Source organism: Notamacropus eugenii, chromosome 1 (assembly GCF_028372415.1).
Source record: "Notamacropus eugenii isolate mMacEug1 chromosome 1, mMacEug1.pri_v2, whole genome shotgun sequence".
NCBI lineage: Eukaryota > Metazoa > Chordata > Mammalia > Diprotodontia > Macropodidae > Notamacropus > Notamacropus eugenii.
This window is the reverse complement of record NC_092872.1, coordinates 611,119,004-611,263,182: the sequence shown is the minus strand read 5'-3', so window position 1 is coordinate 611,263,182 and position 144,179 is coordinate 611,119,004. Positions and strand designations below refer to the sequence as shown.

Here is a 144,179-nt window from a genome sequence, read left to right as displayed (position 1 = left end):
AAAAACACAACTGGTTGCCTTTGATAAGCTCCTGACTGGATTAAAACCCCCAGAGCAGTTCCTTTATCCACAGTAAAGAATAAGTGGAAAGGTTTATCTAGAGTGGGCAGAGCAAAATACTGGAGTAGTGACTAGAGCTCCCTTAATTTGTTGGAACCTTTTCTTTTTCTCTTCTAACCATTCCAGCTGCTCAGGTTCCTCTTCTAGCAGCTTTTTACACACAACTTTTATTAATTGTGCACATGAATCAATCCATAGCTATAATACCCTATCAAACCCAAGAATTTTCTCAATTTCCTTTTCATCCTGCGGAGGGGTATCTCGGGTATGGCCTTAATCCTGTCAGGGTTGATCTTTCTAATTTCCTTACTTATCAAGTGACCTAAATACTTCACTTCTCTTTCCCCATGAATACAACACTAAGGATTGACATTAATTCACCCCATGTGTAAATATTTGGTCCTAAGAATTGATATAGCTGTTCAGAGAGACCCGCAGGATCCTCTATCAGTGACTTCATCTCTGTTTTAAAAGCCCTTACTTCAGCGGTGCTTAAGAGGGCATTCACAAATTTGATTCCTCCTGCCCGCCCTCCCACTGGAACTTTCCTCAGAGGAAACAGAAGCCAGAGAGGGGGCAATGCTATCTAGACTTCTTTCTGTCCTGCCATTATCTATAGATTTAAAGGGCAGGTTCTGGATATCTTGCTTACCTGCCTCCAATTCTTTTCTTAATCTAGAATATAGCTTTTCTTCTACTTCTCTAGTAGGTAGGTTAATGGCAGCTTCAGCAGGAGCGGAAGGAGAGGGAGTAAGAAGTGGGGAAGGTAGTGTGTTAGGTAGGGGTATATTGTATGGAGGGGGTGGGGGAAGTAAGGCAAGGAGGGGATCCCATTTAGAAGAGGAAGTTTTCTGACTTTCTTTATCCCCTCCCTTCACTTTTGTTTGATTTAGGAAAATTATGGCTGCATGATCCCAGCAACCAGCATAGTCCTTTTCTTCTTTTGATACCTCCTTTTTACTATTTACATGTGAATTCAATAGCTGGCAGATTCAATCCTCATCTGATCCAAATTTTGACCAGAATACTGAAGGTGTCAGGAGAGGTCCTTTGGTTCACTCCTGATAACAATATTTTATCATCTTTTTCTTATCCTTTCCCTTAGTTCTGGGAGCATCCTCTCAATATAATAGTATGTTCCCCAGGGGGCTCTCTGGAGGTATGTTTTCTTGGAGATTAAGCTTAGAATTCCTCCCCCCCCCCCAATTGCTCTAATTCCTGGAACTCTGTCCAAGTTCACTTGTCAGCTTAAGACCAACCAGGAGACTTCTGGACCAACCAACAAAGAGATTGCAGCATCAAACTTTACTCCATCAGTAAAAGACCAACCCTGAAGTATAAGTTCTGGGGCTGTTCTTACCTCTGACAGTGGTCAGCCGGCAGGTGTCCTCCTCTCTCAGTTCCTCTGAACTTCCTACATGTGGTTCAAAGTTGAGTGCTGGAACAGAGCAGATTTAACCTACAGGGACTGTAAAAGAAAATTACTTTTTTTTACAGGAGCACTCTTCCCCATAAATTTTATCTCACTTCGTCCAAGTCAGAGAGTTGAGGCCCCACGTTGGATGCCAAATTGTTAGAGACGCACTTCACACACAAAAAGGTATCAAGGAAAATTTATTAAAATGGAGTTCAGATGAATTGAACGCCTTGGCCAAGGTGAACTCTACCCTTCTTCAGAAAGGGGGAGAGAGAGAGTGAGATACAGAAGTAAGGGCATTTTATAAAGTTCATGCAGGATAGATCCTCCCATCAGAGGACAGATTGGTCCATTCTCTTTTGGGTCACAATCTTTTGACATGTCCACTGTACGTCATTAACAAGTGCAGTTGGATTTTCTCCTTTCTGATAGGCTTTCCCTCAAACAGCTTGTCAGGTCTGTGCCTTAGTTTCTGACCCTCCCCTGACTCTGCTAGGTCACAAATCAACCTTCCCTTCTGGAATTTTTGACCTTGTGGAAATGAAACCTTCCTTTGTTTCCCACACAGTTGAGTTCTGTTCAAATTTCTATTAAGAGAAAGGATTCAATGGGGACAAATATATTACAAGAGGTGAAACTATGTGGGACAGAGTTGTGTGTGTGTGTGTGTGTGTGTGTGTGTGTGTGTGTGTGTGTGTGTGTGCAAAAAGAGCCATCATCTGTAAATTGCTGATGAAAATCTAGTTTATGTAAGTTTTTTATTCTTTTGACTACTAGAATTTATTTGTGAATCCATCTTGGTCTGGTTTTGTTTTTGAGAGTAGGTATAATTCATGACCTGCAGAATTACTTTTGAGATTGAGCCATTTACATTTTTCATATCTAATTTTATGAATTTAATCATCCATTGCTTTAGAGTATCAAATTTATTAGCATAAAGCTATGTAATCACCTGTGATAATTTTCTTGATTTCTTTTATCTTCTTGATATTTCACTTCTAATTTTGGTGATTTAGGTTTGCTTCATTAGTTTTTCAAAACAGATGTGCTGAGAGGATTCTGGGACGATGATAGAAAATGGTCAGAAAACACCAGATTCTTCAAATTTCTCCCCAAAGCAAGAGAGAATATTGTCTCAAGGTGAATATGGAAGGCAGAGATAAATAAAAGTTGAGGTAAAGCAGTTGTCCTTCTAAGAAAAATTGAGAGGACCTTGGAAAAGACTGGCTGGAGTAAAGTGAAAACACCTTCTGGAAGACTCTGCTGAATCTACATACAACAAGTGCTGGGGGTAGCTAGATGGGCATCTGTCTTAGCAACAGAAACTTTCACCTTAAGTACAGTGTGGGGGTTGGACAGCTGAGTAGGAGAGGATTGAAGGACATGTTGCTCTCTCTTTGGATGCCAAGCACAGTTGTGCTGATAAGATGCAGTCCAAGCTGTGACTTTGGATGAGGAGGACTTGAGTACATGCCTGGTGAGTGTGGTAGCAGAGAGGGACCCTGCTGCCTGTTGGTACTTGCAGGAGAGCACAGTCCCTGGTTTTGGTTCCAGAGCAGAAAGGCAAACTGAGGTTTGTATCTCCAGAGGGATCACAGGGAGCAAGAGCATATGTGGGACAGTGTGACTGGGGGCATCATTCATGCCTTCAAGGTGAAGAAGAGTGCTTGAGATCAAGCCCTCAGAGAGAGCTCAGAAAATAACAGTAAGAAGGACTTGAGGCCTGCAGCACCACTCCCCACACCAGGAATGAGAACCTGACTGTAATAGTGAGCTGCTAAAAATAAAACAATATCAAAACTAAAATGAATAAACAAAGAAGAAAGAACCCAACCAAAGACAACTACTATGAAGATGGAGAAGATCTGGGTTCATATTCTGAGGAAGAAAATGAAAGTCAAAAAAGCTAATTGTATTTTAAAGAGTAATGTTAAATGGTCACAAGCCCAAAAAGACTTCTTTGAAGAACTTCAAAAATCAAATAAGAGAGATGGAGGAAAAATTAGGACAAAAAAGAGCAATCCAAGAAAATCAAGAAAATCATAAAAATAAAGTCAACCAATTGGAAAGAGTGATCCAAAAATTTAAGGAAGAAAATAACTCCTTGAAAACCATAATTGGGCAAGGAGAAGCTAATGACATTATGCACCAAGAAATAATAAAATAAAATCAAAACAATGAAAAAACAGAAGTGAATGTGAAATGTCTCATTAAAAAAACCTGATCTGGTGAACAGATTAAGGAGAAATAATATAAACATTTTTCATCTGCCTGAAAGGTATGACCAAAAAAATTATGCACCAAGAAACAATAAGACAAAATCAAAAGAATGAAAAAACAGAAGTGAATGTGGAACATCTCATTAAAAAAACTGATTTGGAGAACAGATTAAGGATTAATAAAAATTATTGGACTTCCTGAAAGATAAGACCAAAAAAAAAGTCTTGATACAACACTACAGGAAATTAAGGAAAACTGACCTGAAGTTCTAGAATGAGAGGGTAAAGTGGAAACAGAAAAAATCCACCAATCACCACTGGAAAGAGTTCCCAGGATGAAAACTTAGAACAATATCATAGCCAATTTTCAAAGCTACCAGGTTAAGGAGAAAATATTACAAACAATGAGGAAAAAACAATTTAATCACTGTGGAGCTACAAACACAGAACTTAGCAGCTTCTATATTAACAAACCATAGAGTTTGGAACATTATATTTCAAAAGGGTAGTAAGTATCAAAATTATCTGCTACTGGCTAAGAAACAGAAAGGTAGATTAATGGAACAGAATAGACATACAATATACTGTAGTATATGATTATAGTAACCTTGTGCTCAACAAATGAGAAGATTTAATTTTTTGGGATAAGAATTCATAATTTATTTTAAAAAAAGTAGAGAAAAGAAAAAACACTTGTTGGGAAAGCTAGAAAGCAATCTATTGGGCATAGCCCAATGTATTAAACCATTTATTAAGATATGGTCAAAATGGATACATGACCTTGATATAAAGGGAGATACCACAAGAAAATTATAAGAACATGGAATATATTACTTATTAGACTCATAAACAGGAGAACAATTTATCCAAAAGCAAGAAATAGAGAATAATGTGAGGTGTAAAATGGACAGTTTTATTACATTAAATAAGAAGGTTTTGTACAAATGAAACCAATGTTCCAAAGATTAGAAGGAAAAAAACACTCAGGGGAAAAAAATTACAGACAATCTCTCAGATAAAGGTCTCATTTCTCAAATGTATAAAGAACTTTATCTAATCTATAAGAATACAAGTCATTCCCCAATTGATAAATGGTCAAAAATATGAACAGGTAGTCTATGAAGAAATCAAAGCTATAAATTACCAATGATTAGAAAAATGCAAATTAAAACAACTTTAAGATAACATCTTATACCTATTAGATTGGCTAAAATTCCCTTCAATAGGGTAATGGCTAAACAAGTTGTGATATATGATTGTGATGGAATACTACTGTGTTGTAAAAAATGATGAGCTGGTTGAGTTTAGAAAAACATGAAAAGACTTCCATGAAATAATGAAAAGTGAAATGAGCAGTACCAAGTAAATGTTGTACATAATGACAGAAAATTTGTCCTAAGAACAACATTGAATGACTAATTCATCTTAAGTATCATAAATACTCAAACTAACTATCAAGGATCTATGAAGGATTATTCTATCCACCTCCAGAGAAAGAACCCATAAATAGAAGTATGTATAGTATGGTTTTACATACACATGTGTGCATATACATATATATATGTGTGTGTGTGTGTGTGTGTGTGTGTGTGTGTGTGTGTGTATACACACAAACAGTTTGTGTTTAACTGTGGCCTTCTCTCAGGTGTGGTAAAGAGGAAGGGAGAAAAAATAAAAAGTGCATGGTAGAGAACAAAAGAAAACTTGGAAGCACAGAAAAGGAAGGTGGGGGGGTGGAGACAAGGTGGTGGAGTAGAAAGATGCACATACTCTAGCTCTTCCCCCACAGCCCATAAAATATCTGTAAGAAATTACTTTCAACAAATTCTAGAGCAACAGAAGCCACAGAACAACAGAGTGAAAGAGATTTCCAGCCCAAGGTAGCCAGGAAGGATGACAGGAAAAGTCTATCACATAGGGGGTGAAGTGAGCACAGGCCAGCCTTGGCTGCGTGGCACTGGGAGGAACAGGACCAGAACAGACCTCAGGGGCAGAATTCCCAACAGCAGTGGTGGTTCTCAGATCCCTCAACCCACAAATGCCAAAGATAACTTCAAAGGTCAGTGAGAAAGCTTTTGCAACTGGCTGAGAAGGGAGCAGGGTCCTCCCATTGCCCCAGCCCCAGCCCCAGGTAGTGGTGGAGGCAGCAGCAGCAGTAGCAGTGGCAGTAGCTGCAGTTGCAGAGTTAGCAGCAGCATCCATTTGTGAAGCCCTCAGCCTAAGGCCCCTGGGGGAATTGAGCTGCTGATCTGAACCTCAGCCCTGAGTGGTAGCCCTGTCCTCTGCCTAAAGCCCCTGGGGGAATTGAGCAGCTGATCTGAATCGCAGCGGTGAGCCTGGTCTGGGAGTGAGGGGCAGAGCTGGTGTGGTGGAGCTGGAGGTGGTTGTAGAGAGGGAATTCTACTACTTGCAGATTCTGGGCAGAAGAGTTTTTGGTTGCTCCCAGACCAGTGTGGAGGCCAGGCCAGGAGTAAATTCCTCTCCCTTGATTGTGCCACCTTGGAGGAACTGAGAACTTACAGGTCTCCAGAGTATACCCTCCTCTTGACAAAGGACTCAAAAGTCAAATAACTGGCTGGGAAAATGCTCAAAAGGGAAAAAAAAATAAGGCTATACAAGGTTACTTTCTTGGTGAACAGGTATTTTCTTCCATCCTTTCAGATGAGGCAGAACAATGTATACCATCAGAACAAGTCAAGGTTTCCAAAACCTCCAAAATAAGTATTCGATGGTCTCAGGCCATGGAAGAGATCAAAAAGGATTTTGAAAATCAAGTAAGAAAAGTGGAGAAAAAATTGGGAAGAGAAATGAGAGCAATGCAAGAAAATCATGAAAAGTTAGTCAATAGCTAGCTAAAGGAGACTCAAAAAAATGGTGAAGAAAATAACACCTTTAAAAATAGGCTAATTCAATTGTCAAAAAAAGTCCAAAAAGTCAGTGAGGAGAAGAATGCTTTAAAGAGCCAAATGGAAAATGGAGGTTCAAAACCTCACTGAAGAAAATAGTTCTTTAAAAATTAGAATGGAGCAGATGGAAGTTAATGACTTTATGAGAACCCAAGAAATTACAAAACAAAACCAAAAGAATGAAAAAATGGAAGATAATGTGAAATATCTCATTGGAAAAACAGCTGACCTGGAAAATAGATCCAGGAGAGACAATTTAAAAATTATGGGGCTACCTGAAAACCATGATCAAAAAAAGAGCCTAGACATCATCTTTCATGAAATTATCAAGGAAACCTGCCCTGATATTCTAGAACCAGAGGGCAAAATAAATATTGAAAGAATCCTCCCATCACCTCCTGAAAGAGATCCAAAAAGAGAAACTCCTAGGAACATTGTGGCCAAATTCCAGAGTTCCCAGGTCAAGAAGAAAATATTGTAAGCAGCTAGGAAGAAACAACTTGAGTATTGTGGAAATACAATCAGGATAACACAAAATCTAGCATCTTCTACCTTAAGGGATTGAAGGGCATGGAATATAATATTCTAGAACTCAAAGGAACTAGGATTAAAACCAAGAATCATCTACCCAGCAAAACTGAGTATAATACTTCAGGGGAAAAAAATGGTCTTTCAATGAAATAAAGGACTTTCAAGCATTCTTGATGAAAAGACCACAGCTGAATAGAAAATTTGACTTTCAAACACAAGAATCAAGAGAAACATGAAATGGTAAACAGGAAAGAGAAATCATAAGGGACTTACCAAAGTTGAACTGTTTACATTCCTACTTGGAAAGATAAATATTTATAACTCTTGAAAATTTTCTCAGTATTTGGGTAGTTAGAAGGATTATACACACACACAGAGCACAGGGTGAATTGAATAGGAAGGGATCATATCTAAAAATATTAATGGGTGAGAGAGGAATATATTGGGAGGAGAAAGGGAGAAATGGAATGGGGCAAATTATCTCTCATAAAAGAGGTAAGAAAAAGCTTTTTCAATGGAGGGGAAAGAGGAGAGGTGAGAGGGAAAAAGTGAAGCTTGCTTTTTTCATGTTTGGCTTAAGGAAAGAATAACATGCACACTCAATTTGGTATCAAAACTACACTACAGGAAAGTAGGGAAGAAGGGGATAAGCAGGGTGGGGGAGATGGGGGAAGGGAGGGCCAATGAGAGGAGGGAGCAATTAGAAGTAAACACTCTTGGGGAGGTACAAGGTCAAAAGAGAGAACAGAAGAAATGGGGGGCAGGATAGGATAGAGGGAAATATAGTTAGTCTTGGACAACGTGACTATTATGGAAATCATTTGCAAAACTACACATATATAGCCTATATTGAATTACTTGCCTTCTCAGTGGGGAAGGGTGAAGAGGGAGGAAGGAAGAGAAGTTGGAACTCAAAGTTTTAGGAACAAATATTGAGAATTGTTTTTACATACATCTGGGAAATAAGAAATACAGGTAATGGGGTATAGAAATTTATCTTGTCCTACAAGACAAGAGAGAAGATGGGGATAAGGGAAGGGAGGGGTGTTAGAAGGGAGGGCAGATTGGTGGAAGGAGTAATCAGAATGCTTGACGTTTTGAGGTGGGGGAGGGGAAAGATAGGGAGAAAATTTGGAACTCAAAATTTTGTTGAAATGAATGTTGAAAACTAAAAATAAATAAAATCAAGGCAGCTTTGAAAACAATGTGAAGTATTTACTTCGTTCATTTAAAAAATCAAAGACTATGTACTATCTGAAATGAAAATTCATGGTTTTATAATGAATATTCTATGTTGTGCTGTGTACATGGGAATTTTTTTATACTTTTGTATTTAAGTTCAAAATGAATTGTAAAATTACAAAAAAATAAATGTCCTATTATTTTTCAGTTTTCTAAGTCTTAAAAAATTAGCTCTTGAATTATTTTCAGTTATGTTCATTTTCCCCTGATCTTTGTTATTTGTTCTTTGCTATTTTCTATTGCCACACTGTTTTTTTAGTTCTTCTAGGTTTTCAAAAGTACAAAATCAATTCCCTTTCTAAACGATATAGGCATTCAAGACTACCATATTTCCTATAAGTGTAGCTTTAATTAAATCTCATAGAAAATGAAATGTAATATCCAGAAGCAAGAGTGGTAGATTCAGAGTCATTACTCAAATTCACATTCTGCCTCTGACACTCAGTATTTGTGTGAGCATCAGCAAGTCCCTTAACCTCTTTGAACCCCAGTTTCCTTCTCTAGAACCCTTATTTTATAAATGACTATTTAAGAATCATCAAAATTGTTATCATACAGCTATTAGATCTGATTCATTTACTACTTCATTTAATGCTGTAAAATTGTTTTTTCTTATGTTAATCACATTGTGATAGTGAGATATTAACATCTGTTAAGCAATTTTATTAGGTAAGATTTTGTTATTGTTTTGTTATTTAATAATATACTAATCTATTCAGAAATAGAACATTTCCTTTATGAATTTTATTTCACAATTCTTTGTATGTATTTTAAACTTATACAATGTTAACCATAGTTATAGATTTTGAGTTAGAAGGGACCTTTAAGATCTAATGTCCTTTTTAAATTTCTTCTCTTTCTGTTTTGAATTTGACTTTGTCTAATAAGTCACTTTATTTTTTAAAAATATTTTATTTTTCCCCAGTTTCATGTAAAAATAATTTTAACATTGTTTTTTCTTAAGTTTCGAGCTCCAAATTCCACGTCTCCCTTCCTCTCTTCCTCATTCCCTGAAATAGTAAGCAATCTGATATACATTGTACATGTGCAATCATGTAAAACATTTCCATATTAGTCATTTTGTGGAAGAAAACTCAAACCAATATTTAAAAAGAAAGGGAAAAATAGTATGCTTTGGTCTGTATTCAGATTCCATCATATCTTTTCTCTGAAGGCAGTTAGCATTTTCCATTACAAGTCTTTTGGGGTTGTCTTGTATCATTGTATTGCAGAGAATAGCTAAATCATTCACAATTCTTCATTGTACAATACTGCTGTTATGGTGTACAATGTTCTCCTGGTTCTGCTCACTTCATTTTATCAGTTTGTATAAGTCTTTCATGGTGTTGGTTTTTTTCTGAAATAATCCTGTTCATTTCTTATAACACAATAATATTCCATTACAATCAAATCAATTCCATTACAATCAAATACCACAACGTGCTCGGCCTTTCCCCAATTGATTCTTCACTACAAAAATAGCTGCTATACATTTGAACAAGTAGGTCATTTTTTCTTTTAAAAAAATCTCTTTGGGATATAGACCTACTAGTGATATTGCTGGATCAAGGGGTATGCACAGTTTTATAACCTGTTGGGCATAGTTCCAGATTGCTCTCCAGAATGGTTGGATCAGTTCACAGTTCCACCAACAGTGTATTAGTGTCTGAGTTTTCCTAGATCCCTTCCAATATCCATCACTTTCTTTTTCTGTCATATTGGCCAATATGATTTGTGTGAGGTGGTACCTCCGGGTTGTTTCAATTTGCATTTCTCTAGTAGTGATTTAAGAGTATTTTTTCACATGATGACAGCTTTGATTTCTTTGTCTGAAAACTGCCTGATCATATCTTTTGATCATTGAACAATTAGGGAATGACTTGTATTCTCACCTCAGTTGTCTGTAGATTTGAGAAATGAGGCCCTTTATCAGAGACATTTGCTACATAATCTCCCCCCACCCTCGTTTTCTACCTTCCTTCTAATTTTGGTTACATTGGTTTTGTTTGTGAAAAAACTTAATGAAAATGATCTATTTTACTTTTCATAATATTTTCTCTCTCTTGTTTGGTCCTAAATCTTCCCTTATTCTTAGATCTGACAGGTAAATTATTCTATACTCTTCTAATTTGCTTGTTGTATCAACCTTTATGTCAAAATTATGTACCCACTTTGACCTTAGCTTGGTATATGGTGTGAGATATTGGTCTATACCTAGTTTCTGCCATATAGTTTTTGTCAAATAGTGAGTTTTTTCCCCCCAAAAGTATGAATCTTTAGGTTTGCCAAATGTTAATATGGGAATTTACTACAATGTATTGTGTACCTAGTTTATATTACTGATCCACCACTCTATTTCAGTACTAGATTATTTTGATTATCACTTTATAATAGTTTGAGAACTGATATGGTTAAGCTACCTTCCTCCATATTTTTTTCACTGATTCCCTTGATATTCTTGACCTTTAGTTCTTCCAGATGAATTTTTAAAAAATCTTTCATCTTCTATAAAATATTCTTGGTAGTTTGATTAGTATGGCACTGAATAAAGAGATTTAAGTAAAATTGTCATTATTATATTGTCTTACCTACTGAGTAATTAATATTTTTCGAATTGTTTAAATTTGACTTTGTGTGAAGTGTTTTTGTAGTTGTGTTCATACACTTTCTGAATTTGTCTTGGCAGGTAGACTCCCAAATATTTTATATTGTAGGCAGTTATTTTAAATGGAGTTTCTATCTCTTGCTGCTGGACTTTGTTGCTAATACATAGAAATCTGAATTATGTGCATTAATTTTGCATCCTGAAACTTTGTTAAATTTATTTCAAGTGTTTTTTTTTAATTCTCTAGGATTCTATAAGTTCCAATCATCTGCAAAGAGTGATAGTTTTGTTTTCTCATTGCCTATTCTAATTCCTTCGATTTATTTTTCTTCTCATTGCTATAGCTAGCATTTCTAGTACAATATTGAATAACTGTGAAAATGGGCATCTTTGCTTCACTCCTGATTTTATAGGAAAGGCTTCTAGCTTATCCCCACTAAGGATAATGCTTGCTGATGGTTTTAAATACTTATCATTTCAAGGTAAACTCCCATTTATTGCTATGCTCTGTAAGTTTTAAAATAGAAATGGGTGTTGTATTTTGTCAAGGGCTTTTTCTTCATCTATTGAGCTAATCATACTATTTTTATTGGTTTTGTGATTGATATGGTCAATTATGTTAATAGTTTTTTAAATATTGAACCAGCCCTACATTCCTAATATAAATCCCACTTGGTCATAGTGTATGATTCTTGTGATATATTGCTGCAATCTCTTTGATAGTTTGTTATTTAAAATTTTTGTATTAATATTCATTAGGGAAAATTGGCCTGTAATTTTCTTTTTCTCTTTTTGCTCTTCCTAGTTTAAATTATCAGCACCATATTTGTGTCATAAAATTGAAAGGACTCCTTCTTAGGCTATTTTTCCAAATAGTGCATATAGAATTGGGATTGTTCTTCAAATGTTTGGTAGAATTAGCTTGTGGATTCATCTGGCCATGGGGACTTTTCTTTAGGAAGCTCATTGATGGTTTGTTCAATTTCCTTTCCCAAAATTGGGTAAGTCTTCTGTTATTTGGGTAATTTATATTTTTGTAGATATTCATCCATTTCATTTAGATTGTCAAATATATTGGCATATATTTAGACAAAATAGCTCCTAATTGTTTTAATTTCCTCTTCATTGGTGATTTCATTTCTGAAGCTAGTAATTTAGTTTTTTTAATCAAGCTTCCCAATGGCTTATCTATTTCATTGTTTTTTTTTTTTAAATAAAAACAGCTTCTAGTTTTATTTATTAATCCAATGATATTTTTTATTTTCAATTTTATTAATCTCTCCTTTGATTTTCAGGATTTCCAATTTGGTGTTTGAGGATTTAAAATTTGTTCTTTTTCTGGTTTGTTTAGCTGTATGCCCAATTCATTGATCTGCTCTTTTTAAAAATTTAAGTAACATTTTGCTTTTTCTCCAATTACATATTAAGAAAAAAAATTAGCATTCATTTTTACAAGATTTTGAGTTTCAAATTGTTCTCCTTCTCTCCCTCTCTCCCCTTTCCTTTTCTGAAAATGGTAGGCTGTTTGATATAGTTTATACATGTGCTACCATGTAAAACATTATTTCCATATTTGTCACAATTGTGGAAGAAGAAACAGATCAAAAGGAAATAAAACTATGAGAAAGAATAAAGAACATCAAAAAAACATGCTTTGATCTGCATTCTGAATCTATCATTTCTTTATCTGGATATAGATAGCATTTTCCTTCTTGAGTCCTTTGTACTTGTCTTAGATCATTGCGTTACTGAGAAGAGTTGAGTCATTCATACTTGATCACCACACAATAGGGCTCATATGCTGTACAATGTTTTCTTGGTTTTGTTCATTTCACTTTGTATCAATTTGTACAAATCTTTCTTGGTTTTTCTGAAATCTACCTGTTCATCATTTCTTATTAGTAGTATTACAATATTATTACATTCATATTCCACAATTGTTCAGCCATTCCCCAATTGATAGGTACCCCCTCAGTTTTCAATACTTTGCCCCCATGAAAAGGGCTGCTATAAATATTTTTTGTACATGTAGATCCTTTCCTCTTTTTTTAAGATCTCTTTGAGATACAGACTTAGAAGTGGTATTGATGGATCAAAGGGTATGCACAGTTTGGTTGCCCTTTGGACCTAGTTCCAAACTGTTCTCCAGAATGGTTGGATTAGTTCACAACTCCACCAACAGTGCATTAGTGTCTCAATTTTCCCACATCCTCTCCAACATTTATCATTTTCCTTTTTTTGTCATATTAGCCAATCTGATTGATGTGAGATAGTATTTCATAGTTGTTTTCATTTGCATTTCTCTAATCAAAAGTGATTTAGAGTATTTCTTCATATGCCTAAAGATACCTTTGATTCTTCATCTGAAAACTGCTTGTTCATATCCTTTGACCATTTATCAGTTGGGGAATAACTTGTATTCTCATAATATTACTCAGTTCTTTGTGTTTGAGAAATGATGTCTTTGTAAGAGACTTGCTGTGAAGATTGTTTCTCAGTTTTCTGCTTTCCTTCTAATTTTGGCTTAATTTGGTTTTGTTTGTACAAAAGCCTTTCCATTTAATACGATCAAAATCATGCATTCTACATTGCATAATGCTCTCTGTCTCTTGTTTAGTCATGGATTCTTCCCCTCCCCATAGATCTGACAGGTAGGCTATTCCTTGCTCTTCTAATTTGATTTCTTCATTGCCTGTGGTGCCTTTTTAGCAAGATGTAGTTTCCTTCCTTATCTCTTTTAATTAGGTATATTTTTGCTTTTACTTTGTCTAATATCAGAATTACTACCCCTGCTTTTCTTTTTTAGCTTTACCTGAATAATAGATTCTTTACTCTTTGTGTGTCTGTTTCAAGTGTGTTTCTTATAAGTAACATATTGTAGAATTTTGGTTTTTTATCTACTCTTCTATCTACTTCCATTTTATGGGAGAGTTCATCTCATTCAGTTATGATTACTACCTGTGTATTTCCCTTCATCCTATTCTTCTTCCTGTTTGTTCTCTTTCTCCTTTCACCCTTTCCCTCCTCACCAGTGTTTTCCTTCTGTCTGGCACTTCCCCTTATCTGATCTCCCTTCTGTCCCTTCCACCCCTTACTTAATCTCCTCCTCTCCTACTTCTCTGTCAAGTAAGATAAATTTCTATATTCAACTGATTGTGTATATTATACCTCTTTGAGCCAATACTGATAAGAGTAAGGTTCAAGTGATGCCCATTACCCACTCTCCCATCTTCCCCTCTAGTGTAATAGGTCTTTCTCACCTCTTTATGTGAGATAATTTACCCCATTCTACCTCACAATTCCTTCTGCACCCTTTGTACTTCTCTTTCTCATTTGTTCATTTTTTTATGTCATTCCCTCTAATTTACCTTATACCTGTACCTTCTATGTATATTTCTTTTATCTGTACTGTTAATGACAAAATTTTTAAGAGTTACAAGTATCATCTTCCCATGTAGGGCTGTAAACAGTTTAGCTCTATTGAATCCCTTATGTTTTCTTTTCCCTTTTTACCTGTTTATGCTTCACTTGAGTCTTGATATGAGATGTCAAATTTTTGTTTTAGTTTTGGTCTCCTGCTAATGAAGGCTTGAAATATTTTTATTTTGTTGAATGATCATTTTTTCCCTTGATGTACTATGCTTAATTTTGCTGAGCAAATGATTCATGATTGTAGTCTTTGCCCTCCAGAATATGTTCCATGACCTCCTATCCCTTAATGTTGCAGCTGCCAGTATCCTGTGACTCCACATATTTGAATTTTTTTTTTCTGGCCACTTGTATTATCTTTTCCTTGATCTGATAGTTTTGAAATTTAGCTATAATGTTCCTTGGGGATTTTATTTTGGGATCTGTTTCCTGAGGTGATTGATGGATTCTTTCAATGCCTATTTTGCCCTCTAGGACATAAGGACAGTTGTCCTTGATAATTTCTTGAAAGATGCTGTCCAGATCCTCCTTTTCATGAATGGTTTTCAGGTAGTCCCGTGATTCTGATATTGTCTCTCCTGGATATTTTTCTAAGTCAGTTGTTTTTTTCCCATGAGGTGTTTTCCATTTTTTCATTTTTCTGAATTTTTGTGATTGAGTCATGATGTCTCATAGAATCATTAGTGTCCACTTGCTCAATTCTAACTTTTACAGTATTGTTTTCCTCAATGAGCTATTGTACTTTCTTTTTCATTTGGCCAAGTGTATTCTTTAAGGAGTTATCTTCAGTGGATTTTTTTTTATCTCCTTTTCCATCTGGTTAATTCTACTTTTTAAGCAGTTTTCCAGGGTATTGATTCTTTTTTCATAATTCTCTTGCATTGCTCTCATTTTTCCAGTTTTCCTTCTATCTGTCCTATATGATTTTAAGTTCTTTTTCTAGCTCTTCTATGAGTTCTTTCTGGGCTCAAGACCACTTCCTATTTTTCTTTAGGATTTTGCTCATAGGCAAAATTTGTTGTCTTGTTCTGAGTTTGTATCTTGGTCTTCCCTGTCATCATAATACCTTTCTGTGGTCAGATTCTTTTTTGTTGTTGTTTTCTGTTCATCCCCCCCGCCCTTTCCCTTTGGCCTTTTTCTTTTCTTTTAAATTTGAGTTCTGCTCCCAGGGTTAAAGGTGCACTGTGTCGGGCTTCTTGTGTTACAGGCTGCAGGCCCTGGCTGTTTACCCGGTGCTGCAATGAATCCCATGGGGAAATCTCTGGTGTTGCACTGTGGGGATGGGGGTGGGGGTTGGCTGGTGCTGCTCAAGGATGCACAAGTCTGGCAGCTGACCTGGTCCTGAGTTGGAGTCTTAGTGGTGGTGTCCAGTGTGTGCTGAGGCTTGATGGGGTGTTTGTGCATTTCCCAGTGGAAAATAATTAGGCCTCTGGAGGCTGTCTATTTGCTTGGGGCTATGCTGAAGTGTAGTGGGCTAGTGCTAGCTGGCAGCTGCCTGTTTGTTTAGGCACCTGTAGAGTAGGAGTCTACCTTTTTGCTCAGGGCTATGCTGAAGCACGTGCAGGAGGTGGTTCTTGGCTAGAGTCTGCCAGTTCCCCTGGCTATGCTAAGGCATGTGGTGGACCCCAGGTGGTGGCATCTGCCTGCTCTACCACACGGGGTTCAGACTCTCCTGCAGGTTTGCTGAAGAGGGACTTGCTGCTGGCTTGCTGGGATGCTTCCAGTCCTGGACTGTGCTCTCCTTTCACCCAAGTGAGACAGACCTTTCTTGCCAATCTTCCAAGTTTCTTAGGGTAAAAGATTGTTTTGCCCTCTGTTTTTGCTGGTTCTGTTGTTCCAGGATTTGTTTTGGAGCTCTATTTTGTGATTGTTTGGAGATGAGTATGGGAGAGTTCCAGAAGTTTACTGCTTACTCCACCATCTTGGCTCCCCTGCTCCTTATTTTATTGATATAATTGTCCAACAATTCTCATATTATCCCACCTGGTTCTATTTTGTAGCTCAGTTGTTTTTCCAGTGAGAAATTTCACATTATCTTCTATTTTTTTACTTTTTTGATTTTGTTTTATAGCATATTAATGTTTCATGAAGTAATTAGCTTCCATTTGCTCAATTATAATTTTTAAGGAATTATTATTTTTTAGTGAGCTTTTGTATTTTTTTTCCCATTTGGCCAATTTAATTTTTTTAGGGAGTTATTTCCTTCAGCGAATTTTTATACATCTTTTTCCATGCTGTTGACTCTTTTTCCATTCTTTTATATTACCCTCATTTCCCATTTTTTCTTCAACTTCTGTAATTTGCTTTTCTGAAATCCTTATAAAACTTTCCCAGGAGTTCTTTTTAGGCCTGAAATCCAAGGACATTTTTCTCTGAGGCTTCACAAGTAGCCATTTTGACACTGTTGTCCTCTTCTAAATTTGTGCCTTGATCCTCTCTGCCACCATAGTAACTTTCTATAGTCAAGTACTTTTTGATTTTTGCTAATTTTTTTCTGCCTATTTTGTGACTTTGTGTTTTATGTGAGATTTGGGCTCTGGTCCTGCCCTGTCCCAAACTTTTTGTGCAGCTGGGCTTCAGGGTCTAGTTGATTGCTTGTACTACAGGGCAGACCTCCATTCTGGCTTTTACTGGGGAGAGGGGCCTCGTTTTTGACCTCCCCTGGGTATTGGCTTTAGATGTTGACCTGCCCCAGGGGCAAGGCTTTGCTCCTGGGCTTATATGGAAACAAGACCTCTCTACTGGAGGATTCTGGTAGTATGGTTTAGCTGCTGGCAGGCCCCAGGGATGAGGCTAACTGTTGGCTAGCCCTGGGGCAGGACTACTGTTCAGCAATGCCATGGAGGGCTTGATGGTAGCCTGTGCTAGACCTTGCTGGTGCATTGCCCTAGGCTTGAAGCCTTGCTGCAGGCCACCAGCTGTGGAGGCTGGGTGCTACTGCTCTTGGACTTTACTTCCCTCCCACTTTAGTGAGACAGACCTTTTCTGCTATACTAGTAAGCTGTTTCTCTGCTACTAGACCAGTTCTAAGGTGGTTTTCAAGTTGTTTGGATGGGAATTCAGGAGGACTCCAAGTAATTTCTTCTTTACTCTGCCATCTTGGAATTGGAATGGCCAACTCTTATTTTTTTTTAATATTTTCTTCAGTGAATTTTTGTATATCTTTTCCCATTTTTATGTTTCCTTTAACAAACTATTGACTCTCTTTTCATGATTCGCTTTCATGATTCTCATTCTACCAATTTTTTTCTACCTTTCTGATTTTTAAACTCCTTTTTAGCTCTTCCAGGAGTTCTTTTTAGGTCTAAGATCAATTCATATTTTTCTTTGAGTTTCACATGTTACCATTTTGACATTGTGGTCCTCTTCTAAATTTGGGCTTCATTCCTCCCTTTCACCAGAGTAACTTTTTCTTTTTTTTTTTTTTTTAACAAATTTATTTTAAGTTTGCAACATTCACTTTCATAAGTTTTAACTTTTCTCTACCTCCCTTCCCTCCTCTCTTCCCAAGACAGCAAACAATCCAAAAGAGGTACTACACATATATTCTTATTCAACATATTTTCAAATTAGTCATATTGTATATAAGAATTATAATGTATGAGAAGAACCATGAGAAAGAAAACAAAACAAAACAAAACAAAAGAGAGCAAATAGTATGCTTTGATCTGCATTCAAACTCCATATTTCTTTGTCTGGATGTGGATGGCATTTTAGTCTTTTGGAGTTTTTTAGGTCCTTGAATTGCTGAGAACTGAGTCTATCAAAGTCAGTCATTGTACAATGTGGCTGTTACTGTGTACAGTGTTCTCCTGGTTCTGCTAACTTCACTCAACATTAGTTCACAAAATTCTTTCCAGGTTTTTCTGAAGTCTGCTTGCTCATCATTTCTTATAGCACAATAGTATTCCATTACATTCATATACTATAACTTGTTCAGCCATTTTCCAATTGATAGATATCCCCTCAATTTCCAATTCTTGGCCACCACAAAAAGAGCTGCTATAAATATTTTTGTACATGTGGGTCCTTTCCCCATTTGTATGGTCTCTTTGGGATACAGCCCTAGAAGTGGTGTTCACTGGATCAAAGGGTATGCACATTTTTATAGCCCATTGGGCATAGTTTCAAATTGCTCTCCAGAATGGTTGGATCATTTCACAACTCCACTAACAATGTGTTAGTGTTCCAATTTTCCCATATCTTCTCCAGCATTTATAATTTTCCCATCTTGTCATGTTAGCCAGTCTTATAGGTATGATGTGGTACCTAAGAGTTGTTTGATTTGTATTTCTGTAATCAAGAGTGATTTAGAGCATTTTTTCATATGACTATAGATAACTTTAATTTCTTCCTCTGAAAATTGCCTGTTCATATCCTTTGAACATTTATCAGTTGCAGAATGACTTGTATTCTTACAAATTTGACTCATTCTCTATATATTTTAGAAATGAGTCCTTTATAAGAGATACTGGTTGTAAAAATTCTTTTTTTTCCTAACTTCTTTATTTTTAGTTTTCAACATTCATTTCCACAAGATTTTGAGTTTCAAATTTTCTCCCCATCTCTTCCATCTGCCTACCCCAAGACAGCATGCATTCTGATTATGCCTTCTCCCCAATCTGCCCTTCCTTCTATCACACCCCTTCTCTTCTCCCCATCCCCTCTATTTTCTTGGAGGGCAAAATAGATGTCTATACCTCACTGGTTGTACATCTTATTTCCCAGTTGCATGTAAAACAATTTTTAACATTCATTTTTAAAACTTTGAGTTCCAACTTCTCTCCCTTCCTCCCTCCCCAATCATCCCCACTGAGAAGGCAAGCAATTTGATATATGTTGTACATGTGTAGTTATGCAAAAGACTTCCATACAAGTCATGTTGTGAAAGACTAACTATATTTCCCTCCCTCCTATCCTGCCCCCCATTTATTCTATTCTCTCTTTTGATCCTATCCCTTCTCAAAAGTATTTACTTCTAATTACACCCTCCCGCTTATCACTTTCTCCCCTACTTCCCTGTAATGTAAGATAGATTTTCATGGTAAATTGAATATGCATGTTATTCCCTCCTTAAGCCAAATGTGATTACAGAGAGGTTCACTTTTTCCTTCTCACCTCCCCTCTCTTCCCTACCATTGAAAAAACTTTTTCTTGTGACTTTTATGTGAGAGATAATTTGCCCCATTCTATTTTTCCCTTTCTCTTCCCAATATATTCTTCTCTCACTTGTTAATTTTATTTTTTAGATATCATTCCTTCCTGCTCAACTCATCCTGTGCCCTCTGTCTATATGTTCATAATCCTTCCAACTACCTTAGTACTGAGAAAAGTCTCAAGAGTTATAAATATTATCTTGCCATGCGGGAATGTAAACAGTTCAACTTTAATAAGTCTCCTATGATTTTTCTTTCCTGTTTATCTTTTCATGCTTCTCTTGATTCTTGTGTTTGAAAGTCAAATTTTCTTTTCAGCTCTGGTCTTTTCATCAAGAATGCTTAAAAGTCCTCTATTTCACTGAATGACCATTTTTCCCCTGAAGTATTATACTCAGTTTTGTTGGGTAGGTGATTCTTGGTTTTAATCATAGTTCCTTTGACTTCTGGAATATCATATTCCAAGCCATTCGATCCTTTAATGTAGAAGCTGCTAGATCTTGTGTTATCCTGATTGTATTTCCAAAATACTAGAATTGTTTCTTTCTGGCTACTTCCAATATTTTCTCCTTGACCTGGGAGCTCTGGAATTTGGCTACAATATTCCTAGGAGTTTTCCTTTATGGATGTCTTTCAGGAGATGACTGGTAGATTTGTTCAATATTTACTTTACCCTCTGGTTCTAGAATCTCAGGGCAGTTTTTCTTGATAAATTCTTGAAAGATGATGTCTGTGTGTTTTTTTTTTTATCATGGCTTTCAGGTAGTCCCATAATTTTTAAATTGTCTTTCCTAGATCTCTTTTCCAGGTCAGTTGTTTTTCCAATGAGATAGTTCACATTTTCTGCTATTTTTTCATTCCTTTGGTTTTGTTTTATCATTTCTTGATTTTTCATAAAGTCATTAGCTTCTATCTGCTCCATTCTAATCTTTAAGGAATTATTTTCTTCAGGGAGCTTTTGGACCTCCTTTTCCATCTGGCCAATTCTGCTTTTTAGGCTATTCTTCTCTTCATTGGCTTTTTGAATCTCTTTTGTCATTTGAGTCAGTCTGTTTTTTACAGTGTTATTTTCTTCAGCATTTTTGGGGGGCTTTAGCAAGAGTTGACTCATTTTTCATGATTTTCTTGCATCATTCTCATTTCTCTTCCCAATTCTTGCTCTACTTCTCTTACTTAATTTTCAAAATCCTTTTTGGGCTCTTCCATGGCCTGAGGCCAATTCATATTTTTCTTGGGAGCTTTGGATGGAGGAGCTTTGGCTTTGTTTTCTTCTGTTTGCATATTTTGGTCTTCCTTGTCACCAAAGTAAGATTCTATAGTCTGATTCTTTTTTCAGTTTTTGCTCATTTCTCCAGCCATTTACTTGACTTTTGAGCTCTTTGTCAAGGTAGAGCTCTACTTCCATGGGGGTTGGGGGAGGATGTATCATTGGTCACTCAATTCCCCCACAATCTGTGGGCCTAGAGCTCCAGAAACAGTCTCTGTCTCTGCCCCTGCTGCTGCTGTGGATTCCTCTGCCCCCTTCCACCTCTGCCATCCTGGGGCTGGGGCCGGACCACCCCACTCTCCCACACTGGTCTCACAGGATTTTTCCACTGACCTTTCAATTTATCCTCAGTGTTTTGGGGTCCTGACATCTGGAAACTGCCACAGGTGCAAGAGATTCAGTCTCCCCAAGGCCTGTTCAGGTCCTGTCTGCTGGCGTGGCCCAAGCTGGACTGTGCTCTGCTCTCAACCCAATGTGATAAGACACTTCCCATTGACTTTCTAGGCTATCTTAGGCTGGAAATTTGCTTCACTCTGTCATTCTGTGGGTTCTGCTGCTCCAGAATGTGTTTAGAGTCATTTTTTACAGGTATTTGGCTGGACTTGGGGGCAGCACTCTGGAAAGTATGTGCTATTACTCCCAGTTATAAAAATTCTTTCCCAATTTTCTGCTTCCCTCCTAACATTTACTGAATTGGCTTTGTCTGTGCAAACACTTTTCAATTTAATGTAATCAAAATTATCCATTTTGCATTTCATAATGTCCTCTATCTTTTGTTTGGTCATAAATTCTTCTCTTCTTCATAAATCTTCATAAATAGGCAAACCATTCTCCTAATTTGCTTATAGTATCAGTCTTTATATCTTAAATCATGTACCCATTTTGACTTTATTTTGGTATATTGTGTAAGACCTTGGTTTATGACCAGTTTCTGCCATAGTATTTTCCACTTTTTCCAGCACTTTTTGTCAAATAGTGAGTTCTTATCCCAGAAGCTGGGGTCCTTGAGTTTATCAAATAGTAGATTACTATAATCATTGACTACTGTGTCTTATGTACCTTACCTGTTCCATAGATCCACCACTCTATTTCTTAGCTAGTGTCAAGTTTTGATGATTGCTGCTTTAGAATAATACAATTTAAGATCTAGTATGACTTAGGTCACCTTTCTTAACCTTTCTTTTCATTAAATTTCTTTGATATTCTGGACTTTTATTCTTCTGGATGAATTTTGTTATTATGTTTTCTAAGTTTATAAAATAATTTTTTGGTAGTTTGATTAGTATGGTACTGAAAAAATAAATTAATTTAAGTAGAATTGTCATTTTTATTATATTAACTTGATCCACCCACAAGCAACTGATATTTTTACAATTATTTAGATCTGACTTTATGTGCAAAGTGTTTTGTAACTGTGTTCATATAGTTTCTGGGTTTCTGGTGGCAGGTAGACTCCCTAATATTTTATAATGTCTGCAGTAACTTTAAATGGAATTTCTCTCTCTATCTCTTGTTATTGGGCTTTGTTAGTAATATAAAGAAATGTAGATGATTTATGTGGGTTTATTTTATATTCTTCAACTTTGCTAAAGTTGTTTATTATTTCAAGTAATTTTTTTACTTGATTCTCTAGGATTCTCTAAGTATACCCTTATATCATCTGTAAAGAGTGACAGCTTAGTTTCTTCTTTGCATATTTTAATTCTTTCCATTTCTTTTTCTTATTGCTAAAGCTAATGTTTCTAGTACCATATTGAATAACAGTGGTGATGATGGACATCCTTGTTTCACCTCAATCTTACTGGAAATGTTTCTAACTTATCCCAATTACATATAATGCTTGCTCAGACTAACTTTCTATGTACTTCAAGTTTCTGCTTCTTCAAGTTCTTTTTTTTTGCTTATTTTCTTCGAATTTTGTGATTTTTTTTTACTTTATGTTGAAATTGAGCTTTGCTCCTGTCATAGACAAGACACTATACCAACTTCTTGTATTGGGGCTTGTGGCCTTGCTGCTGTCTTTTACCAAGCGGGGCCTAGCTACTAGCTTGCACTGGAGTGATGCTGTCCTGTTCTGGCTGCTGGAATGCCTGAGAGTTTGGAATCTTCTTGCTGGATTCCACTGGGGGCAAAGCCTTGCAGGTAGTTTGCCCTAGATCTGGCTGCCTAGGGTGCTACCTGTGTAACTATGCTCTCCTCCCACCACAGTGAGACAAGACCTTTCTTCCTGACCAAGATGTCTTGGACTGGAAAACTGCTCCATCACTCCAAAACTGAATCTGAACAATTATTACAAGGTTGTTTAGAGAGAAATTTTGGAGGGCTCAGGTGAGTTCCTGCCTCACTCTGACATCCTGGCACTGGAATTCTCCTGCTACTCACTTTCTTTTAAGAGTTTTGGGGACGGGGGTTTGGACATTACCATCATAGTTTTTATATCATCTTTCAAACTGAATGTATATTTAGAGCTTTCTGCATTGAGTGTTTTGTAATAACAACATTGTTGGATTCTGCTTTTCCCTCTATTCTATGACTTTTTTTCATAAAGAATTTAGAACATTTATACACAGCATTATGACAGCTATGTTTTTCTTTACTTCAAGCATTCCTTCATTTCAGTTATCTGATTTTTTGGAAAATATACACACTTTCAAATTTTTATTATGTCTGTTTTTAACCCAAACTTGACAAAACCACTCCAAACAAAATTCCTCTATCATATTCATAACTGTGTTGATTTCTTTGATTTGAATGTTCTCTTTATCAATAGACAGTTTCATTTGGGGATTATTTTTGCCATATTGTTTCCCTGTCTTTTTTCTTCATCTATGATAGCCTTATAAATTATGCCATCACATAGATAATAAAATATTCTTTAAAAGTCTCACATTTTGCTAGCAAGTAGCTCATCTTGATTTTAGTGGTGTGAATTATTTTAAATGATTATCTCTGGACCTTGGGTGCTTGTCAGCTATTCAAAGACTTCCTTGGAATACATTCATTTCTCTGCAAATTTTTCAAATCCAAATGGTTTTTGAATGGTGCTGTCTGGCCTTCATGCAAACACCCTAAGTTTTGTTAGGTAGATAATTCTGATTACAGAGCCCATGCTTAAATTTGTATGCATTGTAGTCCAATTTCAATTGTGCCTTGTCTTCTGGAGAAGTCCACTGTGAAACTGACTGATATTCTTTGATATACCATTTCTGTCATTCTTCTTACAGCTTTCAGTTTCCTTTTCATCATAATAGTAATGTTGAACTTCTTGTTTGTCTGTTTTCAAGGAGGGCCAATGACATCATGAGGTGATGTCTTGACTTGAGCATCAATTGGATTTAAGTGAGGCAGAGTTGTGCAAAGTCATTAACTTCATTGTCTTCCAAAATCATCGAAGTCCAGTGGCAGGACAAAAGTCAAGATGAGTGGTGAGGATGACTTAGGCATCTTTGATGTCTGATCAAGCTCTGAGTGCTCCACAACACTTGCCTTCAGCCACCTTCATGGCCACTGGAATTGTTCTTATCTGTCCATTCCACTAGGAAAAGTCTTCACATGCTTGGGGTGGAGATCCCCCTAACTTACAGACAGGTTTGAGACCTGTCAGTTACCCTCAACCTTGTATGGCCCATCTGTCAAGATGGTTAACCAGGGTGTAACTGTTGTGCATGCTACAGCTTCTTGGAGCATGTGACAGGTGAGAGTTGGGTAAATCAGGTGGGCACCAAGGATGGATGCACAGCCATTGAAAGGACTCAGAAAGCCCTCACACCAGACATACTAGTCCTTATGAACTATAATGTGTCTGAGACAGTTGACTATTGGATTCTTTCTATCTGTATATTATCATTTGTTTTTATTAATTCTGTGAAGCTTTCCTTAATGATTTCCTGAAATGCACTGTTTTCTCTAAATTGAAGTGATATATAATATTTTTATATCAGTGAGATTCTCCTGAAATTTTATTTTTCAGCATTCTCATTGTCAGGTTTGGAAATGAAAACTACATTTACATTATAAAAATAATTGGTGAGCATATTCTCTATTTTTAGAAAAAGTCTGTAAAGGGATTTTATTCTTGAAGGTTTGGAAAAATTGATTTGTAGATCTATTTGGTCTGGTTGTCTTTTTACAGGGAAGTATTTTGATGACTTGCCTAATTTTTTCCCTCAAAGATGTGCCTTCTTAGGTTATCTACTTAGTGCTTTGTCTGTTGTGAATATTTCATATTTTTAAATATTATTGATTTCTTTTAAGCTCCCAATTTATTTAGACCATATATTTGCATAGTAATCTGATATTTTCATGTTTTTTGGCATTCATTGTTATCTCCTGTTTCCGATTTCTAATTTAACTTTTTTTACTCCTTTTAAAAATTACATTTCCTTATTGTCTTTCACTTATATTGGTATTTCAAAACATCAGCTCTTCTTTTTATTTGTCATTTCTATTATCTTCCCATTTTTCTTTTCAGTTTGTTTCCTAATTTTAACGAGCTTCCATTTTCAATTTTCTTTATGTGTATTGTGTTCTTCCTTTTAGTGTTTGTTTGTTGTTTAAAAGCAGAATTAAATTATTGCTATCACTCCTGATAATACAGGAATTCAGTGCTGACTCCTTCTTTGGCTTCATCTCATGGTATTCATGTTATCACTATCCTTTAAATAATCTATTAATGTTAATGCTTACATAACTTCTATTTAACCCTGATATTACATAGTAAGGAATTTTTAATCTCCATGTACATCTGAACTTTTTGTTTTTATTATCATCATTTATTTCTAATTTTAGTGAGCTATGGTCAAAAAATGCAGCATATAAACAAACCATGCTTTCCAACAGATTTCATGCCATCCTGCTATATCCACCTTCATATGCTAGGATCACCAAGTATTTATTGAATTCCTTCCTAGGATATGATTGTATTTTTCATAAAATTGTTCTCCTTCATCCTCAGCAACAGATGTTGGTTTGTAAGCTGGTTCCTAATCTTCATGGTATTTTGTTTTGTCATGTTCGATATGTGCACTGAAAAGTTAAGTGACCAAGAATTCTGATAAATTGTGTTCCTTGTCACCTTTGGGTACACAATGACATCTCCCTTATCTACTTTTTCAAAAGAAGATATCTGACCAATCCTTTTATTTGGCTGAAATTTCCTCATGTTTTCTGGTTTCATTTTTTAAAAAGATATCTAAATGGATGGGATTTGTTTTCTTAAGTAGTTTATCATACTTATTGCTTAAACAAAAATCTTGCATTAAGTTCCAAAACATTACTATTTGTAACAAAAAAAAGTCTAAAAACTATGTTGTCAGAACAATATACTCAAATTCAGCTAAAACTGACAAAACTAAAATGGATACTAAACACAGTTCCCACATTTTATGCTATTGAATCTAAAATTTGTCAAAGATAGCAGATTTTAATTGAGATTGCTAACTCTTATTCCTCTTTCCACTCTCTTTATTTCCCTACCTTGATTTTTACACTGAGTTTTGAAGAGGCTTAAATTCCAAGCACAAGACATTAGGCTTGATGTGATACAAAAGAGAAAATTGCCCTAAGTTCTTGAACATTGAATATGACAAAAGAGTCTGGGGCACTAAAAGTCATAGGAAGCCATTGAAGTGACATGGACATGCACGCTTTATTTATTATTTTGACAGTTATATAGAGGATGGATTAGAGAAAGAAAGTTGGATGTCTTATTAGGAGGCTGTAGCAATAGTCAAAGATGGAATAATGAGAATCCAAATGACCACCACAGGAGTAAAGTGGATTGATGAAAGAGATGATGTGGAAGTAGAAACTACAAGATCTGGCAACTGATTGGCAATAGCACGTGAAGGTGAGGAAAAAGTTGAAGATAATGACAAACCTAGGTGACTGGAATATAGTGGTCCTTACAATAGAAAGAGAAGGCCCGGGAAGGAGCCAAGATGGCGGAGTAGAAAGACACACATATGCTAGCTCTGAACCCACAGCCCATAAAATACCTGTAAAGAAGAATTCCCAACAAATTCTGAGGTAGCAGAAGCCACAGAACAATGGAGTGGAGGAGATTTCTGTTCCAGAGAGCCCTGAAAACCTGACTCTAAAGGTCCATCGCACACTGGACCTGGAACAGAGCCCAGCCCTGCCTTGGCCTCGTGGCACCAAGACGAGCAGATCCGAGTGGGCTTCAGGGACAGAATCTCTGGTGGTTGTGCAGGTCCCTCCACCCACAGGTGACAAGGGTCAGTGAGAGGGTCTCTTTGGCTGGTCGAGAGGGGAGTGGTGTGTCCCCATAACTCAGGCCCCCTCAGGAGGCAGCAGCAGAGGCAGCAGTGGACCAGGGCTCCTCAAGCAGGCAGGAGCCAGGATCCATTGTTGAAGGTCTGCACATAAACCCCCTGAGGGAACTGAGCCCCGTGAGGCAGCCCTGCCCCCACCTGAGCAGCTGAACTTAATCTCACACTGAACAGCAGCCCCACCCCACCCAAAGCCCTGAGGCTGGGAAGCAGCATTTGAATCTCAGGCCCCAAGCGCTGGCTGGGAGGATCTGGAGGCGAGGTGGGGGTGGAAAGAAAACTCAGAAGTCAAGTCACTGGCTGGGAAAATGCCCAGAAAAGGGAAAAAAAATAAGACTATAGAAGGTTACTTTCTTGGTGAACAGATAATTCCTCCCTTCCTTTCAGATGAGGAAGAACAATGCTCACCATCAGGGAAAGACACAGAAGTCAAGGCTTCTGTATCCCACACATCCAAAATAAATATGCCATGGGCTCAGACCATGGAAGAGCTCAAAAAGGATTTTGAAAATCAAGTAAGAGAGGTGGAGGAAAAACTGAGAAGAGAAATGAGAGAGATGTAAGAAAAGCATCAAAAGCAGGTCAACACCTTGATAAAGGACACCCCAAAAAATGCTGAAGAAAATAACACCTTGAAAATAGGCTAACTCAATTGGCAAAAGAGGTTCAAAAAGCCAATGAGGAGAAGAATGCTTTCAAAAGCAGAATTAGTCAAATGGAAAAGGAGGTTCAAAAGCTCACTGAAGAAAATAGTTCTTTCAAAATTAGAATGGAACAGATGGAGGCTAATGACTTTGTGAGAAACCAAGAAATCACAAAACAAAACCAAAAGAATGGAAAAATGGAAGATAATGTGAAATATCTCACTGGAAAAACAACTGACCTGGAAAATAGATCCAGGAGAGACAATTTAAAAATTATGGGACTACCTGAAAGCCATGATCAGAAAAAGAGCCTAGACATCATCTTTCATGAAATTATCAAGGAAAACTGCCCTGATATTCTAGAACCAGAGGGCAAAATAAGTATTCAGGGAATCCACCGATCACCACCTGAAAGAGATCCAAAAAGAGAAACTCCTAGGAACATTGTGGCCAAATTCCAGAGTTCTCTGGTCAAGGAGAAAATATTGCAAGCAGCTAGAAAGAAACAATTCAAGTATTGTGGAAATACAATCAGGATACCACAAGATCTAGCTGCTTCTACATTAAGGGATTGAAGGGCATAGAATATCATATTCCAGAAGTCAAAGGAACGAGGACTAAAACCAAGAATCACCTACCCAGCAAAACTGAGTATAATACTTCAGAGGAAAAAATGGTCTTTCAATGAAACAGAGGACTTTCAAGCATTCTTGATGAAAAGACCAGAGCTGAAAAGAAAATTTGACTTTCAAACACAAGAATGAAGAGAAGCATGAAAAGGTAAACAGCAAAGAGCAGTCACAAGGGACTTACTAAAGTTGAACTGTTTACATTCCTACATGGAAAGACAATATTTGTAACTCTTGAAACTTTTCAGTATCTGGGTAGTGGGTGGGATTACACACACACACACACACACACACAGAGCACAGAGTGAATTGAATAGGATGGGATCATATCTTTAAAAAAATGAAATTAAAGGGTGAGAAAGAAATATATTGGGAGGAGAAAGGAAGAAATGGAATGGGGCAAATTATCTCTCATAAAAGAGGCAAGCAAAAGACTTTTTAGTGGAGGGAAAAAGAAGGGAGGTAAGAGAAAAACATGAAATTTACTCTCATCACATTCCACCAAAGGAAGGAATAAAATGCACACTCATTTTGGTATGAAAACCTATCTTACAATACAGGAAAGTGGGGGATAAGGGGATAAGCAGGGTGGGGGGGATGATGGAAGGGAGGGCAATGGGAGGAGAGAGCAATTTGAAGTCAACACTCTTGGGGAGGGACAGGATCAAAAGAGAATAGAAGCAATGGGGGGCAGGATAGGATGGAGAGAAATATAGTTAGTCTTACACAACACGACTATTATGGAAGTCATTTGCAAAACTACACAGATATGGCCTATATTGAATTCCTTGCCTTCCAAAGGGAATGGGTGGGGAGGGAGGGATGAAGAGAAGTTGGAACTCAAAGTTTTAGGATCAACTGTAGAGTACTGTTCTCGCTACTAGGAAATAAGACATACAGTTAAAGGGTATAGAAAGTTATCTGGCCCTACAGGACAAAAGAGAAGATGGGGACAAGGGAAGGGAGGGATGATAGAAGAGAGGGCAGATTGGTGATAGGGGCAATTAGAATGGTTGGTGTTTTGGGGTGGGAGAGGGGACAAATGGGGAGAAAATTTGGCACCCAAAATTTTGTGAAAATGAATGTTAAAAGTTAAATAAATTAATAAAAAAAATTCTCTTTAAAAAAAGAAAAGAAAGAAAGAGAAGGCCCAAGAAATAGAATAGTGCTACCTTTGACTGGGAGGGTAGGATACCCAGCAAGGGTGATAAGAGAGGTAGCATAGTACCATGGCAACTGGGTTTGCCTTCATAGGATTTTGAGTTTGAATCCATGCTCTACCACTAACTACCTGTGTGACTGTGAGCAAACCACTTAACTTAGGGCTTCAATGTCCTCATATATAAAATGAGAGGGTTGACTAGATGACTTTTGGAGTCCCTTGTAGCTCTTGACCTACAATCGTAGGTCAACACCAAGAGAAAGGGAACCAAAAGGGAAGTGTCACAGAGCTGAGGGAAGAGAAATTATCCTGGAAGATAGTGGGGTCAACACTGTCCAAAACTGCAGAGAGGCCAAGCAACTGAAAACCGAGAAAAGTCTATCAGACTTGGCAATTAAGAGATCATTGCTAACCTTGGAAAGAGCAGTTTCAGTAGAATGATGGGGTTAGAAACCAGATAGCAAGGGATTGAGAGGACAAGGGATGGTATGAAGTACTGATGTCCCATCCCCTTGAAAGAATGAGAAATACCGTATTCTCATCCCTACAACCTAATCTGTTCTCAGCTGACTTGAAAAGAAGTCCCAAGGTGCTGAATTCACAGAGCCCATTGGGAAGAGAAAACACCTGACACAAACTTCCTTAAACCCTGGAGAGAGGAGATTGTAGATGCACATTGTTCACTAGACGAATGGGGAATAAGCATGTCAAGATAGATTCTCCTGCTTCCTAGTGTCACTCTACCTGGTAAAGACCAGGGGAGCCATATTGGTGTTCTCTAAAAATGACCATCCCAGGGCAGTCTCACTCTCCTCAATAGAGTTTGTGGTTTTGATGTATACTCTGCTATGGCTGAAAGCTAACTGGCAACTTGCAAGTATTGCTGCAGAGGAGGAAAGAGTTAACCAGATGCATTATGAGTTAGGTAGATGCCTTGCTTTATCTTGCAATGCTCATAAATGGTGGTGTTTGCTATGTAAGGTGGAGCCTTTGGGAATAGGGCTGCATTTTTCCATTTGCATGTTATTCTATTTTGATCATAGTTTCATGTGTTGGACTGAACTCTTCTATTTTAGGAGAGTCACCAAATTAGAGGATCCATTTGGTGCTAGAAAATGAGTGATGTGGTGGGCCATGCTAATGATGACTCAGTGATCTACCAACAAAGGAAAATTATCAACAGATGGCTTATTGGCTTGCTCACAAAAATGACACTTAAGCCAGAATAATGGTTTTCTATATCACGTTGAAATGCTGTCTTGGTCCCAAAGCAGGGATAAAGAAGGATTTGGAGAAGAAAATTCACAACAGTGGTGGCAGGATTGGTTTTTTTTCTCTTGAAAGGGACATCTTCTAACTACCAGCCTGGTTATCATACCCCTTGGATAGAATGAAGACATATATGAGCAAACAGCTCTGGAACCAAACTTTCCCAGAATCAAAAGCAGGATTGAAAGAAAAGAGGCCCAACAAAACTATTTAAGTAGTTGGTGATTCTCAAAACCTGACACCATACAACCAATGTTGCCACAAGGGTATCCCTCTCTCCCCCTTTCAGGAAGAAGATCCTTCTGGTTCATAAAGGAAATACCCAAACTTCTCTAAATTGATTTCTTGAGCCTCTGTATTATCTGTACATAGAAGATATAAATGTTACTAAGGCTACCATGAAATAGAAATATAGGTTGGAACAGAACTTCTAAGGTATTCTTACCATGTGAATCCATGGAAGTCAAAACACAGTTATAAAAAATAGGAGGAGATTCCTTAAGGTAGATGCAAATTCTCTGGTGACAGAATGTCACAAGACAGCATCAGGATCCTTGTATTCTTCCCGTTTTCCTACTGTTTCCTTGACCTACATACTTTTGTGCATGCACCTTGTAAGCCATACTTCATTTTAAAATGCCTGCATCAGCAATTATTGTTAGCCTATTAGAAACTATTTTGTACTTATAAAATCAGAAATGGGGTCAGAATACTTATTGGATCCTGGTTTATTCTCCCCACCCATGGCCTCTATGGCAAGAACTAAAATTTGTTTCCCCATCTCCATTAAAAACCATAAACACTATGTTGTAATGACTTGTTCTGTTGAGGAAGGGACAGAAATCCCATCAACTAGGAGATTGCAGAGAACTCTGCATAACTGAGTTTACCTATGAAAAAGGGTAGCCTCTCCCAAGAGCCTCTTCCTCAAACAGCTGGGAAATAATGGCTACTGCACCAAAGGTTTCTGTGACTTAGCCCCCTCCCATGTAATATAAGACCCAGTCATATCCACAATGACAAGCAACTGGTATCCCTTGCCTTAAATCCTACTTTTCTTGTTGTGATTGTCCCTTTGTGATCCTGTATGTTTCATTAGAGACCTTAAATAGCCTATCATGGTAGTAAACTGTATAGTATACCCAAATGTCTGTTGTCTTACTCATTATTGACCTGATTAGCTTTTCATGAAAACTTCTTGGTCCTTCAAAAAGCTAGGACAGCCCCTTTAACAAGTATGCCCAAATTTTCAATATTTTATTTTTCCTCTGTCCCCATCTATTTTATTTTCATAGTCCATTGGGTAAATCCAATTCCTTTGAACCTGAAGAATCTCCCCCTGCCCAAGGAGTACAATTCTTGACACTGCCAGGATTAGCTGTCAGGGACATCATTGCAGTGAGGGGTCATTTTACCCCATATAACTGGGAAGATACCATGTTGGTCCTGCACAAGAAGGTAAGTAGAAGTAACAAACAGCTCTCCTGCAAATGTATGAGCAAGAGAGACCATAGCAGAAGGGCAGGAAAATTTAGAATGGGTAGTGGGACAAGAAACCTATAAATACTCATCATGCCCTTATAATCAGTCCTGGAGAAACAAGGATGGCAAGTCTGGTAGCCTCATTAATATTGTGTATACTGGTAGGGGTTGCCTTCCTAGGCCCCCTGCCCATTTTGTTACTTATGGAAATGGCAGTTCCATCACTATCAGCAGAAAACACAATTTTATTTATCCTTATTTAATTCTAGTGCCACTTAGGAGCTGTCAAGGGACAGACATGAAGGATAGCAGTAGATTGGTATGCTGTTCAGGAGGGCCCAAGGCCTTTACTGACTCCATGAGCACCAGTGCAGCAGGAACAGATGACCCCCTGAGCTCTTCCTGCCTCCCCCCAAAGGTAACCTGCACAAGACCATCCCAGGTAGGATATCACCATATATGATAATGATAAAATTCCCTTCCAGTGCAATAGAGCCACTGTTAGTACTTTTCTATTGACCTTCCTTTTAGGCATAAAGCAGTTGAGCAGCCAAGAAGCTCATACCACTAAGTTCTAGGTTATTGTCCTGAAAGACAATTCTTCTCACTTGATATAGACTACTGCACATCCAGATTCAGGAATTCAAGTGTTCAGGGTGATTCTGTAGGGATCTTGTTTATCCTTGCAATGCACCTTGGCCAAAGCTAAACTGTGAGGGCCTCAAGTGCTCTCTTCCCCTCCCTCTAGACCAGGCAGACTAGACTTGACTTTCTGGACCAGCACAGCCTCAGAGGGAAGAACTAGGAGCAACATACAGAAGGCACAGAGTGGATTGACTTTGGCACTATGTCAGCATAAACTTCTTAATACTAGAGTGGTCCAAAAGTAGAATGGAACGTCTCAGGAAGTAATGGTTTTTCAGTCACCAGAAACCTTCAGGCTCAGCCTGGATCACTAGGGGAATCTAGTTCAAGCATGTGTTGGACTAGATGACCCCTGTGGTCCCTTCCATCTCAGAGATTCTGTGACTCTGATTCTCCAGCTCTAGGAAGAAGAACATGCTCAGAATGTGTGGGGGGGTTTGCTGTGGGGGAAGTAGAAAAGCATTGGAGAGGTCTGACCAGGGGATCATCTTCCTAAACTCCTTGGAGATCAACACTTTCTCACACACACAATGGGAAGCTAGGGCTGAGGATGAAATGTGAGAGGGTAGATGCTCCCCAAATAGTTCCTGACTTTCCAAATCAGCAAGTAGGCTACCATGTCTGAAGACTGCTCACTAGAGTGAAGGCAAAATGGCATTCCTTCAATTTCTCAGAGAGCATGAGGAAAGATAAATCTCTAGGTAAGCCTGGGTACAGAGGAGGAGGGTTGGGGGAAGGTTGGGCAGGATTGAAGACCAGGAGGAAAGGATTCCTCTCCCTCAGTTTACTCTTCCTTCTCTTCTTAGTATCCCACTATAACTCCATTTTGTAAAATTGACGATCATTGGATCAGCTATAAACTTAAGTATACACCTTGTAAAGTCAGGAGCCATTTCACAAACTATAGAGGCTAGGATGCAACCAATCCAGAAGAAGTCTCAGATTTATGACATTAAAACAGTTGAGTAAAGTACAATGTGTTGTCCTTCCCAAAGTGTATCTACTCTTGGCCTACTTCCTAACTATCTTAAAAGATTACAATAAGAAAGTCAAAGCAGTTAAAAATCCAGGAACCTCAAGCAACTCTAAAGAGAGACCGAGAGCTAAAATCCCCTTATTGGGAGATGCCAACACATAGTGATTAGTATTGTTTAGTCTGCTCTAAGACATTCTCCCCACTCCCTCCACCTAGGGTGGGCTGAACAGAAAAATTTAGCTGACTCATTTTTTATTAATAAATGCATGAAAGAACTCCTCCCTGTCCCCCAAAAGAAAATGAGAGTCAAAATTAGTGTTAGAATCAACTAAAAAAAAAGTGAGAGTGAAGAAGAGTTGGAGTCTAGGTTATTAGAAAAATGCACACCTCTTCAAGGAGAGATCCAAAGTAAATGCATCTCCAAAGATACTCTATTAAGAGTCATTTCATGGTTCTTCTGTGAACTATTGTTGAGTCAGTTAAGGGAGCATCTGTTATGCTAGTCTACTCATTTCATTTTAGCTTCTGTGACAACTCATGCTTCCAAACCCCTGATGCCAGAATACCTCTAATTCATACTATGTGCTCTCTACTCTCACCAGATGGTGGTGATGTGGTCTTCAGTTAAAAGCCATTTGTAGAGTAGTAGCTACAGGACAAAACCATTAGGCAAGAGCAACACAATTATAATTTCTATTGCTAGGGCTGAGAAAAGGATTGAACAGAGTTGCGCACTTCAGGAACATGATGGATTCTTTCAAGCTTCCATCCTTGGTGTTTACCTCAATAGTTTGTACAAGTGAGTAGCAGGAATGCAACTAAATTTTATGTCTTGCAGTAAGTAATCTCATCTTTTCTATGAATTATGAGATTGAATTCAACTCCTTTGTTTATCTAAGTTCTTGGAGGACAGCTTTTTCGGTGTCAGAAGAATCATGTGAGTTTAATGGAAGAATGGCAAACAATGGCTTTCTCATAAGGAAGAGGTCAGAACACATCTGGGAAATGAGGTATGATACATGGATGTCTTATTCCTCCCTCCCTACCTCCACAGTCAATCTGCCAGTCAACAAGCATTTAGTAAGCACTTACTATGTGCCAGGCACTATGCTAAGTGTGGGGATACAAAATTAAAAATAGTCCCTTTCCTCCAGAAATAGTCCCTTTCTTCCTCTTTCTAATGAGGAAGACAGGATGCAAACCATTATATCTATACAATGTATATGCAGGGAACATAAGGATGATTTCATTTTTATCTTTGTATTTCTAGCACCTTGCATAGTATCTGACACACAACAAGTGTTTCATAAATGCTTCTTGATTCATTTATGACCTTCATTGAAAAATGTGGAGCCTCAGAAGCATGTGCCATGTGTAACTAGATTTCTTATCCCTTATAGGGTGATAACTCTTAAATGACGGGGACTAAAGGTTGGGTGAGAAGGAGTCATAGAAAGTAGTCCTAGAAATGACAGGGAAATGATTCCTGTATATTCAAGCAGAGATTAAAAAAAGAATTGTACAACTGGTCATCAGGTTTCAATTGCTTAGCCAGGCCTTTCCAAAGAACAGATATGGAGAGGAAAGGAAGCCTAGGTTCAATCCCTCTTTGCTTTTCCTCACAACTCAATGTTTTTATCTCGAAGAATGTGTGGCAGGATAGAAAAGAAAAACTACATACTGTAAAGAAGAACTATTAAATAGCTAAATATGAATGACATATAGGAACTCTTCCCCCTCCCCCTTACATGTATATCTTTTAAAAATAGGAGCACTGATACCACTCATTTTCCTGGAGATGTCTCCTTGAATTATTTTTTAGCTGGAAAAACAGACAAATGCAAGAACTTTAGATGACCACTAGACTCACTTAGAGGTTTTGGCACTTCTCCCTATATTACAATAGATGGTGAGTTCCTCAAGGGCAAAGACTATTTCTCCAGAGCCTAGGATACATTAGGTGTTTAATGAGGGCTTAAAGAATTGTTGAATTGGATGGGGAAAAATATTTTGCTGACTAATATAATACTTTTTTGAATTTTGAAAATTAGCATTTATTTTTTCTCCCTCTCATCTCTCCCTCCTAAAAAAAAAGGAAAAAAAGAAAGGAAAATATTTGTAACAAATACATGTCATCAAGTCAAACAAACTCCCACATTACCCACAAGCCTGAATTATAATCATGAACTCCAAGTCTCAAGAGATGCATACTATCTCTCTACATGCAGAGGATCAGGAGAAGAGGACAGACAATCAAGAACAGAGGAACTGAGAGGGTGAGCAGAAGAGGAAAGTAGAAAAATAAAGGCTCATGCTTCAAGGAAAGAATAGCAGACTAACAAGAATTGTACAACACTGGTCAGAGAAGATTTAGATCGGATCACAGCACTAACTGAAAAGAAAGTTTGAGGACAGTAGAAAGCAAAGGCCTGAGAAGACCCAATAGTACAGCAAGCATGAATCCAGGGAATTCAAACCCTGTAGATTCATAATATTATAGCCATTATTAAACAATTTCCATTGCTTCTTTAGCTTAATAAGAAGGCAAGCCTCCCTGTCCAGCAAAAAAAGAAAAAATGCCTGATCAGTCACACAAGTCAGAATTTTTACAAGGTCCTGCTTAAGAATTAGGAAAACTTTCACAATCCATTAATAAATCTTAAAAAAAAAGTTGGTTTTTTTTGTATTATCTGACTTTCCCCTTTGTAGCCTCCCTTCCCCTCCCAGAAAGTCTTTATATATAACAAATAATGTTTAAAAGAAAAAGAGAAAGAGAAACAAATCAACAGAACCAATGAATACATTGAAAAAAACTGATGATATATACAATGTTCTATATCCATGGATTTCCTACCCCTACATTCTTATTTGTGGTCAAACCTTATTTATCACTTTCTCAATACTGCCTTTTGTTTGGAAGTTGTTTCCACTTACGTTGCTATAGTCTTTGTGGGTGGTTTTTTTTTAACCTGATTGCTTCCATTTGAATCAGTTCATGTAAGTCTTTTCATGCTTTTCTGCATTCATCATATTCATCATTTCTTACAGCACAGTAATATCCTTTTATATATATGTATGATAGCTTGTGTAAGCATTCCCCCAATCAATGGACATCTATTTTGTTTCCAATTCTTTGCTACCACCAAAAGTACTGCTATAAATATTTTGGTGCACTTTCTTTTTAACTAATTTTTAAGCTAGCTTTTTAACTAATTGCCCCTTTCCTTGGGTTATTAACATCTAGCTTTAACATCTAACAAAGGTTGTGATTCCAGTTGCCCATATACATTGCAGCTGAGTTCTTTAGCAAGGACAGAATTTCCATTCAGGACTGCCTGTCCTCCGGACAACATAAAGAGCAGTCTATTAATTCTTTGAGAACAAAGTTGCTAAGATGAAATAGTTATGAAATAGAACAAAGAAAAGTCAAGCAATTCACTTTCCCCTGTTAACATTTACAACACTATAAGGCTTAGTGATAAGATTACATGCCTTTAGTTCAAGAACAAGGCTAATTACGTACATCACCAAGTTGACTACAAAGTGATGGTGTTATCATCTACACTAAGGCTCAATGGACTACATGCCAAGTTGTAGAAGGGTCATGATCCCCACTAGTGGAAGGTCAGCAGGTCATTAGGGCAGGGTATAGTGACTCCTCGTGGCCCTTACCACTTTGATCTATTTGGGGGTCCTAATCCCCATCAATGGAAGGAGTGCTCACTTTGATGAAATTAAAGACCATTGATATATTGAAGCGACTTAAGTGTCATCAGCAAGTTAACAAAATGAAGAATCCTCCAATGACCAGAGAGGTCAATAAAAGAGAGGAAACAGGTCAGGAGAGGTGAGGGGGTGCCTTCTATTCTCAGAGAAATCATAGGTCTGAGCACTCTCCTGAATCAATGGTTCCCTACTGCTAATATTTTGTAAAAGTTCAAGTTCCTAAGCTTCAAGTTTTATATCCTCTGCATCACAACTTGCCTTTTCCCCTTAAAACTACTTGGTTTTTTTAAATGTCTCTTTGCTTTGGTTCAATTTAATCTTACCACCAGAAATACCTTCCCCTCCTCTCTAGCAATCAGAAATTCCATACATCCTTTATTCCTTGACTCATTCAGTAAATTTTGTTAATTACCAATATATTTAAAGAGCCATGCTACAAAATACAGATAAGTATGACATGGTTTCCACCCTTAAGATACGTAGCATCTAGGAGCTTAGATCTTCCTCTTCCTTGATCACCACCACTTGTCATATTTTCTTCTTCCTTTTAACTCTGATAATATTTTTTGTCTAAATGTACATATTTGTTAATTTACATTTATTTGTTGCAGATGTTAATCTTTTTGCCATCTGGAAAAAGCCCTAAGTCCCACATACAAATTAAGGTGAATTATAGAGAGCTTGGTGGAACTTGGGTGTGCTCCGAGACCCTGTTGTTTACATGCTCTCTGATGACTGAGATCTAATGGTAATCTTTGTCCCCAATTGCTCTTTTCTCATTTATCCCTGTTTGTCAGGTCTTTGACCCTGGGTGTTTTATTTTAGGCCTCAAACCTCCCCTCTGGAGAGCTAAATTATGCTATAATAACTGCCTATTGCCTTGAGATATTCCCCTTAATAATAATTAAATACAGTCCCATCATTTTATTTTTCTACATGTCCCCATGTCATCTCTGTTATTATACCACCCTTAATGAGAGTTAGCAATCCAGTTTCCATGGAACCAAAAGTTGTTCTGAACTGTAAGCACTAAGCCCTCTTCTGGACATAGTAATGAATAGCTGTCAAAAGCACCTGAGTCACTTCAGGCCACCTAAACTCAGACAAATTAGAAGATATTTTGATTGCATTCAAGACTAATAGGAAACAGACCCTCACATCAGTTCTCAAGCAGTAGAGGGCATTGGAGAAGGGCAGGTGAAACTTAGAATGGGTACTGTGTGAAAGAAAACATTAGTACTCAGTATATCCTCAAGATCAGCTCCACAAACAGGGGTGTCAAGTTTGTGAGAACCTGGTTAATTCAAGGGACCTTTGTAGGGACTTCTATTCCAGACTCCTGCCTCTTTATATTTTGTTGCTTACAGAAATGGTGGCCCCAGCACTGCCAACAGAAAGAGCTGTCTTATTGTTTCTTGCCCACCTACAGTGCTATTTATAGAACCAGATATAAAGATGAGATGCCAAGGGGTGGAATGTGAAGAACGGCAGTAGCTTTGGTGGCCCATTGGCTGATCCAGGAAGGCCTGAGTCCTGTACTAACACCATGTATATATCAAACATGGATCAGTCTTCTTGAGTTCCTCCTACCTTCCCCTGAGGGGAACACCATCCCAGACAGGATATCACCATATGCAACACAGATAAAATGTCCTACCAAGGCCACAAAGTTGCTAATAGTACTTTTCCGGCAAGCTGCCCTGTGAAAGTATAAGGCATCTCCAAAGAAGGACAAGGCCTCTCAGCTCTGTGTTATTATCCTGGATGACACTGAGCCCTTCCCATTCTGTTCAGGTCACTACATGTGCCAGTCAGGAATTATGGGATCAGGGGTGATTATGCACCTGAGGTAGATATTTTCTGATCTTCTAAAGTTAGAACTGTGAGGGCCTCAAGTGCTCTCTTCCCCTCCCTCTAGACCAGGCAGACTAAACTTGACTTTCTGGACCAGCACAGCCTCAGAGGGAAGAACTAGGAGCAACATACAGAAGGCACAGAGTGGATTGACTTTGGCACTATGTCAGCATAAACTTCTTAATACTAGAGTGGTCCAAAAGTAGAATGGAACGTCTCAGGAAGTAATGGTTTTTCAGTCACCAGAAACCTTCAGGCTCAGCCTGGATCACTAGGGGAATCTAGTTCAAGCTTGTGTTGGACTAGATGACCCCTGTGGTCCCTTCTATCTCAGAGATTCTGTAACTCTGATCCAGCTCCAGGAAAAAGAACATGCTCAGAATGTGTGGGTGGGTTTGCTGTGGGGGAAGTAGAAAAGCATTTGGAGGGGTCTGACCAGGGGATCTTTCTAGACTCCTTGGAGAGCAACATTTTCTCTCTCTCTCTCTCTCTCACACACACACACACACACACACACACACACACAATGGGAAGTTGGGGCTGGGAATGAAATGTGAGAGGGTGGATGCCCCTGCTCCCCAAATAATTCCTGACTTCCCACATCAGCAGGTAGGCTGCCATGTCTGAAGACTGCTTACTAGAGGAAAGTGACAAAATGGCATTCCTTCAATTTCTTAGAGTGTGAGGGAAGATGTCTCTAGGTAAGCCTAGGTCCAAAGGGGAAGCACTGGGGGAAGTTTGGGCAGGATTGAAGAGCAGGAGGAAAGGATTCCTGTTCCTCCGCTTTCTCTTCTTCTCTTAGAATCCTGCTGTAACTCCATTTTGTAAAATTGGCAATCATTGGATCAGGTATATATCTAAGTATACACCTTGTAAAATCAGGAGCCATTTCATGAACAATAGAGGCTAGGATACAATCAATCCAGAAGAAGCCTCAGATTTATGAAATTAAGATATTTGAATAGGATACATTGTGTTATACACCTTACATCATATCCTCTATCAGCCTGCTGCCTCATTAAGAAACAACCTAGGAAGGTCACAAAGAGAGAGCAGTTGAAAAACTTGGAGCCCAAGAGACTGAAGAAAGTCCATGAACTAGTAGGTGATGCCCACACAAAAGTTATTCCAGTATTCCAGCATATATGTATTCTAGAATATATATTCCACTACATATCCAGAATGCTATGTAGGGCATTCCCCACCCTGATAGCCCTTCGAGAACCAACCCTGATCTTCTAGAACCAACTCAGCAGAAGATTCTGGGTAACTTTTTTTTTTTATCAACAAATATATGAATGGTCACAGATCCTGGAAAAATGAAGGTTTAAATACAGATAAGAATCAATACCAAGAAAGTCAGAATTAGCAAGGAAATTGGTAGCTCAAGGAGGATGGCTGCATTCACCCCAGCAAGGAGAGATCTAAAGCAGTGTCATATCCCAGAAGAGGTAATGTATTGGGAATCAGTCCATGGTTCTTCCCCATCAGAGAGATAAGAAATGAACTGGGCATAATTCTATTTTTGCTACTCCAGTCATGTATTTTTATCTTCTACAAAAGAGTTTTCTGATACCTCCCAATCACTTAGCACCATTATCTCTCTTATTCATATCATTTATTACTTGTAAGCAAAGGCTTTAACTCCAACACAAAATAGAAAGGCAAAAGTCCCATGATAAGAATTTCTACCACAGATGCCAAAAAAGAGAACCCGAGAGAACCCTCATTCAAGAGAAAGAAGTGAATGCACTTCTCTGGCAGAAGTGAAGTCTTCAGTAGAGATGGATATTGGTTATCTATATCCCACAGGAATTCAATAGTGTATTCCAGTAAGTCTGAGATAGGATGTAGTTACTTGCTTCATAGACAGGTTCTTGAGGCCAACTTCTTTCTTAGTACAGTGTCAGGAGAGCAAATCAAGTAAATTTTACTGTAGAATGGGAAAAAATGGCCTACTAACATGGAATGAGTCATATATCTTGGCAAAATAGGCATGGCTTTCCTTGGAAAATGTGGAGGAGACAGAGAGAGAGAGAGAGAGAGAGAAAGAGAGAGAGAGAGAGAGAGAGAGAGAGAGAGAGAGAGAGAGAGAGAGAGAGAGAGAGAGGACATTTGTCTTCTATACATATATGTAGATATATCAATATTTATATACATACGTATAAATATGGTTTCTTTGTCCTTTATAAGGTAATCACTAACGGATGATTAAAAAATGTAGCTAAAAATCTAAGTAAGAAAAATCTAAATAAGAAATTAAGTATTGCTAAAAAGTGATAGTGAATAAGCCCTTTAGATTAAATCAGGGATAAAATGGTGAGCATTATAATTTTGGAGGTTTCATCTGGGTCCTTCCTGAAGAACTACCTTGAAGTTGTGATATGATAATGATAAGCCTAGGTCTGATCATTCTATGTACTTTTCTTTCCCAACTCTTAACATTTTCATCCAGATAAAATCATATTAGTAAGAAAAAAGTAAGTTACAAAAAGCTGCAGGTACACATTTAGAAGAGCGGGCTTGCTCTCATTCACAATGTTGGTAGTAGGCTGAGTGCTTTTAACCGATTGTATGTTTAAGAACCTCAGGTCTTTTAAAAAAAATAATTTTTACTGATGCCTTTTGTCTTTAAATTAAAAACATTTCCTTCTCCCTCCCCCCACACTCTACAATGACAAAGAAAGTTAAGCAAAGTTATCCAATATATTGAACATTTGACAATGTACTCAATGTCTAGTCCTAGTAGTCTCCTCCTCCCTTCCGCCATGAGTCATTTTGTCATGTTAAGTCTTCTCCAGGACCTTTGCTGGGGAGTTTTTTTTCTCCCATACTCAAGAGTCCAATTTTCTTTTGGTGATCTTTTCATTTACATTGTAGTCATTGTGCACATTGTTCTCTTGGTTCTGTTTATTTCGTTCTTCATCAGTTTACAGAAATCTCACCTTTTCTGAATATTTGGGGGATACACTAGACCCTGGTTTCTATCTTTGACTTCCTTGGGCTACATGCCCAGTAGTGGGATTGCTGCGCCAAAGGTATGGATGATTTCATTACTTTACTTCATTAATTCCACGTTAAAACCCAGAATAGTTGGGCCACTTTATAACTCTCCCAACAGAATGTTAGCATGCCCATCTTCCCATCTCACATCCAGCACTGACTATTGCTATCTTTTTTCATCCTTACTAATTTGCTGAGTGTGAAGTGAAGCCTCAGATTGTGATTTGCTTGTTTCTTGCTATTGATGATTTAGACTGTTTTCATGTGATAATTTTTGGTTTGTGATTCTTTTTTTGAATACTGTTCATGTCCTTTACCTAGCTATATATCGGAAAATAGTTGTTGGTATTATATATTTATGTCACTTCTTTAAAAGTGAATTTCAGGTCTTTTTTTTTTTAAAAAAAAAGTACCTATTGACAGTACTAGCTTTTCATCTTCCCATGGATATTTCTCTAAATCTCTGCTTAGCAGAGAGGACCACAATAGACTAAAGGAAGAATCTTACATGAAATTGTCAAACTCTTAGAATAATTTGACATTACATTGCAAGTGAATGTGGCAGCATTTTGAAGACTTGCATGATTGCAATGGGATTTTGAGCATGAATTTCAGTCTTAAGAGAGGCATCATATTGTTTTATATTCAGAGGATAAGCAATCTGAAGAGAAGGTCCTTATAAGAAGAGACCTAAAAAAGGAGAAATAAAAGATGAACAGAAGTGAATGGAGAGAAGTGGTAGGAAGGAAGGAAGGAAGGAAAGCAGGAAGGAAGGAAGGAAGGAAGGAAGGAAGGAAGGAAGGAAGGAAGGAAGGAAGGAAGGAAGGAGAGTCTACGTTTCTAGGAAAGAATGGGAATCTACCAATAATGGGAGAACAATCCAAACCAGAGGAAAATTGGATCAGACTATTTTAGTCCCTTTAAAGGTAGGCTTGAAGACCCTAAAAGACAGAGGGCTGAGAAGATTCAACAGTAGTGCTTCCCTTACTTAGCCTGTGGAGTAAGCATGAGCCAAGAGTATTCACAATGTATTATAGCCATTTTAGGCATTTTCATTGCTTCTCTACATCAACAAAAGTAGCCTCCCTGTTCAGAAAGACAAAACAGAAAAGCTTTGATAAGGAGCACAGGAGGATATTTTTGCAGGGCCACAATAAAATTGGGTCTATAGAGAATATGGAGAAGTAGGATGTGTCCCATCCCATTCATGGCCTTATTATCTAACAAAGGTTGATGAACCAGTCATTTCAGTTTTCCTTGTACTCTGAAGGTGAGTCCTTTAGTAGGAGGGGAATGCCAAAGATTGTTTAGGTTGATGCAAGATGAGACTTGATAAAAGAGGACAGACCCTCCATTCAGAAATGACATCATTCCCAAACAATGTGAGAGATAATCAATCTTCTTTATAATGATAATCTATTATTCTTTAGAGAATTACTGAGATAGACTTTATAAACATTTATTAAACACCTGCTGTCTGTAGGCACTGTGCTGGGAGCAAAGACTATAAAGACTTAAGGGAAAAAGTTCTCACCCTCAAGGAGTTTAAAATTTGTAAGGCAAATCAACATGTATACAAAATCTATACAAGGACATTGTGGGAGGGTGGGGGAGAAGAACTATCAACTAATCAGGAAAAGCCTTACATAAGAGGTGGCACTTGAGTTTAACTTTGAAGGAAACGTGGGAATTCTAAGAAATCAAAGTGAGGAGGGAGCGAAACAAGCATGAGATAGCACTCAGAAATATTATTACAAAGAACAATTTATTTTCCCTTATTGATGGTATCAGCAGTACTATGGGCTCAGTGATGTAAACGTATGCCTTTAGTCCAAGAACCATGCCAGCAAAGTGTTCAGAGAGGTTCATTACCAAATTGTCCACAGAGCAATGAATTTTTTGTCCATAGCAACTCTCAATAGACTACCAAGCTGTAGAGCATCATGATCCCCCATCAAAGGAAGGTCAGCGGGTCATTAGAGCAGGGTATGGAGATGCCTAGTAACCCTTTATGATCCAAAGTGGGTCCTAATCTCCATCAGTGGAAGGAGTGTCCATATTGACAAAATTATTTAAAATACTCTGTAGTCAGCAAATGAGCAAAATGAAAAACCCTCCAGTGACTAGAGTATCAATCAATAGAAGAAAGTCAGGAAAGTATAGGAAAGGAATGTGGAGAGCTTCTATTCTTAAGAGAAACCACAGATCTGGACATTTTTCTGAATTAATGGCTCCCTACTATCTTTAGCAAAAGTTGATATTCCTAAGCTTGAGTTTTAATACCCTCTGCAATTTCCCTCTCAACCTGCCTTTTCCCTAATTATTACTATGCTGCATGAAGCTTCTCTGTTTCATAAAAAGCATTTCACTTACAAATGCTTGAAAACTAGTTGGGTTTTCAGGTCTCTCTGCCTTGCCTCAATCTAATTCTACTACCAAGGATGCTTTCCTCTTCTTAACAAATCAAAATCCTATCCTTCCTTCATTCCTAATTAAGCACCAATGTATTCAAAGCACAGTGCAATATTTTTCAAGGCAAGATAAAGGTGAATAAGTCATAATCTCCACTCTCAGGACAAAGCTTAAATCCTACCTCTTCCTCAACCACCATAGTGTGTCTTACAATCTCTCCTCCTTCTTACTGCGGATCTGTCAATAGCACTCACTTGGCAATTAACATTTACTTGCTATTGTTGGTAGTGTTAATTACCTTTACACCACATGGGGAGGCCAGACGTTTCAAATAATGATGGCTGAAAGTATCAGAGAGCTTTGTACACTTAGATATTGCAACCATAAAGATAGCCTCTTGTGAGCATCATCACTGACCCAATTCCATCCCTCTTCGATGGCCTCAAGACCTTCACTTTTGAGGCTCTGGCAACAGATGCCTCCAGTGACTGAGAGCTGATTGTTTGTATCCATCACACCCTCTAGATGCAAAGACCTGGTCATTTCTTGCCACCTCCCCCAGCACCTGAGAACCAGTCAGATCCTTTGTCCTAAATCCCTCTTCCCTCATTGCTTTTGCCCTAATACATTTCATTTTATGCCTTAAAACTCCCCTTTTGGGAGTTAAAAGATGCTAAATACCTATTGCTTTATGCATTATTGGCATATCGGTTTCTTCTAGTCCCTGAAGCAAGTGACCAGTGCCTTTGACAATAACTTCCCAATTTCCCAAAGTTTCTTCCTTTCTTCCTGTCCCAGTAGGTGAAGAGCCCTTCCCTGGAGGATATCATCCCAGTTCCCTTGACGGTAAAGATTACCTTCCCTTCCACTCAAGAGTCTGACTTGAGACTGTTGGCATTAGGTATCAAAGATTATAGAATATGATGAGACATCATGATGCTAGGCTTTCTTATCTCAGATAAATGAGAAGGGGCTATTTTGGTCTGATTGAATGTGGTGGTTATAGGTAACAGTCTCTCAAATCAATCCACAAGCAGTAGAGAACATTGGAGAAGGGCAGGTGGAACTTAGAATGGGTAGTACATGAAATAAAGCATCAATATTCAGTATGCCTTCATGATCAGTTACAAAAACGGGGCAAAGTTTGTGATAAACTGCGAGATAATGCAATGAATCTTTATAGAGGCATCCCAGCCTCCTGCCTCTTTACATTTTGTTGCTTACAGAAATGGTAGCCCTAATACTGCTAACAGAAACAGCAGTTTTATTTTTTCTTGCCCATATTTAGTGCTATTTATAGAACCAAGATATAAATATGAGGTGCTAAGGGAAGGACAGCTGTAGTTTGGCAGTCCATAAACTAATCCAGGAAGGTCTGAGTCCTGTACTAACACCAAGAGCACCAGCATAGGAGACTTGAACCAGTCTTCCTGAGCTCCTTCTACATTCCCCATAGCTAACATGACTAAGACCATCCCAGACAGGATATCAACATGCTAGTCAGTATTAATACCCCCAGGGTTACTGCTGTTACATTTTCATTTGAGCCTTCTTATTATGTACTAAGTTCCTAAGAACTAGAAAATGTCAGGTCACTCATTCTCAGTCTCTGTCATCTTGAATACTCTGAACCCTTCCCATTCTGTTCAGGTCACTACATGTGCCAGTCAGGAATTATGGGATCAGGGGTGATTATGCACCTGAGGTAGATATTTTCTGATCTTCTAAAGTTAGAACTGTGAGGGCCTCAAGTGCTCTCTTCCCCTCCCTCTAGACCAGGTAGACTAAACTTGACTTTCTGGACCAGCACAGCCTCAGAGGGAAGAACTAGGAGCAACATACAGAAGGCACAGAGTGGATTGACTTTGGCACTATGTCAGCATAAACTTCTTAATACTAGAGTGGTCCAAAAGTAGAATGGAACGTCTCAGGAAGTAATGGTTTTTCAGTCACCAGAAACCTTCAGGCTCAGCCTGGATCACTAGGGGAATCTAGTTCAAGCTTGTGTTGGACTAGATGACCCCTGTGGTCCCTTCTATCTCAGAGATTCTGTAACTCTGATCCAGCTCCAGGAAAAAGAACATGCTCAGAATGTGTGGGTGGGTTTGCTGTGGGGGAAGTAGAAAAGCATTTGGAGGGGTCTGACCAGGGGATCTTTCTAGACTCCTTGGAGAGCAACACTTTCACACACACACACACACACACACACACACAATGGGAAGTTGGGGCTGGGGATGAAATGTGAGAGGGTGGATGCCCCTGCTCCCCAAATAATTCCTGACTTCCCACATCAGCAGGTAGGCTGCCATGTCTGAAAACTGCTCACTAGAGTGAAGGTAAAATGGCATTCCTTCAATTTCTCAGAGTGTGAGGGAAGATGTCTCTAGGTAAGCCTGGGTTCAAAGAGGGAGACTTGGAGGAAGGCTGGGCAGGGTTGAGTGCCAGAAGGAAAGTAAGGATTCTCCTCCCTCCATTTACTCTTTTCTTCTCAGTATCCCAGTGTAATTCCACTCTTTAACACTAACGATCACTGAGTCAAGGTGGTACCTATATATTTGGGTGCAAATTGTAGAAACAGGAGCCATTTAATGAATTATTGAGGCTAGCAAATCAATCCAGAAGAAGCCTCAGATTTAAGAAATGCAGTTGAATAAGGCACAATGTGTTGCCTTCTCCAAACTGTATTCACTCTGGGTTTGGTAACAGACTCAGAATCTATCCTGGAAGTTCACAAGTAAAGAAAGAAAAAGCAGAGGAAAAAGTGGGGCTTTAAGAAATTCTGAATAAAAACCAAGCACTAAGACCCCCTTGCTTAGGTGATGCCAACACATAATGGCTACTATTGTTTAGCCTGCTGTAGAACATTTCCTACATTTAGCTGATCCCTTTTTTCTGAGTAAAGTCCCCAAATTAGGGGCATGAAAGTCAAGTTATGAAAGACTAACCAATAGGAGATCTAGGTTTTTCAGGTGGCCATGAGACAGCAAGTAGAGATCCAAAGCAACTGTTCACCCAACATAGTGAGGTTCAGAAAGGAATTAGGGTTATTCAAAAGGCCTCTAGTTTTTCTAGCAGTCACCCCATTTTATTTTCCAATGCCAATAACTCTGTGGTAACCCCAAACAATTACAGCTAAAAAGAAGTATTTGTAGTGTTTACCATTCTTATTGGAAAGAGACAAAATGTTCTGCAGTGCAATAAAGAGATATGAACTACTAGGCAAAATGCAACAGTATGAGCAGATAAAGTTTGGATCGAAGAAAAAGGAACCTTCAGTTCATGAGGAGAGGACTGAGTACTTTGGTTGCATGAGGGTATCTTCCAAACTTCCTCTACTGCTCTTACACAACATGAAGGTGAGCAGTAGAAGTCTCCCTTGAGGAAGAAACCAAATTCCACATCCCAATAGTCAGTGTGTTCTAGGAAGCCTGAAGCAGCATTTAGCTATCTTCTTAGCCAGATCTGGGGTCTTCTTTGTTCTTTATTTGTATTGGGAGAAACAGTTCATTTTTAATTAAAGAATGAAAAACAATAGGCTAACCATAGGGAATGGATTGCAATTACTAGGAAGTGAAGCATGACTTTCAAAGGAAAATATAGAGCCTAGGAAACATAAGCCAAGTATGACTATGATTTTCTTATCACTTGTAAGATGATCATAGTTAGATCATTAAATATGGGACCCAGAATGGGGAGCAAAGAACTATAGGAAAAATTGAGGGATTGTTGAGAATAAGCATGAACAGATTTTTTTATGTTCAATTGGGAACAGAAGAGTTCAGATTCAATCAAGGATAAAACAGTTCATTTGTAATTTAGGACATTCTGATTATGTGATCAGTCTTTCCCAAAAGATTTTGCCTCTCAAGATCATGGCCAAGGTGAAGGGAAGGTAACACAGGGCTGATGACCCTGTAACACTTCCCTCAGAACCCTTACCACTTTTATCCATATGAAATCAGGTTCAATGAACTGTCATGGCCAGGCTAGAAGGAAAAATAAGTCACAAGAAGAATCAGGTAGCATAGGTAGGTGTATGAATAGCTGAGGAGAGGCCTCCCCACTGTTTAGACTAAAGCATCTAACAAACTAAAGCAAGGCTCTTGAGTAATCATAATTGATAACCTAGAATTTTGGAACAATTCTCCATATCACAGTAAAAATGAATTTAGAACAATTTTGCTGCAAAAAATATTGCAATTAGATTCTTAGCATGAGTTTGGAGCCACAAGAAATTCATCATATTTCTTTACTGTCATCCAATCAGAATCCTGAAGAGAGAGGACCTTTAGAAGACACAAAAAAGAGCAGAGGAGCCCAGATATCATCAGACAGAATGAAGGGGAAAAAGTGGAAGGAAGGGAATGAAATAAAAGGCCACACTCCTAATGAAATGGGAATCTAACTATAACAGGAATGCAATCTAGGTTGGAGGGGCTTCAGACTAGACCATAATAGTCTTGGAAAGGACATGTTGATGGCAGTAGAAGGTGGAGAGCAGCTGTGCTCCTCTGCATGGCAATGGCATGAACACCAAGCAAACATATTCACAAATTACAAATGTCATATCTGAGCCATTTAAATGGGTGTTTTTGTTGTTTCTCTAGGGCACCAAGAACAAAACAGCCTCCCTTTTCCTACAAGGAAAGATAGAGAGACCCAGTCAGGAGCACCAAAGGGCAATTTTTGTAAGCACAGAAGTTTCCTTCAATATTGGGTCTAGGTGAACATAGTGAGTCAGAAACAAAGGCCCAACCCATACGCTACCTTGATTTCACACAAAGGCTGGAGGATTGATCAGTTTTCCATATACACTGAGCTTAGGTCCTTAAACTAGGACATATCTGGCCAAATGAAGGTTTTGGCTAATGTAATCTTGCAACGGTCACTCAGATAGAGAGGATGGAACCTTAATTCAGAGTTGGTCTGTCTCCAAGGCAATGAGAGGAGCAATCTGCATTAACTCCTTAAAGAGCAGAAATTCTATGACGAGTTTGCATAATCAATAAATAGGAGTCAAAAATGTCAAATATCATAAACAATGATTCATTTGTCTCCCCTTTTAACATCTACAGGAGTATAGGCCAGGTGATGGTCAGTAAATCTTTTGTCCAAGCGCCAGTCTAGCTAAGTTTTAGAGAGGCTCATCATCACGAGGTTGGCCACAGAGGATGGATTTTCCAGGGGCAGCAGCTCTTGAAGACCATCTACTAAGTTGTGGACACATCATGATCTCTCTGTCAGTGGAGGTAGTACCCACAAAGATAAAATCATAAATCCTTTAAAGTGTTGAAATCACATATGTAATATCAACAGGTAAGGAAAGTGATGACTTCTACAAGCAACAGGAAAGGTCACTAAAGAAAACATAATGGGTTAGTTGAGGAGAGATGGTACTTTTAATTCAAATGAAAATGAGACTTCATGGTTCCCTATTGCCAAGAGTAAAAGTGTCCAAATTGATAAACTTAGAGCTAAACACTCTATAATCTGCCTTTTACCCTTGCCCTTCTCCTTTTACTCCTTTCTCTTTTCTACATGAATGTTCTGCTCTGTGGAAACTGTTCTCTGTTAACTACCAGGCCTGTCCCCTACTCTTCCTACCTTGGCTCATGATAACCCCCTTTCAGAAATGCCTTCCTCCTCCTCTTCATAAATCAAAATGCTATCTATCATTAATAACCAAAAAACCCCACCCTTATGCTAAAATCAGAGTAGCTGGTTTTTAAGAGATACAAAGACAAATAAGACATGGTCCCCCACCATCAAGACATGTAGCATGAAGCAGCTCAAATCTTCCCTCTTCTCTTACCAACATATTCTATTGTGTAATCTCTCCTGCCTGTTAATTCAGACAGCATGTTTTGTTCATAGCATTCATGACAACTATCACGGTCTTCCTGGTTTTGTTAGTTATCTTTCCAGGTAATTGATTTACAGAATCACAGAATCTTAAGAGTATGAAGAACCCTGAGAGGTCATTCACCTCCACTTGTTACCTGAACAGAGCTTCCCTCTAAAGCATCCCTGAAAACTGCTCGTCCAAACTCCATTTGAACGCCTCCAGGGATAAGGAATCCACTACCTCCCAAGGCAGCTCATTCCACTTTTGAATAGCTCTAATGGTTAAGAAGTTTTTCCTTACAATGAACCAAAACCTATCTCTGTTTTACACTGTTTTTCCATCAGAACAAATGTAATTCTTCCACATCACAGTCTTTTAAATAATGAGTAACTGTGACCTCCCTCATATCATATCTCCAGGATGCAGATGAATTCAATCAGTCATCATATGGCATGACCTCTATTCTCCACACCATCCTAGTCACTCTAGTGTGTCTCCCCAACTATGCTAGAACTTCTTGGAAGACAAAGAACCAAGCTTTATGCTTTCATGTTCCCTTTAGTTGCAGGTTCTCAAAGAAAGCTTAATGATGAATTGATTGAGATGACTGATTGAGCCCAAGTCGGGACAGTTCAAAATTATGTAGAAAAATATTTGTTTTTCAGGGCACCTCCTTCTACTTTCCTCCCTCCCCCTCCCTTCTAATTCTTGTTCCCCAGGTTTCTTAGTTTCATTTTTATGCTGTTCTCTTTCTTCTCGCCTTCTCCTAGGTTTTCTTCAAGTTCTTAAGGATCTCATAGTAGACCCTACTTCTACAGATAATTCCAACTATATTACAAGATCTAGGTTTTCCCTTTCTAGATATCCCTACCATGCCACCACATCTATGTTTTCTCCCTCTAGACAAGGGCCCATGCTCTGCTAGCAAATCTAATCTGCTAATCCATGATCATGTACTTCAAAATTGTCACCACTCCTCCCTCCAGGAAACGGATTTGAATAGTAACAGGACATAATAAAGAAGTGAATGACAATAGGGAGAATTTCAGGCCAGTAGGCAAAAGATATGGGAGAAAAGAGATGAGACACAAAAGCCTTCAAAGTTTATGTCAAATGCTGATCTAGAATCTGGATGGAGTCATTAAAGACAATTCAAGTCGAGTAAGGGTCTAGAAAGAGGTCACTGTTGTCTATGAGGTGTCATCAAGGTTGATTCAATTTTCTAGCAAGAGAGGCCTCACCTCTATGAGGCAAAACAGGATGCAAGGGAAAGGCATGGGATTCAAGCAACTTGAGTCTGAATCTCAGCTCCATCATTTCTTTGTTATAGGATCATGATCAAATCAGCTTAGATTCTAGAGGCCTCACGTCCCTTATCTATAAAGTGGAGATAATAATACTTGCCCTATCTACTTTGCAAAGTGGTTTGTCTTGTGGGGAAAGTGCTCTGTAAACCTCAAAGACCTATAGAAATATGAGTTATCATTTTGCAAGAGGGACAGACCCAGCTCAGTTAGTAGAGAGTGAATTTTCAGTCAGAAAGACTTCAGTCCAAATTCCAAGCTTGATCATTTCCTTTCCAGGAGCCTGTGAGCAAGTCACCGTTATCTTTCTGAGTCTCAGTTTTTCTTGTGTAAAATAGGGATAATAATGTCTGTGGTACTTACCCACAGGATTGTTGTGAGAATCATATGAGACAATTGATCATAAATGGCTTCACCAGACTTTAAAGCAGCTATATAAATATTAGCTATAATTACTTATTCATTGTAATTAAGTTATTATGAAGAAAGCCCATCTTAAAAAAAAAAAGTTTTAAAGATACATCTCTTGTTTCTACAGCCCCTGGCTCCTCTCTTAGATCCTTCCTTCCCCAGCTCGGACCTTGCTTCTAGAAAGCCATCCATTATAATAAAGTTATTTTAAAAGAAAAAGAGGAAGACAAAAGAAAAAAATAGAAAAACCAAAGGATACATCAAAAAAAAATCTGACATTAGAAGCAATGTTCCATACCCACAGATTGAGGTGGTGGTATTTCTATTCACGTTGTTGTTTTCATTGTATTTCCCTGCTGACCTTATTTCCTTCTGGGAGAGTCCACTTTTAAATGAAAACGATTGAGTTATTAAAGCAAAGGCTACTATTAAAATAGTGTGAGTTTTTAAAGATTTGCATTTGTCTACTGATAAATTCTCACTAAGAAGAAGACATGGAGGGAAAGATTACATCGGGTCCAAAGATGCAACAAGAAAACCTGAAAACCTCAGGAGGAGACATCATAAGGAGGTAGCAAGGTATTTGGGAACCAGAACAGATGTTAACACTGCTCCCCCTTCCTTTCATTGACTGGGCTCTTTGCACACCCAGGCTAAATATTTTAAGCCAATGGAAGAAGAGATAGCCTATGGGTCATGGAAGGTGGTAGGAAAGATGTCAACCAAGAGTTCTACACTGAAGCAGAGGAGAAAAGAGGAAAGAACAGGAAAAAAGAGGGGAAGAGAGTGGAGGAGAGCAGAAGTGAAGAGAGAGAACCCCATGGCTGCACAGGAAGGTAAATCAACATCTGAAATTTGTGTGTGGTATGGAGTGATCCTTAAAAGGGGACTACTCAGAGAATTTGGTTGGATAATAGATAAGAAAAGCAGGCCTTTTTCTCTTTGCTCCCCCATCAGGTGTTAAATGCAATTTGAGAAGTAGGAAATGGGTCGATATGAGGGAAATTACTCTAGGGATGTTTTAACAAGATAATTTGCTTGTTAGTGACGTGATTAAAACCACTAATATTGAAGCCCATGTTACCCCATTTTGAAAGGTCCCTAAGTTTCTCTCTCAGAGGTATGAGATGTCAATCTCATAATTTAGGTTATTGTAAAGATGGGCAAATACTCAAAACTGGTACCTTGATTGTACACAATGCAATAAAGCAGAATTTATACGCATTTTTTTTAGCATAGGCTATTCCTCCAGGTCTGTAATGGATTCCCTCCTCATCTCTACCTCTTAAAATTTCTAGTTACCTCTGCCCAATTATCACCTTCCACTTAAAGTTTTTTTTTCAGATCTACCCATCACCCACCACCCCAGCTGCTAGTGTCCCCCCCCCCCCCCGCAACTAAACTGTTTTCTATTTATTTTGTTTTACATATTTATATGTGAATATGGTGTTTCTCCCAATAGAATATAAGTTCCCTAAGGGCAGGCACAGTTTTATTTTTGTCTTTATATCTCCACTGCCAAGGGTAGTGTCTGGTGCCTAAATGTTTGTGGATTAATTGCGATTGACTTTTAAGTATTTTGAAATGACCCCTAGTTCATTTACAGCACCAGTGGGGAGACACTCTTACCTGTGAGAAAAAGAAGGGAGAGGGATAGCCTGCCATTCTAGACTATCAAAATAAACCCTAATATAGATCGCTTTTAAGATCTATTTAAGACTAGCAAATCACAGACAAGAATGTATCCAAGATTCCTACCCCTACTCAGGCCAAACCCTGAGGATGTCTGGGTCCATCCCGAGCAGAATAGTGCTGGAGCCATGTCAACCCCTACCCTCATCCTACACCATCTGGGAACATTATTACCCAAGTACCATCTTGAGCCAAAGAGAACAATGTAAAGAATGAAGCGAGAAGAGTCTCTAATCCCAACTTGAGACAAGCTGTGTAGACAGAATTCCAGGAGCCTTCTCCTTGGCCCTGCTCTAAGCTAGCTGCAGACCCCCACCATCTAAAAAGTACTTGAGCTATTACTGATCCTCATTTAAGGGGCTTCCTCATCTCCTAGCGCTGGGATCTATGCCCCTCTCACAGCATAAAGATATCAGCTTAGAACCTCAAAGCCAGAGTCCAGATGTTGGCAAGAGGGTGATGGATCTCTGTCTAGCACAAACTCAGTAGAGGGTTATGGGACACATAATCCCAGAGTGTGGGAGTGGGGGGTTCAGGGATGGGGATCTCTAATTTCCCCAAATTTTCTTTTACCCATCTATACATCTTACAGTTAGTTGGAACTGCAAGCATATTTCACATGGAGCATTATATTATCCCCATGAAATGTCCAGGTGTGGTAAATAACTGAGAAACATGATTTGTAACTGATACAATGATCGGGATAGATTCCCTTCCCTAATAATGACATTAGTGAGAAGCAAAGGGAGGTGAAGAGAGAAAAGGAGAACAGAGGGCAGCCCATCATTTCTGAAGAAGGGCATTAAATCCACTAAAAGCAGGAGCTCTCCACTGGCACGAGATGAGTAAGCGTCACTTCCAGGCTGCATTAGGCAAGGAGAGGTTAGGGCAGAGACCTGCCCAAGGGCTTGGGGTGGAGCATCAATTCCCGGACTGTTTGGCAGTGGGATCATAGGATCATAGGATCATAGATTTAGAGCTGGAGGAGACCCTAGAGGTCATTCAGGTTCAACCCCTCCTCTCAGGGTTCTGAAGTGACTTGCCTGAGGTTAACACCATTAGAGTCAGAACTAGGATTCAGGTCTCTAGGGCTCTAACCAACTCCTTTCAGCTCTTCTGCCAAACTTGACACGTATTAATTCCCTAATTTATGAGTAGATTACATTCCCAAAGACGTAATCTATCATGACACATTTATTCCCAGCTGGAAGAGACTTTACAGATCATCTAGCCCAATCCTTTCATTTTAGAGATGAAAAAAATGAAGGGCAGAGATAATAGGTGACTTGCCCAGGGTCACACAGGTAGTAAGTAACAGAGCCAGGCTTCAATTCGAACCCACGCCCTCCGATTCCAAACCCAGTGCTCCTGCCACTGTACCTAAGTAGATAAGAGTTCTAACTAACACCTGAGAACCCCAGGAGCTGATCCTTAGGAGGTGGCACTAGAACTGATCCTTGAAAGTAGACAGGGATGCAAAGAGGCAGAGGTGAGGAGGGTGAGCATTCCAGGGATGAGAGACTATCTGTGAAAAGGCACTGATGTCAAAGGGAGGGGGCAGGGGAGAGGTGTTCATTTTATCCCAGAGGCAATAAACAAGCACTTGGATTTCTTTTTTTATATAATTTTATTTCCCAATTCCATGTAAATATAATTTTTAACATTTTCTTAAAAAAAGTTTTTTGCTTCAACTTTACTGAGGGGTGGGGGTGGGGAAAAGTGTGTATTGTCAGGACCCCTACTCCAAGACCACTTCTCTCTTCTCTCTCTTCTCTTTTCTTACTATTAGGAAATAACTTGTTTTCCAGGCCTAAGGCCTGTTGTGCTCTGAGCTTAGCATAACAACAATCCTTTGTGCTCACCTTCTGGATGAACTCTGCTGTACCTAAATCACAGAATTGGTTCAAACCAGCTCCAGGTGGTCCTTGAACTCAGAGAAGTCCCTGCAGGAACCATATTCTGGTTATAAAGCCTTGCTATGAATGGACTTTTTGCCTAAGCAAAATTGTCTCATTAACCTTCATTGCTAAGGTTACACCTCACTGTTTGGTTCTTTATCTAACCACTACCATATTAAGGCTGTCTTCAGCCTTGTCTCCTCCTAGAGGAGACCCCTGGTAGGTGTCTATGTTTCCTGCAACAGAATAAAGAAAGCTTTTTGCTTATAACTTCGTTAAGCTCTTTGTTTTTATTTTATTTTTCAGAGTTAACAGTTGGTGTACAACCTCTGTAAGCTTTGTGGTATTTTCAGAGTTTAACAGTTGGTACAAAACCTCTGTGGCTCTTTGGTTGTTTATTTTCACAGTTTGATAGTAGCCATTCAGGAAGAGTGCAGAGAAATAAGGACCTTTAGAAAGAATATTAGCCACAAACCAGAAACAGGAATAAAGACTGAACCTGTGATTTCACTGGTATAGGGAACTTCCAGGTGAGGAAACTCCCTCTACCAGTGCAGGTTGTCACTTTTCTGCAGTTTGTAGGTTTAGAGCATTAAGAGATTAAGGGACTTGTGCAGAGTCTCAGAAATGAGACATGAACCCAGCATTTCTGCTTTCTATACCCTACCCACGCCACCTACCTCTCATTCTAGAAATACAAGGCCAAAATAAAGCACCTTCTGTTTTATTAAAAATAATTTTGATGTACACTTACTTGGCATATTTAATAAATATGCATATTTGCATTGAATAACATTGCTTTCAAACTTATATATAATGAAAAACATATTTAACCTACAACAATAATACTGTAGTCCTAGGAGATTTAGCTTTCCTCCTTCCTCTCCTATTTAAGCAACTGGGAAAAATAAAAAATATATTTGCCTCCAGGGATATACATGGTGATAAGCAAGTCTGTTAAATGGAAGACCATTGAAGAAGGCACAAAGGTAAAAGAGACAAAAATGGCAAATGGGAGAAGGACTTTCGAAGGGAATTTTCTTTCACTTCATCTTGTATCAAGGCAATGGCATTTGAAAATCTCAAGGACTCCATACAATCATGTTGACTTGACCTGAGAAAAGGGAGGACTCAGCATTCATGCTACAGGGCCAGAAAACAGTAAGAGAACAAGAGTGAGAATGAGAGAGAGGGCAAGACAGAGAATGAGACAAAGAAATGCTCTCTTCTTCCCCTGCCCTCAACTTGCGAGCATCAGGGAATTGCCAAGACAGTGCTTCTAAGAAAGGACCATCACCAGAGTGACCCTCACACCTGCAACCAACAGTGACGATTGACATTTACATAAAGCTTTGGAATCAAGGGTTCTTCTTTAAAGCATTTTTGTTTACCTTCTTGTTCCAAAAGAAATTTTCCCTTATATGGTGTGAACTGAAAATTTACAAGTGGTAAGCTGATCTCATTTACATAGGGAAATTCCACATCTATAGGACTGGGGGCGGTGGAGATCCCCTGATCCATATGCCTTTGTGTTGAGTGGATCATAGATTTACAACTGAATTCAACCTCATCTAGTCCCTTGCTCCCTCCTTTTACAGAGGAAGACAGCAAGGACCAGGGAGGCTGGGTGACTTGTCCAAGACTATTTTCCAGGGAATACATCATACAGTGAGGATTCGAACCTAAGTCTTCTGACTGCTAATCCGTTATTCTTTTCATGTGCTTTCTCTGCTTCCCATTTGCTGGCCAGTGTTCAGTTTGTGGTGACACAGATATACTGGCTTACAATAACTCATTTATATGTTTACGAAATTATTTTTAAATGTTTTTACCAAACAATTTAATATTTACCAAACAATAGTTGTTTAGCAGGTGCTCTCACTTCATTCTTTTTCCGAACTCTGAGTACACATTTGTGAACCTGTAATGGTCTACTTGAAAAATTAAGCCTATGGAGTTGGTCCCTATGTCTACAATCTTTCTGGTTCTGTTTTTCTTTTAAATCTTTGTACGGTTTCATGCATGGCTGGTCATGTTTGCTTATATTCTTCACTTTTAGAAGAGAGATGATACTTAATCAACTTGCCCCCTGAGGCTGTTGGGAAGATAGAGTCTTTCATTATAGATTTCAAAGGGGGAACTTGTAAAGTGCCAAGAGTTATATGGATGTAAGGTAAGATTCTAATCAACTCTTACTGTACTGAGGGGAAAAAATATTTGCTTGACCAAATCCAATTATTTGAGTCATTAAATGCATTAAAGCATTTTTGTTTTCCTTCTTGTTCTAAATGAAATTATCCTCTATATGGTGTGAACTGAAAATTTATAAGTGGTAAGCTGATCTTCAATTGCTCCTGATGAATATTTCCTTTTCCTTTCCTGTGTCCTCAGAGAGGTCAGCACACTGGACATGGGTGTCCATGATTTGGTATCAGTGCCCTGTCCCAGCACAACAATTTAGTATGTCTTAGTATCTTGCTAGGACTCCTCGCTAAACTGTGAAAGGGCATTTGGGCATGCGGAGAAGCTTGATGTAAAGATGTAGGCCATTCCTTCCTTCTATCAATAAATATTTTGGAAGCTTCACTCTGTGCTAGGTTATAAAGGTTTAGATTAGACACTCTCCCCATCTTCATGAAGCTAGCAGAGAGATATAACACAAATGCAAATAATCAAAATACATGTTACATGATAAGAAAAGCAGCATAGACTAGTGGTTAAAGGACCCTGACTACAAGTACTGATACTGACACATGCTAATTTTGTGACTAATAGCAAGTGATATACCCTCTCTCACTACTTCCCACAACTCTCTAAGACTATTAAGTTACAGAGTAGGGAGTTTCTACATTAGGGAATCCTTATGTCATGGAAGTCTAAAATACTGATGGGAAGGTGCATGAGAGAAGTGTAATGCGAGACCCAAATAGGGAATTTATGATTTGGGGGGATCAGGGAAGGCTTCCAGAGAAGAGAGCATTTGATTGAACTTTACAGAATGGATAGAAATTCAACAGAGAGAGATGGGGAGAGATGGTAGTTTACATATGGGGAACAGAATGGGCAAATGCATAGGGGTGAGGAAAACACAGGTCATACTCTGGAGGCATTTAACTGGAGCACAGTACGTGTTCGTGTGTGTGTGTGTGTGTGTGTGTTTGTGTGTGTTAACAGAGAAAGACAGAGAGAGAGACAGAGACTGTGGAATTGATATGGGATGGTACTGAAAGAACAAGGTGATATTAGAGTGCAAGAAGTTTTAAATGCTGGACAAAACAGTTGAAAAAAAAGAGTGAACTTGGTAAGCTTAGGTGCTAGGGATTCAGAGACAAAAGCTAACATGAACAGACCTATGCATAAAGAAGACTGCTTTGGTAAATACAGGATGGTTATACTTAGAGCAGGGAGAGAGAAAGGATAAGGGAAGGGTCTTGACAAGAGGAAAAAGTTGCTGTAATGATTAAGGTGAGTGGTGATGGGACCTGCTGTTGGAATGGGTGTAGCGGGAATGGAGAAGAGAGCACAGAAATGAGAGAGGTTGTATAGATAGAACTGACAGGATTGTCCTGCCATGGGTATTATGATAAAGGTATGCACATCTTTTGGACTCTCCTCATCTATACTGTTACTACTTTTTTTCCTTGTCAGTCCCTTGACTAGGAGAAATCATTTTATAGGATCCAAAACAGCAATAGATTTTCTTGGTCAGCTTGTCAAATCAAATTAAAAAAAAAAAAAATCATTCATTAAGCTCAGCCAAACTAGGAAGCAGTGTGGTGAAATAGAGTACTGGATTGGTAGCCAGAGGAGCTGGGTTCAATTCCTGACTCTGATGTTTACTGTACGAATTTGGGAGAGTTTTTTTTAATCTGGGCATCAGTTTTCTCTTATAAAAAAAGAAGATAAGGAGTTGTAGTATATCACTTTTAATGTCCTTTAAGGCTTAGGTGCAAATCTTGCTTCTGACACTCTCTTTGTGATTGTGAGAAAGGCATTTCACATCTTTGAGCTTCAGTTTCCTCATCTGTAGAATGGGAATGACAACATCTCTAATATTTATATAGTTGTTCTGATCATCAAATGAAATATAATGTATGTAAAACACTCTGCAAACTTGAAGTTATATAAATGTCAATCATTAATAATGTTACAAGTGTCATGCTCCATTATATATTAATATATATTTGAATATATTAAGTTAGTTTCCTCTGTTGTTATAATTAATGCTGGAGAAATTTGTTTTGCTTAATTATACATATTTGTAATGCTGGTTTTTTTTCCTTCGGTTTTTCAATGGAGGGAGAGAGAAGTGAGAGAGAAAGAACATTTGGAGCTGAAAATAAAATTGAATTAAAAACATATTTTTTTGTAGAACTAGTCCTTTATTCTTTATTGGAACATATTCTCAAAATGGGATTAATGAGTAAAAGAGTATGATTTTTTAAAATATTATGAATTCTTATTGGATAACAACAGCAGTATAGGAATGTAACTGTTTCTCCATTGTCTTGCCAACATTGTGTTTCTTATAGTTATGAATTTTGCTTTTGGATGGGTTGGAGATGTTACCTATTTTAATTCACATTTATTTTGAAAACCATGAAAAGTACACATTTTTTGAGCTACTTGTTTATATGTTCACTGAGATAGGGATCTCACCTTTGTTATTATCAGTTTCCTATAAAGTTTTGATCTTAGGCTCTTCTGGAGTGTGGTGAAGTTGGCTTGAAAGACCTGATTGCTAAATATTCCATGTGAGCATGTGCATCTTGGCAAAGGCTATGGATTGGGGCTTGGTTATTTTGCTAATTGTCTAGACTTAAAAGTGATGGAGAAAATGTTATAAATGTAGATTAAATTTAAAAGTATGTCCTGTGGATATCTTTTCTTTCTGAAGAGCCAGTAGGAAAACATTTATCAGAATACTGTTACTTTTATGAGACATCATCACCAGAAGATGGCTTTCCTGAAGTTTTTTTCTTATTTTTAATTATGTTCTCATATAATCAAATCCATTTACCTTGTTTGAAACAAAGTTTTTGCATTTGTTTAATAAATCAGTTTTATCACTTTTCAACCGTGTGTGTGTGTGTGTGTGTGTGTGTGTGTGTGTGTATACTTTTTTTTTGTTTGTTTTTTGGTTTTTTTTTTTTTTGGAGGGAGTCTGGATCTGTGATTTCCTTGGTGCAGAAAACTCCCAGTAAGGAAATTCCTGCCTATATGAAGACATGCAACATGGCAACTGTTTTGCATGTTATACGTTAAGTGACTTCAATGCCACACAGTCATTAAGTATTAAGAGATGGGATTTAAGTCAGGTGTATCTGACTCAGAGCCATTATGACAGGATACTCTCTATAAATAAATCTACTTTCTCATTTTTGAATAATTTGTAAATGTTTCTTAAGTTTAACACATTGCCTACTGAACAGAGGAGGCATGTATATGTTTATTGACTTGGGTTAAATTGAAATGTTTTGAAACCTAGAAAGAAAATTCTTATTTTTCCCCAAATACTCCTTGATATTCTCAGCTGGTTATTTTCCATACAAATTTCACTGTTACTATATGTCAGTCTATAGAGCTGTCCATTGAGATCTTAAAGAATGTTAAGAGTAAATCAATAAATATTGGGAATATTGACTTATATTTTCTATTTTTCCTTTTTACCTATGAATATGAGATATTCTTCCATTAATTCAGGCATGACTTTCTGTTAATATCTTTTAAATTTTCTTTATAAAGTCCTCCTATGTTGTCTGGTAGGTGAATAGGGCATTGAATATTTTCCATTGTTTTGTTCATCCTTTGTTTTTGAAGGGACTAATGACATCATCAGTGACGTCTTGACCTGAGCATGAACTGGATTAAAGTGAGAAAGGTCTGCACAAAGTCGTCATCCTGTCTCTTTCTCTCTGAGTCACTGAAGACCAGTGGCAGGACAAAAGTCAGGATAGCTGGTCAGAATGCAGTGGATGCCTGGCATCCTGACCAAACTTCAAGTGTTCCACAGTTCTCATTTCCAGCTATGTTCATGGCCATTGGAACAAACTATTTTCATCTGCCCATTCCACTGGGGGAAATCTTCACATACTTGGGGTAGACATCCCCCTAACTCAATGATGGGTTTGAGGGCTGTTAATTACTCTTAACCTGGTTAAGATGGTTTACCAAGGTATGGCTACTGGGCATGTTACAGCTTCTTGGAGCCACAGGTGAGAGTTGGATGGATCAAGGTACATGAGTAGCCCTGAAAAGGGCTCAGCAAGCCCGCACACCTGGTGAATGAGCTATGGTAGAGGTGAAGGAGAGACAGAGGCAAAGACAAAGGAAAAGAGAGAAGGAAGGAAGGTAATGGAGGGACTGCAATAGGACAGGAACACTAATGTGCTGTTGGTAGAGTTTTGAGTTGGACCAACCACTTAGGAAAACAATTTACTATTATTTTTAAAGGTGTCTTTAAAGAAGAAAATATTTATACTGCATATTTTCATTGGGCTAGAGACAATTTCCACATTTTATATAATTATAATTTCAAATAGTACCAATTCAAATACATGTGGATCACTTCAAGAGATTAGTCATTCATACTGATTGGGACCTAGCTTACAGAGGTAAAGGTGAAGTCAGAAGAAATTAAAGAGAGGCCAGATAGGATACTTCATAAGGTCTTTTATTGGTCTAAGATATGATGCCTATAAGATGGACATGACCCTACTGGTTTCCAAATGCAAGATAAATTTGTATTTCAGGCAACCAATAAGAAATTACTAAATACCTACTACAAGGCACAATGCAGGGCCTGCAGTCAGGAAGGCTTATGTTCCTGAATTTGAATCTGGCTCAGACATTTACTAGCTATGTGACCTTGGGCAAGTCACAACCCCAACTGCCTCAGTTTCCTTATCTGTAAAATGAGCTGGAAAAGAAAATGGCAAACTACTCCAGTATCTTTGCCAAGAAAATCTCAAATATGATCACAAAGAATTGGATACAACCAAAATGACTGAACAACAACTTCAGAAATGGTCTGAAATTATTAAAGCAGATGGCAGAGAAAAAAGTTATTAAGCAGATTGAAATTTATCTTTAGTTGTCTCCCAGATTCCCACATGTCTCTTGGACTAGATGAAATTGTCTGTACTATATCTGCCTTCTAAGGGGCCTCCAAGGAAATCTTCTAGTCCATAGTTCATGCCCTGTGCTTCAGCTTGTCTATGGTCTATGTCCTATGATCTAGTTATTTTTCTGCCTCCTTTCCCTCTATTTACATTCACCTCTATCTCTACACATCTATCTAATTACTATGAACAAGTCTGACAAGCTAATCTTTACTAGTGTGTTAATGACTGATAAAAAGCTCAAAGTTTTGGTTAACCCTCCCAAGTATTTACATTTTTATTTGGGAATTTTTCTTAACCTAAATGCTAGAATTCCAGAAATGATGGCAGGTTGGGAGAAAGGAAGGGAATGGCTCTGAAACCATTCCAATCACCACACTTAGATGATAAAAATTCCAGGCAAACTTGGGGCTCTTCAAATTGCTTTATTTTTTTCATGCCAATATGTAAAACCTTTTCTAACGTACATTAGGCTATCCTAACTTAAGAAATCATTCATTGGGATCATAAAAAAGAATTTACTCTCCTTTGGTGAATTGCCATGAAGAGAGGGAATTAAAAACAAAAACTTTCTTCAAATGATTTAGGCCAATACAGAAATTAAGCCTTCAGAGAAAGAAGCAGCTCAAGTTTGTGGACTATTATTAACAAAGTTGAGCATATAACAGGTCTGAAACAACTCCTGGGTGAACTGAACTGTGCATGATATGGTTTTGTAGTTCTCTGGTACTTCACCACAACATAGCCTTGACAATCCTTTGAGCAATGTAAGCAGAAATCCTAGTGAGGTTTTAACATCTCAGTTAATGGTTATGCCTTTTTCCTTAGGTTGTCACCAGCTATGTGAGAATTCCACTTATTTGATAAGGAACTTATTGTCTTGTACATTCTGCCGTGTACAGACTTACTCAACATGAATGTAATACAAATCCTAAACTACAAGTTCTTTCTGGTTTATAAATAATAGATAAGTTATTTCTTTAGGAGCAAAATTTTATTTTGATATTGAATCAAGGGAAATTTTCCATGTAGAACAGAGTTAGGAAACAGAAAAATTTTTAAAAATGAGTTCCTTTCATTTATGAATTCTGACAGGGCCAAAAGATTTCTCTAGATCCAGATTTGCTCTTTCAAACACATGCTGAACTCAATGAATGTTCAGCTTCGCTTCACCTATTGGTGTTTTGTTCATTATTCAAGGAAATCCAATTATTTACTTTACATTAAAGTAATTAGTCAGGATGTGCTAACTGTCTCCAACTGTCACTCTTCCCTGTAAGATGGCCCCTGATTTCTAAAAAGGCTGGAAGCCTCAGCTTCCAGACCAGATCCTTAAAAAGTATGTGTCTCCAACCCACACACTAATGCTAACTGTAACCATTTACAGTTAAGCAACAATATAAATGTGTGATTGTCAAAATTATTATAGAGCAAGATTTCAAGTTTCGATTTCTCTTCACTGGGCTGGATGATTTTGGGGGTCTTTTCCAAATCTTGAGTTTTTGAGTTTTTGAAAGTAAAAGCCTAGTTCAGTTTAAATTTTTCTAGCTAATCACTATCTCATCCCTGAAACTGCTGACATTATAATAAGATGGTTTCAGTTACTGGATAAGGGAAGCCCTATAGGTGAATGAGCTCAAGTTTTGTAATAAACTCAATATGAAGATAGCCCAAATTTTGATTCAGATTCCTTCTAATTTAGAAACAAAAAGTAAAACATCAATTTAAACAAAATTAAACTATGAAACTGAATCAAGGAAAATTTACATTTTGAGTATGGTGAAAATTAATAGGAACATAACAGTAATTGTATAATAAGTCATCCATCTCCTCTTTTTTTGTCACTGATTTCTGACAGGACTAACATACTCCTCAGGATCTAATTTGGTCCCAGCTAGGCTTCACATGTTGGTTTGTTATTCAGAGGAATTCAGTTAGTCATTTGATTTAAAAACATTGCTGCTAGCAATTGATGAGATTGTCTTTGCTCTAACTAAAATGGTCCCTGGCATCCGGGGATGTACTACCCCACACCAATTTTCCTTCCAAATGTCTCTTCCCCTTTTCCTTATAGGATGGAGTTAGGCAGACCTGAACAGATCATATCCTTCAAAGTGTTGTACCCTCACCCAAACATGAATTCTAACCTTAACCCTTCACAGCATCATCTACAGATAGAAATAAAAACATTAATGTGTATCTCTTTGTCCATGATTTCTGACAAGTCTAAAGGACTTCTCTGATTCTAGCTCTGCCCTGCTGGTCAGGTCCCCCAGCATGTGACTGGCTGTCAGTTCACCTATTGGTGTTTGTTCCTCCCAGGAAACCAATGATTTACTTCAACTATTCATTCCCTTTCCCAAGGAATCTCCCTCCAACTGCCATTCATCCCCAGACCTCTCTCCCAACCCCCTCCCCCTCACAGGATGGAAGCTCAAGATGAACAGTCAGATACTTTTAAAGGGCCACTCACTCTGTCTGAACTGAGCCTTATCTGGTCATAGAATCAAGTGACTAATTCTATAGGCCGGGGGTTTATTTTGCTTTATTTTATAAACAACATGCCCAGATTTTCTGAACTCTCCTACACTAGGCATGACTTTAACGTGCAAGACAGATTTCTATAAATTAGTTGAAGGCTAAGTCACCTGTGAAAGCACAGATGTATTTAAGATCATGGCCTGGCCAACTTCCACAATGAACGAACAAATTAAGTAAGTATAAGAAATAATGTTAGATTAACCTTTCCTTCATTCTCAGGAATTGTTCTGGTGCTTCTAAACTCAACTGAGATCACACATAGGCATACATTGAGTCCCTTCTTTCTCTCTTCCCTGAGTCTTAAGAACCAAAATTGTTACACCTCCTTTTGAGAGACTATGTTTTAAGTGCTTTAATCCTTCTAAGAGTCAGCTGGCCTAGGTGCAGTTCTGGACCCATGGAGGGTTGGCTCTCTCTATGCCTCCTCCTGTTACTCCTTCCCTAACTTACAGCCTTTACTTTCTGTCATCAATTGCCTAGGTGAGATGCGATGAGGGCCTGGACTAAGGTGTTAGCTGTATGAGTAGAGACAAAGAATCATATGCAAGAGATGTGAACTTATAAATGACAAGATCTGGCAACTAACTGAGGATTTAATGTCAAGATTATAAACTGAGACTTTGGTTCTTTCAATAGAAATAAAGTAGCTGGAAAGAGGGAAGGGTTTGCGGAGGGAAAGATAATGAGTTCATTTTTAGACATTTTAAGTTTAAAATGTCTCCAGGACATCAAGTTTGGATTACATGAATTTTTAATGTCCCCAAGGGTGGCTAGGTGGCACAGTGGATAGAGGGGCTGTTAAGGTTCCTTCCAACTCTCAAAATCTGACCTTCTGTGAAATTCCCATAAGATATTGTAACAGGCATAGAGGATACCCTCAAAAGTGAGGAGAAAAGGGAAGTCAAGTCACACAGTCATTCCTGGTCATAAAGCCAACCAAAGAGTCCCAGAAGGAGAAGCTACTGGGGGGCTTGAGGGGAAGGTAGCCAAGAGAACTGTGAAAATTGCTCAAATCTACCAGTTCATGGGCGAGCTGGAGTGGGAGCACAGTGATGAGAGAGCCAAAAGTGATGTGTCCAATAATTGTTAATTACACAATCTCTTTCTTTACATGTCACCTTTTCTTCTCCATCCCTAATTCCCAACCCCGTCCCCCCTTCCCCTCTAGTATCTTGAAGGGAACCTGAGCATCTACAAAGTTGGAAGGGGATGTTCTGGGTTACCTTGCTTGTTGCCTAAACTCTGCCTCTTTTCATATGGACAAGTAAAGCAATAACTACTTTCTTGGATTTTTGTCTCCTATGAACTTCTGAGGGTCTCAACTGCTACTCTTTCTTTAATACAGTGGTATCTAGCTTACTGGAAATAAGGAGGCAATTTTCTCTCTCTCCCATCCTATTTTTTTTCAGGCACTAGGCAAACACATCTTTATCAACCTTTGTTAGGTACATGCCATCCTTCATAAATGACTCATTATCAGTGATCCAGAATCCAAATCCTGTCACCAGCTTCTTAGTCAATCAACTGCAATTAATTAAGCACTTACTGTGCTGAGTTTTAGGGATATAAAGGAAGGCAAAAACACAGTCCCTGTTCTCAAGGAATTCCTATTTTAATGGAAGAGATAACCTGAAAATAACTATGTACATACAGTATAAATAGAAAGTAATCTTAGAGGGAAGGAACTAGCAGTACAGAGTGTTGGGGAAGGCTTCCTGAAGAAGGTAGAATTCAAGCTGAGTCTTGAAGGAGGTCAGAGATGAGGTGAGAAGGGAGAGCATGCCATGAATGGAGAACAGTCAGTGTAAAGCTGAGAGATGGAGCATCATGAATGAGGAGCAGCAAATAGGTCAGGGCAGCAGAATTATAGTGGTCATGGAAAGAAGGGAAATGTAAGAAGACTGGAAGACAAGAAGGGGCCAGGTTTTAAATGACTTAGCCTGCTTTTCATTTCCTCCTCACTTTTGTCTTTCACAATCCTTGTCTTTCTTTAAGATCCAATTCCCTTCCATGAAAGCTTCCTGGATTCTCTGTTCATTCTGACTATATTCCTGAATATAGTGCTTATTTGTGCTTACTTACCTGTGTGCAACAGAATCTCCCATAGGATTTAAGCTCCTTGAGGTCAAGGAATTGTTTAATTTTGACCTTATTTGTCCTACACAAAGATATATTGAATTGAGCTGAAAGTACTACACATTCAGAATGACAGAATCCAAAGTCAAAATGATGCTTTTGTCTAGGGGCGCTGGGTGAAATCAATATTAGTCACCAGCAGAGATCTAGCAATACTCAATGTTTCCATATGAAAATTACTTTAAGAGAAATGTAAGTATGGTTAAAATTCTGGAAAAGGGCTTTAATTCAATTTCAAATAAACTATGATAAAGAACTTCATTTCCCTGGGAGGAAAGTGTTAATTTAAGATAAATCTAAGGCTTTGATTCAACACCTTTAATCTTCCCAGAGGAAGGGTAAGGAAAGTCTGAAATTCATTTGGGGTAGGGTAGTGAGGAGCACTGGATGACAAAGAATCATATATTTAGAGCTAGAAGGAATTTTGGAAGTTCTTGAGTACAACCCCCTTATTTTATAAATGAACAAGAGAGGTGTGACAACACTGTCACACAGCTTGTACCAGAGGCAGGATGTGAACCCAGAATTCTTATGCTCTAGCCTCTAAATTACTGCTGCCTCAAGCCCTTGCTGGGAATAGGAAAACTAAGAGTGAATCGAAAGTCAGCCCTGTTTAGAGAGTGAAGTAGTAGGAGGTTGAAAGCTGAAATGGAAGAGATCCCACAGTACCTAATGAATTTTCTAACTCAAAAGTCAAAAGAAAATATTTGTTTATTAATAGATATGAGGAGCTTGCTGTGAGAGAGACTGGGGTATTGGTGGAGTGGTCTATACAGGAGAACTTTCTATTCTCCACAGGAAAAGTCTCAGAATAAAAAAAAAAATCAAGCAAGGACAAAGGTGAGAACATAAATGTTCTCCTCCCCAGCACTTTGAATCCTTCCTGACATTTTGAGGTAGGAAATAGTTCACCGAGGGTAAGGTAGGCTGAGAAAAGTAAAGCCAAGATGTTATTCCATTTTCCAGGGGCCATGAGAGAAGAATCTTTAGTTCATATTGGATCCAAATGGGAGACCAGAGTTAAGGACCAGAGGAAAGTGAGGCTTCCTTTCCTTCACTATACTACTTCTGTTTTTATTATTCTTTTATCAACAGACTTTCTACAACCAAGGGAAATCTCTAAAGGCAATGGTCACTTGGTGTGATGATGAGAACATATTGGTGCCAATCTGGCCAGCTTGTGTCCAAGGAGTCCAATCTCCATCCCAAAATGTATTCACCAATGATCTGCTGACTGACTCAGAAAGTAATCTGAAAGAACACCAGGAGGAAAGGGAAGTAGAAAACCTCTCTCAAAGAGACTTTCAAAAGAAACTTGGGGAAAACCAGGGCTTATGACTGCTTCATGGTATAGTCACAACAATGTCTCCTATTACTTGATCTGCTGAAAGATATTGCAGAGGCCTTCAAAAAACATGCTCAATGTGGGGTCAAATAAGGCCTTCGATACCACATTTTTAAGTAAGAAAGGAATCAAACATGAAATACTTAGCAAAATTGGGGTCAAAATGAAGAAAGTGAGAAACTACACAAGGAAAAACAGTCTGGGCATTTGGAAGACCAGGGACTAGGGTAGGAAGCTAAGCATCATGGGGAACAAAGATGCATTCTAGAGGCAAAAACACACTAAGAATAATTTCATAGGACTTTGAAGTCAAAAGAGTAATTAGTGAGCTAGGGCAGGTACGTGTGTTTGGGGTGGGAGTGTGGAGTAGGAAATGGAGTATAATCCATCCTTCACAGAAACCCCAGCCCAATCATCTCGTTGACGTACTGGGAATTCTGTGGTATAACAGCAGGACCCAAAATCCTCCATCCATAGTATCTGTGCCCTCAATGAACAAGAGCTTTAAGAAGAAGAATAATCCCAGGGCAAGACCAACAGACAAGAGAAGAGAGGAGAGGGAATCTGAAGCTAGAATGGAACCAATCCAGAAGAGATCTCTCATTTATGAAATGGCAATATCTAAAGACTTTATTGTAGACTCTCCTTCCCAAAGTGTATTCACCATGGGTCTTCTGATTGACTTAGAAATGATCCTGGAAGAACACAATGAGGGAAAGGAAGCAGTGAAAACACCAGGACACTTGAGAGATATTGCTGAAAACCAAAAAATTGGTGAGTGCCATCAGTCCATCTCCATCAGGGCAGTGCTAGAGATAAGTCACTTCCTTGTCTCTTTTGCACTGTAACCCAAGTGAGGGGAAAATGGGTGGGAAGTTTGGAATGAAAGAAGAGGACTGGCCCAAAGTAGTTTGGCCTCTGATCTGGCCAAAGTCTATGAATAAGGTACCATCAAGATGTTTAGAAGAAAAAGCAAGAATATTAGGCCACAAATATCCTAGAAATAGTGCCTTTTCCTTTGACTTCTTGATCCCATCATTCCAAACATTCTACTTGCCTGTAAACAGTTAATCAAAAAGCTATTTTTTAAGCACCTTCTGTGTGCTAGGCACCCTGCCAGGCAAAGAATGAAATTAAACCATCCTTGTTTTTAAGGTGCTCACATTTCATCAAGGGAGACAACATGTACCTAAATGAATATATATGAAGTAAATATAAGGCAACTTCAGGAGAGAGACCTCTAAGAGCTGCAAAGATCAACCAGCAAACTACATAAGCAGAAATAAAATGCATCATTAGTTAAAATATACAAAAAAAGATGATTGTTTAAAAAAAATTAATGTTCTATGAAAAAAAAACATACCACAGAGCTGTAATTTTGTGTGTACACTCCCTCTACCAACACAGATTCCAATCCAAGAGTATATGACCTATGAATATTTCTGTGGCCAAAAATATCATCACCCCTACACGAGTCCCTCTGAACTTACCTAGGCTGTAACACAGAAAACAGACCCAATCCATTACTGTGCCAGTACCTGGGGGCTCTCCAACTTGGCAGGGCTTGTCAAAACCAGAGTTCCATTGACTTCATTTCTGAAGACCAATAAGTTAACCAACTTATCAAAACAAGACTTCAGGGGAGAAAAAATAAAAGAGAAGATTTTTTTAAAGGCCAACAACTTTGAGGAAAGATGGAAAGAGAACGTTTATTAAGGTAAAACCATTCTGAGTATTCTTTTTTAATGTTTTGAATCATGGAATACCTCCTATATGACTATAAATTCCATCTTTCTACTTCTGTCTTAGAGGAAAGGACAAAGAAGACAAAGGTGCTAACTGTGAAAAGGTAAGAAAGCCCAGGGAGGCTTTGATGCCAAAGGAAGCCATAGGGCAGGGAAGCTGTGTACAAGTCAGGGGCCTTCAACATGAAAAAGCTAAGAGTTTCTTAAGAAAACAAAAAAATCACCCAATCCATAAATTCTTATGTGCTAGTTGCTGGGGATATAAACATAAAAGTGAGATAGTCCCTGTCCTCAAAGCACTTACATTCTCTTAGGGGAGACAATGGATTCACAGATGAATAAAGGATACGTACAAAATAAATAAAGGATTGGGGAAGGAGACACTGTTATGCTAACATTCAAAGAGTTAAGTAGCAAAATATATTTTAGTTTTGTCCATGGCCTCTTCCAGTTACTACATGTAGTCTCTTGATTTCAAATCTTCTAAGAACTGATTAATTGGTGGGAAGGTCATGAAATGGCCAGTCCCCTGAATAAAATGGAAGTGTTCAGAGAGCTTCCTGGAAAGGCAATAGATAAAAATTTGATCTAACATCATTTACAGACTTAAGAATGTACTTGGGGTCATGGATATAGTGCTGCAAAGAAGGCCATCTAATCTAACCCTTTCATTCTGAGATGAGAAAACAGGTCCACAAAGATGAAATGACTTGTTCAATGGGTGTAATAAGTGGAAGAACTAGGATCTGACTCCTGGACTTCTATTCTTTAAACTGTATCACACTCCTCCCCCTTCTCTCCCCTCAACTTAAAAAATGGAATTCAAACTTAGCCCTCTCCATGTTTCCCCAATTTTTGTTCAGGGTGCCATTATTCTATCATATGGGTTTTGTTACCCAAGAACCCTCCCTGACTTTTTGTATTCTCTTATGACTTGTGTCCAATCAGCTGCCAAGTATTGCTAGTTCTACCTTCCCAATGTACTTAAAGACCTTGTAATCTTTCTATATAAATTCCAGTTTTTGCCTTGACAGGAAGAAGAAACCCATTTCTCTCTTAGACCCATATCCTCCCACATCATTATCAAGACATACTTAAAGACCAAAGGTTACTCTTCATGGTAATTTTACATTCAACATTAAGGGAACCCATACTGGAAAGGAGAAGTAGATGTTGCCATCTGTCTTTTGAAGAAGGTCTTCCAAGCTCCTAAACACTCTTTGGATGGAGTAACGAAGCCATAACAGCAAAATATCTATAGGAATTCTTGAGAATGTCTCTGACCTTTAAGTCTTATACTTTGCTAAATAAACAGATAGGTCATCAGTTTCACAATATAGTAAATACTGCAAAAAAAAAAAAAAGTTCACCAAGACAATAAATGAGACTAGCAAGAAGGGCTGTTTTTTGGTAAAGTAGTCATGATAAGGCTACCATACACTCCATTTCCTGATAAGTACCATGGGGAATAGAATAATTTCATCCAGCCCTCATTGTCATTAATCAATTCTGCAAATAAGTGATATGAGGAGAAATTATTCACTACGGTGGATAAGCAGCTTGATGTTACAGTGGGAATTTGCGATTTTTCACATGTATTTGGTTTGAACTTGAAACTTGATTCTTGAAACAAGGGTGGTCAGAACAATCTTTGGGCTATAATTTCTTAAGGAAAATTGGAGATACTTTGTTAACTAAAGATAGCTATCATTTTCCACCTTAAAAGTCTTCTCTCCTAAATATCCTAAATTTTCAGCTGAATGTGGCATGGTCTACAATCTGCTCCCTATCCTAGACACTGTCTTCTAAATGCATTCCAGCTTGTCAATATCTTTGCCTACATTTTTAGTTCCCAAAATGTAACATACTGTATTTTACCACATAATCATCACAGATTTTATGCCAGATTATTTTGCAAAAAAGTGGAGTGCAACCATTATGTGAAGCTTTTTAAAAATTGTGCTGGTATTACTTAAAAATCATTTATTACTCAACTGTCTTTGGTGCAAGATTAGTGTGCACAGAATACTTGTGAATATACATTAATTTTGGGAAGATGCAAGTCTTATCATATCACATGACTTACCCATGGCAGCTTCACCTGCCCAACCATTCCCCTTGTGCCTATGGCTCTTCATTGGGTTAATGACAATGCCATTAGTTCTGCAGGGCTCTAAACCACGCAAGTTAGCTTTTGGAAATATACTGACAATGTGCTTGGGCTGAGACGCAGCTACGGTTGCAGCTAGCAATGCAGGAGAGATAAATGTGTATCCATATGCCACTAGTGAATACATTGCTGCTCTGTTTCACTTTTAAGTAGCATGACAAAATTATACCATGTGATGATTACACGATGAAAGGTTTTAAACCAATTTCTGGACTAAAAAAACAGAGAGCAACGATTATGCAGAGGCAATGATTGTGCAGTGAACTCCATAATACTTCAAATATGATGTGCCTAAGGCAGAGTTCAAGAGGATAACCACCTCTCTTGTTCTGGACACTACAGATTTCCTAATGCAGCTGAGTTTATCATTAAGATTTTGGGATCTCTTTCCACTACTGACTCATTTTGAGCTTAGGAATTTCACTAGAGAGCTAGTCCCAAGCTGATGTGATTATTTTCACAGGAATTGTCTTTTTAAATTTTCAAAAAAATTTTTTAGTTTTATTTTTTCCCCAATTAAATGTTGAAACATATTTGTTAACATGTGGGGTTTTTTAAGTTCTGAATTCCAAATTCTATCCTTATCTTCTTCCCTCCCTTTTCCCCTCTCTGAGACAGTAAGCAATCTGATATAGATTATACATATTTCACAAGAATTGTTGTCTTGCCATGAATCCCTCATGAGATGGGATTTTTTTAATTGCAAGGATATGATTTTACGTTTATCCCATTAAATTTTATCTTCTAAGAGTCATCCCATCATATACTCTGACAAACTCTGTTTGGAACCTGATTGCCATCCAGTGTGGTAGCAATCCCTCCTGGCTTCACATCATCTACAAATTTGGCAAGTATACCACTCATGTCTTCCCTTAAAATATAATGATGTTAGTATAGGGACAAAGATGGATCTCCTAGAGCACTCTAAATAGGAATTTCCCTCCAAGTTGCTATTGACCTAGTAACTATTTGCATCCTAGCATTCAAATAGGAGAACCAAGAAAGAAGGGAAGCCAGAAATAATAAGTCAATTATCCTATATTGCCTGGGTTCTATCTAGGTTGGCATCACCAAAAACAAAACAAAACAAAACAAAAACTGGAAGAAAAATGGAGACAGAGACATACCAGCATCCAGAACGCCTACGCCCAACCCAGAGCACAGGCAGCCAATGCCCAAACCACACAATGAGCAGAGTCAGAGCAATGCATATGTAGCCCAATGCCAAAGCCAGAACAGAAGGGGCTGGGGCAGCATAGGGGAAGCAACGCACCTGGATTCTTGTCGCAGGCCTACTACTAGCATAAGCAACAATATCATCTTCTTGCCTGTTGAGAGTAACAGCAAGGAACGGTGCCAACTTAGGATTTGGGACTTTTTAAGGAAAACTAGACGGAGAAAGGGCCAAGGTTAAAACCTAAATTGAACTACCCGGCAACTGAGCCAAGATCCAGACATTCCTCCAGAGGTAGGGACCTTGTCTTAGCCACCACATTCAGGATCGAGCAGCAGTCAACATTTTCCAACAGCATGGAAGAGATTAAAGTCTGACCCATGGACAAAGCCCCAATCCACAAAATAAGGATGGAAATAAGAAGAAATAGAAGAAATACCTCATAGGAAAAATTACTGTAGACTGAGAGAGCCCAAGAGGTAAAAGAGAGGATTAGAGTATCACCCCAACAAGTCAAAGTTGAGCCTCAGAGGAAAGAATGATCTGACTCCTAAGAACTATAAAAGTACATGAAAGAACCAAAGTAAAAGGAACAAAATGTAATATTGTGAAATTAGTCCTGAGAAGGAATGAGTATGCATAGAAGTCCTTTTTCTCTTTCTTTGATCTGTTTAGGCATAGTAGTAGTTTCACTGAGTCAAAGGATGGTAATGGTTTAGTAACTTTTGGGTCATAGTTTCAAATTGTTATCTAGAATGGCCAAGTCAATTCATAGTCCCACAATCTTTTGGGTATGAGATGGAAGCTCACAGTTGCTTTAATTTACATACTTACTTCAGTGAGAGAATAGGTCCCCCATAGTTATATGTATATTTGGTCATCAGTGTGAATGCTGGGAATATGAACAATGGAGAGGTTTAACTTGTAGCAGCTATAATTAAATCAATCAGTTCCTGACCTTTCAACAGAATATACTAAAACTCTTTCCTAAGTCTGGTGGCATGCTGATATTTCATCAACTATTTCCTTGTTTCAAAGCAGAAATCATCAAACAGATTAGCAAAGATGAAATTAAAAAGGAAAATAACTAATGCTGGATGGTCTTCAGGGAAGCAGATAAATGAGGGCATTGTTTGTGGGGCTATGAATTGGCCCACTACTTTGTATGAATACCCAGAAAAGGGGAGAAAATGGCTTCCAAAAACCAGAAGGTTGGTCTTTGCCACATAAGCTCTCTAAGACTTAAGCTACTTTCCCCTAGACTCTGAATGTATCATTGGGAGAATATATCACAGTATATCTTGGAGGAATCTGTTTGGTACCATCTGTTCTTACTATACCACCTTAGAAAGTGCCCCTTTCTAAAAGCTAAATTAGTCTATTTGAATAATTGAAATTAACTGATAATCATGGGTTGAAGTATATTAGTTGCAACTAATGAGGTATCGTATTATAAATATATTTCCTAGCCCCTCAAGGTTGACTCTAGAGTCCTGAGGAGATATACTAGTGTCAACCTGAATGTTTGGTTAAAAAAGGCAAAAGAGGGGTGGAGCCAAGATGACTGAGTAACAATACAGACTTTCTACAGCAATACTGTCAAGCCCAACCAAATACCTGTAAAAAATGGCTCTAAACAAATTCTGGAGCTACAGAATCCACAGAATGACAGGATGAAGCAAATCTCCAGCTGAAGACAGCCTGGAAGGTCACTGGGAAGTGTCTATTGTGCCAAGCTGGGAGCAGAGCACAGTACAGTGTGGGTTGTGAGTGCACACAGGGCACCTGAACAGGCCTTGGGGAGACTGAATCTCTCACACGTATGGTGGTTTCCAGACTTCACAACCCCAAAACGCTGAGGATAAATTGGAAGGTCAGTGGGAAAAGCCTGTGGGACCAGTGCAGGAGAGTGGAGTGGTCTGGGCCCCAGCCCCAGGGCAGCTGAGGGGGGAAGGGGTGGAGGAACCCGCAACAGCCACAGCAGCAGCAGGGGAAGCTGCAGCCACTGTTTCTGGAGCTCTAGGCCCACAGAATATGGGGGGATCGAGTGGCTGACAGTACACACCCCCACCCTCCCACCCCCACTGGAAGCAGAGAACTACCTTGGCAAAGAGCCCAAAAGTCAAGTAAATGGCTGGGGAAATGAGTGAAAAACAAAAAATAGCATCAGATTATAAAATCTTACTTTGGTGGTAAGAAAGATCAAAGCATGCAAACAGAAGAAAACAAAGTCAAAGCTCCTCCATCCAAAGCCTCCAAGAAAAATATGAACTGGTTTCAGGCCATGGAAGAGCTCAAAAAGGATTTTGAAAATCAAGGAAGAGAAATAGAGCAAAAATTGGGAAGAGAAACGAGAGTGATGCAAGAAAATCATGACAAAGTAGTCAACTGCTTGCTAAAGGAGACCCAAAAAAAAAAATGCTGAAGAAAATAACACTGTAAAAATAGACTAACCCAAATGGCAAAAGAGATCCAAAAGACCAATGAGGAGAAGAATGCCCTAAAAAGCAGAACTGGCCAGATGGAAAAGGAGATCCAAAACTTTGGATCTTCACTGAAGAAAATAATTCCTTAAAGATTAGAATGGAACAGATGGAAGCTAATGACTTTTTTAAAAATCAAGAAATTATAAAACAAAACCAAAAGAATGAAAAAATAGTAGAGGATGTGAAGTATCTCACTGGAGAAACAATTGACCTGGAAAATAGATCCAGGAGAGAAAATTTAAAAATTATGGGACTATCTGAAAGTCATGATCAAAAAAAGAGCCTAGATATCATCTTTCATGAAATTATCAAGGTAAACTGCCCTGAGATTCTAGAACCAGAGGGTAAAATAGATATTGAAATAATTCACCAATTGCCTCCTAGGCAATAAAAAGAAAGAATCCTAGGAATATTGTAGTCAAATTCCAGAGCTCCTAGGCCAAGGAGAAAATACTGCAAGCAGCTAGAAAGCAATACTTTAAGTATTGTGGAAATACAATCAGAATAACACAAGATCTAACAGCTTCTACATTAAGGGATCATAGGATTTGGAATATGATATTCCAGAGGTCAAAGAAGCTAGGATTAAAACCAAGAATCACTACCCACAAAATTCAGTATAATACTTCAGGGGAATAAATGGTCATTCAATGATATAGAGGACTTTCAAGCATTCTTGATGAAAACAACAGAGCTGAATTGAAAATCTGACTTTCAAACACAAGAATCAAGAGAAGCACGAAAAGGTAATCAGTAAACAGAAATCATAAGGGACTTACTAAAGTTGAACTGTTTACATTCCTACATGGAAAGATAATATTTGTAGCTCTTCAGACTTTTCTCAGTATTAGGGTAGTTGGAGGGATTATATACACATAGACAGAGGGCACAGGATGAGTTGAATAGGAAGGTCTGATATCTAAAAAAATAAAATTAAGGGGTAAGAGAGGAATATATTGGGAGGAGAAAGGGAGAAATGGAATGAAGCAGATTCTCTCTCATAAAAGAGGTAAGAAAAAGCTTTTTCAAAGGAGGGGTAAAATGAGGAGGTGACAGGTTAAAAATGAAGCTTATTCTCATCACATTTGACTCAAGGAGGAAATAACATGCACACTCAATTTGGTATGAAACTCTATCTTACACTACAGGAAAGTAGGAGAGAAGAGGATAAGTGGATTATGGGGGAGATGGTAGAAGGGAGGGCAAATGGGAGGAGTGGGCAGAATTAGAAGTAAACATTTCTGGGGAGGGACACGGTCAAAAGAGAGTATAGAATAAATGGGGGACAGGATAGGATGGAGGGAAATATAGTTAGTCTTTCACAACATGACTTTTATGGAAGTCTTTTGCATAACTACAAACGTATAACCTATAGTGAATTGCTTGCCTTCTCAGGGAGGATGGGAGGGGAGGGAGGAAAGGAGAGAAGTTAGAACTTAAAAGTTTTAAAAACAAAGGTTAAAAACTGTTTTTACATGCAACAGGGAAATAAGAAATATAGGTAATGGTGTAAAGAAATCTATCTTGACCTATAAGAAAATACACGAGATGAGCATAAGGGAAGGGAATGGTGTGACAGAAGGAAGGGCAGATTGGGGGAAGAGGTAATCAGGATGTACGGTCTTGGGGTGGGGAGAAGGGAGAGATGAGGAGAAAATTTGGAACTCAAAATCTTGTGGAAATGAATGTTGAAAACTAAAATAAATTTTAAAAAACAAATAAAAAAATAAAAAAGACAAACAGGCTAAATGTATATTATTTATTCCCTTAAAGGTAGAAGTTACATAATTATGGAGCAAGAAGGAAACCTCTGACTGACTGATACAAGAATGACCAGGCTTAAATCTGTTTTAGGATTAGACAATCTAAGGATGTCTGTGTCCCTCAGATTTATGATCTCTATATGTGTTAAACTATATCATGAGAAAGGAATTTTCTTAATTGAATTGGCTGTAAATACAATAAGATAAGAGAGTTGACAAAGTGTCAATTGAAATTACAACCCAGGATATCTGTATTTTCTTTACTATTAACATGCCATAACGTAGTATATGTCCACAAAACATTAAGATACGGGAAAAGTCCCATTATTCAAGATAGTGTCTCGGGTTAAGGGTCTCATAAAATATGCTAAGTCAGCCCCATCTGACCTTGTTGACATAAGAAGAGATAGTCTCTGAGTTTACTTCAGAGAACAAAGAGACTGTTACGTCCAGGTTCTTCTTCAGATTAATTCAAGCCCTGGCCCTTATTAAAGTCCAAAAAATGATATGAAATAATTATCACTAACCACCCTCTGGGAATGCAGCCTACCACTATGAGCAGAGACTGAGGGAGTAGTTCTATTGCATGTGCTAAACAAAGAAAAATTAATTATAATAGTACATGAACTGTTTACAAAAATAAGACAGTCTAGTATCTTTTCCAAGAACATCCCATGGACAATATCCATGGGGTCACATGGAACCAGACACAACTGAACAACAATGGGATGGAAAAACTGGAGCCACTCAAGTCATAATACTTAAAAAACTAAAATTCTATAGAGCTGACCTTCAGTAACTGACTGCTTAGTTCTTACAATCAAGGCCTGCCTGTGAAAGGTAGAAAACTATCTCTGGGTTCATGGAAAGAATTTACTTTCCTCTCTTATTCAAAGACATGAAAACAGGCCTTCAAAGGGAAAAATAGTGACATGAAAAATACCAGAAATCTGCAAGGTGTGGCAGAGGCAAAATGCTGGCCACATAAAAAGGTAAGAATTAAGTAGGAGCATACATTTCAAACCAGAGGGAACTTTGGAAGACTTCTAGTTCAACTCCATCATTTTACAGATGAGGGAACTGAGATCCAAAAAGACTAAATGACTTGCCAAGAGTCACAGGATTAGACTGCTTGGTGGTAGTAATTGGTGAAATGAATTAAAATTCCCAAAACTGTATCTGTGATCCTGCAGGGCTTGTCTAAGACACAGGTTTTTCACTTTCTTTCCTATTAAATTATAAATTCTTCCATTACAGGGTAAACTCCTTGGAGGCAGGGACTATCTTTTGGCTCTTTTTTGTATCTCCAATACCTAGCACAGTGTCTGTAGTAAGTGCTTTAACTACTGAGTGATTAAGGGACTGATTAAGGGCAGCCTTTATGCTATGGGCTGACAACCTCCAGTATGAATATATTATATACTGGAAGAACTACAAATCCTGATTCAAATTTCTTCTGGTCTATTGACAAAAACCAAACTATTTTGTAGAAACACATTTAAACCTAAACACCACAATCCTCCAGATGAATTTGTCTACCAAGCCTTAGAAACCTCTTCACCCCGTAATTTCACTCTAGCCCTGGTCCATATTTTACACTGGAAATACCCTCTTCCTCTGAGGCTTCACCTTTTAATTATATGGCTCCTTCCAGTACCTCTAATTGAAGAAGGGGACCCAAATCAGTGGTGTTTCCATTCTTTTTCTAGGGTTCATAGCTGACTCATCTTCACAGGATTTTCTCTACCATGCCCCCTTACCCATGCCAGCTGGGTACCTTCCTCTTTGCCAACTCCCCCCTTTTCAGTTCTCTTTTATGTATTGTCTTCCCCAGTACAATGAGACCTCCTTGAGGGCAGGGGCTGTCTTTCTTCTTGCTTGTATTGTATTCCCAATGACACAGTGCTAGTCAAATATTAAGTGCTTAACAAATATTTGACTGATTGTTTAATTAATGGGAATTTCTTTTTAGAATCACTTAAGAGGAATACACAAGCATCAAATTATATATTCATTTTGTGAGACTCTTAGACCCAGATTTTGTATAGGATTAACACATTTCTTGGGTCCAACTCTATTTTTTCATGAATGTTCCCAGTGTATTATATATAATAGCTATATATATATATATATATATATATATATATATATATATATATATATATATATATACACACATATATATAATAGCTTTAACTATTGATATATGGTTTGTTATTCACACAAATTATTTACTTCAAAATTATTTGCTTTCATAATTAATTTTTTCCAAATTAGTTATCTCTTCCACACTGTAACTTTCCCCATCACAGTTTCAATATGCCACGTGTTAGCATAAGAAATTAAATGGGAACTTTTAGGGAGTTTTGCATAAGCTGCCGATAACATGCAAAGGCCAGTAGTCAACATAGAAAAAGTTTAGAAACTCAGAAATTCATAAAATATATGTATAGTATTGTATAATATCAACCCAAATTTTACAATAAGGTACTGTAAACAACCTATAAAAGAAAAAGAAAAAATTCCGACTTCTCTGGTACAAAGGGAAGGTCAAAAATTTTTATGCACATTTTCCAGATCACTGGGGGTGAGAAGGGGAAGGTGGGATACATACCCCTAACCTCTCAGAAGTGGAAGGGATAACTGTATTTATTTTACTCATTAATCAGGATTTAATCCTAATTCTGACTGAACCCGGTCCACGCAACTAGGGATGCGTTTACTTTGTCATGACCTCAAATGATCTCTCTACATACCCTATTCACATGCTCCTGTCTTCTTACAGAAATTCTTACAGAATTTAGGCCTAAATTGAATAGTCTAGGTCCTTTAAAAGTCTTCTGTTCAAATTCTAACTCTGATCTGAATTCTCTACAATGTCATATAATTATGTAATTGACAGAACTATGGTGCTGTATTAACGTTTTCAAAGTAGGTTCAATTACAAGATTATCTAAATATTCCTTCCTACGTAGAACTTGGACTACATGTTTTCTTAAGTTTGTTTCACTTCTGAGACTGCATGATGGTGAACTTTGGAGAGGTTTAATGGGCTTTAACATTACAGCTAAGAATTGTGCTGCATCCCTTAGACATCAGGTATGGCACAGTGTTACTTGGTAAAGGCAGACCTAGGTTTGGCAACCACAAGCACAGACAGACTGAACACTGAGATTATCATAAATCCTGATTCTATTCCTTCTAGTTTGTAGATTTAAAAACAAAGACAGCAACAAATAAACTCTATGAACAAAATTAAACTATGCCGTGAAATTATGGAAGAACCATTCCCAGGATGCTGATATTAGGCATGTATCTCAGCTCCTCAGTTTCTCTCTTGGGCCTTTTTTTCTAAGAGGACTAACAACTTTCTCTGGATGGAATGTTGTTGCTTGGGTCAGGATATGACCATTGAGGCGTCACTTGCTGGTATTTGACTTGTTATTCACAAGAAACTGCTTTCTGTTCTGATGACAACAGGCTCAGAGAGACTGACCTTCACAGGTTGGATGCTCAAGCTGCAGAATCACTTCCTTTAAAGGGCCAGTCCCTGGACTGAGCACTATCTGATCCCAAAATGGGGTGTGGAGTGGGGAAAGTTGGGGCTCCAGTGATCACATGGATTTTTACAGTTTCCCTGATTTTCTAATCTCTGTACTACAGGTGACTGGTCTCCATTTAAGTATTTAAGTACATCAGAGTAATTAAATTTTATAATGTAATTAAGAAAGATAAATATGGGGTATGCAAAGAAACCTGAAAAGACCTTTATGAAATAGTGCCATGTGAAGAAAGCAGACCAGAAGAAGGGACTATATAACACCTGTGACCACAGAGGCAGTTGAGTGGAACAGTAGATAAGAGTCCTAGGCCTGAAGACAGGAAGATCTGGGTTCAAATGTGGCCTCAGATATTTACGAACTGTGTGGCTCTGAGCAAGTCACAAACTCTGCCTTAGTTTCTTCAACTGTAAAATGAGGGTTGTTGTGAGGATCAAATAAGATAACAAATGCAAAGTTCTTAGCACAGTCCCTGACACATAACAGGGGTTTAATAAATGTTAATTCCCCTACCATAGAAGAAAAATTATTATTAATAACAGGTAGCATTTATATAGCATTTTAAGGTTTGCAAAGTGCTTTACAAATACTATCTCACTTGTCATATACTTAAATAGATCTTCAACCTGATCAGTATTCCCTTCCTTGACAATGACTGTAACCTGTCTACTCTTTCTAATCCTAGGTAATTAAGGGACTAAGCATTTAGTTCCCAGGCACTGTTCTAAGCTCTTTACACCAGTCCTGGGAGGTATGTGTTATTATCTGCATTTTACAGATAAGGAAACAAGGCAGACAATTTAAGTGACTTGCCCAGGTTCACATAGCTAGTAAGTGTCTGAGACAGAATCTGAATGAACTCAGGTCTTCATGATTTCTGATCTAAACCTCTATCCACTGAATAAATGGATTCCCCAAAAGCTGGCATGACTTTTACAGGAACAATTGTGCTAGTCTAACATGATTTCCTTTTTTTATGGCATTATTAAACTGGTAGATCAGGGAAATACTATAAATATACTTTACCTAGATTTTAACAAAGCATGTGTACAGACAGCAATATTGCTTTGATTCAGGCGGTCAAAGCCCTGTCTATTGGTCTTTATGTTAATTTCTCTGCTTGTATCTCTGAAGTGCAGGGTGCTGACTTTTCCCCTGATCTAGTGAATGTAATTAAAGAAGACTGTTGACCTTAAAAGTTGCTTTCCTTTAAGAAAAGCAGATTTAAGAACCTCTGCTAGCCGGTCATCCTGGGTATGCCAGGGTGCTTGACGTTACAGTCACTTACAAATCTGATAAGCATGAAATTTATGTCTTTATATAAGTCATTAATAAAAAGGAAAAAATGTAAAAAAGTACATTAAAAAACAACAAAAAACATTAAAAATATTTTTTAAAATGTAGCACAGGGACAGCCACAGATCCTTGGGACACTCTGCTCCTTCCAGGTTAACACTAGTCCATTAGTGACTATTCTCTAAGTCTGATCATCCAACAAGTTCCAAATCCACCTAATTATATGCCATAGCCCATATCTCCCTATTTTTCTGCAAGAACAGCACAAATATATTATCAAATGCTCTGTTAAAATCTAGATAAAGCATATCTATAATATGGCCTTTTCTGTTGTTCTTTTCCATTCTAAATGGAGTCTCTGATGGGGAGTCCAGGAATCTAAGATGGATGTTGCCTCCAGACCACCAGTGAAGCCCCAAGGAGCAAGGGTCTGAGGACACAGGGTGTTGAACTTGAACTTGATGAGGCTAATGCTAAATAGGAACTTAATTAACTAAGCTGGGAATTCCCCCAGTATAATATAGTAGTAGTACAGGATGGGAAATGTAAAAGAAAATGTTTGTATGTTCTTGCTGCACCTTTGAAGTCAATATCACTTTGAAAAATTAATCAGATGTAAGTGGTTAAAAAGTATTGGATGGGAAATGTAAAAGATGTAAGTGGTTAAAAAGAACTGGGGTGTTGGTCACAGAACCCCTAAAAACGGGGGTAACAATTAGTAGGGGCTCAAGTGAATGGAAGAGAAAAGAGAATCCCCAATCCCTTTAGGGTACTAGAGACCTATGAGAAAGGGGCCAGAGAATCCCTGTTACAGATAAGCAGAAAGGGGGAGGGGAGAGCAGACCGACAGAGAGACAGACAGAAACAGAGATGGAGATACATACACTGTCTGCTATGTGCAGCATAGTGGTGCCAAAAGAGGGAGAAGTTTGAGTTCATAATATGGGGGTAGGTACAAAGTAGTGTGGAGGACTGGCTCTGGGAAGGATAAAGAGAAAAGCTCCCTTGTCTGAGCCCAGCATCCCAGGATCAGTCTAAGGATTTAGTGCAAATGGGATAAGGATGGTGGCTAGCATCTGTGTGGCATGGCTTGGAGGCCTGGCTCCTGGAAAGAAGGAATGGAAGGCTCACCTCTCACAGCCCAGGGTCACTTGAGGTTCCTATGGAAGTTAGATGAGGAGGGTGACTTTTGATCCTAGATTTAGAGCTGGAAGGGAACTTGGAAGAGAGAGAAGCAGGGAGACAGAGAGAGAGAGAGGGAGAGAAAGATAAGAGAGAGGGAGGAGGAAAGAGACAGAGAGATGAGAGAGAGAGAGAGAGGAAGGAGAGAGAGGGAGAGAAAGATAAGAGAGAGGGAGGCGGAAAGAGAGAGAGATGAGAGAGAGAGAGGAGGGAGAGAGAGAGAGAGGGAGAGAAAGATAAGAGAGAGGGAGGCGGAAAGAGAGAGAGATGAGAGACAGAGAGAGAGATGAGAGACAGAGAGAGAGAGGAGGGAGAGAGAGAGGAGGGAGAGAGAGAGAGGAGGGAGAGAGAGAAGAGGGAGAGAGAGAGAGAGAAAGAGAGAGAGAAGGAGAGAAAGATAAGAGAGAGGGAGGCAGAAAGAGACAGAGAGATGAGAAAGAGAGAGAGAGAAAGAGAGAGGGAGAGAAAGATAAGAGAGAGGGAGGCAGAAAGAGACAGAGAGAGAGGAGGGAGAGAGACAAAGAGAGACTGAGAGAGAGAGACAGAGAGAGAGAGAGGAAAGAGAGACAGAGAAAGAGAGAGATAAGAGAGGGAGACAGAAAGAGAAAAAGAGACAGAGTGGAAGAGAGAGACAGAGAGAAGGACAGAGGCGCAGGCAGAGAGGGAGGGAGCAGAGCGAGCAGCCCGGTGGGAGGAGCTTTAAAGAATCACGAGGCCCGCGGCGCCCTCCCCCACTTTCGCGTCACTTCCGGCTCCGCCCAGGCAGCCGCTCTTTTAAAGGGTGTGAGCGTCCTGTAAGGGCCAGGCGAAGTCCTTTGACGCGCAGCTTCGGCAGGCTAGGGACGGGCGGGGCAGCTGCGGGCACACGCAGTGCGCGGGTGCGGAGCTGGTGTTGCGGGTGCCTGGCAGCCGCTGTAATCTAAAGAAAACAGCTTGGTGTGTGGAGCAGGCCGCAGGCCGGCCTTCCGGCCGTTCGTCACTGTTAGAGCCAAGGGCCGGACGGCCCAGCGTTCCCCGCCCCCACCTCCTTTACCGGAGTGGGGCTCACGGGCTGTTGTGGAGGCCTTACGACTAGTTGATTTTCTTCCTTTTTTGCCTCTGATGTCCTTTTTGACGTAGGGTGGAGGGAAGAAAGATACTGGGTTTAGTCTGGCAGATGGAAAAACTTAGAAAAGTAATTTTTTTTAAAGGGACCAAAGAAATAAAGGCAATCAGTGCATTTCTTTAGAGGTAGCTCTCCATGGGAAACTTTCTTCATCCCACCCCAAAGTGTGGTTTTCTTTGTAAGAGGAAGTAGGTGTCGTAGTTTAAATTTACAAACCAGAAGGACATACTTAAACCAGAAAGCTTTCCTTAGCAGGTGGCCTCTCGTACCTGGTGGCCCCAGGTGAGGCCAGGTAGTGTAACTCTTCTAGGGTTGCCATAGCCTACTTGGTTTTAACCATAAATCTCTGAATAGTGGGGGAAAAGCGTGATTGTGTCCCAGAGGTGCCTTGTGGGATTGGAAAACCAGGCAGGGTTGAGCTGCATTCCACCAAAACTTTATGACCTATTTGACAGTCAGCATTTTTGTTCTCTACTCCTCTATTGGGTTTTTGTTGTTTTAATATTTCAGTGCTTTTCTTTTAAGGGTCATGTGTTCTAAGGTGTCTGTTCTTAACCTGAGTTCTGTAAATTAAAAAAAAAAAAGATTTTGATACGATTGGATTTCCTTTGCAATTGTTATTTTATGCTGCAAAAAAAATATTATTAGGCTGCCAAAGGAGTGTGTATTTTGGGAGAGTGGGAGTCTGGCAATAAGAGGTTTAAAAGCCCTAGCCTAAATCTGTTGGAGGAAATTATTATTTTATTACCCATGCTCATGTAATTGAACACAGAGCAAATCCTTAGGATTTCAGCCAAATGATTTCTTACGTTAAAACTAGTTTCGTAACTTGTTGGGCGGGCCATAAGCACAGGCACAGGGTGTAATATCATAAAGGCCCTGCTCTATGTAGATTTTTTTTCTCCAGTGTTGGGATTTTGAGGGCCTCAGAGTTATCTCCTTAAGGCAAAACCTACCATCTTTTCAGCCTACCAGTTAATGGATTTGGTGATTTATTCTAAGGAGTTAAAGAAAAAAAGATTCCCTTTTGAAATTTAAATGAGAAAGGTAACAAGTTGAACTTTTATCACTCATTAGCACATTAATAAAAAAAAAATCTGATCATTTCCAGTATTAGAAAAGGGCAGCCTCTGACACATTGACTGTGATTCTGGGCAAGTCAATCAATCTTTCCATGTTCTAAAGATAGCTAAGTTAAAAGCAATGTGCTAACTTAGGTTGGTTGCAGGAGTTTATCATCTGAGAGTTGTTAAAAAAGAAAAAACAACCCACTAATGAATCACAGTTCTAGCTCCTATCCAAAGGAGCCTGTTTAGACTTTAATTAGCAAAATATATACGTCAACAAATTTATTTGGGAAGTATTGATAATTTTCCCTTTTGTCTTTCAAAGGCTTGAATTGTTTCTTCAGACCTAACTTTATTGCTGCTTGTAACGTTTTATAATTTTCTATCTAAAACTCTCCCATGTTTTTGATTTGGTTACCTTGATCCTTTTTTTTTTTATGTTGCATATTTGTTTGATGATGTTTTCTGGAAGGAAAAAATAGATAGCTCAGAAAAACCTGAAGAGTTTTCTTTAAAATATATAAAATTGTGTGGCAGATTTCACCCCAAGAAAATCCCAGGTCCAAAGTAAGATCTGTCACTTAAATAGACCCCTGTACAAGGGAAAGAAAGACCCAATTCTCCCTCTTTTCCTAAAATGGATCCAAACTCTCCCTTGTTTCAGGCAAAAGCCTATCTTTTGGCTCAAGTCATTAGTCACTGGAACCATGACTTGGGTGTACTGGTGCTGGAATATTTTGAAATAGTAAAGTTTAAGAGTAACATAGATTAACCAGAAGTCTGTAATGATTCTCTCTATAATTGGCTGAGTGATGGAAAAATTACCAAATGTTCTTAAGTTTGGATGCACATCTTTTAGATTGTTCTGGGAAATAAATCTATTTACAGAAATAATATCTTCTAAATGTGGAAATATTTAGAGGTCAGCAGCGAGCACACTCAAGAAATTGTAAGATGATCATTGAAATTCCATAGAGTACACAGTGCTAGGAAAAGGTTAGGACAAGACTACTCTACCCTCAACGCTTTCATTAGATCTGGGAGGAACACACTAATTGAATGACCATAGCTCTCCCTCCCTAAACTATCTCCTATTTAACTACTATGCATTTGTTAATTTTACATTAATGCTGGATACATATTATCTACACCTGTTATTTCCCCCATTAGAAAAAGATCTGTGTGAGTAGGAATTGTTTGATTCTTTACTAGTATCCCCAGTACCTAGCACAGTGCCTATAACATATAATACCTACTTGTAGATTTGATTGAAGTGTGTGACAGGCCTGTAGTGGCCTGTCTTGTTAGACTGCTATATTTCTAACCTTAATAGGCTAGCTACATTTTCTATTGGTCATTTCTTCCCAGTTAGTAGTCTACTGTTTTCTATTCCTCAATTAAATTTATTCAGTTTTCTCATTAGCTCTCTCCATTCAGGACTTTAGCTTCCTGATAACTCTGGCCTTCTTACTGCTAAATCTTGATATTGATTCATGCATTAATACAAATTTAATTTCTGTGTCCTTTTGTTGAGCCTGTCCCTAGTAAGGCTTCATAAGTGAGAATGCCTTAATGCAGGGTAAGCAGCAGGATCCACTTGTACTTGGTGAAGAATCCTTTGAGGAACTTGATCCTATCATCACTTCCTGCATTTTACAGGGTACTTTCTCAGTTAATCACCAGATCCACTCAAGGAAGGTCTTATTCTTTCTCCTCAGATTCTTTAACTTCATGAATATGAGTATATTCTCCATTGGCTTGGGAGGAGGAATCTAGAAAAGGTTTTTGGTTCACCAAAAGATTGTTCTTTTGTAAGGGAAATCGCTTTTGCACATCTAATGGGGATTTGGCTATGAAAATATTTTGGCAGCCTACTAAGGCTCAGCTGGCAAGACAGTGAGACTTCTATTGTGATTAGAAGTTACTATTCTTCATCTTGATGCCCTGTCAGAGCTTTGTGTGGGGCCAGATTCTGGTGTGGTATTATTTGGGGAATATCCCCATGGTAGGTCCTGCTAATATTCTCTGCATGGTTGAACATAATGATTTCCTTTGCAGAGTGAGGGTTCTATAGGGAATTTGTTTAAAAGGACTTTTTTCAGTGTTTGTGCCACTTGAGATGCCTGAATTGGGATGTACAGGAGAATTTGGAGGCGAGAGAGTCTAGTTCTTACTTTACTCTTCCTTCACAAATACCACTTCTGAACACCAAAAATAATGTTAACTTGAAAACAAACCAAACTCTAGTGTAGAAAGAAAGAGACTTTGAGGTTAACAGGTTGACAGCCAGGACATTGTATTGCACCAGAGTACAGGAAAAGCAAGATTTAGGAGTAATCAAGTGGAGAATTTCCTTTTTCAAAAAGGAAATAGCACATTTGGGAAATAGTTAGGAAGATCCTACCTAGGCTGTCTTCAAAACCTTTCCAGGCATCCACCTTTAGCACTTCTGGGCCTGCAGCACATGCAAATGGACTTTGATAAAACTTAGACCAAGTGTTCCTTTAATCAAAGTTTAAAACAATAGTTGATTGCAGTCCCAATCTTAAAAAGCAAATAAATATTGGTTGGTGTCCTTCAGATAGGGTCATCTCAAAGTAGATTGAGTTATTAATTATCAAATCAAGTTACATAATTTTTCCTATCTTCTTAAAATATTTCTTCACATTCTCTAAACATACTTAAGCCATCTGAAACTGATCCAGAGCAACTATCTAGGGACAAGAGGGCTTTGGATAACCCCCATTTGTTCCCAAACCTTACCTGCCTTCCATATTTTCAATCAGATCTTTCTTTATCTTTCCAAATCTCTTGATCCTATTTTTCAGATTATCCAGCTTTCCTTTTAGCCATAAGACAAGATACTTCATAAGTATTACTTTTTACTAACATAACTACTGGAATCTCATTCCAGCTTAAACAAAGCAAAGAGGTTAATGGCTAACCTTACGAGTTGATGGGTGTTTATGTCTTTGTTTCACATTTGTTATTCTTCCCTAATTATACTCACTCTGGAAGAATGACATACTTCAGGATTTAAGTCTTTTACATATGATAAGTTCAAACACAAATTTTAACTCTTGCTTAGGACATAGAATGACAACAAATTCAGATCAAAATAGCAAGATCTCTTCTGCTTTATAGCTCATCACATTAATTTAGCAATGAATTATCTTGAAAATTTATCAGGTCTTCAAAAAAATCACACAAGATTTTTCAAGCAATTCTTCTAAAAGTATTTCCCCTTCTTTAAAAACAGTTTAAAACTTATTCTGATGTTCACCAAACTTTTATGAAGAAAATTAGTTGGAAATTTTTAAAATGATAGATAGCTTTCTTCCTCCTTAAAGCAAAAATAAAACTTTTTCATTAAACTATGTTGGTGTAAAGTAATATTTTATAATAAAACTAAATTTTTAATTGTTGTTGTGTTTGTCCTTCATTTTCGAAGAAGACCATGACGTCCCTGCCTCCTGAGCTAGCTTTAAAGGGAAATTTCGGACTTCAGCCAAACTAGTGGGAGTCCTTTGGAAGCTGAGAATAGGAGGACTTACTCTACCCCATCAAGCTTTAAGACTTCAAGAAAAATGAATCCTGAGACACCTAAGTCTTTTGGCTTTGGCAAGGTAGGGAGCTGTTCTCTCCTAGTTGATCAATTCCAATCCAAGTCACAGCACCGTTACTGTTGACCTGAAAGTTTGGTTAAAAGAGGTAAACAGGTAAATACATATATATATTTGTATTATTTATTCCCCTAAAGCTAGCAGTTACATGGCCATGGAACCAGAAGGAAAACCTCTGACTATCTGATAGAAGAATGGCCAGGCTTAAATATACTTTACCCTGAGAAAGAAATTTTCTTAGTTGTATAAGTTGTAAATAAAGTGAGACAAGACAGTTAACAAGATAGTCAGTTGGAAATTAATATCCTTGGATGTCTGTTTTCTTCTGTCTGCATATCAAGATAAGAAAAAATCCCACTACTGGTTGTAGGCATCCTGTCATAAACAGGTCTTTGAAGTTGCTAACAGAGGAAAGGGCATTTTTAGAGCAAACCAAAGCAGTCTGATTGATTAGTTCAGGCTTTGGCCCTTATTAAAAGTCCAAAAATGATATTAAGTATTATCAACCCCTAACTTGTCTTGGGTGGAGCTCAGTTTCCTGGTGCCTCTGGTTCTTATGTTCCTTACTCTATCTTCTTGATATTGATATCTCTCTTTGTTTTGATGATCTCTTCAGCTCCACCCCCATTTTTCTCTTTCCTCAAATGTGATAGCTAAAGCCTTCTCTATTAGTCTACTCTTAGAGGGATAGCAGGGTAGACCTTCCCTAAAGCAGTCTATGCAGGACCAGCAATCCCTCTGTGTGGCGATCACCCAGTTAGGAGTTTTAGTCTTTGGTCTTTCTTCAGTGCCCTTTGACAGTCACAATTTTTAAAAAATCCATTTCCCTTTACTTATTCTATATTCTTTCAGGGGACTTTTGGGTAACTCACTAAACTCATAATGGATATGCATTGGAGAAGAGAGTGTGTTGCAGTCTCCTTAGAACCTTTCATTTCATAAAGCTGAATATCTTCTGGATTGGCTGCAATTTGACCTCAGTTTCTGAGGAAATGGATTCTATGTTCACTGCTTACCCCTGGGCATAATGCCTAGATCTGAATTATTGGTCTTCATTGTTAGTAAGAAAATAGTAAAACAGTAAATTTTTAAGAAGGGGGGGGTTTAACTTCTTATAAGAGGAAGCCTCACTTTCCTCCTGACTCTTTATCTTGGCCTTTCTGTTGAGGCAAACCTGGACTAGAAACTTGTTTTCTCTCACACCTCCATGAAATGGAGTGAGTAATGTGGCAGTTTCATCCTTCTTAACTGACATCATCCTTAGTGAAACACCTCCTCGGGTGAAGTGTCAGGAATCTCTGGGGTGGAAAATTGTCCATAAACTCACATTCTACCTTTTGGCACAACTTCTCATTTTGGGAATTAATTCTAGACCTCATCCCTACCCAGACTCCTAGCCCTATTACTCAGGCTCCCTGATAGAAAAGCTATTCATTTCTGTTATGTAGGTTATTGAGGTTGGGGTTGATGATAGAGAAACATGGAATGTTTAAGATAAGAAAGTACCTAAAAGATTGTTTATTCCCACCCATATCTGAATAGGAAAGCCTTGCATTGCTATATATCATTTTCACATGGTGATATTTTCCTCTCATATTTGTCTTTTATAGACTGTCTTTGGAGATGCAGGAACTTGGGACATGAGTTCCATGACTAATGTTACCATTGCCATGACCCAAACCTTAATGCATTTTTTTCTTTTAAAACCTTTTTTCTCATCTTTAAATTTGGAAATTAAGAAATAAAGCCACTTCCAAAAGAATATTGTATATGAAACTGTGAGTTTCTATTATAGTCAAATTCAACATGTAGTTTTCAAAATTGTTCTCATCTGGGTTTTCTTCTGGAACTTTCTGAATGATTATCTTTTGCTGGCAGTGTATTACTGCTGGGAAGGGATAAGAAGGAATACAGAAGCATTTTCTGTCAATAGAAAGAGTTAAAATAAAATGAGCCATAAGATTAGGTTGATGTCCTCTACAATATTTAATTATTTATCATAGTCCCAACAATCTGCTTTCTTTCTAAATTTCCTTGAGTTCACTGCTGTGGTATTTGCCATTTGTGGAGTCTACTGAAGAGCTATCACTTACATCCAGCCTCTTATGTAAAAAAAAAATGAGGTCTTCTTATTTATCACTTGATTAAAGTACTTTGTGACTACTGTTTTTTCTTAGCTATGTAATGCTGATGATGGAAACATTTGGGCTCTATAAATTGGAATAAGAATCATCTTTAGTTTCAAGGAAATTAAGGTGATATCTACTAGTGTAACACTAATTATCCTGGTCCCCCCTGACTGGAAGGTGAGGCATACTACATTTCACTCCTCTTCTAGGGTTCTCTGTTATCCTCCCCAGGGAATGTTTAAACTGTAGATAGTTGAGTCAAGTGATCCTCTTTGGAGAACTACTTAACAGTGATGGAAATACCTTGTAGTGTTCATTAATAGGATGCTCCGTTAATTGAGAGATTTGTTGATAGCCTTAATTTTGTGATAAGGGGTGTTAGGACCTAGGGACAGCTATTTTAAAACATTACTTGTAACAAAGACTTGCATATAGGTCACCAATCCTATAAGATTTCTCTTATTTTATATAGTAATTATATTGTCATACCTGCACTATAAGGGCAAGACAATGTGCGTCTTAAAGCTTGTATCTTTCTTTAGTGCCTGTCAAAGGGCACTTTTTACAAGAAGTGCTTAATTGATGTTTGGAATTTTTTTAAAAAAAACTTAGTGCTTGAAATACATCTTGAAGAAAAAACTAGTATTCTATGCAGTGTGGAGGTGAGGAGGGATATTGTATCCCAGGCATGGGGGACGACCAATGCAAAGGCATGGAGAAGGGAGATGGAGTATCTCAAACGAGGAATATAAAAGTCACTTTGGCTGGATTCCAGAATGTGCTAGGGGAGAAATGTGCAATGAGACTGTAAAGAGAGACTGGGGCTGGTATTATGGACCTAAAAGACTCAAGAGAGCAGTATATGTTTGATTCTAGAGTCCGTAGGGGAATTCCTGGAGTTAACTGAATAGGGGAATGATGTGGTCAGTTGTCAGCCAAAGGAAAATCCCATTGGTAACAGTGTGGAATTTGCTTTTTTGCATTATACAAGTTGCATTATGTATCAAGGGCTTATTGTGTAGAGTTAGCTTTTTTCACTAGTTCAATGAGGGGAGGGGAAGGATAGCAGACATTATTTTAAAAAGAAAAGATTTTCTTGTTATATGATACATTTCAATATAATTATTACTGCATAGTGATAAAGCTCCGAATTAAACCTTAAACATTGAATGACACTGATGAAAGAGGAATGAGGGAAAATATACTTCATCATCTTGCTATAAAAATAGTATTTCATTTCATTGCCTTAATGAGATAGTATTGCTGTTGATGTATTGTTTTGGGAATGAATCAGATATATTTATTTAAAAAATGTTAAGTAGACATAACTCATTTTTATATCATTGTATTGCTAACACTGATAAAAAAATTTAAAAATAAAATGTTTTATTTTAATTGTTTTTTAAACATGTTGGATTTTAGACACTTCTAGGACATCCCATTTGAAATGTAAAGTTGGTAATTAGAGATGCAGGATTAAAGCTTGAGTAAGAGACTGGAGTTTGTTACATTTGTGAGTCATCAGCTTGGAGATAAATAAACCTACAGGACTTGATGAAGTCATCAAGAAAGTGTAGGAAGAAATAAATGGGAAGGGAGCTTGGGCAAAGCTTCCTAGCTTGATAAATCACTTCAAATAGAATATGACAGCACTACAGTTAGGTTTTTATTAATTTTTTAAAATTCTGAACTTAACAACTTTTTAAAAAGTCTTTTAACATACAAAGTAGAAGAGGAAAAAAAGGAATTCTATATAAAACCCTTACTTGGTTTTTAGAAATGTATAATTTCATTATTTTATTTTCAAGACTGTCCTCTATTTCTACCGTTGAGTTTTTGTGGTTCTGTCAACAATTTCTTCAAAACAATTGTATAACTACCTGAATTTTACATTTCCATGAATTTACAACCATACCTAGTCATTCTTAGGCACCATTTTCCCTCGAGTACCCCTCCTATCTTCTCTGTGTTCCTTTTTTGGGAACCTCATACCTGGCATTAACTCTGTTGCATATACTCAGTCACTGTTGGAGATGCCAATGGTAAAATAAAATGCCAAAATAAAAATAGCAGAAATAGATTTCTAAGGAAAAGGAACTGAAAATTAAATGGCTGACATTATATATTCATTTTTTTAAAGTGCATTATCTTCCAGTAAAACCTGACCACACCACTACTGGGCAGGTACTGAGAGCACCACTTTCCCAAAGATGTTAAGCAGTTGTGTGTCTTACTCAAAGTCTTTTGAGCCAGTAAAAGAAAATGATCTTGCTAATATGGGCTTTGCCTAAAACTACCACTTGCCACTCTTAACAGTGGAACACTTCATCTAGAATAGAGAGGGTATGAATATATGAGTTTCATCCCTTATATTTTTGGGCCATCAGAAAGCTGTTTGTATGAAAGCTGAGGTGATTCAGCCGGAAAAAGCAGACCCTTAACTGAACCTCTCTGTTATCTTATGTTAGTGAGGGTAAAGAACCAAGGGGTCACTCCTGGTATATTAACTCTTTTTCAATGTGTAGTCTCACTAACTCTTTTCTCGCTGGAGTTCTTCTTCCACCTGGTGCCTCTGGCTCTCCTGTTGTGCACTCTGGCTTCTTGGCATTGATTTCTCTTTTAGTTTTGATCCTATCTCTTGCTGTCCATTTTCCTGATGTTTACTCAGATGTGACCACCTGTTAAACTTGTTATTTGAGGACCAGAAGTGTGGACCTGCTCCAAAGCAGACCAAGCAGCAGCAATTGCCATACTCTTGAGATAACCCATTGAGGAATCTTAGTCCTTGTCCTTTCTTCAGAGTACCTTGAGAGTTCTAGTTTTTAAGAACTACTATCCCTTTCTTACTCCAATCTTCCAGGCCACCCTGTTGGGTCCTTCATTAGATCTGTGGTGGATACACTTTGGGCAAGAAAATCTATTGAACTCTTCTCAGATCCATTCACTTGATTAATCTGAGTGTCTTCTGGATTGACTGCAATCTGTCTTCAGTCTCTGAGAAAATGGACACTTGTCCTTAACAGCTTTCACCTGTGTGTGATAGCTAGCCCTTATTGATCTTCAGTGTTAATGAGAAAACAGAATACAAAGAGGGATAGGGAAAATGGATTCACCCTTCAGGAAAAAAAGCCTCAATTCCCTTCTCCCTCTTTATCCTGGGCTTCCTACTGAGCAAAACTTAGACTGGAAACTTGTGTTCTTTCATAGCCTCTGAAAGATGGAATGAACGGTGTGTTAAGCTTCATTCTTGAATCAGCAAGTATTTATTAAATACCTATTATGTGCTAAGCATGATCTAAAGATACATTCTATTGGCAATATACTGAATAAATGTAAGGAGAATAAGTACTAGGTAGTTTGGATGGGAGGGCATTTGCATTTGAAGGATTAGGGAAGGGTTTCATGTTGGTGTTTGAGCTGAATCTTGAAGGAAGAGAGGGATCCTGTGAAACAGATGAGGATGTAATATATTCCAGTTATGTGGGGTCCAAAATTGTCCAACCTACATTAACGGAAACAGAAGCAGAGCTGTGAGCCAATGGCATCTTATTAAAAGGTCCACCTCCTCTAATGAAGTAGACCTCACATCTTCTTGATAATCTGTGATGCATCATTCCTCCAGAACCTTAATTTTTTAGTGCTTGATATCCAGACAGTGCAGATGAAGCAAACTAAAAATATAGAATTTCATTGGTTGATAGATCTGACCCTTAACCCTCCAGGAGGACCTACAGAAAATACAAAATCCTATTGGTAGACAAACAGGCTAATGAGCAGATTTGACAGACCTATCTTCATCTTTCAGGAGTTTCTACTAAGCCAATGAGCAGATCCATGGCCTGGTCTGATAAAAAGATGACAAAAATACCTACATGGGTTGATGGGCCAGTAGAAAGGCAGGACACAGGCCAGCAAACGGGGTAACCTATTGGCCAAATGCCAATGGCCATCTCCGCATGTTGGGCAACAGAAGGATGACAAGAGACCGTGAGAGGCAACAGAAATAGCTGGGGGATTTTACATGTTATTGTCACCTCTGCTACACTGGGCCTGATCACTGTAACAAGGAAAAGCAAGAGTGGAGGTCTTTTAGTTAGCTTCCTCTGGTTAAGCAAGCGAACTTAAACTCTGCAGTTCCGAGTTCTGGGCCTAATACACAGAATTTATAATCACTACCCCTATGGAATAATATCAAATTGATTAATATTGATTAGACTAAAATAGGGGTTCAGTTAATCATCTGTCACAATATGAGGTATAGTTATTGCAAAGACAGGTGCAAAGGGGCTTTGCATATGCCCAGATGATCTAAGATGGAGATATTTATGTAGGAGATACCAAGGGACCAGTTTCTTGAAGAAGATGTCAATCTGACTTAGGGATGGGAGCAGCCTCTTTCCATTGGCTGTGTAGTCGGAATTGCCTGTGTCTTTAAATCTAAGTGAAGGAGACATAGTCACTGTCTTTCTTTTTGGGAATCAGGGTTAGAGATCTCATTCATTCATGCAAGGGCACAGTACTGTTAAGCTTGTTGCTGTGATTGCTGTTTAGTTGAGATAAAGAAAATATGATGAACCAAAAAACTTGAGTGATGGCTTTCACTAAGTGTCTATGGCAAGTATTGGGCGAACTTCTGTAAAGGCCATGTAGTAAATATTCTAAACTTTTCAGGCCAAAAGACAAAATTGAGGGTATTAGTCAGTGTATAATAAGAGAAAATATGTTAATATAATAATAGCAATACATAATAAAAATAAGAGAAAACAAATTTTTATTAAAACAAATATCCATGATTTTTAATTGATTGAATTTTAATTGATGAAATTCAAAATATAATAATAATAATAAAATGATTGAGTATAATTTTTATGCAAGTCTACAAATGAGAATGAATTTTATTTTTGCTTAATTGAGGTTCATAGTTAATAATCTCTATCATCAAAATCAGTTGCAAATAAAGCAACTTGATTTTTTTGTGATTTAAAGGTTAGTTGTCACTGAATTTATATGATTATACCGCAGCACAAATCTTGCATACAAGCCTTGTTTTGCCTTCTAATTTTAGGTTGAACTGATTAAGAATCATTGTCAAGTCTGCAGCAAAAGCTAATTGCCAAAGACATTCAGTGTTAAATAAGAGTATTTGAGGGTAGTTCTCATTCAGAAGAATTTGAATCTCAACTCTGAGTTCAAAAAATTGCAATGAAACTTCTATTTTCTTCTTGGTTTTGCATGATGAGTATGCAGTAGTAATAAAAAAAATAAAATGGTACCATGATATGCATGAGACTTGAAATGTTGTGGAGTTGTAACTGTCACTGAGATTTATAGTGAACCTGAGACTCAATAGACTGTTTCTGTCCCAATTGCTCAACTCTGCCTCTCATCTTAAAAGCAACCATAGGCAATATGTAAATAAATGATTGTGACTGTTCCAATAAAACTTTATTTTAAAATGTAAAGCTCATTCTTAGCTTGGGCCATGCAAAAATAAACACCAACAGGCCAGCCGTACCCAACTTTTGTTTATTGTATTAACTGAACTGTCATAGTCCTAACTTTATATTATTAGTATAAAAAGTAGCACTGTTTCTTTTTCCTCTACCCATGCTACATTCCCCTACATTTCTATTATGGTCTTTGCTATCATCTATACATCAGCTGTGAAGAGTGACAGATATCTTGATGGCACTGGATCCACCAAGCCCATGGGAAATCTTTCTCAAAGACCTTCCCTGAACTCTCTTCTTGCTGCTCTCCCCTAATAATCATTACACCCAAGACCACATTTACTAAACCTGCTAAGACTCCATAATATCCATCCCATATGTGAATGAAACCTGTTAACATCCTTTGTCCTTTTATTCTTTCTTCCCAAATCTAGGTTATGTCCAGCAGTGAGAGTAGGAGAGAAGTAAGGCTTCTGTTTCCATTAGCTCCATAAAAGAGAGAACCCATCCCTCCATACTGGTCATAGTTTTTTATAGAAATGGAGAATGAGAATCTTGCCACACATGTCATAAGCAGGGAGAATTAAGCCAGGGACAAATAATTATCGAATCATCTTTCACTTCACAGGTGGGGCACAGTTTTACAGGGTAATACATGTAGTTCATGGCCGAAGCTTGGATTGTGGCTACAATATTAAGTGTGCTCTCATATGATCATATGATGATCATCATACTCTTAGCTTAAGGAATATTGATACTTTCCTTCTTTCCCTACCCATGCTAAATTCTTCTACATTTCTGCAATGGTTTCTGCTGTTCATAGACTGAAGTGAGGGGCTATCACCTTCACATATCTTCTTGAGTGAAATCAAAATGATTGGCCTTTTCTCATTTATCATGGATAAGATGTCTCTTCACCACAGTTAGAATTTTGATGTATAATTCTAACAATAACAAAAATAGAGCTCATTTGTTCAGGAATTAAATGGGTTTGAGGATCTTGAGATGGTATCTTTTAGATGGAGAAAGTTAATGTGTCCATGTTGCTCTGAAAAGAAAGGATATATAAGTATGAAAAGGGAAAAAATAATAAGATTATGGGAATTGGAGGATAATAAAGGACAGCCTTATCTTCAAGGACTAAGAGTTTTTCAAAACTAACACGATGATACAATACTGCATAACAGAATAGGATTTCCTTTTAAACCTAAAGTAAAGCATCATGGGCAGAATATAAAGTATATTATTAGGTCTCAGTCATTAGAGGGATGGATACTGTTGGAACCTCAGTCACCAAAGGGTTTTAGTCACAAGGCTTTGGGTGCAGTAGCCTTTAGACCACAATAGCAGGTGGAAGGGGATTCATTGATTATTTTTCAAAAGAGCTACTCCTGGGCTTGATTCACTGAGATCCACCAAGCTGGCACTCCTCATACTGTATGTTATGGGAAATCTTGGGGAAAAGGAAGAATTCAATATTTGTCTAATACTCATTTCTCAGTTCAAAAGTGGGGTATAATCTCACAGGTTAGCACATATTGCTTATGAGGATGATTTCAAAAGAAAATGGCTTATATTGCATAAATAAGAGTTCCAAAATCTAGAATGTCAGTAGGAAATAGGCTGTTCCCAGGGTCCTTTTCCTCTTATTGTTTCATTCCAAACTCCATGGATTCCTGCGGTGAAGATGTCTTTTGAAATCTTTATTCTATCATGACTCTTTCCACTTCAGTCTAGCCTTACAAATATTTATGTCTTCTTTATACACACTGTCATACATACATACAAGCATTAAAGAGTAGTTGGGAATCCTCTTTAAGGACCACAAGAATTTTCTATGAAAATATCACTCAGTGACATTGATTGCATTCTTTCCAGTATGTTATATAAATCATGCGTTATTTCTTTTTCTTAGGTTTTTTGGACTAGTTTCTTTGGCTACAATTTTGATCCTGGTGAAAGTTTGCTTTTAGAATTTTTAGGTCATATAATGATAGTGAGTCCATCCTGAGATCTATCAAGTGGAGACTGATCCTTGCAAGGGAGAAAAACAATAGAACTTTGAGAAAAGCCCAGCCTTGGTCTTTGTGAAGCCTCTTTCAAAAGTTACTCCTCCATGGTCGTCTGGGTCAGATTAAGTATTTAGATGTGCTACACGGAAATATTATACCTTAAGTATCTTTTATTATTTATTGTACCTTAAGTATCTTTTTCACAAGCGTTCCAATAAAAGGTCCTGTTAACAATCTCAGAGACTAGGTGTTTTGTGGTTTGTTTGGTTTTTTTTTTTGTAACAGTTGCATGGTATACCCAGTGTGGAAGTGGACCCCCACACTTATTCTGTGTTCTGGCTCAATTAACCCCAGCCTCTCCTCACATAACATCCCAACCAAATGAATTGATTGTAATTGACTTTCCTGATTCTCTGCTTCTAATCTACTCCCAGCTACTCCCACTCAGTGGCAACTGTAGTATCTATCACTTTTAGCTTCAAGGTTAGCTGAAACCTGCTAAATTGTTGTGTCTTTAAGGAAAAGAAAACAACTTTTCTTCTCAGCAAAAATAGGTCAAAATGCAGAGAAGTATCTTCTGTCTTATCCAAACAGAAAATCATAATAGATAATAAGAGTATATGCCCTCCTTATTCTCAGGTACAAGTCATAGTCAAGAGCACAGTATAATTTTCATTCTCCCTTTACCCTTTTAGCAGCAGGTGGCAGTAAAGAACACTCCAGGTTTTCAGTGGCCTACCAGTCAGTCCACAATGAGCAGTGGTACAGAGAGGTATGGTCCCTCTTTAATGCTGTGAAATCTGAAACCTGTCCTTTCATCTTGCTTATCTTACTGGGTTCACTCTCTGTGTCCTCTTTGGAAATGAACTCACTGTAGCTTATGATTATTAACTACATCTCAATCTTTTGTTTATGGTCAAGCAAATTAAACATAGAACAATTCTTGTATCCACATTTCCCTAGTTACAAGCATAAAAGTTTTAAAAATTTTCTTATGTGAATCACAGGCATACCATGTTCTCCATTTGCTCCAGTAGTCTGCAGTTTGTCTCAAATAAGCAAGCACTCTTGGACTTTAAGAGATAAGTTTAATAACTGCCTCCTTAGAATGCAGAACAGACCTATCTCTACCAAAAAGTGAACCATCATGCCAGGCAACTCAGCAAGTCCTTTTCTCAGAAACCAGCTTATGTCCCAGCCAAGTGAACTATCCTACCTATCCTCAGAGGGTCAGTCCTTTACATTTTTTAAAGCAAACAGGTCAGTTTGCTTTAAACTGAAAGCCTTAATTATGGAATATTAATATGTTTAACTTACAGAAGGGGAAGTTTGAGACTCAAAAGGAAGTGGCTGGAGGGGAGACAGGAGAAAATGATTCAAGAGGAAATTAAGGGGAAGGTATTACCAAGTTTTGCTCATGAAAGAGATGGGTACTCTGCTCAGTCACCACAAGAGTCACTGTGATCTTCAGGTCGCAGCAAAAGACAGAAGAGGTTCAGCAACATTTCAAAGACAGGGTGCCCTTCAATTCGGTTCACTTAGTTCCATCAAGTCTGTCATTCTTTGTAGCTGGTGTATGGGAAGTTGTAACACCAATGCAATACCCACAGCTGCTACTATGAATATGCATACATATTCCCAGAGCTTATTCACAAAATGTAATAAAAGTATCCTCTTCAAGACAAAACCAAAATATTTATTTAGAACATTATTAGGATACCAGAAGGCAAGATTTAGTAAGGTACTAATCACCAATCTAGGGAACATGGACATTTCTCTTGTCAAATCTCCCTGCCAGCAAGTTCTCCTTGGCAAGTTCTTTCCTCAGTCTGTTTCTCTGCCTGCCTCTCTCTCCTCCCACACCTTTCCCTTCAAGCAATACAATACATATTGTTTCCAGTCAAAGACTGGGCACTTGTTTGGCTTAGAAAAGCTTGGAAATCAGCACTTAATTGGGAGGGTGTGGGAATCCCTGTGACCCAGAACCTAAAACTGTGTGTCAGGGCTCCATGTGAGGCTTATTAATGGATGGGGAAGATCTTATATCCCATTAACATTACAGAATTCTTTGTTCCATTTAATTCCTTAACTGAGTACCTTATCTTGTCACTGATAGGGTGAATGAAATCCTAGCTCTTACCTTAGATGTCATAAGTTGGGCAGGTATGGGTAGAACCAGAGGTGAATCCAAGCTCCATCTTTGACTTCCTAAGTGGTGTAGTTTCTCATTCTTTGAGCATGAAAAGTTTGTTGCTAACTTGAAGGGAAAGTTGAGCCAACACACAGCTGCCAGCAGTGGAGCAGAAAAGGGGTGGGTGGCTTTCAGAGATTTGGTGTATAGCACTGCATTGGTTCATCTGGGTCAGAACACTCACAAACACCAAGACTGGTTTGATGAAAGTGATAGGGAAATCCAGAAGCTACTAAATGAAAAATGAGAACTCCACAGGATTTACCAGCAGGATAATTCATCCATCTCCAAGAAGGCAGCATTTAATTCCGTCAAAAAGAAAGTACAAGCAAAACTTACAGAGATGCAAGATTCTTGACTCAGTAAAAAGGCAGATGAAATTCAGTTTTATGCTGATAGTAACAATCCAAAGAACTTTTATGATTTCCTGACAGCTATTTATGAACCAAAAACCCGTGTTACATCACAACTACCCAGTGCTGAGGGAGCCTCATTGATTAGTGATAAGAACATGATCCTAGAGAGATGGGCTGAACACTTCCATAGTGTTATCAACAAACCATCATTAATCAATGCTGAGGTCATTGACAGCTTACCTCAGGTTGAAGTCAATCCCTCCCTAGCTGAACTTCCAACTGAAGAAGAGATTTTGAGGGCCATTAGGCTCCTTTGATGTGACAAATCACCTGGTGCTGATTCTATTCCAGCTGAGGTTTACAAGGTAGGGGACCATTGCTCATACAAAAGCTGACTGAAATTTTCAAGGTTATATGGCAAGACAAGGTTATCCCCCAGGAGTTCAAGGATGCCTCCATTGTTCATCTCTATAAAAGTAAAGAAAATAGATTGTCCTGTGACAATCACAGGGGGATCTCTCTCTTAGTCATTGCTGGCAAGATTCTTGCTAGAGTCCTCCTTAATAGGCTGATCCTTCACCTGGAAAATGGTCATATATCTGAGAACCAGTGTGGCTTCAGAAAGGGCTGAGCAACTGTCAATATGATGTTTACTGCCTGACGACTCCAGGAGAAATGCCAGGGGCAGAACAGAGATCTGTACATGCTTGTAGATCTGACCAAGGCCTTTGATACTACTAGTCATGAGGTCACTTGGAAAATTCTGTCAAAATTTGGTTGCCTGAAGAAGTTCATCAGTGTTGTGCATCAATTTCATGACAGCATGCTGGCCTGGGTTCTAGATAATGGACAATGCTTTTATGCCTTCCCAATCACCAATGGAGTTAAAACAAGGCTGTGTGCTTCCTCCCATGCTTTTTAGCATGATGTTTTCAGCCATATTGTCAAATACTCTCAATAAGGATAAACATGGTATCAAGGTCAGCTACGACATTGATGGTAAATTCTTCAATTTGAAAAGGCTGTAAGGCAAGACCAAAGTGGAGGGAGTGTTTGCAGATGATTGTGAACTCAGTGCAACCTTTGAAACTGAGATGCAACAAAGTATGAGTCAGTTCTCTGCTTGATGTGCTAATTTTGGCCTAACAACACTAAGAAAACATAGGTGTTCCATCAGCCACCACCATACCCTCCATACATGGAACCATCAGTTATAGTAAATGAAGAAGTTTTGAATGCTGTGGATAAGTTCACTTATCTTGGTATAGTGTACTTTCCAGTGATGTACATATTGACATTGAGGTTGACGCATGCATTGCCAGAACTAGCTCAGTGTTTGGGAGGGTCCCAAGGAAAGTATGGGAGAGAAGAGACATTAGACTAACTACTAAACTCAAGGTCTACAGAGCTGTTATGCTGACCTCATTGTTGTATGTCTGTGAAACCTGGTCAGTCTACCTGTACCAAGCCAGAAAATTGAATCATTTCCATTTGAATTGCTAAGATACCAGACACTGAAAGACACTGAAGTCTTTGCTCAAACTTAAACTGCCAAGCATTCAAACCATGCTTCAAGAGTACAGCTCCAGATGGGCTGGCCATGTTGTTCGAATGCAAAATATACACTTGCCAAAAAGACTATTTTATGGAGAATTCACACAGGGCAAGCGATCACATGGTGTTCAAAAAAGCAATACAAGGGCACTTTCTCCCAAGAACTTAGGAATTGATTGTGTGACATGGGAGACCCTGGCACAGGACTGCTCAACATGGCATACCCACATCAGAGAACGTGCAGTGCTCTATGAGCAAAGTAGAACTGAAACAGCTTAAAGGAAATACAGGATGTGCAAATTTAGAGTGGACCTCCTAATTTCAAGTTTGGGCAGATGTAAATAATCTAATATATTCATGTCGTGTCCAACTGATTTACTGTAAACTGATGTGTTAAGGAAACACTAATGCAGACTTGCAGTGGTCAATCCATGCAATCAAACTTTACTAATATGGAGTGTGCAATTCTCTATTCATCAATAAAAACTTCAGTCCTTCTAGAAAGAAACGACAAATTGTTTCCCTTAGGGTCCCAGTAAGCCTGCCTCACACTGGTGCTTCATATTGGTGCTCACGGCAACTTCCCTCTCTGCTCTGCTGGAACCCATGATTCTTGCTCCACAATGGTGTTCTGGCAAGCCTTTGTCAATCAACAGTGCTCTCAAGAAAATGTGGGATGCTCATATTTCCAAGTTTGAGGAAGGCAGGAATCTTCCTAGTCATGATCTAGTCATGATGGCTGGGGCCTCCACTGGTTTTTGTAGTTATGGCTAAGGGTATTTAGTAATTAGTTACCTAAACTCACAATGAAAGGAAACTCAGTTAAAGCTTTAGTTACCTAACGTCATTAGCAAATATTTATTAATATTTATTAGATTTGGGAGGGGGAACAAATACATTACTAGTAGTCATTTACCAAATTTGGGGAACACACATGATTACCAACGTATATACAAGTAGCTTATTAGAGAAAAACAGCTTATATAACAACTATTTATTCTCAAAATAGAAGATTAAAATAAATGGAGTTGCTCTTTCTGGGTTAATATATATGTATGTATGTTATATATATATGTATATGTTATATATATCTATATATCTATATCACATTTCTGAAGATGATCATGAAGGCTTAAGGAATATTCAGGCTGCCCTCCCTCCACACACATATATGTATGTGTATTTATGTGTGTGTATGTATATACATATATATGTATATATACTTATTCCCACTAAAACAGGTAAGGGGAGTACATTTACTTAGCATGTAAGGGCATAGTTATCAAATGCAGGGTGAGGATGGAGGACGATAGTTCAGGTTTAGCTGAGTTGAGTGGACTGCCAAGTCCTTCCTTTGTCTCCCATTTTCTCCTTGAAAATAACACTGGTAGTGGCTCCAACAGGTCTGAGAGAGAAGCTCTGTGTCACAGTGTGCTGTTGGGTTTTTTTTAAATAAGTCACAGAGATGCTAGAGACCATATCACCAGTTCATAGCCTTCTATTATGCATGAAACAAAAATTTTATACTTCAGTTGCATGTGTATCAGAGATTACTGTCCATTAACCATCTTCTAACTCCCAGTGGTTTGTAATGCTATTGGTCTATGAGATAGGTACTTCTCCTCTGAGATTCTATCCAGACTTCAAACTAGGAACTTGCTCCTTGAAATTCCATCGTTCTCTAGGGCCTGTTCCCTCCCTTATAATGTCTATAGGCCTGGTCCTTGCCTAGTCAGGTATAGGTTTATTTTGTCCCTGATATTATGAAGGCATGGTGCGGAGGGGTTGATGTGGAAGCTCTGATGAGATGACAACCAGAGTCCCCTGTTAGACATCCCTAATTCACTTGTTAGCCTTTTGATGGCAAAGAACCATGAGAAGACTCCTTTGGACTATGTTCAAACTAGATTTGAGTCTTCTTCCAAGGTCATTGAAACATGGAGTAAACAATGTGTCAGCCTCATTTTTTTTTAACAGATTTTGTCGTTGGTGAGCCATCTCCGGAATTGAAATGTCAAAAATTGCTGGTGAGGAGGGACATCTTATCTTTTCACTAGCTACTCTGCAACCCAGCTTCCCATTTAATGAAGGTATTCCCAAAGAGTCCAGAAATTATCCCTCAGCAGGCCACCAGACACTTTGTCCAGTCTTCCCCAAAATTTAGCCATCCATCCAGACAGTGAGAATGTTGTCTCTTGCCTGGAGAGAAAACAGAATGCTTGGGATAGGAAGGAACTGAAACGGTCATGTATTCCTACTCCTCTGAATAATAGTCTCCCTTCTGCCATAAGGATTTATGACATGAGCTGTGGATTGTCACTATTTCAAATGGCAATATATTCCCCCAGTGGTCTTTTTCTTATTTTCTTTGAGGAAGCAAGAAATTGAGACACCTCTTCCATTCCTGCCATATCACTAGTTAAGGAGTCAATACAGGATTTGGGTCTTCCTGAATTGAGCTCTGAATTTATACTTATTTGCTGGCAAGACAGCTCTATAAGAGAATAATAAATAATTCCTCATTTTTTATGAACTGAATATGACCATAGGAAACTAAGAAAAAAGAGCCAGGCTATGATGGTAGTCTGTTTAGATGATCTCAGTATTTCAATTAGTATCAAGTTAAATAGGCCTTGATGATCATATTTGTGATTATGAAGGCTTAAGTAATATTTAGACTTCCGTCCCTCCACATCCCACACATCCCATTCTCGATTTCCCTGAGTTTTTGCTGTAGTGTCTGGCGTTTGTGGCTTGGAGTAAGAAACTGTCACATACTAAACCTACCCTCTTATGTAAAACAAAAAAGGTTTCTTCCAATTTATGTAGGTTAAAATGCCTCATCTCCAGAATTATTCCTTTGATGTCTAAACTCAGTAGTGTCAAGAATTAAACTGAAGTCACAAATAAGCAGGACGGCTTTCCAACTAACATTAAATTTATTAGACTTCTATTTTTTTTAAAGTAAGCTATTTGTAATAGAGATTTGAGGTCTCATGCACAGCCTCTTTTCTTTTGTCTTTGCATACAGAAATGTTGATGTTAATTGGTGTTTGTCAAGCACAGTACAGACAGTTCTCCATTATGTAAATGGACCATTCTGCAGACCTTTACGTTAAAGCAATTCTTAGATAATGAGAATTTGCCCCTACACACTCACTTCATTTAGCCTGTATAGCAAAAGCATACACAAAATAATACCTTTATGCAAATCATAAAATTTGCTACAATTCAGACATACTAAATATTGTACCATGATAAAATTATGAAATGAAAGGCAAAAGTAATGATAACTATGCACAGTGTAGTACACTAAAGTTAACATAGGTGTGCAGTTTGTTGCCCCTTCCCCACCCATTGCACCTAACCTTTATCACCAACTTTTTTTATGAAGCTATCAGGAGATGTCTGGGCAGTGACTCTCTTTCCTTGTATATCTGATGAACAAAAGCAATATTCAACTCAAGTAGTTTTTGAACTTTTAAAAATATTTATCTGTTGTCATCTTTCAAGATAAGAAAAATCCACTCAAATGATGAAATCCTTTTTCCATGGAAATATTTCCAACATTTTTTTCAGAATTCTTTACATAAAGTTGAATTTGCATAATTCAAATTTACATAAAATAAGAACTATCTGTATAACAAAAAGTAAAAATTATTTCTAAAAAATTGGATTCCCTGTGGTACAATCATTGTGTAGAAGAGGGTTATAGTGGTATCTTCTAGAGAGAGGCTGTATGTGCCCATAAGACTAGGGCAGCAAGCCTGAAGCAAGGTTGGGATCAATAAAGAAAGGAAATTATGTAAATTTGGGAATTATCATTAAAAGTAAGTAATGTAGAACAAGTAAGTCTTTCTTATATTCCTTACCTAAAGGAAAAGTTAAGGCCTAAAATGAAATCCTTGAGGCAAGAGCAATGGGAGAATAAAGACATTGATGGAAGAAAGATTTAGAACAAAAGATAGGACCAGGTTTCATTCATAGAAAAAGGAGCATCACTGGAGAGTAGCTTGGCACAACATAGACTTTAGTCGCTGGAGCCTTGGTGGTAGTGATCTTCAGGTTCCAACATCAGAAGGAAGGTAGCTCAGTAGGATTTATGGGGAGACAACCTTGAGCTTAGTTAACTCAATTCTACCAAGTTCTCTGTCACTCCTAATCCATAATGGACAGGAAATATGACTATCTCATTTCTCCATTGTTACCAGGTAATAAAATCCTGACCCTTTGCTCCCATATTATAAAGGAGGAATTAGCAGGTCTCTAATTCCCATTTCTGATTTCATAAATAAGGCAGTTTGTCATAAATTGACATATTGCCAGTAGGAATGATTTCAAAACAATATTTTATACAGGGGCAAGAGGTTTCCCTGTCTTGCAATGTTTTGTCAGCTTGAAGTACTCCAGGGACCCTTCTGTTTCCCTCCACCATTGTATTCCTTTCACCATGGATTCCAGTATGTAACATGCAGTTCACAACACAAGACTGATTTACTATTACTCAGCTAACTAGGGCAGCAGAAACAGTATTTAGTGTTATGCTTCTCAGCACTGGCAATCAAACTTTATTAATCAAACACATGCAAATATTAGTTTATATTATCTATTTAGACAATACAAACATTTATCTCATGAGGAACTGTGAAAATATGCCAAAAATCTTCTTCTGTCTTCCTTGAATTACTCTATACCATAGGATTGAAGGAGGAGGATGGAGGGCCTAAACACAGAACGAAGCAATCAATAACTGATCTGACTCTTGCTTAGCTTTGCATGTAGAGGGAGTCTACAAACTTCAATACTGATTTTAGCCAGTTCTAGTCAGCTCTGCAGTGGGCTAGCTCACTTTGGTGCAGCCAAAGTAGGGCCGATGCAAAGTTCATGATAAATAAGAACATCCTGCTTCTGTGTTCTAGTGGCTTCTTGAAAGGACTGCCTCTTCTTAACCTTCTATACCTCCCAGTTTTGCTGAAACCCATCAATATCTCAGGCTTTGCTTGCAGAGCCAGGCTCCTGTGTACTCTGTATAGAGGGGACCTGGCATGCATGTCTTTTCTTTCTCTTGTAATAATCTTAAGTTGCTACTTGACTTATTTATAGTCCTATTAGTCTTTGCAAACTCTGGTCAACAGAAGAAACCACTAATGTGATATTCTACGGCTTTCCAATAAGTGTGTTTTGTACTGGTACTCAGTGACAAGTTTCCCTCTCTGCAAAACCAGAGTTTGTGAGCCTTCCTCCAAGATGATTGCCTGGCAAGTTGGCTAATCTCTATCAACTGGCCCTAGTCTCAAGGTAACTCAAGTAACTTGAGTCTCAAGTGCAAGGAACACAGGAGTCAGCTTAATTTGCTCCTCAAGGTTAGGCTAAATGCTTGCTATCTCCAGTAGTTCCTTATAGTTGTACATTTCCATTCATTCTAGCCATGCCAAGTTCTTCTGATTTATGGTATTTTCAGTGGGACACTCTCTTTACCTTGGGTTGTGATTCCATGTAGGAGAGCCCCCAACCATTTACATAGTGTTGATAAAATTCTGAGGAAGTGGTGGTGCACATGCTCACTATGATCCTTTCAGAACTGCCAGTGGGTTTGATTTATCCAGGCGACTATTGTGGTGTTGAATTCTGCTGACTCATTCCAGATTTGACCACTGGGGACAAATATATTCATCTGAAGACATCTCATAAGGGTAATACCTGAGCAATTTGCAACACCCATTAGTGTTGTCAGGAATGTCACAGAGTCCTCTGTGCTGTTGAGCTGAAGTAGTCTGTGGGCAATGATTGAAAGCTGACAGTATTTTCTCTTCATCTGGTTGTAAAGATTTAGTGGTTAGGTTAGGCATGTGGGAGTCAGCTGTGGTGATGAAGCATCCTCCCCCAAATTCTGGTGAGTTGTAGCATGGCTAGTATTGGGTAAGGTTCTGTGCAGAGGTGGAGGCTTTGGTCATTACCATGTGGAGATCGCTCTTGAGAGTGTCTATGCCAGGATAGCCAAATAGAGCCCAGTCAGGACAATGTTGTGGAATAAACTTAACAAGTTTCAAGAGATTTACACAGTTTGGGGTTTCACATATTCTGACCAGCTTTGTAGGGTACTTATGAAGTTCTCTTCAGCACATTAAGTTTGCCAGGTTGTGGTGGTGTGGGCATGGATAGTATCCACATTGTACCTGAATGTAGTGTTGGGCTAACTAGCTGAGACAGGTTAATGCAGATGCAATAGGCCCAATGGGTCTCACTGTGGGTGTTTACATGTCCCCATGACTAGAAGAATGAACACATGTCTAAGGGCTGTATTAACCAGTATTTGGGTTCCTGGAAAGATAGCACTTACTCTGGTAGCCTTGCAGGCTGGTCCTATAGGTTTGGTGGAGGTTGGGGCCTGATTCTGGGTTCTAACTGGTCTCTTGGTCCATGCACATGGGAGACTTCTGGGATGGTCAGGGCTTCCAGGGTTCCTGGGAGGGCAGGGTCCTCCTGTAGAACTTTCCACTTAGCCTCCCACTCAACCTTCAGCTGCTGCACCATTGGTTACCTTATCTTTAGCTTCTGTGATAAAGCCTGTGCCTCCTCCCCCCAAAATGCTACTGACCAAATGATCACATCTAAGGAGCTTCCCCCTTCTCCTGGGGGCACTAACTATGTCACTGTATAAGGCATGGGGATGAAGGTCTGGCAAGTGGTCACAGGGATGTGGTATAACCTGAGGTGCCTCTCCAGCTTGTGCTGAGAGAGAGAAGGTTGTTGAAGTGGTGACGGAGGTGAGGTACAAGGACCTCTGAGGGCAGAATAAGAGTGTAGGGGATAATGTCTTACATAGTCAAGGGTGTGATGGGTTCATTACCATGAAATTATTGCCCCTTGAGTTGTGAGCCCCAGGGTAGTTTTGGAAAGAAAGTCCTGGATTGCAAATGATGTGAACTGTGACATGCCCAGAGTTATGAGTCTACAAGAGCTCTGCACCATTGGTGGAATCATTTCCATGACACTCTCTTTGGGGCTTGTTGCCTTTTTCAGTATGGAATACTTCCTTGAATTCCCCTCCAATATGGGCTTAGTGCCCCTGCTTGGAGTTGAGACTATCACCTGAAGGGCTTTGCTGACCTAATGGTTCACTCACTCCCCACTGTGGTTTGGCAACTACATGAGAAGGAATCATGCTATCGTCTCTCAGCATTGCCCTCGTCCCACCTGTCAGTGTGATGAGCATGGTGGCCTGCTATGGCTGGTCACTGGTCCCATGAGTGTTTCCCTTCCCTATTGAAAGAATCCACCATTCACTTCCTGAAAGACATCCAAAAAGAGAAACTCCTAGAAACTTGTAGGCAAATTCCAGACTTACCAGGTCAAGGAGAAAATATTGCAAGCAGCTAGAATGAAACAATTTGAGTATGGTGGAACCACAATCAGGATAACACAAGATCTAGCATCTTCTACATTAAGGGATCAAAGGGCATGGAAAATGATATTCCAGAAGTCAAAGAAACCAGGATTAAAACCAAGAATCACCTACCCAGCAAAACTGAGTATAATACTTCAGGTGGGAAAATGATCTTTCAATGAAATAGAGGACTTTCAAGCATTCATGATGAAAAGATCAGAGCTGAAAATAAAACTTGAATTTCAAACACAAGAACCAAGAGAAGCATGAAAAGGTAAACAGGAAAAAGAAATCCAAAAATACTTACTAAAGTTGAACTGTTTATATTCCTACATGGAAAGATAATATTTGTAACTCTTGAAACTTTTCTCAGTATCTGGGTAGTTGGTGGGAGTATACACACACATACACAAAGAAGAGAGAGAGAGAGAGAGAAAGAGAGAGAGAGAGAGAGAGAGAGAGAGAGAGCACAGGGTGAGTTGAATAGGAAGGGATCATATCTAAAAAAAATAAAATTAAGATGTGAGAGAGGAATATATTGGGAGAAGAAAGAGAAATGGAATGGGGCAAATTATCTCTCATAAAAGAGGCAAGGAAAAGTCTTTTCAATGGAGGGAAAGAGGAAGGAGGTGAGAGGGAAGAAGTGAAGCTTACTCTCATCACATTTGGCTCAAGGAAGAAATAACATGCACACTCAATTTGGTATGAAAACCTATCTTACAATACCATAAGGTGGGGGAGAAGGAGACAAGCAGAGTGGGGGGGGGGGGGGATGATGGAAGGGAGGGCAAATGGGAGGAGGGAGCCATTAGAAGTAAACACTCTCAGGGAGGGACAAGATCAAAAGAGAGAATAGAAGAAATGGGGGGCAGGATAGGATGGAGGGTAATATAGTTAGTCTTATATAACATGACTATTATAGAAATCATTTGCAAAACTACACATATATAGCCTATACTGAATTGCCTGTCTTCTCAGTGGGGATGGGTGAGGAGGATGGAAGGGAGAGAAGTTGGAATTCAAAGTATTAGAAAGGAATGTTGAGTATTGTCCCTGCATACAGCTGAGAAATAAGAAATACAGGTAATGGGGTATGGAAATTTATCTTGCCCTACAGGACAAAAGAGAAGATGGGGATAAGGGAAGAGAAGGACTTTAGAAAGGAGGGTGGATTGGTGGAAGGGTTAATTACAATGCTTGGTGTTTTGGGTTGGGGGAAAGGAAGGAGATGGGGATAAAATCTGAAACTCAAAATTTTGAGGAAATGAATGTTGAAAACTTAAAATAAATTAATAATTTTTTTAAAAAAAGCAAAAACATGAATTGGTCTCAGGCTATGGAAGAGCTCAGAAAGGATTTTGAAAATCAAATAAGTAGAGCAAAAATTGGGAAGAGAAATGAGAGTGATGAAGAAAATCATGAAAAATGACTTGGCTGCTTGTTAAAGGATACCCAAAAACTGTTGAAGAAAATAACACTTTAAAAAATAAAGTAATCCAAATGACAAAAGTGATTCAAAAACCCAATGAGGAGAAGAAAGCCCTAAAAAGCAGAATTGGCCAGATGGAAAAGGAGGCCCAAAAGCTCACTGAAGAAAATAGTTCTTTCAAAATTAGAATGGCACAGATGGAAGCCAATGACTTTGTGAGAAACCAAGAAATCACAAAACAAAACCAAAAGAATGAAAAAATGGAAGATAATGTGAAATATCTCATTGGAAAAACAACTGAGCTGGAAAATAGATCCAAGAGAGACAATTTAAAAATTATGGGACTAACTGAAAGCCATGATCAAAAAAAGAGCCTAGACATCATCTTTCATGAAATTATCAAGGAAAACTGCCCTGAGATTTTAGAACCAGAGGGCAAAATAAGTATTCAAGGAATCCACCAATCACTGCCTGAAAGAGATCCAAAAAGAGAAACTCCTAGGAACGTTGTGGCCAAATTCCAGAGTTCCCTGGTCAAGGAGAAAATATTGCAAGCAGCTAGAAAGAAACAATTCAAGTAATGTGGAAATACAGTCAGAGTAACACAAGATCTAGCAGCTTCTACATTAAGGGATCGAAGGGCATGGAATATCATATTCCAGAAGTCAAAGGAACTAGGACTAAAACCAAGAATCACCTACCCAGCAAAACTAAGTATAATACTTCAGAGGAAAAAATGGTCTTTCAATGAAACAGAGGACTTTCAAGCATTCTTGATGAAAAGACCAGGGCTGCAAAGAAAATTTGACTTTGAAACACAAGAATGAAGAGAAACATGAAAAGGTAAATAGCAAAAAGAAGTCATAAGGGACTTACTAAAGTTGAATTGTTTACATTCCTACCTGGAAAGACAATATTTGTAACTCTTGAAACTTTTCAGTATCTGGGTAGTTGATGTGATTACACACATACACACACACACGCACACGCACACGCACATGCACACGCACACACAGAGACAGAGCACAGAGTGAATTGAATAGGATGGGATCATATATTAAAAAATGAAATTAAGGGGTGAGAGAGAAAAATATTGGGAGGAGAAAGGGAGAAATGGAATGGGGCAAATTATCTCATAAAAGAGGCAAGTAAAAGACTTTTCAGTGGAGGGAAAAAGGGGGGAGGTGAGAGAAAAAACATGAAGTTTACTCTCATCACATTCGACTAAAAGAAGGAAAAAAATGCACACTCATTTTGGTATGAAAATCTATCTTACAATATAGGAAAGTGGGGGAGAAGGGGATAAACAGGGTGGGGGGGAGGATGGAAGGGAAGGCAGTGGGCGGAGGGAGCAATCTGAAGTCAACACTCTTGGGGAGGGACAGGATCAAAAGAGAGAATAGAAGCAATGGGGGGCAGGATAGGATGGAGGGAAATATAGTTAGTCTTACACAACTATTATGGAAGTCATTTGCAAAACTACACAGATATGGCCTATATTGAATTGCTTGCCTTCCCAAAGGGATTAGGTGGGGAGGGAGTGATGAAGAGAAGTTGGAACTCAAAGTTTTAGGAACAACTGTCGAGTACTGTTCTTGCTACTAGGAAATAAGAAATACAGGCAATGGGGTAAAGAATGTTATCTGGCCCTACAGGACAAAAGAGAAGATGGGGACAAGGGAAGGGAGGGATGATAGAAGAGAGGGCAGATTGGTGATAGGGGTAATTAGAATGCTCGGTGTTTGGGGGTGGGGGAGGGGACAAATGGGGAGAAAATTTGGAACCCAAAATTTTGTGAAAATGAATGTTAAAAGTTAAGTGAATAAATTTTTTAAAAAATCAAGAAATTAAGGAACCAATGAGTTAAAAAAATAGACAATGTGAAATATCTCATTGGAAGATCAACTCACCTGGAAAATAGATCCAGGTGAGACAATTTAAAAATTATGAGACTACCTGAAAGCCATGATCAAAAAAAGTGCCTAGACATCATCTTTCAAGAAGGTATCAAGGAAAACTGCCCTGACATTCTAGAACCAGAGGATAAAATAGATACTGAAAGAATACATTGATTGCCTCCTGAAAGAGATCCCAAAAGAAAAACTCCTAGGAATATTGTAGCTAAATTCCAGAGGTCTCAGTTCAAGGAGAAAATATTTCAAGCAGCCAGAAAGAAATAATTTGAGTATTGTGGAAATACAATCAGAATAACCCAAGATCTAGCAACTTCTACATTAAGGGATCACAGGACTTGGAATATGCTATTCCAGAGGTCAAAAAGGCTAGGATTAAAACCAAGAATCACCTATCCAACAAAACTAAGTGTAATGCTTCAGGGAAAAATGGTCATTCAGTGAAATACAGGACTTTCAAGCATTCTTGATGAAAGGACCAGAGCAGAATAGAAAAGTTGACTTTCAAACACAGAAATCAAGACAAGCATAAAAAGGTATACAGGAAAGAGAAATCATAAGGGACTTCCTAAACTTGAACTATTTACCTTCCTACACGGAAAGATAATATTTGTAACTCTTGAGACCCTTCTCAGTATTAGGGTAGTTGGAGGAATTATTCAGAGGTGAAAGAGAAATATATTGGGAGAAGGAGAAAGGAATAGAATGGGGCAAAATGTGTGTTCATCCTTTGTTGTCAAAGAAGACCATGCCATCTGAGAAATGATGACATGACTTGTACTTGACTTTGTTTTTTTTTTTTTTTTTTGAATGAGGGAGAGCTGTGCAGGTCACCAGCCTCACTTTTCCTCCACAGTCATCTGAGTCTAGTGATCAGATATTCATCAAGATGACTAGAGATGACCCAGGATGAGGCAATTGGGGTTAAGTGATTTGCCCAAGGTCACACAGCTAGTGAGTGTCAGGTGTCTGCGGTGAGATTTGAACTCAGGTTCTCCTGACTCCTGCACTGGTGCTCTATCTACTGTACTGCCTAACTGCCCCATGGGGGCAAAATATCTCTTACATAAAAGAGGCAAGAAAAAGCTTTCAAAGGAGGGGTAAAGGGGGGAGGTGAGAGGGAAAAAGTGAAGCTTACTGTCATCACATTTGGCTCAAGGAGGGAATAACGTGCACTCAATTTGCTATGAAAATCTATTTTACACTACAGGAAAGTAAGGCGATAAGCAGGGTGTGGGGGGGATAATAAAAGGGAGGGCAAATGGAAGAAAGGGGTAATCAGAAGTAAACACTTTTGAGGAGGGATAGGGTCAAAAGAGAATAGAATAAATGGGGCAGGATAGAATGGAGGGAAATATAGTTAGTCTTTCACAAGATGACTTTTATGGAAGTCATTTGCATAAATACACATGTATATAACATATCGAATTACTTGCCTTCTCAATGGGGATGGGTAGGAAGGGAGGAAGGGAGAGAAGTTGGAACTCAAACATTTTCAAAACGAATGTTAAAAATTGTTTTTACATGAGACTGGGAAATAAGATATGCAAGTAATGGGGTATAGAAATATATCTTGCCCTACAAGAAAATATAAGGGATGGGGATAAGAGAAGGGAGGCGTGTGATAGAAGGGAGGTCAGATTGGGGGACAGGGTAATCAGAATGCACACTGTCTTGGGGTTGGGTGAGGGGAGAGATGGAGAGAAAATTTGAAACTCAAAATCTTGTGGAAATGAATGTTGAAAACTAAAAAAAAAAAATCTTTAAAAAGAGGCCAAGTCTTTTAAAAAAGAAACAAAGAAAAATAAAAAATGAAATGGATGCATCAGATAAAAAAAACCATGCTTAACTTGTATACAAATTCAAAATTAAATATGAAATACTTGCTTCTCTTCAAATAAAAAAAAGCTACCAGAGAATCCTCAACTGATGCACTTCCAGACTAAAATGCTATTATAATATAGAAATCGTCAAAACCATATAGTGCCAGTTAAAAAACAAATAGAAATGTAAATCAGTGGAACAGGTAAAGAAAAATCAGAAATAATTGAACTCAGTAACTCCGTTTTTAATAAACCCCCAAACATAAATGACCTAAGAAAGAATCTATATGGATGAATGGATATGTCGAACACTAAACATGTGCTTTGTGTCAGGCACTATAATAAACACTTAGGATTCAAATACAAGTAGTCAAGACTGTTCCTACCATGAAGGAGATTATAATTTTTTTTACTTAAATTATTTGTTTTCAGTTTTCTACAATCACTTTCATATATCTTAGATTTTCTCCCCCTTCTTTCCTCCTTCCTTCCCAAGATAGCATGGAATCTTATCAGGGTTCTACACGTACATTCTTAAATACATTTTCACCTTAGTCATGTTGCATAGAAGAATTCAAGTGAATGGGAGAAGCCATGAAAAAATATATAACACAAGAGAAAATAGTCTGCTTCATTCTGTAATCCAATTTCATAGTTCTTTCTCTGGATATGGAAGGCATTTTGCCTCAAGAGTCCATTGGGAATGTTTTAGGTCCTTACATTACTGTGAAGGGCTAAGTCTGCCAGAAAAATTCCTCATACACTGTGGTAGTTGCTATGTACAAAGTTCTCCTGGTTCTACTCCTTTCACTCAGCATCAGTTCATATAAGTCTTTCTAAGCCTCTCTGAAGTCTTCCTGTTCATCATTTCTTATAGCACAATAGTATTCCATTACATTCATATACCACAACTTGTTCAGCCATTCCCCAATTGATGGTCATCCCCTTGATTTCCAGTCCTTGGCAACCACAAAGAGAGCTGCTATAAATACTTTTGTAGATGTGGCATCTCTTCTCATTTCTATGATCTATTTGGGATACAGTCCTAGAAGCCATATCACTGGGTCAAATGGTATGCACAATTTTGTAGCCTTTTGGGCATAGTTCTAAATTGCTCTCCAGAATGGTTGGATCAGCTCACAGCTCCACCAACAATGAGTTAGTGTTTCAACTTTCCCACATCTCCTCCAACATTTATCATCTTCCTATTTTGTCATGTTAGCCAAACTGATAGGTATGATGTGGTACCTCAGAGTTATTTTGATTTGCATCTCTCTAATCAATAGTGATTTAGAGTATTTTTTCATATGCCTATAGATAGCTTTAATTTCTTCCTCTGAAAACTGCCTGCTGATATCCTTTGACTATTTATCAATTGGGGAATGATTTGTATTCTTGTAAATTTGATTCAGGTCTCTGTACGGTTTAGAAATGAGGCCTTTATCACAGTAGTTGCAAAAATTCTTTCCCAGTTTTCTTCTTTCCTCCTAATCTTGGTAGCATTGGGTTTGTTTGTGCAAAAACTTTTCAATTTAATGTAATCAAAATTATCCATTTTGAACTTCATAACGTTCTCTATCTCTTGTTTGGTCAAAAATTTCTCCATTCTCCATAAATCTAACAAATACACTATTCCTTGCTCCCCTAATTGGTTTATAGTATCAATCTTTATATCTAGATTATGTGACCATTTGGACTTTATTCTTCTGTAAGGTGTCAAGCATTGGTCTATGACCAGTTTCCACCATGCTGTTACCCAGTTTTCTCAGCAGTTTTTGTCAAACAATGAGTCCTTATCCCAGAAGCTGGGGTCCTTGGGTTTATCAAACAGTGGATTGCTATATTCATTGACTGCTGTGTCTTGAGTACCTAACCCATTCCACTGGTCTACCCCTCTATTTCTTAGCCAGTACCGAGTGGTTTGAATGATTGCTGCTTTATAATACAATTTGAGATCTGGTAGGGCTAGGCCACCTTCCCTAGCATTTCTTTTCCTTAGTTCCCTTGATAATCTGGACCTTTTGTTCTTTCAAATGAATTTTGATACTATTTTTCCTAGCTCTAAAAAAAATTATCTGGTAAGTTGATTGGTAAGTCACTGAATAAATTAATTTAGGTAGAATTGTCATTTTTATTGTATTACCTTGGCCTACTCACAAGCAACTGATGTTTTTTCTCTTACTTAGATGTGACTTTATTTGTGCAAAAAGGGTTTTGTAATTATGTTCATACAGTTCCTGGATTTGTTTCTGGCAAGTAGACTCCCAGATATCCTATAGTGTCTACTGAAGCTTTCAATGGGATTTCTTTTTCTATCTGTTGCTGTTGGGCTTTGTTAGTAATATATAGGAATGAGGATGATTTATGTGGGTTTATTTTGTAATCTTCAACTTTGCCAAAGTTGTTTATTATTTCGAGTAGTTTTTTACCTGATTCTCTGGGATTCTCTAAGTATATCATCACATCATCTGCAAAGAGTGATAACTTAGTTTCTTCTTTGCCTATTCTAATTCCTTCTATTTCTTTTTCTTCTCTTAGTGCTAAAGCTAACATTTCTAGTAAAATGTTGAATAACAGTGATGATAAAGTACATCCTTGTTTCACTCCTTGTTGGGGTGTAAGCTTGGTTCTCACGTGAACAGTCTCAGGTCTGGTAAAGGTGAGGGCTTCTAAACCACAGAGCTCTCATGAGGCCCCCCAGGAACAGCTGGGAATTGAGGAGTGAGACACGAGCTATCTTGTTTTTCCAGTGGAAACTTGCTGGGGAGAGCATCCCACCCTTGAGATTGGTCCGTGGTCTGAGCACACTTGTTGTTAATTGGCTAAGGGGCTGAAACCGTGCACAATGTCCATGAGTGAACTTTGCAGCTGGGAGAGCTTAAATGGGGACAGGAAAGCCTGAGGGTTCCTCTCTTTTCCTTGCTCCTTGGGAGGAGAAGGGGGCTCCTGCGGGGAGCTCCCACGGTGGGGCTCCCACAGGGAGCACTAGCCCTGCATACTGTGGGGTGGTTCCTTTCTCCTTGGGAAGAACTTGCCCTGCATGCTGACATGTAGCTAAGATCCAGAATAAAGCCTACAACTTCTGTTTGACTCTGGAAATCTCTTCTTTTGATACGTTTATCCAGCTGGCCACCGAAGACCTGGAGATAGGTAAGATGACCCGGGCAGCCCATGGCAGTTAGGTCGGACAGTTGGCGCCTCCAACAGGGACAAGCATGGAGATCCTGGGTGTCGGGAAACCCAGAAAGGGCTGAAAGAGAGAGGGTACCCAAGCTTTGTGTTCGGAAGGAGAGAAGGAGGAGTTTCCCAAACCCGCAGGAAAAGGGCAGGGATGGGGAATCAATTGCCAGTAATAAAGCCAGAGGAACAGAAGGTCTGGGCTAAGATACTCTACAAGGCATGCAGGGATGTGGGGGTCACTATACATCTGGATGACCTCCGAAAGTTTTGTAACAGGATATGGAAGGTCTTTCCATGGCTCTAGTACACCAGAGTGTCGGAGTGTCAGGAGAGAGATGGGGAGCAGTCAGGGAACAAATGACCACTTATGAATTGCAATGCCCCAGGGAGTTGGAGGACTTAGATTTCCTGATATTCGGTTTGATAAAGGGCCTGCTGAAAGGCCCCATGAGAGACCGAAACGGGATTGGAATGAAAACAAAAGTAACAAAGCTATTTTATTCACAAGGAAAGTTGGTTTTGACATTTCATAAGGACATTTTTGTGGGACCTCCAAACTAACTTTTACACTGTGATGGTAAGGTAATTTTGTGTTTCTGAAATACTTAAAGCAGTCAATTAAATTATGTTCAGAACAAAGAAAAAGGGGAGAGAATCCTGGTGAGCAAGATAAGTGGTCAGTTCATCTTGACCCCTAATGATTGGAAGAGCTTCAAAATTTTCTCAAAAGGTGAAGGATATTACCGGTGGGCTGGGGGCTCAGGCCCCCCAGGCTTATCAGCAATTAACAGGAACAGGGGATCAATTATCATAGCCTCTAAGAAAGAGAGAGAGCTTCCCAGGACTAAGGTTATGCAGGGAAGCACTGAGCCATTTACTAACTTTGTAGCCAGACTGCAGGAGGCAGTGGCCTGAGACATGGGAGAGGAGAGTCAAGGGACAGAGATAGTGTTAAAGACATTGTTACGGCAGAACTGTAATTATGGCTGTAAAAAGGCAATGCTGGGACTGCTGAAAAATGCATCCATTGAAGAAATGATACAAAGATGTGAAAGGGTAGGGAGCCAGGTGTACATGGCACAAGTTCAAGGGGAGTGTCTGGCCACAGCCTTAAGTAACATCTCTCTGGAGAAAAAATGTTTTTGCTGTGGAAAACAGGGACACTTCAAGAGGGACTGTAGGCAAAAGGAAGGAATAGGGAGAGATCAGGGCCCCTGCTTTTCATGTGGAAAGCCAGATCACCTAGCTAAACAATGCAGGAAGTCGGGAAATGGGGTAAGGGGCCCCTCGAGGGCCCCAAAAATGTTCCCTCTGGCAGATACTCAGGATGGCCCCTTGGAGGGAGAATACAAGAGACTATGGGGCCAGAGGAAGGAATGCAACACCTTTACAGCTTAGATAAATACCAGTTTGAAGCTCATCAGTTTGCTATGATACCCCTGAGAGACCCTGTACAGGAGGAATCCCTGACATTGCAGAACCCCTCCCACACACCTGTAGTTATATATACAGGAGTTTATTCCGCCAGCACCTCTGCACTTCCATGCTCCAATGTGGTAGCTGAGTCAACACGTATAAACAATCAAAGCTTCCCATAGCTATTGCCCTTCCCTTAAAGCACTCAGTTCAAATCCAGTTACTAAGAGAAATAGTACAGAATAGACCTGAGTGTACAATCTGGCTAGATGGAATTCCTATGACTGGCCTCCTTGATACTGGAGCTGATAGGACCTGCCTTAGCCATCGCTCAGTACCCCAACACTGGAAACTCAGAGACCAGTGTGGGGAGTAGGAGGGTGCCAAAACATCATTACAGGAATTCCCTACAATCCACAAGGCCAGGCCATAGTGGAAAGGGCCAACTTCACCATAAAGGTGATCCTCGCTAAACAAAAACGGGGAAGAGGTTGCCTAACACAATCAGAGCTCAACACAGCTGTATATCAGGACACCTGAGGAAATTTGATTCCAGGGGCTAGAGAGATGCAAGGAGGGAGGGGCAGTGAGGAAAAGAAGTGAGCTCTACCACAGCGGCTGTTTTGTGTTACCCTCTTTCCAGTCAAACAATTGTTTTCCTGGAGCAAAGGAAAGCCTTGATTTGCCTTAAGGAACTGTGAAGGCCTCTTTGGAACTCAAGCCTGATTGAAGTGATTTAAAACATTGTTTAATTGTCCCTGTTGCTTTAGAGCTTTGGTTATATTGTGCCTCACACTACTCCAGTTATGAGACATTTTGTGACTGTTCCACGGCAACCCCAGAAGGAAAGTGATACCCAGGCTGGAGATAAGGACACATGGGCCATGGTAAAGGACATGGCCTCAGGGAAATGGCAAGGTGCACATAAGATACTAATATGGGGTCCAGGATATGTTTGTGTTTCCACCAGAAAAGGGGACACGTGGATCCCCATCAGAAGGATCCGCAGGTGGGAACCACCATCGGAGATGTCGGAGACACTGGAAGTGACCAGCCTGGAGACCCCGGAAAAGGACCATGCACTGCCTGAGTCTACTGCTGACAGCTTTGACCTTGCTGCCCAGAGGGGAAGCAGCACCAATCCCAACCACTGCCACGCTGACATAGTACTGGGCACTCCTGCTGAATCCACCATGGTCGGTTCTCATCGAGTGGACTGACACATTGCCACCCATTATCCATCAAGGCAACTCCTCCCAGTGGCTGAAAGAGGACGTTGACATCACGGATCCAGGATGCATGGGGGTTACAAACTTTCACCTGAACTTCACAAGCTTGGCCATATTAGCTTTCCTAATATTGGGATTAGTGATTGCACTTCCTCTTGTTGTATGCTTAATTCAGCCATTTAATTCCATCTTTGCTTTGTTGGAATCAAACCTAGTTCCCTGTGATGGGGATATGCCTCTCTTTGTCAGTTGTTGTGCTAGCTGCAGGTTCCTGTGTAAATGAAGTTCTTGCTGTGGGGCATCCATATGTTAAAGGCCTCCCTAACCCACTTAGCTGCCAGCTGCTATTTGCTCTAAGGTCACGTGTGCTCTGCACAAAACAAAAAAGGGGAGATGTTGGGGGTAAGCTTGGTTCTCACGTGAACAGTCTCGGGTCTGGTAAAGGTGAGGGCTTCTAAACCACAGACCTCTCATGAGGCCCCCCAGGAAACAGCTGGGAATTGAGGAGTGAGACATGAGCTGTCTCATTTTTCCATCTCTTCTCAGTGGAAACTTGCTGGGGAGAGCATCCCACCCTTGAGATTGGTCCGTGGTCTGAGCACACCTGTTGTTAATTGACTAAGGGGCTGAGAGCATGCATGATGTCCAGAGTGAACTATGCAGCTGGGAGAGCTTAAATGGGGACAGGAAAGCCTAAGGGTTCCTCTCTTTTCCTTGCTCCTCGGGAGGAGAAGGGGGCTCCCACGGGGAGCACTAGCCCTGCATACTGTGGGGTGGTTCCTTTCTCCTTGGGAAGAACTCGCCCTGCATGCTGGCATGTAGCTAAGATCCAGAATAAAGCCTACAACTTCTGTTTGACTCTGGAAATCTCTTCTCTTGATATATTTATCCAGCTGGCCACCGAAGACCTGGAGATAGGTAAGATGACCCGGGCAGCCCATGGCAGTTAGGCTGGACAACTCCTGATCTTATTGGAAATGCATCTAGCTTATTCCCATTACATGTAATGCTTTCTGACGGTTTTAGGTAGATACTACTTACTATTTTATGGCAGGCTCCATTTATTCCTATGTTCTCCAGTGCTTATAATAGGAATAGGTCTTATATTTTGTCAAAAGCTTTTTCTGCATCTATTGAGATAATCATATAGTTTCTGTTAGTTTTGTTGTGGATATGATCAATAATGCTGGTAACTTTCCTAATATTGAACCAGCCCTGCATTCCTGATATAAATCCTACCTGATCGTAATGCATTATTCTCATGTTAAGTTGCTGTATTCTTTTTGCTAGTATCTTATTTAAAATTTTTGCATGTATATTCATTAGAGAAATTGGTCTATAATTTTCTTTCTCTGTTTTGACTCTTCCTGCTTTAGGTATCAGAACCATATTTGTATCATAAAAAGAATTTGATAGGACTACTTTACCAATTTTCCCAAATAGTCTATTTAGTATTGGAATTAATTGTTCTTTAAAGTTTGATAGAATTCACTTGCAAATCCATCTGGCCCTGGAAATTTTTTCCTAGGAAGTTCATTGATAGCTTGCTCAATTTCTTTTTTGAGATGGGGTTATTTAAGTATTCAACTTTCTCTTCTGTTATTCTGGGCAACTTGTATTTTTTTAAAATATTCATTCATCTCACTTAGATTGTCAAATTTATGGGCATACAGTTGGGTAAAGTAATTTCTAATTATTGTTTTCATTTTCTCCTTGTTGGAGGTGAGTTCACCTTTCTCATTTTTGATATTGATAATTTGGTTTTCTTCTTTCTTTTTTTAAATCAAATCGACCAAAGGTTTATCAATTTTATTGGTTTTTTCATAAAACCAACTCAGTTTTATTTATTACTTTAGTAGTTTTCTTAATTTCAATTTTATCAATCTCTCCTTTGGTTTTCAGTATTTCTAATTTGGTATTTACTTGGGGATTTTCAATTTGTTCTTTTTCTAGATTTTTCAGCTGCATCCCAATTCACTGATCTATCGTTTCTCTATTTTATTCATGTAGGTGTTCAATGATATAAAACTTTCCCTAAGAACTGCTTTTGCAGTAGCCCACAAGTTTTGGTAGATTGTCTTATTGCCATTTTTTTGAATGAAGTTCTTGATTGTTTCTGTGATTTGTTGTTTAACTCATTCCTTCTTTAGGATTAGATTATTTAGTTTCCAATTAATTTTTGGTCTATCTTTCCATGCCCTTTTGTTTCATATAATTTTTATTGCATTATGATCTGAGAAGGATGCATTGACTATTGCTGCCTTTCTCCACTGGATTGTGAGGTTTTTATGCCATAGTACTTGGTACTTGGTCAGTTTTTGTATATGTGCCATGTACCACTGAGAAAAAAGTATATTCCTTTCTATTCCCATTCAATTTTCTTCAGATTTAGCATGTCTACCTTATCCAGAGTTTTATTCACCTCCTGAACTTCTTTCTTGTTATACTGAGGTTAGATTTATCAAGTTCAGAGAGGGGGAGGATGAGGTCCCCGACTGGTACAGTTTTACTGTCTATTTCTTCCTTAACTTCTCCTCTAAGAATTTGGATGCTATACCACTTGGTGCATATATGTTTTGATATTGCTTTGTTGTCTAGTGCCTTTTAGCAGGATATAATTTCCTTCTCTTTTGATTAGATCTATTTCTGCTTTTGCTTTGTTTAAGATTAGGATTGCTACCCCTGTGTTTTTTTTTTTACATCAATTGAAGCATAATACATTCTGCTCCAACCTTTTACATTTACCCTGTGTATATCTCCCTGTTTCAGAGTGTTTCTTGTAAACAACATATTGCTGGATTATGGTTTTTAATCCATTCTGCTATCCACCTCTGTTTTATGGGAGAGTTCACCCCATTCACATTCACAGTTATGATTACTATCTGTGTCTTTCCCTCCATCCTCTTTCCCCCCGCTTATGTCTTTAGTTCTCTCTTCTCCCTTCCCCTTCACAATAGATTAATTTAATTTTTGACCACTGCCTCCCTCAGTCTTCCCTCTCTTCTTTCAGCCCCCATCCCTTTTACTCCCCTTTTCCCTTACTACTTCTTCCCTCCCTTTTATCCTCTCCTTTCTTTTCTTTCCCCTTTCCCCTCCTACTGTCTATCGAGCTACTTAGATTTCTATACTTAACTGAGTTTGTTGTTCCCTCTTTGAACCAAATCAGATGAGAGCAAATCTCAAACAATGCTCATCTTTCTCCCATCTTTACCTCTACTGTAATATGTTTTTGTGCCTCTTCCTATGATGTGATTTGCCTTTTTCTGCTTCCTCCTTTTCACATCTCCCATTACAATCCCTTCACACCCTTAAATCACATTTTTATCATGACATCACTTAATTTATACCCACTCCCTTTTAAATTTCATAATAAATACACAAAATTCAAGATTAGCATTTATCATCTTTCTTTATAGAGATGTGAACAGTTTGGTCATATTGAATAACAAATTTTTCTCCCTATTTACCTTTTTATTTCTCTCTTGAGATTTGTGTTTGAAGATCAAATTTTCTATTGAGCTCTGGTTTTTCATTGGGAAGGTCTGGAAATCCCTTATTTCATTGACGGTCCATCCCCTTACCTAAAATATTATGCCCAGTTTTGCTAGGTAATTGATCCTTGGTTGTAGTCCCAACTCCTTTGTTTTATGGAATATCATATTCCAATCTTTCTGATCTTTTAATGTAGAAGCTTCAAGGTCCTGTGTAATCCTGACTGTAGTTCCTTGATATTTGAATTGTTTCTTGCTGCTTGCAGTATTTTCTCCTTCACTTGATAGTTTTGGAATTTGGCAACAATATTCCTTGGTGTTGTCAGTTTGGTATCTCTTTCAAGAGGTAGATTCTTTCAATGATTATTTTGCCATCTGGATCTAGGATCTCTGGACAGTTTTTCTTGATGATTTCTTGGAAGATATTGTCCAGGCTCTTTTTTTCATCATGGCTTTCAGGTAGACCAATAATTCTTAGATTTTTCTCCCCTGGATCTATTTTCCAGGTCAGTTGTTTTTCCAATGATATATTTTACATTTACTTCTATTTTTCCATTCTTTATATTCTGTTTGACTGATTCTTGATATCTCATAGAGTCATTAGCTTCTACTTGCCCCATTCTAATTTTTAGTAGATTGTTTTCTTCAGTTAACTTTTGCATCTCCTTTTCCATTTGCCCAATTGTTCCTTTTAAGGAGTTAGGTTTTGCACTTCCTTTTCCACTTGTACAATTTCCCCACTTAGGGTTTGTGCTTCCTTTTCCATTTGTTCAATTTTCCTTTTAAATTCTTCCTTGATTTCTCTTTTCATATTTTTAAAACCATTGGCCAGTTTTTTTTCTACTTTTCTAATTTGACTTTTAAAATACTTTTTGAGCTCTTTCAAGAATGCTCTTTGGGCTTCTGAAGTTTCAGATGAGAGTACAGTCTCAATGCTGACCTCTTGGGTATTCGTGTTTTGGTCCTTGCCCCCATAGAAAGAGTCTATGGTCTTTTCTTTTCTCATTTGCTTCTTGCTCATTATGATCACCCTTTTCCTGGATTTTAAAGTGGATCTCTGTTTCTAGGGCACAATGGGCTCTGTTCCATGGTTCTTGCTCTTAGAACTTGAGGCTTTGTTTATTATGGCCTCTGGTTCTTTCAGCTAGAAATGCTGCAGCTTACTTGGTGCTGAGCTGACTGGTGGGCTAAAGCAGAGGCCAGGTGAAGTCTTTTTGAGTTTCCCCAGAGTTACCCTGGAGCTCAATTTTAAGTGTGGAGGAAAAGTGGTCTGTCTTCAGGAGTTCTCCTCTCCTCACCTAAAGCATTGGCAAGCTCAGTGGTTGATGAACCCATCTGCACTAGTGTCTTCTCAATTCCCCTGGCTGTGCTGAGGCACGCCTGGGGTCCTGGTGTTGGCAATTACAATCTCCACCCCCCTGGGGCTCAGGATCTCCTCCTGGTTCACTGAAGTGGGGCTGTCTGGGACAGCTCTGGTCCTGCACTGGTCCCCTTCAGCCACAGCAAGAGGGACCACCTCCCTTAGTGATTTTCCTAGTCTCATAGGCTAAGACTGCTTACCCCCTTGACCTACTGTTCCAGAATTTGTTGTGGGGAGATATTCTCTGAGTTTTTCAAGTTCAACAAAAGGAGAGGGATAGCATTTACAGATCACTCTGCCATCTTGGCTCCCAGAAATTCAAGTAGGTGACATACAGATATTTAATCTGCAGGCTGATAGTCTCAGGAGTGACTGCTGCAGTTACTGGGGTTCTGCGCTTCTCTCTCACTCAGTTCCATTGGACTCCTGTCCTGGGCTGATATGTTTGACAATTTGTACTCCTGCTGCTGTTGCTTCAGATTGTCCAGGTCTTCCTGCTCAACTTTGCTATAGCAAGGTTGCACTGGTGCAGCCTGTGCTCTGTGTGCTCCTCCAGCCCCGTGCAACAGATCATTTCCATCTATCTCCCACTGCTGGATTGAAAATCTGCCATACTCTATTTCCTACTGGATTCTGCCACTCTAAAATTTTTTCAGATTCTCTTTTTACATGTATCTGAAGGAGTTTATCTTAGAGCTTAGGTGAGTACTTGTTCTCCCTTCACCATCTTAGCTCTGCCTCCCAAGGAGATTATAATTTTAAAGTGGAATGCATCAAAGGGAGGAATGTTAGAGGAAATGGGTAGGTTGATGGAACAGCCAATGCAAGGACATGGTGAAAAGATAATCAGGAAATAGCCTGGGGCTCTGGATTGTAGCAAGGTAAGGCAAAATCTCAACCATCAAAACTGGGAATCTCAAGATGGTGATGAGAAGAAATGAGAAAAATGGCTGGAGAGGAGATAGTATAGTGAGAAGATGGCCAAGAAGAGTACTTTTAACTTTTTTAAACTGAGAAGATTTGGAAAAAAAAATATGGCAGAAGTTAAGCTTGAATCAACAGTTAACACAATTATACAATAAATTCAAAATGAATATGTGATGTGGTTAAGGATCATATCATTGAAAAATTAGAAGAGAAGCAAATCATATATATATGTATGTATATACGTGTATATATATACACACATATATATATGTATGTATATATATATATATATATATATGCACATGTGTATATACTAACCACAGCTATGGATTACGGGCAAATCTTTAACCAAATAGAAGATAGAGGAAATTACAAAAAGTAAAATACATAATTTTGATTAGATGAAATCAACAAGTTTTCCATAAATAATATTGGCACATATCAGATAACAGGGAAAGCTGTTGATTAGCAAAATCTTTTCATCAAACATCACAGAGAAGAGTTTGCCATCCAAGGTATATAGACAACTAACAGAAAAATACAAAACTGAAAGCTATTCCCCAAGAGATGTGATTAAAAGGTTTGAGTAACTAGTTCTCAAAGAAATTGTAAACTATTAACATGCTGCAAAACATTAAATAATAAGGAAACTACAAATAAGAACAACCCTAAATTTTCACCTTACATCCAAAAAAATTAACAAATATGACATAAGATAGGAATAGTCAATGTTGGAGGAACAGGGGGAAGATATGCACATTAGCTCCTTGTTGATGGACCTGTGAATCAATAAAAATCATTTTGGAAAGCAAATTTGAATTGTTCAAATAAAGTGACTAAAATGTTCTAATATCCCGAATTTTGTACTGCCAGGCATACATCCCATAGAGATCATTTACAAAAAATAAAGATTCCACAGATACCTAAGAACTGGTAGAGCAATGGTTTTTGTTATTGTTTTTTTTTTTTGTGGTAGCAAAGAAATGGAACCAAAGCCCAGGGATTGAGGAATAATTCTGGTACATGAATGTAATGTAGTATCATTGTTATGTAGGAAACAGATATGATAAATATAAAGAAGCATGGGCTTACTTGAAAGGTTAGAAAATGAAATAAAAAATGAAATAACCAAAGATAGCAACACAATTACTGTAATTACTATAACCTTGTAAATGGAAAAAGATATCAGGTACAAAGCAATCAGAATTAGATGTCACATTATAAAGGAAACCAGAAGCAAACCTTCAATGGGAAAAAAAGGATCCAAGAGAGAGAAGTGTGGACTTTGCAAGTGGAAGGGTATTACCCAGAGGAGATTAGGAAGGAAAAAGATGAATGTCTCTATTTTTATTGTTGCCTTATCTCACATCATAACTTCTACCCTTTTAAAAAAATTGTCCCAAAATATAATAGTCTACTCTAGTCTCTCGTCTGAATGCTGTGTGAATCTTTGTTTTAAGTGTGTTCCTTGCCAACAACATAGCTATATTCTTCTAATCCTTTCTTCAACCTTCCTTTATTTTATTTTTCCCATTTACTTGAACATTTGATTATTAATTATGTGTTTTCCATTCCATATGTCATCTCATACTTTTTCTGTCTTTCACCCCTGAATTTTTTTTGCAAAGAATTAGGTGGAGAAAGAGAAGGAAAATCTGATCAATGGCAGCAATTAATTGAACTAATCTGTTCTTACTCATTTTGTCCTTCCTCTCAGAACCAAGTCCAGACCCCAAACTCTGATCCTTATACTTTCTCTCTTTTTTAATTCCTCATTTACAATTCATCTTCAGCATTTGAAGTTGACTATTACATCCCCAGCTCTGTGTTTCCTCTTCAATCCCCTTCTCCCTATCCCTGCCTGTTTGAGCTTTGTATTTTTTTATATATTTTTTTATGCCAAATTCATGTGTGTATGTGTGTTCAGCCCTTTGTGAGCACAAGCAAGGTGGGATTTTTGTTGTTCTCTTTTTAGAATTCAGTTTTCCAGGCCCAGGCTATTGCAGATATCTGAAGGATTGATCCCCTTTAAACCCTGATAATTCACAGCTATGCTGAGTCATGTAGGTATTGTGCCTTCTGGCTCTGAGCCAATCAAGGGCCAAGTCTTTGTTATACATTTTGGGAGGTTGGGATTTTGCTTTGGGTCTCACTCATGGGAAGAATATGTCTGTGATTCGGCCAGTGGAGATTCTGAGTAGTCATTGTTAAGGAGTTCCCCTCACCCCTGGCTTTTTTGAACCCAGATGTTGTTGCTTCCTAGTCTGGTGATATAAATTGTTTACTTTGGTTAGACAGTTGAAGCACTGTCTACTGGATTCTTTCTTGAATGCTCACTTCTATATCTTTATCTTTCTGCATTGCTTAAAGTAAGATTATTTGCCCCTTTGAACCTATCTTTCCTTTAGAAAAGCAGATCAAGAACTCATATTAGCAGCCCTCCTGTGTTCCAGTGTTACTGGTCTTACACCTCCACAACAGCTGTTAGTATCTCATTCCTGATGAGAGTGAGGTTTATGAGATGCCTGCTTCCCTCAGTCCTTCGTTTGTGTACTCTTTTCACATGCCCCAGTTTACGTGAAGTTCTTTCCTGTTCTTCCTCATTTACATAGTATATTTCTCTTCCCATTCCTTTTTTCCCCCTCTTTCTTAAAATCAACAGATGGGTTGGGATTTTATGCCAGTGCCAAGATCTGACACATCCAGCATTCTTAGATCGGTTGGTTAGGTCTTCTTTTTCCCCTCTGTAGTCTAGATATTGCTGCTTCAGTTCTGGCTGGTACTGGGTTGCATATTCCCCCTTTTATTTCACCTTTATTTCACATATGAAGCTGAGAAGTATGGACCTAGCAATAGGGATGGCTTATGGACTGAACTCTCATTTCCTGTTTCTTCCTGGGGCCTCCTACACATTTTCCACAGTCCTTGGCTGGCATCCTCCCTTCCCTGAATTTTGAAGCTGATCTTTTCCTCTTTCTTCTTTCTCTGTGGTCTTATGTTATACAACAAGAAGCTCTTTTAGATTTTGCCATTTAGGCTTTTGAGATTGATATATGTTCTAATATTTCTTTAGAAGTGAGGTCTTCCAGATTTTGTGCCACATTTGATTCTCCATCCTGCCAGGAAATGTATTGTAATTTTCCCAGGCTTTTCTTCCAATGCTCATCAAAAAGGTTCCAGAACATAAAATCTCTTCCGTCTAAGAGATCCTATCCAAACTGAAGGAGTGAGAAGAAACCAGATATTGAGGAAGGAAAGTCATCATTGAAATTTTTGGGTCCTATCCTATTTTGAGACTTTTCTTTGCCTAATCTAAACCTCCTGGAGACACTTTTTCTCCTTTTGATTTCCCATTAGAGAAAGAAACAAGACCCAATGGGATAAAAATAAAGATAAAGGCTGGTTTTTTTCTGTACCATTCTCTAGTTGAAACAGTCCCTTCCAATCCTGCAGATTCAACAATTTTAGACCCTCCAAAAGCAACATTAGTAGTGGGGATGAGTCTTCTATCCTCACACAACCCCAACTTTTGGGATTCCTCCCTGTTTTCATAACTTCCAATACTTAGACTTTCTCCTTAACCCCATATGACTAGCATGGTTGCACCATTTCACCTAGGTTCCTCCTCCCCTTCAGGGACTGCAGTAATAACATCAGCCAGGTTGGGCAAAAGTAAGTCAAGTGTTCCTTCCCAATGCATTACTCCAAAAATTCCCTCCCTCCCTCTCTGTCTGCCATCTGCCTCTCCCAGGAGTGGCTAAAAAATCATGAATTGCTCATGGATAGCTGTGCAGTGACTTGTATGAAATCCTAGTCTGGGGAGTCCTTGGGCAGAGTAGAGCAGTGTGCCAAGGGATCACAGTTCGATAGATTAATTGTGCAGGAAGGGATCTTAGATGCCATTGAGTACAGCCTTCTCATTTTACAAGTGAGGATACTAAAGCACAGGGATTAAATTAACAGGTACAGGGACACACATCTAATAAGTATCTGAAGAAGGATTTGAATCCAGGTGCTCATGAATCCTGAGTCCATCACACTATCCACTACACAGTGCTGATTCATTCTGACTCCTTGAATGTCTCAAGGCTCCTCTAGATGTTCCTAATGCTGTCACAGCCTCAAGCAGCTATACCTTTTATTTAATTACTGACATGACCCCTTTCTCTGGTCAGAATTTTGTCATGGCAATAGTTAATAGCCTCCAAAAAAAATGGCCTACTTCCTCCCTTGTAGCAGGGCATCCATTAACGATTATTCTTTGGGTTTAGTACTTCAGAGTTTTCAGTCTGACTAACATCTAGACCATATCCCTTCCTCCAGACTGCCAAATGTTTGTGGAAATTTAGGTGTACTATTTCTCTCACACTCCCCTGATTAATCAGTATAACAACCCTACATCAGAAAACCTGTAGGCCATGATCACTTGCTCATTCCAACCATGGCCACCAGTTGCTACGGTAGCAGGTTTGGATCTGATTGTAATTAAGCTGATTGTAATTAATTTTATAACTAAATGCATGTGACTTGCACTTGACTGGGTGTTTCTGAATATGGGATTCACTAACATTATCTCCACAATCTAATAAATCATCCTTAAACTTTGTGGAATTAAAAGGATGAATGTGATTTGATCTAATGCTAAAAAGATACTCTGGCTTGACTTTGTGAGATCTGAATACATCTTTTTAACGTATGAAAATAAAAGGATTATTTATTTATTCAGTGCCATACCAACCAAACTATCATATAATTATTTTCTAAAACTAGAAAAAATAATATCAAAATTCATCTGAAAGAACAAAAGGTCCAGATTATCAAGGGAACTAAGGAAAAGAAATGCTAGAGAAGGTGGCCTAGCCCTATTAGATCTCAAATTGTATTATAAAGCAGCAATCATTCAAACCACTCAGTACTGGCTAAGAAATAGAGGGGTAGACCAGTGGAATGGGTTAGGTACTCAAGACACAGCAGTCAATGAATATAGCAATCCACTGTTTGATAAACCCAAGGACCCCACCTTCTGGGATAAGAACTCATTGTTTGACAAAAACTGCTGAGAAAACTGGGTAACAGCATGGTGGAAACTGGTCATAGACCAATGCTTGACACCATATGCAAGAATAAAGTCCAAATGGGTGCATGATCTAGGTATAAAGATTGATACTATAGATAAATTAGTAGAGCAAGGAATAGTGTATTTATCAGATTTATGGTGAAGGGAAAAATTTTTGACTAAACAAGAGATGGAAAACATTATGAAGCACAAAATGGACAATTACATTAAATTGAAAAGCTTTTGCACAAACAAACCCAATGCTACCAAGATTAGGAGGGAAGCAGAAAACTGGGAAAGAATTTTTGCTACTAGTGTCTGTGATAAAGACCTCATTTCTAAACTATATAGAGAACTGAATTAAATGTAAAAGAATGCAAGTCATTCCTCAATTGATAAATGGTCAAAGGATATGAACAGGCAGTTTTCAGAGGAAGAAATTAAAGTTATCTATAGCCATATGAAAAAATGCTCTAAATCACTATTGATTAGAGAGATGCAAATCAAAACATCTCTGAGATACCACATCACACCTATCAGATTGGTTAACATGACAAAACAGGAAGATGATAAATGTTGGAGAACATGTGGAAGAGTTGGAACACTAATTCATAGTTGGTGGAGCTGTGAGCTGATCCAACCATTCTGGAGAGCAATTTGGAACTATGCCCAAAGGGCTACAAAAATGTGCATACCCTTTGATCCAGCAATATTGCTTCTGGGACTCTATGCCAAACAGATCACAAAAATGGGAAAGGGTCCTACATGTATAAAAATATTTATAACACTTCTCTTTGTGGTGGCCAAAAACTGGAAATCAAGGGAATACCCATCAATTGGCTAATGGCTGAATAAATTGTGGTATATGAATGTAATGGGATACTATTGTGCTATAAGAAATGAGGAACAGGAAGTCTTCAGAGAGGCCTGGAAGGACTTAAATAAACTGATGCTGAGTGAAAGGAGCAGAACGAGGAGAACTTTGTACACAGCAACAACCAGAGTGTGCAAGGAATTTTTCTGGTAGTCTTAGTACTTCATTGCAATGCAAGGACTTAAAAAAATTCCCAACGGACTTTTGAGGCAAAATGCCTTCCACATCCAGAGACAGAATTATGGAATTCAATCTCAGAATGAAGCAGACCATTTTCTTTTGTATTATGTTTTGTTTTGTTTTATGATTTTTCCCATTCATTTTAATTCTTCTATGCAACATGAGTAAGGTGAAAATGTATTTAGTAGGAATGTATGCGTAGAACCTATATAAAATTGTATGCTGTCTCAGGGAGGGAGTGGGGAGAGAGGTAGGAAGGAAGGGGAAGGAGGGAAAAAAATATAAGATATATGGAAGTGATTGTAGAAGACTGAAAACAAATAACATAGTTTAATTTAAAAAATAAAGTAAATAAAAGTTTGTTAGTTCACAAAAAAGGAAAATAAAAGGATTAACACGTCTTTATTACATTTTTTACTGATAAATGTTTTTATAGTTGAAAATCATAAACAGACACATAAGCAGACCCCAACCAAAGTATACATCCCTGAAACTATTAATTGCAACAGCACAATGTTTATGACTGATCACCCTTGGAACCATAGGTTTTTGTAATTTATCCTTTTGTGAAGGAAAAGAAGACTAGATTCTTTAACTTTGACTGAACTTTGTTTAGTGTATTTAACCTAACTTTTGTTGTTGTTTGATATTTTTTAAATGGCAGTCTCCCATTCTACCCTGGAGTAGGGCAAGGTCCCCACATTACACTTGGGTTCAATCTGCCTTCCAAAAGAAAGATTGTATAAGATGCAGAATTTGAAGCTGTACCACTCAATCATGAGCATTTATTAAGTGCCTAATATGTACTAGGCACTGTGCTATGTGTTAGGGATACAAATGAAAAAACTAACACAGTCTCTGCCTTCAAGGAGCTCATATTTTATGGAGGGAGACAGTATAAACCAACCTGAGGTATCATTCTGAAGTTTGAGTGTGTGTCAGTACAGTGACCTAAACCAATAAAATTATAATAATAAACCAAATAATTCTAGATAGTGATTGTAGAGGACATTTCTGAGTAACTGAAGAAGGGTTTTGGAGGACAATTTATCTGTGACATTTCTATTGTGATCTCATAGGAAATACGTGGCAGCCATTTATATTGGAGAGCTTTCAGATAGATTTCTGAGTGACTAGTGAAAGAGTGAAACTCTGTACATGCATATACAGAAACTAAAGGAGAGAACCTGATGAAGTGTTTAAAAAAATAGCAACCCAACAAGCTGAAAGAGAAACAAACAAAATCTGTGTTAGGTTCATAATTTTAATAAGGACCATAGCATGTTTGCCTCAGTTTCTTCATCTGTAAAATGGTCTGGAGAAGGAAATAGCAAAACACTCCAGTATCTGTGCCAAGAAAATCCCAAATGGGGGGAAGAGCCAAAATGGCAGAGTAGAAAACCACATATACTCTAACTCTTCCCCCACAGCCCATAAAATACCTGTAAAGAATGACTGTCAACAAATTCTAGAGCAGCAGAAACCACAGAATGACAGAGTGGAGGAGACTTCCAGCCCAGGGTGATCTGGAAGGCCGACAGGAAAGGTCTATCATGTGGGACATGGAGCAGAGTGCAGCCCAGTCTTGGCCATAGCACTGGGAGGAGCAGGGCCAGACCAGGCCTTGGGGGCACAATCCCCAGTGGCAGTGCACATCTCTCAACCTATAGATGCCAAAGGTCAATTTGAAGGCATTTTTAGCTGGTTAAGAAGGGAGCAGGGTGACCCCATAGCTCTGGCCCCAGGTGGCCGCTGGAGAGGCCTCAGTGGGTGGGGGCTCCCATGGCAGACAGCAGCCAGCATCCATGGTAGGAGGTCTCATTGTAAAGCCCCCGGGAGAACTGAACAGCTGATTTGAACCTTAGCCCTGAGTGCTGGTGTGGCAGAACTGGAAGTAATACTGTGGTGGAGAGGAAATTCTACTACTTGCAATTTCTGGGCACAAAAGTTTGTGGTTGCCCCCAGACGAGTATGCAGGCTTGATTGTGCTACCTTGGAGGAACTGAGATCTTACAGGACCCCAGAGTATACCCTACTCTTGACAAAGAACCCAAAAGTCAAGTATCTGGTTGGGAAAATGCCCAAAAAAGAGGAAAAAAATAAGACTATAGAAGGTTACTTTCTTGGTGAATAAGTATCTTCTCCCATCCTTTCAGATGAGGAAGAACAACGTTTACCATCAGGGAAAGACATAAAAGTCAAGGCTTCTGTATGCCAAGCATTCAAAATAAATATTCAGTGGTCTCAGACCACGGAAGAGCTCAAAAAGGATTTTGAAAATCAAGGAAGAGAGATGGAGGAAAAATTGGGAAGAGAAATGAGAGAGATGCAAGAAAAGCATGAAAAGTGGGTCAACACCTTGCTAAAGGAGACCCAAAAAATGCTGAAGAAAATAACACCTTTAAAAACAGGCTAACTCAATTGGCAAAAGAGGTTCAAAAAGCCAATGAGGAGAAGAATGCTTTCAAAAGCAGAATTAGCCAAATGGAAAAGGAGGTTCAAAAGCTCACTGAAGAAAATAGTTCTTTCAAAATTAGAATGGAACAGATGGAAGCTAATGACTTTATGAGAAACCAAGAAATCACCAAACAAACCCAAAAGAATGAAAAAATGGAAGATAATGTGAAATATTTCATTGGAAAAACAACTGACCTGGAAAACAGATTCAGGAGAGAAAATTTAAAAATTATGGGACTACCTGAAAGCCATGATCAAAAAAAGAGCCTAGACATCATCCTTCACGAAATTATCAAGGAAAATTGTTCTGATATTCTAGAACCAGAGGGCAAAATAAATATTGAAAGAATCCACTGATCACCTCCTGAAAGAGATCCAAAAAGAGAAACTCCTAGGAACACTGTAGTCAAATTCCAGACTTACCAGGTCAAGGAGAAAATATTGCAAGCAGCTAGAAAGAAACAATTTGAGTATTGTGGAAATGTAATCAAGATCTAGCATCTTCTACATTACGGGATCAAAGGGCATGAAATAAAATATTCTAGAAGTCAAAGGAACTAGGATTAAAACCAAGAATCACCTACCCAGCAAAACTGACTATAATACTTCCGGGGAAAAAATGGTATTTCAATAAAATAGAGGATTTCAAGCATTCTTGATGAAAAGACCAGAGCTGAAAAGAAAATTTTACTTTCAAACACAAGAATCAAGAGAAGCATGAAAAGGTAAACTGGAAAGAGAAATCATAAGGGGCTTACTAAAGTTGAACTGTTTACATTCCTACATGGAAACTTTTCTCAGCATCTGGGTAGTTGGAGGGAGTATACACACACACACACACACAGAGAGAGAGAGAGAGAGAGAAAGAGAGAGAGAGAGAGAACACAGGGTAAGTTGAATAGGAAGGGATCATATCTAAAAAAATAAAATTAAGGGGTGAGAGAGGAATATATTGGGAGGAGAAAGGGAGAAATGGAATGGGGCAAATTATATCTCATAAAAGAGGCAAGGAAAAGCCTTTTCAATGGAGGGAAAAAGGGGGGAAGTGAGAAGGGAAAAGTGAAGTTTACTCTCATCACATTTAGCTCAAAGAAGGAATAAAATGCACACTCAATTTGTATGAAAACCTATCTTACAATACAGGACAGTGGGAGAGAGGGGAATAAGCAGAGTGGGGGGTGATGGAAGGGAGGGCAAATGGGAGGAGGGAACAATTAGAAATAAACTCTCTTGGGGAGGGACAAGGTCAAAAGAGAGAATAGAAGAAATGGGGGGGGCGGGATACAATGGAGAGAAATATAGATAGTCTTACACAACATGACTATTATGGAAATCATTTACAAAACTACACATATATAGCCTACATTGAATTTCTTGCCTTCTCAGTGGGGATGGGTGGGGAGGGAAGAAGGAAGAGAACTCAAAAGTTTTAGGAACAAATGTTGTATATTGTTCCTGCATGCAACTGGGTAATAAGAAATACAGATAATAGGGTATAGAAATTTATCTTGCCCTACAGGACAAAAGAGAAGATGGGGATAAGGAAAGGGAGGGATGTTAGAAGGGAGGGCAAATTGGTGGTAGGGGTAATCAGAATACTTGGTGTTTGGGGGTGGGGGGAGGGGAGAGATGGGGAGAAAATTTGGAACTCAAAATTTTGTGGAAATGAATGTTGAAAACTTAAATAAATAAAAATAAAAAATAAAGTTTTTCTCCCTCTTTGAAAAAAAATCCCAAATGGAGTCACAAAGAGCCACAACTGAAGAACAGTACCAGTAACAAATAAATTTCAGAAGAAACCTGAGTCCAAATTCCTTCCTTCTGTTCTCCCTTCTTAGCAATTTAATCGTGTCCATTTTCCTGTGGAATTGTTTAAATAACTGCATATGTGTAATCCACTTTAGTAAGGATTTTCAGTCTACGAAATTTGTTGTCTCTGTGTGTAGTTGGTAGAGGAGATGTTTTCTCTTTGCACCCAGAGGATTCAGTCCAAACAAATTTGAACTATCCCTAAGGAGTGGGGTAGAGGGGTATGGAAAAGGGGTGGAGATGGGAAGGAATAAGCATTTATGGTGTCTACTGTGAGCCAGGCACTATGCTAAGAACTTTATAAGTGTTATCTCATTTGATCCTCATGACAACTTTGGGAGGTAGGTTATTCCCATTTTGCAGTTGAGGAAACTGAGCCAGAGTTAAGTGACTTACCCAAGGTTACACGGCTAGTTAAGTATCTGAGGCTGAATTTGAACCCAGGAAGATGAGTCTTCTGAATTCTGGCTCCATTCACTGCCTAGTAAATGTTTCATAATAGGCTCCCACTCTCCCCTCTCCTGCCCCAAAATGTACCCATGACATACGTTTAAATTGAATTTTCATTACTAGCATTTTCTTCATCACTTCTTAAGTCTGGACATTTGACAAAACAATAAATCAAGCCCTGATTTGTAGAGTTTTCCTATTTCTGAAGTGTAAATGCTTCCTATGAAAATTTAGCAATCTACTCACTTTGCTGGTACAAGCAGGCTCCAGCATACCGTTATTTGTCTCTCTTCTGGAAGACAAAGGAAATGGAAACGTGTATTTGCTTCTATAACCTTATTTTGCAAGGTTCCCACTACCCCATGCCCCATCCACCCACCTGTTGAAGGCATGTAGCAGGAGATGGGAAGCCTTGAGCATGATGTTTCTAAGGGCTCCCTGAAGGAGAAGTAGAGAAAAAGAATGTTAGACTTCTGGCAAAAGTTAAGTAACTAGGAAGAAAGAGATGTGGAGTCCAGGTTGGGGGATAGGGGTAGAAGAAGTGTCTGATATAGGTGAAGGAAGCTGATGGCCACAGTGAACCACCTACAGTGGTTCAAAAGTTGGCTAACTAAAACAGATGAACTTCAGGTCATAAATCTGGAAAAGAAGCCTATTTATAACTTCTTGCCCAAATGTAGACTATACACTTTCTACCCCTGAATCCCATGAAGTCTTCGAGAGAGAAGATTTTTTTTTTAAATGCTTTATTCTCCAAGGGGCAAGACTGTTTGGGGACCTTAGTGTGGCAACTTTTGTTCTGTTTCACTTATATTTTCAATAAATGCTTTTTCAACAGTATCTAACGACAATTTCAAAAAAAACTTGTCACAATTTGGAGCTCATTAGCTATTTAGGAGTGGCTCTCCAAAAGCAAGCACTTAGTCCAGAAGGGTACAAAGTAAGTGGGGAGGTGGGAGGTAAGAATCAGAACCTGAAATCAGGGATTTTTTGGGCAGATGAAAAAATTGTATCTCCCAAATCCAGGAAGATTTTGTTGTTGTTCAGTCATATCTGACTCTCTGTGACGCCATTTGGGGCATTTTTGACAAAGATACTAGAGTAGTTTTTGCCATTTCTTTCTCCAGCTCGTTTTACAGATGAGGAAATTGAGGCAGACAGTGTTAAGTAACTTCCAAAGGGTTACATCACTAGTGAGTGTCTGAGGCTAGATTTGAACTCAGGGAGATGAGTCTTCCTGCCTTCAAGTCCACCACTCTACCTGTGACACCTAGCTGTTGAGGAAGCTAGTTGTCCCTAAATCTAGTTATTATATGTTGTGAGATAAAATTAGTAAACTGGGCAGGTCCTTTGGAAACCTGAGTGATTGGGAGTTGGGGGAGGTGTGGGTAGCAGGGTGCTGAGGGTTTGCTGTTGCCAGTGTTTGATTTTAATCTGGGACTGTGGAATCATTCAGTGTCACTGATGAGGTCACAACATTCTGAGAGTCCCTGGTGATCATTTGGATCATAACAGCCCCACACAGGAGTGGAGTGAGCTCTGAGGGTTGCTACCTGGATCTATCCTTTTGGCTTTGTCTTTTAGTTGTTTTGATATTTTGAGTGACTATAGTTGGGGATAGGATCACTCCCTCTACCAAATTTCTTGAAAAACTAAGACTCTGCACACTACTGAGATCTGTGGGGGTCTAGGGGCCTTCTCCTTCTCAGCATCTGAAACCATGAAGCGTAGACATGAGGAGGGGTCATCAAGTGTCAAGAATACTAAGCAAGAAACCCAGGAGGCAGAAGGTAAGATGGAAAGGCTGGGAACAGAGAGGTGAACTCAGTTAATTCATTTCCTAGAAAGCTGAATCTGGAAAATATGGTGGGAGTAGAGGGAGGGAATTCATGGTGTGAGATAAGAAAGATGAGGGAGATAAGGTAAAAATTCAGAGCTACATTAAGGGTATAGCTATTACTGGCACTTTATGGGGATATCTACCAGGTGGATGGAAATGTAATTTTAAGCTGAAACAGAGCCAGAAATGAATGTATTTGGTTTCTTTTCCACTCACTTGTCTGTTTCCTCATTTGAGGCACTGACTGACCAGCAGGGATATATTGAGTGGAATTATGGAAGAGCAGGGGACAAACTGAGACTATTTGGGCACAGGGTAGTGAGTACTGAAAGGTAGAGGTCCTTGCTGGAAGTAAGGAAGGCTGAGAATGGTTTGCCCAGAGCCCATAGTTCAGGAATAACTGTTTGAATTGAAAGTTAAAAAGTTGTTTATAAGACTGAGAGTGAGGCTGTTGGGGGTTGGAGAGCCCAGAACTCCAGAGAGAATCTCTAACCCCAGGGACAAAAGAAAACACGCTAAAGGTGGTTGCCTTTGGGGATGTTTTCAGTGGGAGAAGCAGGGCAATGGGGTTGAGTGACCTAGATAGATAAAATAGTCTTCTTATGGACAAACCTCAGAGTGGGAAACACAAGAGTGGAAGATGAGATCAATACCTCACCTCCCCAACAAGTGTTTATAACCTCCAGGTCAATATTGGTTCAGAAAAGCAAAGGTGAAAGATTGTTCATTTAATTCCCTAGGGCATGTGAGAGAAGACTCTCCAGTAAGGCCTGGGCCCAGTCAGGTGATCAAGACTAAGGAACAGCAAGGAAATGAGAATTCTTCTATCTACTATTCATTTACTTCTTCTTGCTGTTCTGCTTCACTACCCAAAACTGATAATAAAGGGGGCCTCTACTACATCCAGGTGAAAACCATAAAAGGAGTGGCTGTTGCATGGGAGACTGAGACTGGAATGGAGCCAATCCAGAGGGCACCTCAGATTTATGAGTTGAACCCTTCTGAAGAGGGCATACTAGAGTCTCCTCACCAAAGTTTACCCAGTGAGGTTCTCAGTGATGTGGAGAAAAGGGTGGATGAGATGAGTGAAGAATATAAAGAGGAGGAAATACCAGGACCTTCAAGGCTTACTGATGAAAGAAGACGGAGAAAGATCCCTGATTGGATGGTCACAACAAACAATGGCTATCGATGTGTGGCCTGCTGCCGGGTATTCCTCACCTTGGAAGCCCTCAGGAAACATGCTAGCTCTGGGCCCAAGGAGGGATTTAGCTGCCATACTTTTAACAAAAAAGTCCACGAAAGACAAAGAACCCAGAAAATTTTGCTTGTAAGCAAAGATGAACATTCTGCCCAAAGCCCCAAAGAACAAACTAAGTCACATAAAGACCAGGGTCAAGGAAAAGGCCAACGTGCACGCTCCTCCCATGGTACTAAGAGCATGGATTTACACCATGACAAGGATGCGGAATGAGCTGGAGGTGACTCACTTATGGGGACTCTGGTTCTTCTGTCAAAACACCCCTACTCCAGTCACCCTATTTTAATTTCCAGTCAACAACTCTTTGAAACCCCCACAGGCTGAAGAGACCACCAGCTATAACATCTCCAGTTCTCATTGGGAGGAGGTCGAAAGTCACAGGGAACAAGAAAAAAAAACAATAAATCCAGGAGCAGGAATAATGAGAATGGACTGTACAACTATCAAGCCTCTTTAAGGACAGGATTGTCTCATTTTTGAATTGATTGACTGAACTCCATATTAGAATGGAAAACAGAAGAAAGTTCATACTCTTTATCATGAGTAAATGGTAAGTGTACCCATTTGATCCAGACTTGTGATTTTATGTTATAGGGAGTTTCCTTCTACTAATGAAGATAGCAACCATGCTCTGGTTTTTGGCCTTTAAAAATTTTCCCAGGGTGCTAAGAGGCTTCTTAGATCATACAGTCAATATGTGTCCTGGTTGTGGATGTGGACCTAGGTCATTCCGACTCCTAGGCTGATCCCTCCATCTACTTGCCACAGTTCTTCTGAGGACCAAAGTAGTATGTATACCAGAGTTCTCCACATCCACACACTTGTTTCTGATCTCTACGTAACAGAAGATGAGCAGTATTTGCCTCCACCGGCAGGAAAATCAAATTCTGCAATCCACAGAAAGTCAGTAGAATGTTGCTGTTGATCTCAGTTGTACATCTAGCTGTATCCTTGTGCTCTGATTGCTTGAAGCTTTGAGGATTCAACCATGAGAGAGATAGCATGGCACCATATAGAGGGTACTGATGTTAGGATCAGAAGTTTTGTGTTTAAATCCTGGTTCTGAAGTTCCTAGCAGTATCACCCTAGGTGAGCCACCTAATCCATCCTCAGTTTTCTCATTTGCAAATTGGAGCTAAAGATAATAGTTTATGATTAAATTGTACCTTAAGGTTTGTAAGGGCTTTAAAATACTAATATATAATTTCATTGGACTGATAATACAGTTGCTTTTTTTTAATTGTTGAGTTAGAGAAAGGCTCCCAGCACATTGGGTAGAGCTCCTAGGTGGGGTGGGGGTGAGGTGGGGAGGAGACAGTCACTGGAGGGTGTGGATCCGAAGGTGGGGGTTATGACATGGGCTGTAGGAGGACACACCCACACTGATAAAATCACACAGCTATCAAAACAACCCACCTTGAAGACTTGTTGTGAGAAAAGGGCTTGGGAAAGTGTCATTATTTTTACATTCGGGTTCGACTCAGGCAGTTTTTTAACCTTTATATATGTCACTGACTCCTTTGGCAGTCTGGTAAAGCCTTTGGACCCCTTCTTAGAATAATGTTTTTAAATATATAAAATACAAATCAATTCCCCTTAAAGGATGGGTCTGTCAGTCAGCTCCTTACTGTCTCCATTCATGGGTAGATTTCTATGCCATTTCTCTAACTAAAACACTCCTCCCTATCCCAAACACTCCTCCATATGTGTTTTCTGCTCTTATTAGGAGGCCAGCTGCTTGAAGACAGAGATTATCTCCCTTTTGTAATTATATCATGCCCAGGGCTTTATATGGTGCCTATCCACATGGTAAGCACTTAATAAAAGATCTATATTCATCAGTAACGAACTTTTTTGTTGCTTCTTTAGATCAATGGAAGCTGTCACCATTTGGGGACAAAAATGAGGCACTGTGGCCAAGAGCAGAAAAGCAGATTGCAGCAGGAGAAGACATCCTCCTTAAGGTCTGAACTGTGTGATCTCAGAGAATTATAACCTAGCTCCCTTTATCCATTCA

The 144,179-nt window shown here is 38.7% G+C and overlaps 1 protein-coding gene and 2 long non-coding RNA genes across 9 annotated transcripts in view; all 3 read left to right on the top strand.

Annotated features, from left to right (window-relative positions):
- Nucleotides 1-65,647: 65,647 nt before the first annotated feature.
- On the top strand, nucleotides 65,648-73,665 carry LOC140520715 (uncharacterized). The gene is made up of 4 exons (XR_011972621.1): nucleotides 65,648-65,909; nucleotides 68,968-70,934; nucleotides 71,027-71,066; nucleotides 71,997-73,665. It is a non-coding gene; the product is annotated as an uncharacterized lncRNA (long non-coding RNA).
- Nucleotides 73,666-85,361: 11,696 nt separating this feature from the next.
- Nucleotides 85,362-104,866, top strand: LOC140520714 (uncharacterized). The gene is made up of 3 exons (XR_011972620.1): nucleotides 85,362-85,529; nucleotides 90,217-90,391; nucleotides 99,883-104,866. It is a non-coding gene; the product is annotated as an uncharacterized lncRNA (long non-coding RNA).
- Nucleotides 104,867-140,567: 35,701 nt separating this feature from the next.
- LOC140520713 (protein FAM170A-like) overlaps nucleotides 140,568-144,179 on the top strand; it is a 16,041-nt gene continuing 12,429 nt past the window's right edge. For all 7 annotated transcript variants that reach the window (XM_072634856.1, XM_072634855.1, XM_072634854.1 and 4 more), the window contains exons 1-3: nucleotides 140,568-140,851; nucleotides 141,642-142,712; nucleotides 144,032-144,126. In XM_072634856.1, coding sequence (XP_072490957.1) covers nucleotides 140,782-140,851; nucleotides 141,642-142,375 — 804 coding nt within the window. In that variant the 5' untranslated portion in view covers nucleotides 140,568-140,781 and the 3' untranslated portion in view covers nucleotides 142,376-142,712; nucleotides 144,032-144,126. The remainder of the gene's footprint in view (nucleotides 140,852-141,641; nucleotides 142,713-144,031; nucleotides 144,127-144,179) is intronic.